This window comes from Hoplias malabaricus, chromosome 11 (genome assembly GCF_029633855.1).
Source record: "Hoplias malabaricus isolate fHopMal1 chromosome 11, fHopMal1.hap1, whole genome shotgun sequence".
NCBI lineage: Eukaryota > Metazoa > Chordata > Actinopteri > Characiformes > Erythrinidae > Hoplias > Hoplias malabaricus.
Genome location: NC_089810.1, coordinates 29,811,802 through 29,955,980, shown reverse-complemented (window position 1 = coordinate 29,955,980; position 144,179 = coordinate 29,811,802). Strand labels below are relative to the sequence as shown.

At 38.9% G+C, this 144,179-nt stretch overlaps 4 protein-coding genes across 6 annotated transcripts; 1 reads left to right on the top strand and 3 right to left on the bottom strand.

The window, feature by feature from the left end:
* Positions 1 to 18,272: 18,272 nt before the first annotated feature.
* LOC136709946 (collagen and calcium-binding EGF domain-containing protein 1-like) lies at positions 18,273 to 43,035 on the bottom strand. Of its 2 annotated transcripts, XM_066685548.1 has the most exons (11): positions 42,929 to 43,035; positions 39,141 to 39,221; positions 22,957 to 23,009; positions 22,433 to 22,567; positions 22,185 to 22,322; positions 21,874 to 22,025; positions 20,826 to 20,946; positions 20,460 to 20,599; positions 20,043 to 20,078; positions 19,902 to 19,937; positions 18,273 to 18,686 (listed from the first exon to the last, which is right to left on the bottom strand). In XM_066685548.1, the coding sequence occupies exons 1-11, from the start codon at positions 43,003 to 43,005 to the stop codon at positions 18,504 to 18,506; spliced, it is 1,152 nt and encodes a 383-aa protein (XP_066541645.1). In that variant the 5' UTR covers positions 43,006 to 43,035; the 3' UTR covers positions 18,273 to 18,503. The 2 variants fall into 2 exon arrangements, with proteins under 2 accessions (XP_066541645.1, XP_066541646.1); XM_066685549.1 differs by lacking the exons at positions 39,141 to 39,221; positions 42,929 to 43,035 and adding an exon at positions 38,667 to 38,778.
* Positions 43,036 to 66,674: 23,639 nt separating this feature from the next.
* Positions 66,675 to 82,455, bottom strand: LOC136709841 (synaptotagmin-4). 2 transcript variants are annotated; one of them, XM_066685374.1, is made up of 5 exons: positions 82,374 to 82,455; positions 77,667 to 78,673; positions 70,555 to 70,723; positions 69,973 to 70,139; positions 66,675 to 69,519 (listed from the first exon to the last, which is right to left on the bottom strand). In XM_066685374.1, the coding sequence occupies exons 1-5, from the start codon at positions 82,390 to 82,392 to the stop codon at positions 69,370 to 69,372; spliced, it is 1,512 nt and encodes a 503-aa protein (XP_066541471.1). In that variant the 5' UTR covers positions 82,393 to 82,455; the 3' UTR covers positions 66,675 to 69,369. The 2 variants fall into 2 exon arrangements, with proteins under 2 accessions (XP_066541471.1, XP_066541470.1); XM_066685373.1 differs by having other exon boundaries at positions 77,667 to 78,733; positions 82,374 to 82,448.
* A 20,913-nt stretch (positions 82,456 to 103,368) lies between these two features.
* LOC136709154 (semaphorin-7A-like) lies at positions 103,369 to 124,363 on the top strand. Its single transcript, XM_066684178.1, has 14 exons — positions 103,369 to 103,495; positions 104,859 to 104,989; positions 105,306 to 105,344; positions 106,004 to 106,108; positions 106,350 to 106,425; positions 110,063 to 110,170; positions 110,653 to 110,792; positions 111,842 to 112,020; positions 113,361 to 113,472; positions 114,565 to 114,742; positions 118,329 to 118,444; positions 118,706 to 118,848; positions 122,497 to 122,546; positions 124,004 to 124,363. The coding sequence occupies exons 1-14, from the start codon at positions 103,381 to 103,383 to the stop codon at positions 124,351 to 124,353; spliced, it is 1,842 nt and encodes a 613-aa protein (XP_066540275.1). The 5' UTR covers positions 103,369 to 103,380; the 3' UTR covers positions 124,354 to 124,363.
* Positions 124,364 to 124,917: 554 nt separating this feature from the next.
* Positions 124,918 to 126,747, bottom strand: LOC136709333 (general transcription factor II-I repeat domain-containing protein 2-like). The gene has a single exon (XM_066684477.1). It carries the CDS (start codon positions 126,745 to 126,747, stop codon positions 124,918 to 124,920), a length of 1,830 nt encoding a protein of 609 aa, XP_066540574.1.
* Positions 126,748 to 144,179: the final 17,432 nt, after the last annotated feature.

The following is a 144,179-nucleotide window of genomic DNA, read 5'->3' as shown; positions in this document are numbered from 1 at the left end:
TTAGTGGAAAGGCTGAGCCAAGTAGGTACCATGCAGAGGAAAATCTCCACTAATTTCAAAGCTGTGAGAAGAATCCTAGCTGCCAGTTGAAATTAGCAATAAATAAAATATGGGGTAACCATTACTTAATTCACATTTATGTTTAGTTAAAAAATTACTTAATGATTTACATAGTTGCATAGTTAAATCTATAAAAACATGCTGATAAGCTTCCTTTACTTAGCCCATTAGAAGTAGCCTATAGCATCACAGATCCAGTTGCATCACAGATCCAAAAAAAAAAAAAAAAACAATCAGCTACAAATTGTTTACATTCTGTCTTTGACCAGAATATCACTTCAGCTATCTGACATTTTTTTTCCCTCAACTTCCCAAGAGGTACGTGCGTCCGGGCAGTCCTCAGCTCTATGAGAACGGAGTGCTAGCCAAGTCCAGACACGTTTATCACTATTGCTCTTTATTTTCTGCAGCAACGAATTCATACTTTTCTAAATTTATCATCATCTCCAAAAAAGTTCTGAGAATTTGGCTGCCTTTTCACAGTGGAATCCAGCCCAGCGTGCAGTGGCAATGAGGCGTCGCATATCAGACTTTATCTCAGGAACACACACACACACACACACACACACACACACACATACACACATTCTACCCGATGGCCCTTTTGGTTGGCGTGAGAAGCCGCTGGGACACCCTGGCGGGTGATATGAACATCCTGTGTAAACTGAGGCATTCAGGAAGAGAGATGGGGGCCAAGGATGGTGGTTCATACACACACACACACGCACACACAAACTCATACACAGTTCCCCCATCAGCTATTCTTTTCTCTCCAAAGCTGGACTGTATTTTCTAGCCTAGCCCCTATGGAATGACTGTGTACAGTGATGTTGTTATGTACACTCCTATGTATAAATAGAATATGTTTTTATAGTGTGCTATATATTACATTCTTCCATCCCTGATCCAGGATCCTTCCTTCATTGTTGCAGTTTGTTTCATGTTTAAAGGTCAGATAAGAACCTGAGTCGGTTTTTGATGATAGTTAAAGGCCTATAGCCCCAGTCCGTCAGTAGTGTCCACAAACGGCCCGGTCGTTTTTCCCCGCTGGTTTGGGAAGACCCACAATCAAGACAAATGCACTGCATATAATTGATTTATATAGTTCTAATAATGCTATATACGTCTAATAATAATGAATATTATTATTATTATAACTAATAATAAAATTTTATAGATTTCTAATATGACTGTATATGGTTTTAATAACAGTATATAGTTCTAAAAGTACTAAATACATTTTTAATAGCACTGTATATAAGTTTAATAACACTGTATTTATGATATCTATCTATCTATCTATCTATCTATATCTCCCTGTGAAGGACTGGCGCCCCCTCCAGGGTATGTTCCCACCTTGTGCCCAGTGATTTCAGGTAGGCTCCGGACTCACAGCGATCCTGAACTGGTTAACGGTTATTATTATTATTATTATTATTTTATTTTTTTATGTAAACACTAGAGAACTAGGGTTTGATTCGAGACACAATTTTGGATCAAAGTCCTTCATACCTTTGATGAAGTCTTTGTGGACAGCTGTGTTGCATATAAAAATGATTCTGTGACACTTGAAAGACCTTGTGATTTACTTGCTGTTCAAACCGGGGAACTTTCACAACCTTCACTCCACCCCTCCTTCACAATGAAAAACACAAACCCTCGGGCTCTTTAAGTGACACGTCCTCTCATCCTGATATGAAAACTTCCCTGATGTCAATAAAAAAAAGGGGCACAAATAAATAAACACCTCCGTCACACACTTGTGCCTCTCTGGGGTCATGTGTCTGCAGCAGTGAAAGGTGTAATTCAAGGTGTGTATTTTACGTGAAATGCTGGTGCAAACAAGATAGATCCTGAGAGACCAGAGCCATACAAATAAACATTCTTCACATTAACTGTCAATATCGTAAATTATAACAGCAATATAATAAATTATAGCTCCCAACAGTCTGCATGTCTATCTGCTGAAGCTCTGTGCATGCCCCAGAAATCATAAATCAAATGGAATAAAGAAACTTTTATTAAAGCAATTATGAAAAATCTATTTAATAACTTCATTCATCTGTGGTCTACTTTTCCCAGCTATTTCTAAAGGAGGTTGGTGACTTGCTCTTAACGTCATGTAAAACTGTATAATAAAGTAATATGGTGATAAAATGAATGGTATTAATCAGCTCTTTCTCTACTTTTGCTGCAGGAACAGCTTCTACTCTTCTGTGCAGTTTATACACAAGATCCTGGAACACTGCTGTGAGGATTTGACAACAGTCAGCCATGAGAGCATTAGTAAATTTAGGTACTGATGTTGGATTATTACATCCTAAACATCTCCTCACTCATCCTAGATGTATTAACTGAAGCTCCATTACACTGGACAACACTGTTCTACTGCTTCAAAGTCCAGAGTGTTAAGGGGTGGTCTGACTTACACAACCCAAGGCGTCAGCTCGTCAATCATTACAGCGAGTGTGTCAAAGTAGTCTCAGTTGGAAGTGCAGGGATGGGCAGCGGACACTCTGTTTGGATTCTCAGGCATGTGGGCTTTGTTGTGCAGTCTGAAATGCTGTAGTGGAGCCAGAGGTCATAAGGACCTGCACCTCTCATACCTGGACAAACCAATAACATTAGTCATGGATTAAGATGCCAAAGAACCATTTATGCCATTTGGCACATATTTGCGACTTTTAGTCCAAATGTATTTCATCTGTCATGACGAGTTGTCATGTAAAGTCAGAAACAGTAGCTCATATGCCGCTGCACAGTGTGTGTTGGTCGTCTTCTAGTCCTTCATCAGTGGATTCCGCCCACAGGATGCTGTTAGCTGGATATTTTTGGTTGGAGGACTACACCCTGAGATTGTAGAACTACAAAGTGTTCCTGTTTGGTCAGTGGATTACAGGAAATTAATAAATTAATATATATATATATATATATATATATATATATATATATATATATATATATATACTGTGAGTTCCTTTTCAGGGAATGCTGCACAATGCCTCTCCTCTTCTGACACAGCTTTTCCATTAAATGATGCAAAATTTATTTGAGTTTGATTGAATTCAGCCACAAGGGAATTAATGAGGACAGGTACTGATGTCTGGTGTACAGGGTGGGCCATTTATTAATTAATTGGGAATGGTTGGTGATATTAACTTCCTGTGTGTGGCACATTAGTATATGGGAGAGGGGGGGGTACTTTTCAAGATGGGTGGTGACCATGGTGGCCATTTTGAAGTCGGCCATTTTAGATCCAACTTTTGTTATTTCAATTGGAAGAGGGTCATGTAACACATCAAACTTATTGGGAATTTCTATGTTGGAAATGTTTTTAAAGGAAACAAGGTGGCCCTTCTCTAATATTGATCAAAGAACCATTGGTGGCTTCTCATTTTTAAGAATGTACAGCAGCAGCTGCATGGTACCAACTCTTATTGATTAAGCTCCAACCCTCTTTTTGTGTAGGCACTGGGCAAATGGAACCTGGTACAAGGAACTGGGTACTTTTTTAGTTCCAAGCAAGTAGAGTAGGGACTAAACCGTGACATTTAAACCCTACATAGAGTTTATTGGCCAGAGGAACTCATCAATAACAATGAAATGCAAACATCCAGCATTAGGCATTTCTAAAATCTCCAAGCTACAGTAGATATAGCATTTGTTTTTATCCGAGTCATACCATTGTCTTCTGAAGAGGTACCAAGGTACCTTGGATCCGTGGCCTATGAAAGACTCAAATGAGAGTAGGACAGTGCAACAAGAAACGGAAAAGCTGTGTTCAGACCCAGTGACACCATGGGAATACAAATTGATTAAATGATTAACCCTACAGTTGCTCTTGTGGTTTCAAAAGTGGACCTCACTGGCTTCATTTCAGGTAGAAGCTGCTGTAGTGGAAAACATACCAGATGCCAGGGACAGAAAATGAGCAGAGCTGAGTAGACTAGGTGCCATGCAGCGGAAAAGCATCATTAACAGCTTATCAATTTATGAGTATAGCTTCATAAGTAGAAACCAGTGGATGAAACCAGTGCTAATCTTATCTAAGTCTTTTACTGCATGATTGAGTCAATAGTCAGAAGAGCCTCCAGCAGACTGAGTTAATTACAGAGCTCTGTGACTCTTCAGGAGTTAATTGTGCAGTGGCTTTACTGGTATGTGTTTGTTATTGAACATTGTCTTGTTATGTTTTCTGTATTATTGGCAGCGGGGTGAAGCAGACTTGGCACGGACGAGTTACTCTCGCTCATTTTGTAGCTGTTCCTGCCCACTGTTTGCCTTTGTAAGAGCACTTATATAACAGCCACTGGGACTGTGTAACCTGGCAAGCCACTCTCTCTCTCTCGCTCTTTGTGTGAGTGTGTATGCAACCTGCCAATCTTCGGTTGGACAGTGTGGTAGCAGGCTTATCAAAACAGCTTGGGGGAGCAGACAGAGTGTGTTTGCCTTTTTGCGTGTGTGTGTGTTGGGGTGGTTAGTAGGGTTGGATGGTACTGGCCGAAATGGGGAGAGGCTTAATGAGGCCCTTGCTACAAGCCTGTCACAGCTCTTAGTGTCTGGACCAGAGGTGATCAGATTCAATTACATTTTTTTTCACTTTATCATCAAATATATACATGCTATATGTCCAAATATTTATAGACACCCATTTTACTCTTCACCCATACATTCATCCATCCATTCACTCTTTCATTTACCTTCTGTAAACATTTCATCCTGAACGGTTACACACTCACACCAGTGGAAAATTTCACACACTCACCCAGTCACTCACATGTTTGCATCTGTGGACAATATCACACAGCTAATCAATCGTAGCACTTGGAGGAAACCCATGCAGACACAGGGCGAACACACCACATTCCTCACAGACAATGACTTGAGGAGAGGATCAAACCCAGGACCCTCGAGCTGCCTAACAGTGACACTCCTTGTACTACCAGTTGCAGTATTATGTGAACATGTGACTCATTATGGGTCCCACACTTTCAGGCAAGTTAAACTTCCGATTTGTACAAACAGTCATTTTTCCTCCTCATACATATCGTTCCACATTAAAAGACAGAGCTTCTGAACATAAACAAACCAGAGAGAACTGCAATTTGAATTACCACAGAAACCCGTTTGTTAATTGAGTTATTTAGTTTTGTATCAGTTTCAGTCTGTGTTTACTTTCACACAAGTAGCACTCTCCCAAATTTAGAGAGGGAACTAAATATTCGGACACAGCAAAAAACAAGTCAATACAACCCACTTATGGAGCAGGAATAAAACAATATCCTCATCACTTTTCATGATTTTCAATGTTCTTTGCCATTCTTCTGCCGTGGGGAGAGAGAAGACGCCTATGTTTGACTGAGCCACTTTGTCTTTTGACTCGTTTACTGACACTAGGGCTTCGTAAACACATTAGACCTGTTTCTGCAAAGGTGAGGACACATCTGACTTTCATACAAAGTGCATTTTGATTATAAGCATGAATGCTGCTTTTAAATAGAGAATTAAAAACTTACAGGTATTTAAAGGCACTGTTGGCTTCTTACTCAAACTTGCCAATCCACTTTAAAGCATGCGGAGCTTCTGAATGAAAACAAACATGGGGGAGGAGGGGGTGTTTTGCTGTGAGAACTCAAATATTCATCTGAGTTACCTTTAAGTACAGAAATCGCTGTACAGTTCACAGGCCACTGGACACTGAAATGGATTCAATGGGAAAGGAGTTGAGATGTGATGAGATGAATTCACAGGCCTGTTTAACAAAGCAACAGCAACAAACCCCCCCACCACATCTACTGAAGAATTCCCCACAGTATGTGTCAGTAAACCCAAACCCAATTTTGCCCCTAATGCTGTTGTGACAAGCCCACACTGAGGCTTTATAATTAAGCCCCCTTTAGCAGAATGATGACCCTCTTTTCAACAGAGCTCAAGCAGGAGCTAATGAATCCCCTATAGCCCAGACCTAACCTTAAGTGCCCCCCATTAGCGAATGATAAGAGTTGCCGGTCTGATCATGTTGCCTGTTGATTCTCATGTCATTCTTGTCAACCTGCAGCAAAGTGAGCTGGAATTAATCAAGTGCTTGCCATGTCGTGACAGCTTTTTGGAGCTCTGGCTCACTCCAAATAAACTGCCGTTTTCTGTGTGTTTTTTTTTTTTTTAGTGAAATGATGTGAGAGCGATTGATACAGCATGTCACAGCGTGTTTTCAGCAAGCTGTCAAAGCCCTGAAAGGATGTGTCATTAAAATGTTTCCCTTTTCCCCTGTTTTATATAAACATCATCACCCTATCATTTAAGAAACCGTATGCTGATTTGAGGCCGGCAATCCTCGCGCCAAACAAGAGCTGAATGCGTTTGTACAAGCAATACATCTTTGTCAGACAGACACTAAGGGCACATAGGACCCAGTCAATACAAGCAATCAGTTCCTGAATTGATATAATTAATATCTGACTCATTCTTAAAGCCACAAAAACTTCTCATGTCATTAACACAGCTTGCATGGCATGGTCTTATTTCACACATTTATTAGTGTGATTATCAGTGAAGTACTCAGTAATTTAGTTTTTTCATTTAAGTTTACAACACTTGGCAGAACACACATTTCATTCATTTTCTGTGTTGTTTAAATAATCTTAAATAAATAAGAGGAATAGTATATGCCAAGGACCTGTGTGAAGGTGATGACCCAAAAAGGTAAGGCTGATGTGCTGAGGAAGCAGGAATAATGCAAAGACATAGCACATGCATATTCCCTGTCGTACTCATGTGAACAGGTTAGACATCCTTTTCACCATTTGTAGTTGCATATGTATAATGCATAAGTACATAGCTAAAACTGTGTGTAAAATATAAAAGACATACTAGATTAATATTATTATTGTGGTCAGTCACATCTGCAGAATTTACTAGCCATTGCAAGCCATGGGTGTGCAGCGCCTGAAACTCTGCTAGTGCCTGTAATGAAAATGGAAGGGCGCATGTAAGTAAGGGATCTATAATTACATGTAGGAGTACAATACATTCAAAATTATAGTTGCGATATCACCAATAATCACTTACTTCTGCTATCATACTTGTGAGTAATCTATAATTATGCTTAGAATTACAATGAATTCTGAGTTGTTGTTACACGCCTTGTTTGTAAAATGTCTGTAATGAATCTGGGAGAAACCGCATGCATATACTACCATGATTTTTACATTCTCTGTACTTATGTTATACACCTAACTTAACAGGTATTTATTCTGTAGCTTAGGCTATGTAAAATGCTTGTAATATGCCTGATTAAAAACAATATATATCTACTATCATCCCTTTTACTTACATTTGACTTATTTTATTTTACACATTACTTAACAGCTACACTCTCAGAAACTACTGACAAATAAGTCACTAAAGGTACAAACAAATAAGTCACTACAAACAATGTAAATGTACATTTAAAGGTACAACAGTGGTTTTAAAGTCCAGTTGTGTTCGGTACATTACATTCTCTTCTTCAGAAGGAGAAGTGAACATTTGTATTGATTGGAGAACTGTATAAAACAAACATAAATCCTAGAGATTTAATTGGGTGTAAGAAAACAAAACAACTTAAACATCTACAATAATACAATTATAATAGAATAACAATTATGTTTCAAAAATTAAAGGTACAAAATATGTACCCTGAGGGTACCACCACAGTGGCAGCTTAAGGTACAGTATATTGCCAAATGTATTTGCTCAGCTGCCTTTAAACACATATGAACATCCCATTCTTAATCCATAGGGTTTAATATGATGTCGGCCCACCCTTTGCAGCTAAAACCATTCATTCAGAGGCGCATTTGTGAAGTCAGACACTGATGATGGACAAGAAGGCCTGACTCGCAGTCTCTGCTCTGATTAATCCCAAAGGTGTTCTATTGGGTGGAGGTCATTATTATACCTTTCAAAGTTGTGGGTAATATTTGTATTAGTTTGTTTTCCAGAATAAAATCTCTGTGAATTTAAAATCAGTTTGAGTTTATTAAAAATTTGTTATATCCTTTACACAGGAAAGTAATCTGAGTGATCCAATGGTGGACCAGCAATGGTCTACCAACCACTTTATGCCAGTGGACCGATATATGCTCGCTGTCTGTGCCATAATAAGTGGGCTGTAAGGTAAGTGTTAGTGGGGATCTGGAACTTATCAATTCACATGGGATAAAAACAAGTTGTTCTAATTTTGTGCTGCAACCTTTATAGAGTGCAGACGTTTCCTTGATGGAGTGTCTGTAATTACAGCACTGGACCTGCATTACAACAAGGATCTAGTGCTGATCTAAGCTGTGGCTCATTCTTATTTAAAGGAACCGGTTACTGAACATGGCTTAGACAGGGTGAGAATGGTGCAGTGTTGTTTGATCTTTGTGGTATTTTGACCAAAACATGTCACAGATATTTTATTAAAGACACAAGAACTGTATTAACTTGTGGAAAAGCTGTACAATGTATGTTTTAACACAATATAAAGTTTAAAAACACATGCTAAGGTTAATGTGTTAGGAATAATTTTCCACTACTTGTGTCAAAACCAAAATAAGACATGCTATTTGAGCTTGTTTAATAGCTTAATTATGTTAATTGGTGGGGCATAATTTTCCAGTAGCTTGTAGCTCCCATAGAAAACCACAGAAGCTGGCTTTACTGAACCTGATCAACGTCATTACACTAAAGATTTACCCAAAACCTGAATTAAATCTCTGTTAATGAGACAATAAGGACACAGCATAGCACTGACCCCTCAGAACGTCTGAGGAGACAGGCCGCCTGCAAAAACAAGCGAGAGCGCCTCCGAGGCGAGACAAAAGAGAGAAGAGGTCATAAACATGCCGCCTGTCAAAGGGCCAGGTGCAAGGGTCATTAGAGTAGTGAAGATAAAGCGCTCGTCCTCACGCAAGCCAGGCAGAAGCGGACCTGCGGGCTACTCGCTTTCCCCCCGAAGAAAAAGTGGAAAAGAAAGAGAGAGAAAGTTAACAGAGTTAGGGCTTTTTGTGTGTGTGTGCAGACTTGTCAGGCCGGTCTGATCTGGGGAACATGCATGCGAATGGCTTGTAAAAGAGAGAGAGGAAGCGGAGGTGCAGAGCCTAGCGCTCGGGGCTAAGGTAGTTTACACAGCGTTTAATCCACCCAGCCATAGTGCTCAGTGTCCTCACAGCTCGGCTTTATGGGAAAATCACAGACACGGCTGCTCCAAGAAATGTTTAGAATGCATCGGCTCTGATAATACGTTCTCAAAAAAGTTATTGTGATATCAGGATAGTGAACGTTAGAAGGCTGCAGATAAATGAGGACTCAAACAGATAATCAGCTCTCAGTATATTGCAGTGTTGTGAAAAATGGAACACTGCGTTTAGTACATTTCAAAATAAAAGTAAAATATAGTGTAACTCATTTATTCATATAATGTAATAATAAAATGTCACGAAACTAAAAATATTTGTAATATATTTAAAGGTGTAATGCACACAGGGACAAAATGTTCCGCAGCCTAATCAGTAAAGAATTCTGAAGGGCGACTCCAACCGTTTTTTAAAAGTTCAGTTGTGGAGATGGAAACCAAGTCATTAGAATGTCTGCACTTGAGATTGATGTGAGTCAAATTTCCTAAGAGTGGTTGTAAATATCATTGTGTGTACAGGACAAATGCAGAATTTTATTTCCTCTTCACAATCAGCAGTGAAGAGGAAATATTATTCCGTATTATTTAATATAAAATATTTTACTCATTAATTATGCAGAGATCTGTCTGAACTTTAGATTTGCCCTTATTATTTGATGTATTTATTGTTACATTTTTGTACAGGTTTTTGAATTCTGTAAAATATCTTCTGTGTTTCTGTGTGACATACTGCAAATGAAAACACACTTGACACACTTCAAATTTAAAAAAATAAATAAAATATGTTGTTAAATGCACAAGCTTCAGTTGTAATTCTCTGCTGTGGACACATTAATAAATATGTCATTGGGCAACAAGAGCAGCTTTGGTAGGATTAGGCCTAGTGTAGATGTGTGTGTGTGTGTGTGTGTGTGTGTGAGTGAGAGAGAGAGAGAGAGAGAGAGAGAGAGAGAGAGAGAGAGAGAGAGAGAGAGAGAGAGAGAGAGAGAGAGAGACAGGGAGAGAGAGAAAGAGAGAGGTGATGTGAGTTGTGGTTTTCCTGCCTGAGGCCACGCAGCCCAGATTTAAGAATGAGTTAGCGTGTGAAGATAGCGTGTATCGCTCCTGACCACGCCCGCACCTGTCAGGTGTTCTGCAGCATGCCTGTGTTTCGTGAGGACTAGGGATGGGGTGAGAGAGTGAGGAAACGAGAGAGAGAGAAAATACATATCTGGCTTGCATTTGTTCGCTCACTCTTGTCCACACGCAGCTGCATACCTGACCGTGATAGACACCTGTGATTTAACTAGTGCTTTCAGTGGCTTTGACCACCCTGCAAACAGCTCAATATTTACCTAGTCATTTTCTTTCTTTCTTTCTCTCTCTCTCTCTCTCTCTCTCTCTCTCTCTCTCTCTCTCTTTTTTTTTTTCTCTCGCTCTTTCTCTCTCATGTTATTATTTATGCTAAAAAACAATTGCATGCCTGACATCTGTGGGACAGTGTGTTGAGTTTAAACTGCAGCAGTTGCATCAGATAGGATACTGTCATTCAACCAAAAACACTGCCTGGAATGCTATTAAGCATTAAGGCCTGCTGAACACATCACATCAAGGCATAGTTACCATCGAGACAAGACTAAAATATTAAATGAGATAATGACAACAAGAATTAAAATATAACATTTTATTTATATATATATATATATATATATATATATATATATATATATATATATATATATATATATATATATATATATAATCGTATAATGATAACAGTATAGTAGAAGCCATGTGCTAATAATAGCGTATAGCATACTGCTGGCCTGAGAATAGCCCACCAACCAAAAAAGATCCAGCTGACAGTGTCCTTTGTCCAGATTCCTGTGATGAAAGATGAGCTACTGTCTTTACATCTACAAGGTGGACTAATGAGGCAGGTGCGACTCACAGAGTGGACAATAAGAGGATACAGTGATTAAAAACTCAAGCAGCACTGCTGTGTCTGATCCACTCTTCCCAATGCAACAAACACAACATCATCATGTCGATGCCACTGCTGGACCACCCAATTCATACCTGTCCTGTGGCGGTTTTGACCATTGAAGAGCAGAATGAAAGGGGACAAACAAAGAGAAACAGGTGGACAACAGTCTGTAATTGTAGAACTTCAAAGTGCTCTTGTATGCTCAGTGGAGTTGATAAACTGGACAATGAATACAAGGTATGGATTCCTAATGTAGTTCAGCGTATATCACTTCTGAACATGTTAAACTGCACGTAAGTTGCAGAGTGCTCGGGTCACACTGACCTGAAAATGACCCGGAAAATGTGCGCTGATCTAGATTCTAGTGTCTGTGACCAAGGTTGCCCTAGACATTGGACAAATCTGATCCTAGATTACAATTCTTCTCCTGCATACGGGTTCAGATCAGGATTCCCTGCATTTCTAGGTCTCTTCTGGCATTTGCGGTCAGAGGAAATATATGAGAACTTACTGGATGCTACGTGTCTGAAAAGACATGGGTCATCTAGCTCATCTATGGGAGCTTAAATTCTAGGTTGGGCTTCTATTAAGGATACAGGGTATAGTTCTCCAAGAGTTGAGCAGATGAACTGATGTGACCCTTATATCAGTGTACACTGTGTGTGAAGTAGATGGACTGTTTTGATTAGCGAACACGCAACAAAATGATTGACACACTAACACAACCTCAAGGGACTCTCCCATTTTTCTCTAACCATAAACACTCCAATCACGACATGTTCCTGAGTACGCTGCAGTTGTGTGCGAGACAGCTGTTTTGTGTGTGTGCGTGTGTGTCTTACTTCATGCATGAGTGCATATTTGCATGTATTACTTACCATTTGACTCAAATCTTTCATATCATCAGCACTGGAATGTATTTCTTTGCAGAGGAGCCGCTCTTTTGGCCGAGCTCCACCTCTCCTTCTTTTATCTGCAGCTGATCTCTCGCCACCTCATCCACCCTTAGGAATCACTGCTGCTAATGGCCTCCACCGCTGCCTGTAGCTTTCATTAAAATGATGTAAAAGCTAATGGAACAATTATCAGATAGAAATAAGTACCTTCAGGAAGAAACATGGAGCAATGCTCCAATCTGATATCAAGGCTATTGCTTTTTGCACTTACACTATGTGTTAAAAGTTTAACCACTCCTTATCATTAGTGATTTTAGCTTCTTTTTGGAGCACCAGTTGTGTAATTGGGCGTTCAGTTACCCGTGTCCAGCCTGTATATTTCCACAGAAAAGCGCCATGCACTATGGCAGGTGAAAGCTAGAAGAAGATTTGGAGAAGTTATGAAATATAGTTCCACAAGGTTCCGTTTTAGGACATTTATTGTTCATATTATACTACTGAATGCTACCACTGGGCAAACTTTTAAATATACATGAGGAGTGTTTCCACTATTATTCTTAAGATATACAGTGGCAAATATATATTTATTATTTATTTATGTACAACATATCTTGATTTTTTTTATATATAATATTTGTCTCTTTGGATTAGTGAGGGTGGCAGGTAGTGTCTAGGGACCTGGAGGTTGTGGGTTCGATTCCCGCTCCGGGTGACTGTCTGTGAGGAGTGTGGTGTGTTCTCCCCGTGTCCACGTGGGTTTCCTCTGGGTGCTTCGGTTTCCTCCCACAGTCCAAAAACACACGTTGGTAGGTGGATTGGTGACTGATAAAGTGTCCGTAAAGTGTGAGTGTGTGTGTTGCCCTGTGAATGACTGGTGAATAATTTCAAATATATAAAACAGGTTAAATTTCAGTCTTTTTTTCCTAATGTCTGTTTGCATTGAAAAAAAAAAAAAAAAAAAAAATATATATATATATATATATATATATATATATATATATATATATATATATATATATATATGCAGGGGTTAGACAATGAAATTGAAACACCTGGTTTTAGACCACAATAATTTATTAGTATGGTGTAGGGCCTCCTTTGGCGGCCAATACAGTGTCAATTCGTCTTGGGAATGACATACACAAGTTCTGCACAGTGGTCAGAGGGAGTTTAAGCCATTCTTCTTGCAGGATAGTGGCCAGGTCACTACGTGATGCTGGTGGAGGGAAATGTTTCCTGACACACTCCTCCAAAACACCCTAAAGTGGCTCAATAATATTTAGATCTGGTGACTGTGCAGGCCATGGAAGATGTTCAACTTCACTTTCATGTTCATCAAATCTATCAATCTAATCAATCTTTCACCAGTCTTGCTGTGTGTATTGGTGCATTGTCGTCCTGATACACGGCACCGCCTTCAGGACACAATGTTTGAACCATTGGATGCACATGGTCTTACTGGTGCAATGTGCAATTAATGAAAATTGGCCACCAGGCTGCTCCAATTTAGCCATGAAACCTCCCACACTAAAATGACAGGTGTTTCAGTTTCACTGTCTAACTATATATAGGAATGATAAAGGACTACATAAAAGTCATAAAACCACTGGATGTCTTAACTTATTTGTAGCTGGCTTTCTACAGGGGCTGTGCCATATTGTATCTTTCACAATAATATTGTTATAATTCCAGTCTTCAGCAGGGGGAGAGATTTTTCAGATGAAGCCCACCAACTCTGGAATAATCTTCAGGAATCAGACAGTCTCAATCTTGAAGTCTATGCTGAAGACCTGTTTAATGTAGCTTTTATCAAGACAGAAAAAGACTGTAGATTCACTGGGATTCACTGACATAAGGAATTGTGGTAAACTGAGATTATATCAAATCAAAATTCATCTTTGACATACAGAGTCATACAAGTACAAGTAGTAGTGGAATGCTTTGATGACAGCGCATTTAAAAAGTCTTTAAGATAAGAGATTAAACATAAAGCTATATAAGAGTCCTCAAATAAACATAATATATTAATACTATAATACTATATCTAAGAAAACGAGCAAATAAGGTAAAGAACAGATCTTAAATAAATATAAAATAAGAAACAGAAATATTATAATATATCAAAGAAAAATGGTACCATATAAATTGCAGAGTGGCAAATTACCAAAAGTCTATGTGAGTAGTAGGTAGATTTGTGTGTGTTTGTCCAGAGCCCTCTTTGTATTTGCCTTCATAGAGCAAATGTGCTTCCCTTACTGCAACAGAGACTACTAAGAGCACAAGAGTACAACTGATGTACTCACCTCAAGGCACCACCCTGCTTTCTATGGCCAAGGTTTACAAGTTCTGCAGCACCTTGAAAGGAGGTCTGAGGTCCCGTAAGTGTCTGAGGTTGTAGAAGGGCTGGCAGGCCTTCTTCCCCAGGGAGTCAGTGTTGCACAACCATGGCAGGTTCTGGTCCTTGAAACTGTTCATTCTTACCAACGCAACTCTGTTGATGATGTCACAGCTGCCATCCTACTGCTCACAAGCGATCACTCAGGTTTGATGACGGTGGAGCAGGGGGATGTCAGGATTTCAGGGGGCTCTCGTGTCTGTGTTACCTTCTGGTCATTTCCCTTTGGTTCAGCCCAGAGTTGCTCACCACTCACTGGTAATATTCATATTCTCTATGATACAAACAGGAATAAAGGAGTCTCTTTACTCTTTTCCAGCATGACTCTGATAGTCTGGGTCTCCTGCTCACCTGCCCTGAGACCAGTTATCTGCCCTCCATTACTGGCGTCTCCTACATTCCACACCTCCACACCTGTGACATCTTTCATTCCGGTGCACTAACTCTTGGATATGGGATGGGACTGATTCAGCACAAACTTTAACTAAATGCCTCCACTATTCAACCGTTTCATATTTAAATGAAAGCTCCTTTGTGTATTGTTTGTTTGTCCAGATGGAGCCCCCATTGTGAGCCTTCCTTACTAGTTAATATTTGTAACCTTAAAATTACAGCTTCTAAGACCTGTAATTGGGAGAATAGAGGCTCTGTCATTGCTACTATGGGCTCAGCTCTACAGAAACGAGGAGATGAATGCAGACAAAATATGTTTAATATTTCCATGATCCACATTTATGCTTTCATACCGACTGGAACCATAAAAAATTAACGAAAACTCCTATGAAATAAGTTTATCTTGTGTTTTGTTTTTCTTTTAATTACAGGAATGAGATTTAGGAGATTTAGAAATGTTTTACACATTTTCAGGTCCCCAATATGTTTTCGATTCCCGCTCCGGGTGACTGTCTGTGAGGAGTTGGTGTGTTCTTCCCGTTTCCGTGTGGGTTTCCTCTGGGTGCTCCGGTTTCCTCCCACAGTCCAAAAACACACGTTGGTAGGTGGATTGGCGACTCAAAAGTGTCCGTAGGTGTGAGTGTGTGAGTGAATGTGTCTGTGTTGCCCTGTGAAGGACTGGCGCCCCCTCCAGGGTGTATTCCCGCCTTGCGCCAAATGATTCCAGGTAGGCTCTGGACCCACCTCGACCCTGAATTGGATAAGCAGTTACAGATAATGAATGAATGAATGAGTGAATGAATGAATATTTTTTACAAAATGAAAATGCTTTGTCCAGGTCATTTCCATCTCCTAAACAACTTAAAATAAATAGAAAATTCTTTGTACCTGAGTCCACTGATCATTCTCAATGGCCGAAGTGACAGAAACATCACATAAATTCCAATCTAGCTGCTCAGAGTCGCTTTCCAACAGATCAGATTTCAGTACCAAATATTAAAGTGGCTCAAAAAGTCAGTTTCAATGTGTTTTTGCAGTTCACCCATCCACACAAACGACACATCTGTGTCACATATGAAGTCTTCAGCCATTTTTACCTGCTGTGTGAACATAGTCAAAATGGCCGCCCATGATGCTTAATGCCAAGCGTAGGCTATCAGGGCATTAAGTCCACCAGCCTTGAGTTGTGGAGGTATGGAACTGTCCTCTGGCGGGATGGAGCTCCATCCAGTAGAATCCATCCGTTGTTTGTGATCTAGAATTGGTCACCAGCTGACGTAAATAATGATCTTGTAGCTGAATGCAATCAAATGCTCATAGCAATGTTCCATTAATGTTCCATTAATGTTCCACGGCATTACTCATCTTGATGGATAAATGTGTCAATCTGATTATTGCCCAAACCACAGCTTTAATTATGATAATTACAGGCAAGTAGACCTGCGTAAGCCTGTTAGTAAACATGATATCTTGGACCTTATTTCGAGTCCAGACAGCACAGGTTATCGCTTGTGGCTCTCTAAGGATCGCAAACTTGTCTGACACTCTCTACGGTGCCCCCCTGTGGCTGAAGGTGGAACTGCGTTTTGGCCTAGCGGTGAAGGCTGACAGATTGGAGTGGATATGAGATCATCTCTTTCTCTCACATACTTCCACATGATGCACACATGTTTTTTAAGGCTTTGTTGCCTGGCAACATGATAACACTACTGTAGCTGAACCGGAGGAGGGTGTGACTGACAGGCAATGGACTTCTCAAAAGCAGGCATGTTGAAATTCCATGCGTGCGTGTGTTTTGTCTCGTGTGATGGGACATGCTGCAGTAACATATGCACTGCAGAGAAACATGCATGGGCTTTACCACGTACCTAAATCAGTGACTTTTTCCCCACTTTTCAGGGTCCTGCACACAACATTTTGAGGCATCGGAATGAATAATGATATCTATGTTCACAATTCAAAGATATTATCTAATTTAAAGCAGCATTCCAGGCTATTTATAAATCAAATTGCCAGTAAACATTGCAGAGATTCCAAGAGATATAAAAAATTTAAATCAAAATGGAGCTTAATAGCCCTGTGAAGGACTGGCGCCCCCTCCAGGGTGTATTCCCGCCTTGCGCCCAATGATTCCAGGTAGGCTCTGGACCCACCGCGACCCTGAACTGGATAAGGGTTACAGATAATGAATGAATGAAAGAATGAATGAATGAATGAATGGAGCTTAATAACTCAGTAGTTTCCCCAACACAACTAATCAGATAGAAAGGCAAAGGAGACCTTCCCAATAAAATATTTCTCTGGGTATACTGCATGTCCAAAAGTTTCAAGACACCTCTTATAATCCCTGTGTAGTGCACAAAGTATTTCGGGTTTCTTCTTTATGCACACATTAAACGTGTATGTCCAGCTTTGTATATAGTAAATATGGCACATTGGAACTTCGGCATGAGCTATAGTTCACCATGATCAATGTCAAATGTCAGCTAGAGGGGTATAAAGCCTTCCAGCTTTGAGATGTGTAAGCAGTGAAACTCCATCTGGACTGATGGGGCTCCTGATACCGTGTCAATAATCTGTGATGTGAGCAAATCATGCAACATTGGTACCAGACATCATTAAATCTTTGGTGTACATCACTAAATCTTCTAGTGTATGCTCAGATGAGGAGAAGCAGTGAATGCAGCAAAGGAGAACAAATTCCCCATTAACAAAAAGAAATGAGAAATGTGAAATGTTGGATGAGGTATATACAGACTCCTCTTGTACCGGCGAGAGCCCAGCAAAGTGATCATAGTGCAGTAATGCGCAGGTTATTAACCTTAGCACCATGTAGCGTTAGTTAGTGTGTGTGTGTGTGTGTGTGTGTGTGTGTGTGTGTGTGTGTGTGTGTGTGTGTCTTGAGCTAGTAACAGTGGGTTGTCTCCCTCTAGTGGATATACCATATCAGTGCTTCTGCCCATATGTATATATGTGTTTTATTGTAGTGTTAACTACTTTATAAATCAGTTATTCAAGCGCATATAAACGTTTGCACAGTTCAGTATTATGTCTGCTTCTACTTAAAGATAATTTCCTCTGAATTGCGCATAATTTAAAAAAATATAAGATATAAACAAGACAGGTTTGGCTAGTTTATTTAAAGTAATAATTAGTTTTAGAAAAACTAAATTGTGATGGTAGTAAGAACTAAACTTCTGAGTTTAATTAAATTATGTTGCAGGAACTTTTTAAAAAATTGGGTGAATTTCCCCTTTATGGCTGGGATGTTCCCACACACACACACACACACACACACACACACACACACACACACACACACACACACACAGGAAACAGAAACCATATTCACTTATATTTCAGATGATTTTATATACAAAATATATTCTGCTATTTAAAAGCTACACAAAGTGGTCAATTTAATGTGATCCACAAAAGCAGAGAAAGTTTAAAGTAGTATTAACAGTCTTTATTTGTTCTGTGCTCTCTCTTTGTTGTCTCTCCAGTGCCCTCTACAGCCCATTTAAAGAATCCTCCAGAAGCGACTCCAGAAGGTCCATGATTTTAGGACAAAGTTCGTAGGATGCATCCTTCTTTTTTTACTTCTTACTGACAAGTTACATGACCAGAGGAAGGTCATGTATTGAGCAGTGACTCACCAGAACCCCAGTCTCCAAGATCCAGCTCTGGTACTGAATTGGGAGGAGTGTCCAAAGATAAGTCCCGCCTCTTTCCAAACACTTGCTCCTGCAGCTCGATGATGTCATGACGAATGTCCGCCATCATGAGTAACAGAAAGTCAAAAGAGCCTGGAGGTCCCTGCAGAAGAGGTGGACACTTTTTCAGAATACCTCCACAGAACTGAGTTAGGAATTTAATGAATGCAGGAATTTAATGCAGTACATTTTTAAATGCTAATTAATCGTTTTACCAAATTTGGCCACAACATCCTCACAAAATTCCCTCTTTTTACAGAGCCTAGTGACATATTAGTGGATTTATTCAGAATGTAAACAGAGTGTCCCTGCTTTTGAGTTCAGAAGGTACATTGCATTTTATTTATGCTAAAAAATATATTAAATATCATATGCAACTCTTGTAACTTTCCTGTCTCTTTTTCCCTCTCTGACACCCACACAATCACACTCACAGAACTCCTGTTTCATCTTCTGCCTCACGTAATTCTTCCAATTTTGAGGCATGCACTTCTTTGTAGCATTAATCTTCTCTTTTAAGCTTCTGTGTCTGATGTTAAAATCTCCCTGAAACCTTTACTCAGCAAATCAAGAGATCAGAACTAACTTGAGATATTGTAGTAAAAAAATATCTTCTAGTGAGTTTGTTATCCATATCACACTACACATTTATCTCCTTCCCATAAGTACAATTACAGGAGGTCCTCGGGTTATGTCAGTCCTGAGTTACAATGTTTCGTGGTTACGACACATCTCCCATTTACTGTATAAAGCCTTGTTTCGACTTAAGTGGTTTTGCGTTGTAAATGTCGTAACGTGAACTTCGTGTTTGGTGTGCGCGGTGGAAGAATACACGGTTACGCGGCTTGGGACCGAGGAGGATAGGTGTTAGGATAAGTGCTAACAGTATGTTATTTACGTACAGTATGTACGCATGTTCCGACTTACACCGAAAATCGGTTTACGACGCGACGTAGGAACGGATCAACGTCGTAAGTCGAGGACCCCCTGTATTAGCATTTTGACTTTATTGTAGTGATTCTTTTTTTTATCAATAAACTCTACCAACATAAATATAATTCAATTGGATTGATATTACATTGATTCTTTTATTTTACATTTAAATATACATTATTAAAAGCTACAGTCTTAAACGAGACAATTTTGATTAATCACAATTAATTAATTAATGCAACAAATTGTGTGATTCATTTAATCTTTTTAATCAAGTTAACAGCCTAAGAACATTTAGATTTTTCATGATACCGGCACCTATAAAATCTTATTGTAAACTGACCTTTGTATTGATCATATTTTAGCATTAGAAAAAAAGACTCACTGGTGGTCCAGGGGATCCAGGAGCCCCTCTGTCTCCCTGCAAAGAAAACAATGTTTTGTTTTGTTTTGTTTTTACTTGCAGGGAATTCGCTTAACACCGACTTTATTCTGTGGAACTTATGTAAGAAACGTTCCCACTCACCTTAAGTCCGTCCCGTCCAGGTGCTCCTGGTGGTCCCTGAAAAAAATTCAGGTAAGTAACACAATAAAATGTAACCCAGGTACTCAAACAATAATATCAGAGCTCTCTAGAAGTACATTATATATGTTTACATTTCTTTAAAGTCATTTGATTAGGTTTATATTTATTTAAACTGCACTACAGAACTTTTGGGGATTTGGAGACCTCTCTGGTGAAATTGTGTAATAGCAAAAGGTAAAAAGAATCAGATTAATAAATTTTAGACTGAACATTTGCAGCTGTCACTTGAACTGCTTTAATGCGAATCCAAGTGACCAACATGGGTTTTCTCTGTGGGCTGTGATCCAGGAGGATCTTGGAGTAGATCGGCTGCTCTTACGCATTGAAAGGAGATACGAACACAGATTATGAACTCACCACGGGTCCCCTTCGTCCTCGTTTGATGTGCTCCAGGTCTGGCTGAGGGCCCATTGGACCCATATCTCCTCTGGGCCCCTGAAAACCTGGAAGACCTTGGGGACCTGGCTCCCCCTTCTGTCCTGGGGGGCCTGGATGTCCTAACAGCAGAAATGACAGCCAGACTATTAACCAAATGTGCATCAAACACTAGTGTGATGTTGAGGTTAGTGAACAGGTTGCAAAAGCATCACAGTTCTAGCATCACAGCCACAGTTTCTCCACAAAGCACACTACTCAAACTTTTCTTACATCTTAATCATTAAACTATGCATATATTTTGTTGGGATTCCACTATAAAACTTTCAGGTAACCTGTGTGATGTACCTGACAGGCCTGGTGGTCCTGGTGCTCCTGGAGGACCAGAGGGTGCATGGCTATCAGGACTTTTCCCTGCCCTTCCAGGAATTGGTTTTTCACTGCTGTTAGCTAAGCCAGGTATCAGCACCTAAACCCAAGACTACATGTCACTCAATAGTAGTATCACATTAGTGGGTACAGTTTTATTATGTGTTACTTTATTAAGCAATAAAAAACTTAATGCTGCTGAGCTGTGAATGTCCCTCGTATCACTATGAGGTGAGCGACTGTCAACTTGGCAAAATGTCTTCGAGCGCATCGTAGAGGCAGGTCATTTGGCACAAGGCAGGAACACACCCTTGAAGGGGCACCGGTCCTTTGCAGAGTGACACACACTCACACATTCACTCACACCTATGGACATTTTGAGTTGCCAAGCCACCTACCAATGTGTGTTTTTGGACTGTGGGAGGAAACCGGAGCACCTGGAGGAAACCCACACAGACACAAGGAGAACAAACCACACTCCTCACAGACCGTAACCCGGAGTAAACCCACACAGACACAGGGCGAACTCCGCCACACACCCTGAGGAAACCCATGCAGACACAGGAAGAACACACCACACTCCTCACAGATAGTCACCCGGAGGAAACCCTTGCAGACACAGGGAGAAAACACCACACTACTCACAGTCACCCGGAGCGGGAATCGAACATACAACCTCCAGGTCCCTGGAGCTGTGTGACTGCGACACCTACCTGCTGCACCACCGTGCTGCCCAATGAGGAATCAACCATATATTCATTAATTCATCCATTATCTGTAACCCTTATCCAGTTCAGGGCGGCGGTGGGTCCAGAGCCTACCTGGAATCATTGGGCGCAAAGCAGGAATACACCCTGGAGGGGGCGCTAGTCCTTCACAGGGCAACACAGACACACACACACACACACACACACACACACACACACACACACACACACCTACTGTGCTGCCCATCAAACATTAATTAATAATAATTTCAGAAGAAAATCCTGGGTGAGCAGGTGTCCCCCAAAACGTTTGGCATTACCTGTCCAGGTGAGTGTGTGTGTCCTAATTGGAGTTTAAGCTGCTGGAGGCTGGTTCTCATTTTGGTGATGTCTTGGCAGGTGAGGGAACAGGAACCAGCACTCATCTGATGATCAGATTTACCTGCCGAGTCTGCTGAGTGAGTCAGGGAGACTACACACACAAACACGTGCACACACACACACACACAGACACACAAAATTTGTAGGGGCAACATCAAAACACCTGGATAGCCTGTTGCTGCTAGCTCACTAGTGGCAAGTAGTCCAGCAGCTTTCAAATCAACATGTACATATAAACACACACACTCACGGTTGTGTGCAGGTGTGCAGGAGCGCTGATCTGCAGTCAATGTGTATCCTTTGTTGCAGCTGCAGCGGAAACTGCCAGGTATATTCTCACATATTTGCTCACAAAGTGTCCCATTAGACTCCTCACACTCATCCACATCTGGGAGAGAGAGAGAGAGAGAGAGAGAGAGAGAGAGAGATATTCTATATGGTGCCTGTATTGTATTATTCCCTGAAGTCCAGCTGTAGCATTTATCTGACCACACTGACCTATGCAGTAAGGGTGGATGTGTTGCCGATGTCTCTCCCGATCAAAGCGGTATCCACTGTAACAGGTACACACCACCCGACCAAAATTATCCGTACACTGCTGCTCACACGGAGAGCCAGCACACACATCTACACCTTAATACACACACAGACACACACACATATACACACACGTATCCAATGTATAAAGGACAATACTACCCTCTGTTGGCCACAAATAACAATATAATCAGTTCTGACCTAGACCACAAAGTCACTCAGTGTTCTGGGGATTTTATTCCCCCCTTCACTTGCTTTTTTTGCTCTTTTGACTGGAGATTAAATAATTGAATAACATCTACATTTTTTTGCCGTGTTGCATGTCAAGGTTGCTTCAGGATATAATATGTCATGAAAATATACAAGTGTCCGTACAATTAGGCATTTGACAAATTATAATTAACATTCCAGCAAGATTAGTCTAGGTTTTATAGTAAATTCCACAAAGATATAAGAAGTGCAAATACAAAAGCAGGTTTACCTACTTTCTGGTATACACTGGCCCATCACGAACCTGAAGCCTTTACAACACTTCCGCCTAAAAGAGAAAAAACTGGACTTAAAACACACACACACACACACACACACACACACACACACACACACACACACACAGTCTATATATACTTTCCAATCCCAATTTCAACCTGCCCTTTAATGGTCAGGACCACTAGAGAGCAGGTATGATTTGGGTTGTGAATAGTTCTCAGTGATGCAGTGACAGTAACGTGATAATGGTGGTACCTGTGTGTTAGTGTGTGTTGTGAATCAGAAACAGCAGGGCCGCTAGATTTTTAAAGCCCACATTGTCAATACTTGATTGAGAATAGACCACCTACTATAAAATTGGTGGACTAAAATAACCAGCCAATGGTGTCCACTGATGAAGGACCAGAGGACGACCAACACAAACTGTGCAGCAACAGATGAGCTACTGTCTCTTGACTATACATCTACAAAGTGGACCAATGAGGGAGGTGAGTTTAATAGAGTGAACAGTCTGATTCAAATCTGTAACACTGCAGCATTGAGAATGATCCCCCACCCAAATTATACCTGCATTGTTGTGGTCCCGTGTGAGTCCCGCCACACACACAATGAGGCTGGTAAAAAAAATGGTGGCAGCTCATTCACTTTTTGCCATTTGTTAGCATAGGTAGATGTATTTAGTGAAATTATGTACGCTTCTCTGTGTAAATAGGCTTATTAAGGCACATTATTAGGCACATTCATTTTAGCTATGAAGCACCAAAGTTCCTGAACTCATCTTGCATTCGTTCATTCATATACGTTTAGTTTTCCTCAACCTGGCAACCCATGTGACCTTCATGTCTGGGAAGGAGGGGGTCCAGACAACGCTCTCCAGGAATCTGTATCTTTAGTGCAGTTCCCATTTTAAACACCTTCTCCTTTAAAAGGATATGGCTTTAAAAGGATTTGAGCCCTCAATAAATGCACCTCACAATAGCGGCATTCACTCACTATAAAAGGGTATCTGTAAACTTTTGGACACATAGTACAGCTCAATAATAATGAAACTATGTAAAATTCATATGAGAACTATCTGCCTGAGTGCTGTATAAAATAAACCATGCAGCTATTAAGCTATTAACAGCTATAATACTCTCTTCTGAAGGAGAAAGGACTCCTGTCTCTGGACCCCAAGCGCAGCAGGAGACACGGGAGACAGGAACCCAGGGACAAAGCCCCTAGACAGGGTCACTAACACTGCCCTCTGCCCAGTTAATGAGATCCTCCAGTGTCCAGATGACCTTCGCTAATGAGCTCAACTCTGAAGTTGAATCCTGTTAAATTTGCAATGACCCTGCTTTTAGACAACACACACACACACACACACAAACACACACACACACACACACACACACAGCCAGCAGTCAGCATGTTACAAAGTCCAGAAAACCCCTATCAGTTTACAAATGAACTAGACAGAATTTGTTCTGTTATTGTTTTCTGTGAATTGCAGGCTTGATTTATTTGGTCATTAACAACAGGAATGTGAAGCAATATTCATAATGACCCTTCTTCCTCCTCTTTCTTCTAATTTCTGTGGAATCCAAATGCTAGTGTGTTCTGTGTATGCTCCTTCTAATGTAATGTATGAGATTCTCTTTATAAACTCAAACTGAAAATGACCAGAGCTCCCTCTTGGGTTGCCAGATTATGCTGAAGCCTGGTTTACAAAACTGAAAGTTTGTGTGAACTGTTCTACAGACCTCAAGCATCAGTGTGTTGCAGGAACTGTACTCATATTTGTTTGTCATATCTGTAATCATATGTTTCTACTCAGTAGTGCAAAAACTGCACTATGTAACTTTTGGGGAAGGGGAGGGGAGGAAACAACCCCCTCACTCCCCCTTGAATTTATGACAGTGCTGTTAAAATTAATTACACTAAGCCACTGTAGGGGGAGCCCAAGAGCAATAATACCAAATCTTACCTAGCGTTCGTTTAAAGTAGTAGCATTCACTCATTATAAAGGGGCGTCTACAAACATGGACAAACATATAATATTTAGTCATATATCAAACTTTTATATAAACAACCCCTGCTATTGAATCTAGTTCTGTTATTTCCTTTCCATTTTTTCCCCGTTTTCCTAAATATTGGGAAACAATATCGCAAAGAATAAGTAATTGTTCATTTTTCAAAAGAAATATAAACAGTCCCAGTGTTGCCATCTAGCACGACTGGAGTTGGAGAGTCCTGACCTGACCCCTGTGAAGAGTTTCTGTCCACTTTTAAGGGCTCCCTTGGTGAAGGAACTCAACCCTGTGGTTGTTATGGCAACAGAGAGCAGGGGAAGGGGGTAATGGCAGAGGGAGACATGCTGACATGTCTAAGAAGAGATGGAAAGTTTGAATGACGGAGGGACAGACACAGAGAAGAAGTGTATCTTTCAGATTTCGCAGCCACAGGTCAATGACCTACAAACAAACGAGTTTGTGAGTGAGACACAGGAAAAGGTAGAGAAAGAGTCATTGTCCAGTTCCGGATATGGATAAGTGCTTGTGTGTGTGTGTGTGTGTGTGTGTGTGTGTGTTGGATTAAAAATAATGCTGTCGATCTATGAAAATAAACATGACTAATTAATCTGAGATCAATTCAATGGAATTGTATTTATTTTATTGGTGTGAATCAAGTAAATCATTTATTTGCATTAATCACCAAAATCAAATGCTACTACTTCATTTTATTTTTGAAATGGAGATAAAACAAATTAATATGCAGCGTACTGTGCAATTTCGTTCAAAATACTTCAGTTTAGTTTTATTTGAATTTATTACTTTTATGTAATATATTTATGTAGGATTTATTTATTTATTTATTTTTACATTTATTAGAATTAAAATCTCTTAATTCATGAAGTAAAAGTTCAGGGAATGCTTTAACATCAAACTCAATGAAGCTCAGACACAAACTTTAATAAAGAAAACTGAGGCTACTGAAGCACCGCTCAAACAATAAAACACCTCCATATTCCAGCTCCAATTATTTTTTTAAGAGATAAACAAAGGGATTACACGAGGTAGGAAAGGGAACCTGAGCAGAAGTGCATGTTTACATCGCTATAACTAATATGTATACTAGGCTCTGTAAAAAGGGTGAATTATGGAATGAAGTTGTGCCAAATTTGGTAAATGATTAATTTAGTATTAAATGAGATTAAAATGCAAAAATAATGTGTTAAAATTCAGCATGCATTAATGGATGTTAATATTGACAGCACTTTTTACAGCAACGTTATTATAAGCTACAGTCATCACCTTATTTCTGTAGCCGCCGGCAACTAAGAAGTAAATGTACATAAAGGAGAATTCCACCAAATTCTTGAAATTTCTGCATAATTAAATCATCAAGTTGTAAACAATGTCACAGTCTGAATTACTTCCTTCTAGAGGAACCTACTGAGTCAGGATTTTTCACAGTGTTGGTGATAGGAACCAGATGTCTGAAGAGAGCCACTACTGCTTTCACCAGAAATATATGTTATGAAACTAATGGAATTACAGTTTGATGTTGGTCAAATCTGATTTTATACCATTACAGCTGTTATATCTGGTTTAAAACACACATAACATGATGTTTATTCCCCTCAGGTATTTTAAAGTCTAGATATCATTCAGGACGAGTCTGTTTAATTACACTACTATAACTATACACACATTACTATAATACACAATTACAAATGGTGTTTGTGAGTCAGAGAGAGTCAGAGAGAGAGAGAGCAGTGTGTGTTTATTTACTCTGTCAGCGTACTTCCAGGGCTTGGCCCCAGGGGACCCATGAGAAAGAAGATCCACAACAAAATGAGAGAGGCTTTCACTGCAGGAGCCCTTCAAAAACATTTCAAAACACTTCCACAACTCCATTTGTCCATCCATCCATCTGTCCATTCATCCATCAGTCTGTCTGTCAGTCCATCTATTCCTCTACCTGTCTGCTACACCTTTATCAAATGTAGATTTTTATTATTATAGTTTTAATATATACGTTTCCAGAACACTTTAGTGTTCAAATAATTATTTAACTACACAATGTCAGTGCTAAATACAAATATATGTCTAATCCAGACTATAAAAATAGAAATACTTTGTATGACAAATTATTATTATTAGGTTGTTGTTCATGAGACAACATGATATCTATACAAGGCCTTTCATTACAATAGACATAAGCCTGGATAAACATGTATAAAAATTATTCCAATAAGCGTTAATTATCTGAACACTGTTATCTGAGACAGCCTTTATGGAATTAACTTTTATATATGTTCATATATACAGGCTTATGAATGATGACCCACTGTAAGGCCATAGTATCCAAGTTAATCAAAAATGGATCAACATAACAACACAAAAATGCAATAAAACTGTTTCTCCAGATAAAATTTTTATGGTTTCTGGTGAAATGTTGCAAAAATACCTTCAGGGAATCACACTTGCTTTGTAAGAATTGTGTTTGGCTATAGGAAGGGTGTGGAAGTGCTTATTTCCAGCCATGCTCTCCATTATGAAATCACCATGATCCTTTGAAACTTTCAGCTCAAAGCATCTCTGACTCAGCGTGACCTAACAGTGGAAAAAGCTGATCGCAACAGCTCGACACTGACGTCTGGATACTGTAGAACTCAAGTATGATTGTTTGTGTTCATTACCAGTAACTAAACACCCACACCGAAAAAGCTTTAATGTTGGTCCTGGTTCAACTCATAACTCTACCTGTCAATTTCAAGCCTCCATGACACACTGTTGCATATTTGGTCTAAAAGATTTATGCATATTCCTGGTGTAAACACTTACAGTAGTGCAGTCTAAAGCCCATCTGCTTGCATGATTGTATGTTGTTATGATAGAATTGAATGAATGCAGCCTTTTACGGCTTTTAAATGGGGAAACTACAGAGAAATCAATTAGCTGCCAACCAACAAAAGCAATCCATGGGTTGCAGTCATTGAACACACTGTCTGGTTTCAGAGTGCAGCACTAATGTAAATAGATGGAAAAGATGGATAAATATACCTCATACATAGCTCCTCTCCCTGCACCGGAGAGAGTCTCACAGCACTTAGAAGCACAGAAGGTCATTGCCTCTTTGAGTCAGTGGGGTAAAGGTTTGCACAACAGTGCTGTACAATGAGGAGATAAAGACCGTTATCTACTGTTAGCCATATTAGCATTTTTGTCAGAAGATCTAATTTAAAAACCTTTCACACTTTAGACTCCCAGACATTTCTTTGCTCTTGTGACTGAATCTGTGCAAATTATTCATACATCACACACAAGCTTCAGTAATAGTGTTATTTCACTCATGTGTTGTTGCAGTGTATTATTGTATTCATTTTTCTCATTCTTTTCCCATTGTTTACAGGGTAGATAATCTGACCTCGCTTTCCCTGTGCTCTGAGAGATTAGTAGACTGTTGGAGGACAATGATATATTGCAGCTCTCCACCCAAATTATTTCTCTAATTGGGCTTAAAGTTTAATAAAGTAGTTCTCACCCACTGTAGGGCAGAGTATGTCATAATATAATCAAGTGATATCTGTGTAAGAGATTGTATAAATCTCATTAGTTCTGATCCTGACAGATGTGTCATGCTTGTGAGCAGTCCCTGATAAACCTGTGGTCACTGGAATGTGACCCCTATCAACACAAAGCTGGATGGATGGATTGAGGTTTGGATGGAAGATCTATGAAGCTGAGATCAAAGACAAGTAACAGTGAATGGGTCAGTATTAAGGGAGTAGAGGGAGAGAGAGAGAGAGAATGTTCCAATCTAAAGTCCAGTGTAATTCCCCAGTGACAAGTCAGTGCCATTTACAAAAACACAGCCCTTCACAGCTTTCCACCTAATGAAGATAAATTTACAGAGAATCTCATTGCCTTAAACAGATGCTGATAAAAAAAGAAAGACCATAAGCTGAGGTAGTGGCTGGTGATGGACATTGGCTATGTCTACGGCTAATAGCACCAATGTTACAGTGACAGATATTTTCCAAAGTCTTATGGTTTTAACCGGCCACATTCTTCTTTTTCCTACTGTGCTCCCAGTGACCTGGAGCCACTGGATGCAAGGTATGGGCATCATTTATTCATTTATTTTCCATTAACCTCCATTCTGTGACCTCTCATTAGCCCTTACAATTACACAGGCTTACTTGTTTGCTTTTTTAAAAAGCTTCAAGGCTCATACAAAGTTTTAACAAAACCATGGTTAAGTAAATTTGACTAACAATGAATCTGAGAAAGCTTAACATTGGCTGGTTTAATCAGACTAGTTAAACCTCCTGTAAATTTTGGAACACTGCAGACCACAAGGTTCTATTTGTACAAACCGTTTCCCCAAAAAATTTTTGGGACATTTTTGGGATATAAAATGTAACAAGAATCTGTTAGTTATTTGTTAACTATATGTTAGTTGTTAATTCTCTTGAAACTTTATTTAATAAAAAACTGTTTCAATGTTCTCACTGGACAACTTGACTGCTTTTTGTAAATATAAACACATGTATATTCTGTTGCCTGCAACACACTGTCCCAAAATAGTTGGGACAGAGGCATGCCTATAAGTCAGTCAAGCACACAAACCTTGTGTCTAGGAAGCCACAATTTATTATTGCAAATTAATTAAGCCTGGCATTATTTGCTGAAATAACCATGGACTTTCTAGGACAAGATATTACCTAGCTGATAGCATGTGTCACTCTAAAATCTCAATATCTACCTCCAAATCAATGGTAACTTTGCATATATGCCTGTCAGACATTTTGTGAGCATTCTTGCACACCCCCATACCATGAGAGATGTTGTCTTTAGCACCTTTCACTGATAACAGTCTGGATCATCTCTGTCATTTCTGACAAACAAACTCCATGTCCATTTTAAAACCATTAAAAAAAGACTAGAATGGCTATTTCTGAACATAGCATGTTTCCATTGTATTCTGAACCAACTGAGACTGTTTACCATGAGACTGATGTATTTCCAGGTTGCATTTCTTGATGCAGTGGCAGACTTTGTTATGGGACAACAGGAGAGAATCCTGAACCCATTTGGCGAATTTTCTCTCACTAGCTTGACAACTTCTCATGCAGGGATCAAAGGTTATGCACATTTAACAGTGGTGTCCGGGCATACTCTACATGGACTCAGATTTCCAGATTCCTTTCTCAACCTTGTATATGGCAAATGGTGAAGACCTAAATTCTTAGAAATACTGCGTTGAGAACAGTTTTTCTTGACGATTCTTGACAACCTTTTGATGATTCTCTCAGAAACGTTGGAACAAAGTAGTGAGCCAGGAGCCCTTTTTTACATTTAAAAACTGTGCCTTTAATTAAATGCTCATTTAATACTTTTAACATTCCCTTGCTTTCTACTTTGGCTCTGTCCCATATTTGATGGAGAGTTTTACAGGCAGGAAATTCGAAATTTGTTCAAATTTTTCAAAATACAATACATTTTAATTAAAGGTTTTACTGTTAGTAAATAAAAACTGGAAATATTTTCTTGTATTTTTATTTTCTTGTATGTTAAATAAAGCTTCAAAAAGAATGAACACATCACAGGTTCTCTTTAACGCTGTCTTGACTTTCCAAAAACAAACAGGGTTTGTAGAAAATAGATCTATGCTGTCAGCAGAAATACACACACACACACACACACAAACACACATCTGGTCTTTATTTCAGTGCTGCAGCCCATTCAGCTGATTCAAGTGACCCCTTGCTCCACCTTAGTGACAGATCTAATCGTGAGAGTGAGACAGGTTTCTCGGTGACAGGGTGCAAAAGAGTGAGACAAGTCCACTCTGTGCAAACTATGTGTAACTATGTGTGAAACTAGTGTAAAATATACAATATTTACACACCTATAACCACATCACAACATCTGAATTCCATATTCATGCACCACTGTATTAAACCTATAGTCAGTTTTATCAGTTCTCCTTGAAGAGTGTGATATTGGGACAGAAATACAGCTATACCACACTTGGTTAAGCCATTTCTACTTCTTACATCTTCTCCTTTAACATATGAGTCCCTTCAGAAAGAGGACAAAAATCTTTCATTTTCTACTCAACTTCAAAACCTTGAATTGGACATATTTGGTGTCATGGAGTGGCTAATTATTACAAATTACAATTTAATTCAGTTAACACTTCACACTCATGTTGCCTACCAACAGTGCTCATTGTTAATGGACTTTAATGTGTGGTGGAAGGATAGTTTATCGTGAAATAAATACATCTATGAATTGAACATCAATGTATTTTACTATAGTTTATGCTGACTGTTGTTTTATAAAAGCAATAAGCTGCCCAAGACATGCGTTAACGATTTCATCACAGTGAAGGGAGTTAAACACACTTTCCCATCATAAAATCACAGTAGCACCAGGCCTTTCATGGCTTACTGCTTTATTAAGACACAGTAAAGAGCTCTTATAAGTGTTATCATGGATGCCATTTGTATCACTTGAACAGGTGTGTCAGGAAGAGGGGTCTATCAGGTAATGGGTCACTTTCAATCTTACATTCCTTTTTACTCTGTGCTCACTACTGATTTCACTCAGTGAAGTAGATGGTAATAATTAGAGTTGGGGAAATTGAAAGAGTATGAGGTTTTAATGAAGTCTGTGCTGCTTACTGGGCTCTGTAAGACCCTCGTCCACTCAACACCTTCCCCCTCATGTCGAGAAAAGTCTCAGCATCACTTATGGCATCCAATCGCTTTACAAAGTGAGACACTTCATAAAGCCACATAAAAGCTGGAGGTGCGACAGCTGGCAGCTTCCAACTGCTTCTTATTTCCTGTCCGAGCTTCTGGAGCTCTTTACAGAGTCTGCTTTTGGCCTTACACACACACACACACACACACACACACACACACACACAGCCAAATACAGTGAGTGGGGATCAAACACAACATAGAACTCAAAGAATGGGAATGGGAAGGGGGTGGTCCAGACAAAACTTACGCATACCTTACACATATTACCACATGACAAACCTTATCAAGGTTCATGAAACATGTTGTGCAGATAGAATGTGTGAGGGGTGGGGGACTTAGGGAGAGAGAGAGAGAGAGAGAGAGAGAGAGAGAGAGTAGACTACTGAGTATAGACAGGGTCCACAGCAGAGGTGAATGCCAAAGCTAATGCAGTAAAACCACATGGAAAACAAACAGAAGTAAGACAGGACAGAGAGAGAAAGAGAGCAAGAATGTGTGTATTTCAAGCCACAGAGGTTCTCAACCCCTTGGTGGGGGTTTAAAGTAATATCATGCCTAAACATACATACACACATGAACAATACACTACACACACAAACCCATTCATCCACAAGGATATGTGAATATTGTCGCTGTCCAATGAAATACATGTATCTCCCAAAATAGTAACTTTCAAGGTGAAGGAAAACTAAAAATTACAATTTTAAAAACACACTTGTGACAAATCTTCTAATTAGACCACACATGTAATCATTTATATAACTGCCTGAGAATTAACTACATAATAAGTTTGGCAACAGTCCTCTATATTAAAGGGAACGACTATGACAATCCTCATTTCGGTTCATGTTTTTTAACACGGGAGTTCTCTCCTAAACAGAACTAATAAGGACTAAAGAAGCAAACGTCAGACCTCAAACATGTTTGAGACAAACTACTGCTTTGGGTAATGTATGAAAGTCTTAATGACTCAAATCATGCCACCATACCCATTAGTCAGAACTCTTTAACCCAGGATCATTTATACGACTACAAATAATATAAAACATCATCCACCTGAGAGTCTGACCACACACGAATATCAGAGTTAGTCTCTGTTTTGATTTCAACAGTGGTGAAAGGACAGAGACTTAGAGGTCAGCAATGGCCTGTGACTGAGTGGATAAACCTCCCACCACAGAGGTCCCTCTGGAAGCCTAGAAGTATTGGAGAACGTGTGAAAGGAAAATTGTGGGTAAAGAAAAAAAAAAAAACGTATCGCAATAGGGTTCAAAATATTTTCCTAAATACCATTGCCAACTTTACAGAGTCAAGAGCACATTACACAGAAGACTACAAAATGATCCCTAATCATTTTTCCATATATTGGAGAAGATAATAAAACAGTATTACAGGTACACTTACTACACTGTAAAATTAGGAACACTACTGAGCATCTTGGCAGCAACTCTAGGCATTAATTTCTGCTTAAACCGGACATCATATCTCTCTGAATAGAGAGGGAGAGCTATAAACACTATTTAAATCAAGGTAAACTCCAAAAGAGAACAACACTTCCCTCCATTTGCTAGCTCTCTGGGCTGTTTGCATGCTGGAAAAATGTCCAGTGTTTGTCAGTGTTTTTGAGCATGTTGCTCTGTTCCTGCTCCATATGTGGGTAATAATGACTTGTATTTGCCATTACAGATGTATTACTCAAAGGGAATGTCTATGATTGTGGGGAAACACTGTTCTCTGGTTTGTTTAATGTTCAGAAGCTCCCCATCGTTTAAGGTGGAGCAGTATGTTTCGGGGGTGGGGGGGTGACTGGTATTTTACGTGACTGAAGTCTAACTTGTCTGTAAGTTTTAATTCACTGCTTGAATTACCACAGAAACTCATTTGCCATTTTAGGTCTGTGTTTAATTTCATGCAGTTAACATTTTACAGAAAAATTAAATCAATATCACCCACCTATGGAGTAGGAATAGGGCAATATCCTCATCTTTGTTGATGCTTTTTAATGTTTGGATGTCTCTTTATTGTCTAAAATCCTCCAAAATGCAGATTTTCTGCCGTGAGCAGAGAAAAAGTAATTCTAGCATACTGGACAAGACACTTAGATTTTTAACCCATTTACAAACAATGGGGATTCGTAAACACCTTAGACCAGTTTCGAGTACACAAACAGACCGGAGAGCTGGCAAATGGTGAGGAAAAATCTTTAGATGATTTTTTTTTTTTAAGTCAGCTGGGACTGACTCCAAATTTAGAAGACTGCTGACTTTTCAAGAAAAAATACACATACCAAAATTTCTACAAATCTAAACAGCTTGAGTTGCAAATGAGTTTCTGTGGTAATTCAAACAGTGAATAAAATCATACAGACTTTAACCATGAACAAGGTACAATCAGCTACTTACTCATCATTCCACCTTAAAAGGCGCAAAACCTCTGAATGAACAAAAACAGGAAATGGAGTTTGCTTTGAAGTGAGAACAGTAGTCTCTAGAGTCGTCTACATTGGCTTTAAATTATAAGACTGGGACACTGTAATAGGGAACAGAATTCAGGGTTGATGTAAATTATACTGAGGGATAACACCACACAGTTTGGTCACATGCCGTCAACAAAGTGAATTATGGGTATTTTGTACCTAATAGTGTACATGTTGTAAACTACATAGTACAGAACATTATAGAACTATAAGAGTGCTCTTGGTGTTTTTTAAATCCCTACAGTGAACAAGGTATATTCTGGAACCCAGCTGGAGACTAGTGACAGTCAAGAGTCAGTACAACTTTAAACTCGGTTCACATAAGTTTACCCCCTAGTTCATCTGACCTCAGACCAGACATGAAATGGATGAAAAATGTATGCACAACAATATGCAGAAATGAGTCCTGACAGAAATTAAACCATCAGAGGCCCCGAAGAGTACTATATGTCCCAAAACCCCTCCGGCAAAAAGGTTGGGAAATACCCCTTGCCACAAAAATTTGCTGTTTTTCTGTTTGTCCTCCTTTGCACTCTTTCTCTCTCTCTCTCTCTCTCTCTCTCTCTCTCTCTCTCTCTCTCTCTCTCTCTCTCTCTCTCTCTCTCTCTCATACACAAACATACCTCAACAATAACCCACACAAATTTAACAAGACAGACACAGCTAAACAATTAATGCAGTGTTATTATAACATCAAATCTCTGGGCATTTAAATTACCACACTCACATTTTGTGGACATAAACTAAATGTAACAAGTCCTATTCACCCAGTCGCTACCAGATTTGCGCTGCTACCCGATTTTTTACAGTGCGGAACATCATGCTTGTGTAAACTTTGCTGATAGTTCTGATATTTAACTAATTTCTTCTAAAAGAGGCACACCACTTTTTAGTTGAAGGTCATGTGTGTCCCAAATCTTTATTCATCATGTTTTGTTTAAACAGAAGTATACCTCAGCATGGATATTGTCAGCTGTAAATAAACACACTTTGCAGGTACTCCAGTTGATTAAAACTGTAAAGGACAATGAGGAAAGGCTAACTCATGTTTATGTGTGTTTAAAGTTACTCACTTATGAAGATAAAGCTCCTCTTTGCTTTGGAAAACAGCTATGAGCTACATGTGTGAAGGTCTTCTCATGCACAGTCCAAATTATCAAAGGATAAAAAGTGTGAACGCATGATGCCATCTGAGTTTTATCTCACTGCAAGAAATTAGATCACGTGCAGCTTAAACAGGGCATCTAAGATTGTAGGGAAATGATGTTCTCTCTGGTATGTTTATGTTCAGAAGCTGTTCAGCCCTTGTAACATGTCTCCACTGTATCACTAGGCAGACAGCTAACTTGCTGATTCCTCCAATAAAGATTGCTTTTTGTTATTTAGAGGAAGATCTTGATATATCTTGTAAAACTACAAATAAAATGTAAATTATAAAATAAATAAATGGTATACCCATTTCCTACAGCATGGTGTAACACAAATAGTCCTAAATGCTCACATTAAACAGGTTAGTTATTGTACTAAACAAAGCTAATGTCTAATTTATAAACAACTACTTCAGTCATAACATTAAGACTGACTTTTTCACTTAATATTCCACCTCGATTACATCTCACATGTCACAAAAGTGTACTGAAAGTCAAAATTTACAGACAAATAATAATAAAAAACAAACGTGTAACAAGGGGCATTCAGTTAAACCAGCTGAACAGATTGCCTGTTGCACTCATGATTAAGCATTTTCTAAAACATTCCCTTTACAGCTGAAATCACACCATATGCCACTAGATGGCCTCTTAGAACAAATTTCTTGTATACAAGCTCTGCGTCTTTTAAAGTGGAACAATATATTTGAGGAATGTACCTGGATGAGGAATGTACCTGGATGAACTTTAACTTAAGTTCCGTAAGTCTTTAAGTTTTTTATTCACTGTTTGAATTACCACAGAAACCCCTTTGTAAGTCAAGCTGTTTAGTTTGCAGTTAGCCATCTCCTAATTGTGGAGACATGTCCACCTTAAGTAATCAGAAACAGCAAAAATATGTCAATATTATCCACTTATAAAGTAGCAATAGAGCTTATCTCGGTTCATGCTTTACAATAATTATTTTTCTCTTCATTGTCTAAAAAACACCAGATGCCATACCTCTGCCATGCAGTGAGAAAGAGAGAGAGAAAGAGAGAGAGAGAGAGAGAGAGAAAGAAAGAGAGAGAGAGAGAGAGAGAGAGAGAGAGAGAGAGAGAGAGAGAGAGAGAAAGCCTTGTATACCAGACCGAGACACATTGTTTTTTTTCTTAAACCTATTTACAGCCACTGGGGCTTTGTAAACACATTAGACCTGTTTCAAGCACACAAACAGACTGGAGAGCTAGCAAATGGTGAGGAACCATCCTCAGAATTGTTTCCTACCTTCCTCCTAATGTTACTTAGTGCAGCTTCTGCTGTGCTGAGCCTCGAGTAGAAAGAACAGAGAATCTATTCTCCCTGCTACAGGTCAATGGAGCCTCACAATGATTTTTGAAGTTGTAATTTTAAGGTTAAAAAATTACTACCTAGTGTTCTTTTAATAGACTATAATTTTGCTATCTCGCTCTTTTCCTTGTCACTCAGCACAATGTCCCTTAGCTAACAGAGTCGAAATATTAATGCTAATATTAATGTTGAGCACATGTTTGAAAAGTATTTAGGAGAGACTTGGTTAGTGGGAGTGAATAAAGATTACAACAAACATCATATGCCAGTTGCAGACCTGGTTAGGTGACAACGATGAAAAATTGCAGGATATTTGAGCACACATTCCAACCAGATACAAATTTGCCCACAGTTCTGGTCTAAATTACACGTGATGACTCAGTAACATTCTGAATCAGACGCTCCGGGTGAATGAGCTCAATCTGAGACCAAGCTGCCATTAATCAGCATCTCAAAAGAAATCTAAGCATGCTCAAATACACTGCTCCACTTTATGGAGACTTTTATGTAAATGCACTGGTGTCTTTACAAGGCTCTGGGAAAGTCTGATTAAAGTTAACAGGCCTTTATAAGTTAATGTAACACAGAGATGGATGGCCACTGACCCCACCCTGCTCTCTCTCTCTCTCTCTCTCTCTCTCTCTCAAATTATGTTTATGATGTCCAGTTTTCCAAGGAACTGCTCATTGATGTGATTTTGCTTCTGTTTCACAGGGTTCTCGTGAAGTATTTGTTTTGTGTGAGGAGAAACATGGCACAGTGACAGAGCTTTGGTAACTCACCCTCAAAACAGGGGAGGTGAAATCAAGACAGGTATGTGATATTGGGTACCACACTGGAGCTCATGAAAACTCAGCTAACTGTGAGCTAAAGCAGCTGAAGTTGATGTTTCTAAAAACATGCTGTTTGGCGTGTGTGTAGAAATGTGGTTTTCATTTCATTTCTTTTCTTTTCATTTTAACAACTAACAAGACATCTTGCGCAAAAAAATAGCATTCTTACAAACTTGCTGCTCCATTCCACCTTAAACAGTGCCGTAATATTATCTGAGTGCCCTTTTCCTCCACAGCGTCTTTCCACCTTTAACAGTTCTCTATAACATTTTGTCACTTTGTGCCCAAGGAGCTAGTTGAAATAAACATGCCTCTTAAAAATGGACCTCAATTTTGTCTTGTAGTAAAAGGTATTTGCACAAAAACAACAACATTAACATATCTAAAATTATGATTACTAATTCCTTGTTAAACATAAACACTAATAAGATGTACATGCACAGGTTTGTTTGGGTGTATTTTTGTTACACTTTATTTAAATGAGAAAACAGTGCTGCTAAATTTGTGTTGCTAAATCTAAAACTTGGTCAAATGATTTCTGTTTGTGTATCATTCAATGAATTCATTCATTGTCTGCAACCGTTTACCCAACTCAGGGTCGTGGTCATTCCGGAACCTACCCAGAATCACTGAGCACAAGGCAGGAACACACCCTGGAGGGGGCAAAAGTCCTTCGTAGTGCGACACACACTCACATATTCACTCACACCTATGGACACTTTTGAGTCTTCAATCCACCTCCCAACATGTGTTTTTGGATCATGAAAGGAAATCAGAGCTCCTGGAGGAAACACAAACAAACACAGGTAGAATGTTTCTACCATTTTTCTGGTTTGGCTTGACCTCCAGCACAGAGCAAAAGGATGTTTTTGCAGATTAGGTGCCAATATATTGACCAGTCAGTGCTTAAAGTATGTTAAACTAAAAACAAAAGCATAATTATCCTTGGTATGGGCACACGTTTGGGACTGGGTTTGGAACTGAAAACTCTGCTAATTTTAAAATATTCTGGTCATACTGACTCTCACGCAATAGTAATTGGAATCAGAATCAAGAAACAAAGAGAACGACAGAGCAAGAGAGAGAGAGAGAGAGAGAGAGAGAGAGGGACAGAGAGCACAAACAAGAAAAACCCCCCATCCCGAGAATTTCCTACCTACTGAATCCAGTGGTGTGATGTGAGTGTGGTGGAGTTAAAGGTGGACAGTAAGCAGATGCTTCTTTCTCTTAATGTAGCATTGGACAGGAGCAGAGATGGAGCTCTGATAACTCTCCTGAAGTGAACACTAGCCTGTTTTCACTCTGGCTCTGAGAACCACCCTTGAATGGACTTTATCAAAGTCTGGATACTTCATAAGTGTGCTCCCCAAGACCCTGTGCACTGAAGGGCAGATAGGAATTTGATTAGTGTCATAATCCAGAAACACAAAGGAGGATGTTTTCTGTTGAATTCCTGAGTGGCATTGGTGATCCAGTCCTAATCATCCATCATCAGAACCTCACCTCAAAAAGATTTATGTGTTTAAATGCAATCCATTCCACACAGAAATGTTCCAACATCTACTGAAGTCTTCCAAGAAGTGTGAAGGCCGTTTCTTGTGGCAAAGGAGAACATGCTGCTTGATCTTACCTGAGACAGGTGCTAGTCTGGCCTCCAGCTCTGGTACATGGGTACTCCACTGTTATAATCTTGTTATCAGGACACTCTTCTCTGTCAAAAAGGACAGATAGAAAGGCTCAGGTTAAATAAATATTCATTATTGCCAAAAAAGTTAATAAATGTTAACAGTGAATATTACAACACATATCATTTAGACTTATGCCAAAGCATTAGGTCCAAAAATGCCTTTAAAAGAGTGCAGTGGGATGTGAACATGTCTGTTCCAACCCCTGTGCAAATTGTAATAAATAATGAAACAAAAATAAAAAGGAAACATCCTTATATTTCAATTGAGGTCAATAATAATTATAATAATAATATTATTATTCATAATAATAATAATAATAATAATAATAATAATACCAAGTAATTGTGGAGCATTTCTATTGGTCCAATCATTAGGACATTTTTACACAATGTGAAGGACAGCTGCTGTGTTTGAATGATGTAGTAAACAAAAATTCAACAAAAATGGAGATACATGTTTTTCACTGGACAGCGAGATAGAAAGAAAAAGAGTTAGTGAAGAGTGTGAGTTAGTGAAGGAGGGTGTGTGTGTGTGTGTGTGTGTGTGAGAGAGAGAGAGAGAGAGAGAGAGAGAGAGAGAGAGAGAGAGAGAGAGAGAGAGAACCGACACTGTGACCTGATCTGGCTTAAGTTTAGAGGTGGGGTTGTACAGATTAGTGGCCGTTGAGAGACAGAGATAGTCAGAGCAGGAGGAAAGTAAAGGGCTAATTACTGAATTACTGCAGAGGTTATAGAGCACAGATCAGATGACCCATTCAAGAAGGATCTCAATCGCGTTGAACAAAGGAGAATCATTTCATTCATATCAACACACAAACTTCACTTTGTAACATCCACTGTGTGCCATTGGTACAGTTTCACACAAGTCATGACTCATGGTGAAATTGAGAAGGCATTTCATCCTGAATCTGGACTCTGATTGGTTTTGGTTTTTATGCAGTATTCTGTAGCACTGTGTAAAGTCCCTTTGCTTCTGCAGTCTTTTATTTATTTTTTCATTCATCAACAATCTCTCAAGTTGATACCAAAGTGTTACCACATAGAACCCTTGGGAATCCTTGTGGTGCCAATTCTAACCATTAGCTTAGCCACTAATCTAGGCTTATAAATAAATAAAGAATAAGTATAAAGGAAAATAAAGCAAGAATGAGTGCAACTTGACCTGTAAATTGACATCAGAGACAAGTCTGTCTTCTCTTCTCAATCTCAATGCTGGGATATGACACAATGCAGACCGGCTACTGTCTAATTTGGCTTTTCCACTGCATGGTACCTACTCTACTTGACTGTACTCTGCTCTACTCACTTGGTCACTGCTTGTCCACTATATCTGCTGTAGCTTGGAGATTTTACAAGAGGCTAATTTTTGCAGGATGTCTTTATTTACCACAGGGTCAGCCTTGGCCTAATAGTTAGAGGATTAGGCTTGGTACTGGTCTTGAGCAAGGCACTGAACCTCTCTGGGTGTGTGTTCATAGCCCCTAGTGCAATAGTGAGTGTATGTGTGTGTGTTCACTACCACAGATGGCTTAAATGCGGAAGACACATTTCATTGTACAATGACAAATAATTGCATATTATTTTATTGTGATTGACAAGTCTCTCTGGCCAATCATCACTATGCAATGTCTACACATCACATTTAGTCCTTACTCAGTTCGTTTGGAACTGGATGACATCACCTGGTTCTAGGTACCAGGTACCAGATTTGCTGAGCTGAGTAGGATCATGCTGAGTCAAATAGGGTTCAGGTCGTCTTTGTCAGTCAGTAGAGGTACTCAAGCCTCACCCACAATATAGCAACAATCTTTCTACATTGTGCACATCACAGATATTAAACTAATAATACTGCACCCAGAGGGTAATTAGAAACAAATTCAGCAGGGAGATGTGAACCTTATAGCTCACTTAAAAACTAAACGAGTGCAGAAGCTGTTATTTTATAACCGATATTTTGTGGCCTACAGAGGGTGCAGTGAGACATTTGGGATTCTGCCTCGGCTACGCTGCAGCATGGAAACATCTCTCACTAATCACTGATATTTTCAGACAAGGGGAACTGCTTTATTAAACTTTAAGCCTCATACACACTCTGAGTCTGATGTGCTAACAGTTTTCAATTAGATCATATGATGAAAATGCTAATGTGGCTAACAGATTTGAATGGTCTTTTTGACGCGAAGAGATGGTGGGCTTCTCTGCTTGTGAGTGCTGTGAGACTCTCTCCAGTGCAGGGAGAGAAGCTGTGCATGAGATACATTTATTCGTCTTTCCCATCTGTTTACATAAGTGCTGTGCTCTGAAACCATACAATCTGTCACTAATATTGCCCCCCACCAAAAAAATCATGTGACTGCAACACATGGAATGGAACCTTGATTATGTTCTTACCCTCCACCTAAAGATACATGGGGCAGATTCTGCAGTGCTGAGCATGGACTAGCAATGACATCGACTCTATTCTCCATATTACAGGTCAGTGAAGCATCACAATGATTTTAAAGCTGCATATTTAGGTATAAAATGCAACAATGATATTTCATTTACATGTGAAGCCCACATAGCTAATGTATATCACATAATAATAAAAAAAGAAGTCTTCAATCAGTTTTGAAAGTCAGCCCTTATGTTATTACTGATTCGTACAGAATGTACAGTGCAAAGAAACTGAAGCTGATTGCAGGAGAGGTTTCATAAGATTTTAAAGAGCATAGTTACAACACTGAGGGTCACTACCTCCAAGTTTTAAGCCTCTAACGTCAAAGTGCATCTGTGTATTTACTCATGCAGAACTGAGAGAGTGTTCCCACGACTAGAGCAGGGGATTAACACAAGAGAAGCCCAACTATGTCCTCAAATAAAGGTGTTATTACTTTAATATTAAAAAGAAATCTGGAAGATATTTTAGGTTTAAAAGGGAATAACTCAAAATAGTTTTAAAAAATTGAAAAGTGACCTGCAAAACCAACATTTAAATCCTAACCAATAATAATAAGAGTGCTTTGACAACATCACAACCATGATGAAGTGTCAGTCTGGCACTGATACTTCATTGTCATTAAATGTACAAATAGTGTAAATGTAGCTTTGAAGTAGAATGGTGGTTCTGTAGTCTAGTCGTGTTCCCTAAAGGCGCATTTCATTCTCTTCTCCAGAAGAAGAGGTAAATATTTGTAAGCTTTCTTCATAAATCTAAATAATTCCTGGAGATGACAGTAATTTTACAGACTAACAAAGTTCCTAAGTAACACTGTGAGAGAAATCATTTATTTGAGTTGTTTTTAAAATAGGAAGATCAGTCAAGATCAGACAAAACAGACAATAAAAGCGGACAAAAGAAAATATATGTCACTGTATATGTCACATTCAGAATAAAATGTTTTACCTCCTTGGGATTCAAGTGTTCAGTAAATCAGGTCAATATCTTTAATTTGCTGAAAGTCTAAACACTCAGGATTAATACACATCGGTCTAAATCTTCTTTCATTCTTTCATTATCACTTTCCTCCTTTTCTCTAAGTTTGGGATCATTGTTTAGGTTAAAAACGCCACAGACATACATCCTGTCAACAACATATAACCATCGCAGACGAGCAAAACAGAGAGAGAGAGAGAGAGAGAGAGCAGAGTGACACTTCACTACATACAGCGGGTCTGAATATAAACCCACTATCCTCCTCTAAGTCGATGTCTTCATCATCTCTTAAAGCACGCACACACACAGCCCTTACCTGGCGGAGCACGCGCGCAGCAGAAAAACACCGAGAAGCACGAAGTTCGCGAGAGGCGCGCGAGGACACCGGGACATGTCGCAGGAGCGCGAGAGCAAAAAATAAATAGGCTTTAAAGTTGAATAAGCGTGATGAAGGTTAATTGGAGCTTAACTCCAGGTTAATTCCGGATTAATTAGAGCTTAATTAAATTAAATAGAGATGGAGCTCGTGCTGCATGTTTGTGTCTGCGCGTTTGCGTGTGTGTGTGTGTGTGTGTACTGGGTGCCGTGTGCGCGCGCTGCTAAAGCACCCGCTGAAGTTCTTCAGAAACTTCACAGCTGATCAGGACGGTGACGTCACCAATCCCGCAACTACACGGAACGGCTACGGGGGGCGCTAATGAGGATAATAATGATTATCATTTATTAATATATTTGTTATGTTATGTTTTATTTGACATTTTTAAAGTTAATGCTTCTTGACTTTTATTCTTGTTTCCTGCTTTCTCCGTGTTTTTGATAGTCCATTTCAAAATATATTATTATCAAAATAGTTTAATAGTCTGTCTAATATTTAAGAGAGTAACAATTTAAAACAATGCTGATAACGTTTTTAACTCTTCCAAAAAGACACTGCTTAATATATATATATATTATTATTATTATATTATATTATAATATTTTGTATGACAATATGTTTATATATCATTAAATGACTCATTTCAATGTAAATTTGTAGTGGATTTAAGGCGTCATGAGCACATGAGCCACACTTTTCTCTGTTTTGCCGTTCTCAAGCCCTTTTTTTTAACCTCAGCCCTTCTCTGTGGAAACTTGGGCCCTCCCCATGTTTGTTTTGCCTTCCCCAACAAGACTGACACCGCCTATATGAATCTTTCTCTAAGCAAAATGTCAGGAAAATTACCAGCTATTTTAAATTTAACTTCTAAAGTTAGCATCCCTCTGTGTCGTTTCCATTCAGGGCAGTTCCTTACTTACATTCAGGGTACTTTACTTACTTTTTACAGTGTTATTTACACTTATCAGTGTTAAAACACAATGTTTGTAATATATATATATATATTGACTGGCATTATAATGTGAGCTATTATGGGTATTATGTGTTGTGAGTGTATTAGTGTGACATCTTCAGCTTTCAGAAGTGGTGTTAAGGTGGAAAAAAGTGCCAGACTGTAAGAAGGGCATTGCAGATTTACTGTTTATGTTTGGCTCTGAGATGCTAGTGCCACATCTGCTGGCAAAATCTTGGATAGTGCACTTTTAAAGTCTGTTAAAATTATGTGGGTAATGTATTTTATATTTTCTAACCTGCATCAAAAGTTATGAATGTTTTTATTTCTCTGCCCCAGAACCAAAATTTCACATAAAGCTTCACCACACACATTCCACTCTACCCCTCCACACTGAATACACTAAATTAAAAAGATACTTTTGTTTTATTTCTGCTTGAATAAATGCATATTATATCCATTATTAAGGACCACAGCAAGAATGGCAAGCCCCTGGTTCATTATCACTGACCACATTCACCAGACTGCTCTCAGCTCCCACGCTTTCGCCCGGCAAAGTTTGTCCAGCTTGGGTTTCTGGGGTTTTAGTTGCCCTTGTTTTTTTCTGCATTATGTCTGATAAATATGTTTCCCAAAGAGGGATGTGGGCAGAGCCATCTATAAATGAAGCTAAAACACACACGTAAACAAAGCCTGTACAGACCTTGTTCACGCTGGCTGTACCGTGGCAAAGAACGGTAGCTTCCAGTCAGGAATATTACGCTTTTCAAGAGGTTCATTCATTCATTCATAGTCTGTAACTGCTTATCCAGTTCAGGGTTGCGGTTGGTCTGGAGCCTACCCAGAATCACTGGGTGCAAGGCGGGAAAACACCCTGGAGGGGGTGCCATTCCTTCGCAGGGCGACACACACTATCACATTCACAACTAAGGACACTTTTGAGTCGCCAATCCACCTAACAACATTTGTTTTTGGATGACTCTGATCTCTTATATAAGATAAGGAGGTCTTTAACTCTCCACAGGTGGTTTGTTTCCATGTTTCCACTGTTGAAAGACAGCTCAGGTAATATGAATACAGCAGCTTACTACTACTGAATGTGTGTAAGAATGTGATATAAAGGGCTGATGCTGGAAGTGAAAAAAATATTTATAATGTATTTATTGACTTCACAGACTGGCGGTAAATGTCTTACGGCTGTGTTTATGGGTGGACTTGCTGCTCCAACATGAGATGAATTCAGGCCGAGCATCCCAAATATTACAGAACAAGAATGGTTCAGATGAAAGTAGAGACGATGATGAGTTAGCATCACAGGGAAGAACAGAGAGGTCCAGTTACTCTTTCCTGTATTGGGTCACTATCAATTTCCCTAATGTCTCTGGAGTGTCTCCTTCATCCAGAACTGTCAGAAAATGACTTACAGCAGTGAAGCAAGCCTGGCCCATGTGTTTTCCCCTTTGTTTGACATTGATTGCAGAAAGGCGCGTCTGATACGTGATTGGTCACAATTCAGCAATACTGGAACATCCAACTATTCCCTCCAACCATGTATCCATAAACAAAAATGGCACAATTTATTTATCAGCATAATTAAGGACAGGAATACATGCAATGGCTGGAAATTTCGTTTCATATGCAGTTGCATAACATAAGCTCTGTCTCAATTGACCTCTCAAGTAGAGTTTCATTCTGTGCTTTGTGTCATGCCCATGTTAGGAAATCTGGGCAGCTTTTCTCAATGGGAAAAATCCTATCCCATTATATGTTCTAATATGTGGTAAAGTAAAGGCCCTGTCTCACCACTTGCTGCTCTGGTCTGTTTTCTAGTTGACTGTTCCTAGGCAGCCCTGGGTGGGGAAATAATGTTCTTGGTCCAAAATGGCTTAGACTTGTTTTTCTCTGTGAATCATTGTCTGAGGAACAGCATCTGGAGACATTTGGGTGGTGGAGAGATTTCTGAATGTTGAAAAGCATGAAAAATATGATGATGTTGCTCTGCTTCTGCTCCCTATGTGGGCAATATTGACTTATTTTTGCTGTGACAAATTACTTAACATGAAACTGATACCAAAATATTTTACATGTTAAAATTAAATTATGTGGTAATTTAGTGAATAAAAAATTACACAAAAGTTAAACTAGTTGTGAACAAGCTACAGCTGGTTTCTTACTCTAACATACCACTCCACCTTAAAAGACGCAGAGCTTTGGAATGAAAAAATTGCCCCTAATATTTCTTACCTCTGCCATATTCCCCCATTTTGCTTAGGCCATATTGTCTTAATTCTCACTGTGGTAGAGGGGTAGGGCGAAAGGTTAGAGTTATATGGCCCTTCAAATAGAGTGCTATAAATACCTTGTGAATCAGTGGCAAGATGGTCGCAAAAGCAATTAAGTAAACCCACACATTTAAGGAGGAACTGGAAGTTTCTAATTTGCTGAATAAGAATCTGAATTCAGTTTATGTCACATAAGAATGTGGTGATTTATGATAATTGAAGACTTCTGAAGGCATATTCATTCATTCAATCATACAATCATTCATTCATTCGTTGTCTATAACCGCATATCCAGATCAGGGTCATGATGCTTTTGGAGTCTGAAGGCATATGATATTTTAAATTTAATTAAAGTCCAGCATCATAGTTGCAGCACTGTATGGCTCCTCTGATATCACTGCAGACTCGCAGAGCTGCTGATGACCCTTAGCCCTTGAAGGACCTAATAACTCAGTTCTAAGGGGACGGATGACACTCCAAAAGAAGGGGTAGAGGTAAAAATAAAAAATGGGTTTGGGCAGTGTCATGGTTGATATGGGTGGTAGTTTGTTGCTGTCATGTATGCATCAGGACACGCTGCTGTTCAAACTCTAGATGTGATGTGACATTCCCATTGAAAAAACCTTCTCAGACCAAGAATTCCTAATACGGTCATGACACTTGCTATAAATAAAATGACTTAATAATTTTGTTGTTCATTTAAAACAGGTTAAATACTAAATGCTGATATATTTTTGGATTGCCATGAGAACAGTGCTTTTCATGTAGCCTTCATGTAACCAAAAATTATGGTGGAGATTTGTCTGCTCATTTCTGAATATTTAATCAGGACTACATTGTGTCAGTCACTGAAGACTCCACTGTTGACATGGGGCTTGAATGCATGTCAAACATAGCAACAATTTCTAAGAATGACAGGGTTTGCAGAGGGAAAATCACAAGAGATTTTAATCAGAGCTGTTTTTTGTGGCGATCTTTATTTTCCATAACAGACTGAATGGTTTTGAGTGTCTTTTGAGTTTGATTTGGATTTGGACAGCAGCCTTCAATGTCCAGCTTTGCTTGAGAGTGAAACCGAGTTCTGCCAAACTAATGTCATTATACAGTATCATTTATATTATGATTTGGTTGTTTTTGTTGAATGATCCCTGGAAAATAATTCTCTGTAATTCTCCAAAGACAAGGTTTTCATCAGGACACAAGCTTTAAGATAGATACCCTTATTTATTTATTTGTTTGTTTGTTTGTTTGTCCTTCCATCCATCAGTTTATTAATTCATGAATTTTCTACAGCTACGTCTTCCTTGTCAGGGTCACCATGGGAACCTACCTGGAATTCTCACATTCACCCAGTCACTCACAAACTCACACCTGTGGACAATTTCACACTCATCCAGTCACTCCCAGCTGTGGATGATTTCACACAGCCCATCCACTAATCAACATATGTCCTTGAATTTTGTAAGGGAACCAGAGCATCTGGAAGAAACATATTCGGACACAAGGGGAAAATGCTCCTTTCACAAACAAGTTACTCGAGGTGAGAGATGGAGTGATATAAAACCTGACCATGTTAATGTACTCATGGCCATTAAATATTTACAGTCAAAAGCCCTTTCAGAGGAATAGAAGCTATTACTTCAACCAAAGAGGACAACAACCCAATACAGGGGATGTCTGTAAATCTGGGGAAATTCTGTTCCCTCTGGCTTCTTTAGCTCCATGACTTTTAACGTAGAACGTTATGTTAGAGGGGAGAGAAAAATGACTATTGTTCATAATAGGTTGAAACCTGTCTGTAAGTTGTATTCATTCATTCATTATCTGTAACCACTTAGGCAGTTCAGGGTCGCAGTGGGTCCAGAGCCTACCTGGAAGCATTGGGCACAAGGCAGGAATACACCCTGGAGGGGGCGCCAGTCCATCACAGACACATTCACACCTACGGACACTTTTGAGTCGCCAATCCACCTACCAACGTGTGTTTTTGGACTGTGGGAGGAAACTGGAGCACCCGGAGGAAACCCACACGGACACGGGGAGAACACACCAACTCCTCACAGACAGTCGCCCGGAGCGGGAATCGAACCCACAACCTCCAGGTCCCTGGAGCTGTGTGACTTTACTTTTGAACATTGAACTTTTGCAGTTTGCTATTTCGCATGTTTGAGATGTTTCCACCTTAAGTAATCTGAAACAACAAAAGTCAACATTCCACACCTATGGAACAGGAATAGAGCAATATCCTCGTCTCAGTTCGTGCTTTTCAATGTCTAGAGTTCTTTCAGTGGTCTAAAAAACTCCAAATACCTTTTCTTTGCTATTAGCTGAGATTGAGAGAGAGAGAGAGAGAGAGAGAGAGAGAGAGCCTAACATGTTTGACTGAGACACTATTTTTTTACCCATTTACTGACACCAGGGCTTCGTAAACACATTAGACCAGTTTCTAACACACAAAGAATGGAGAGCTAGCAAATGGTGAGGAAAAATCCTCAAAATTTTATAAAATGTGTGTTTTTTTTTAATTAAAATCATGAACATTGCCTTTAATACCTTCCACTTTAGAAAAAAACTTACCTAGCAGACATCCACACACAACGCTTATAATATTCACTGTGAGTGTAAGAAAAAATACTCAGAAACATGTGAGCTATAAGGACAGAAGACAGCATGATATTACGTTAGAAGGAAGGCTGATACAGCTTGTGCTGATTAGTCCAAGCTTTATGAGAGAAACACACGCTACTTTCCCATCTGCCGCAGGTGCACAGATCAGAGAAACTGACCGGAAAAATCCTGCACACATCCGAGACATCTGAAAACCAGAGTGTTTAGAATCCAAACAGCTGTCGAGGAGAAAGCATAGGAACATAACCTAATTTCTGCTCTGAAACAGAATAAAACTGTATACGCCAACATCTTTCAGCATTTTCTTTTTTTTGTTTGTTTCCTTTATTTTCAGAAAACAATTCAGATTGTTTCCTTTAAGTGGGAAAAGTACTATCTACTACAGAGTTCCTTTAAAGTAAATGAATTCACTAAACATATGGGGTGTCCACACACTTTTGGAATAAGTGTCTCGGAGTAAAAATGGCTAGGGGTTGCAGTCACATACCTGATGGGAAACGCTTTATACTTCACATTAACAAGGCTGGAAATCCTTCCATTTCTCATAACCTCCACAAAATATCATATATTTGACCTGGCTGCTCTGCAGACGGCCCAAATGGAGGAAGGCCTCACACTTATATTATATTTTAATGGCTCTGTATCATCTTACCCTTGATCGATGAAGGATATTTGGACTGTGTATTTGAGTGTGGAGGGGGTAAAGTCTCTGGTATAACCCACAGTAGTCTGAGAGGTCTCCATAGTCGTCGGCTCACATCATGTGCAGAGAGAGCTGATTGAACATAGCACAGGCAACATCTGGATTTTGTCTCAGAGATGCAGTTGCGGTGTTAAATGCAAAACACACACTTACAAGCAAATCTGGGCCTGAAATCTACGCTTCTAGTGGAATCAGATCTTTGACATTATCTAAAGTCCTCATTCTGCATCAATTACATTAAAAGATGAGTAGTAATGACTTAAATAATATCTAATAAATGCCTACATGCATAGAGAGATATTAAAGCAAGTTATAGGGAGAATTTCCAGTGGGGCTTCATACGTATTCATAAGCCACCCTGAACACCTCCCCAAAGACTTCACCTTCCCCTTTCAGTTTTTATGGGTTCAGTACATACTAGAAAACTAAAGTTTGCGAGCAGGATCGCACGAGAAAAAACTCTCATCTCCCCTCGCCTTCTTTGACGAATATTCGCACCCTACTACCACCTCAACTTCACATTTTCCAACACTGTCTAAGTCTTTGCTTAGCAAAGGGGGGTCTGGCTTCAAATTTCACCAGCAGAAGCCATCCAGAACTTCAGTCCATGTCCCCCTTCCTTGCTCAACAACAACTTTTACTGTGGCAGCACACTAGCACTGCAGGTTGTGTCCCTGCCGCAGAGCTCAGAAGTCCATGCATTTTGGGTTAGGCCCTTGCTTCTGGGAGGCTGTGAGGTGTGTTCTCCCCCTGTATGAGTAGGCTTCCTTCCATTTTCCAAAAACCTTTTTGTGGATTGCCTGTGTGAAACTGTCCACAGGTGAGTGTTTGAGTGACTGGTTGACAATTATTATTTATCATTACAGTTGACCAAACTCTCCAAACATAAATAGCACATGGCCAGTATTTTTCCAGTCTTTTTCCATAGTGGTCCTAGAACCCGTTTTCTTTTCACTGCTTTATTCTGATACTTTAAGATTTTCCTATAATAATTACTCAGTGTCTGGCATCTTTATGAGAACAGTTATTAAAATTTAAAATACTGTATGCAGCCACGTGTGAATGCAGAGTAGGAGGACATCATTTATCAAACCCAGTCCCTTTACACTCATCTATTCTACAGACCGTAGATCTCAGAGGTCCCAACGTACTGAAAAAGTACTGAATCACTGCCACCAGCATCTCACTGCTATGTCAGTGTGTGTATTTCTATTACATTCTGGGCTTATATTTAACACAAGGCTGTAGATTTGCCAGTCCTTTATGTAACTTTAAGGTGATGGAATTTTAAAGTTTGGCAAACAACCTAATGTACACCCTCCCTCCCCAATGTCAAGGCCCAGTAAGGATGAACTCAGCCTTCAGTTAAGCTCCTGAGGTCCTAGGAGAGCTGACTTGGCTGTAAACCTACTTAAGACACCAAACGTGTCTTGGTTGACATACTACGCTTGGGCTCAAAGTGAAAACAGCTTCACAAAGACATCATAATTTTTCCAGACTGTTGCCCAGCTGAAGACAGTGTTAAAAAGGTGGACGCAATCCCTCATGGCTGGACAATAATAACTGCTCCACAAACTGATAGCAAAAGAAACAATCAATCAAGGATGTCAGATCTGAAATATAGCAGCAAACAGGGACGAACTAACCCAGAAGAGAAGTCAATTTCAGCAGTACAGGCATGTATTCACACTGACACACACACATTCACCTATGCACATAAACGCACTCTTCTACAGACAAAGATATGTGCACAGACATACACACACACACAGAGTCAGAGATGAGATGAGACACTTGAGAGAGTTAAACTAAGCTTGATGCTTTTGTTCCTGCAATATATTCACTACACACTGAGCCTTAGTCAAGTCTTTAAAGGCTAAAATATGGTAAAACACTCTGTAGAGCAGCTGAAGGGGGCAAAGCCTGGCCTGTTAAGTGCAGAAAATCTTACCTTCTGTTAATGTTTGGTTTTCAAGTTGATGGTTTTAGTCTGGAGGGGAATTCCACCAACTTTTAAGTTGTCATGTTTGAAAACATGAAATAAAATTAAATGTACTGATTATATTCAGCATCTTACCAGGATAGCAGGCACTTCTGAGTCTTTCCAAAGAATAGAGAAGAAAGAGAAGCAAGTGAAAATGACTAAAATCCAGAGCTTCTGCCCCTTGAACCTCACTCCTGAGCTGCGGCTCATTGTAGTTTACAGGAACAGGCACTGAAACTGGTCGATCTAGATAGGAGGAGAAGTGCTGTTTTGATTGTTCCTTGTGATATTTTGACCAAAAACGTCACAGACATTTTATGAAGTCCTAAAAGGACTGTGTTCACTTTTAGAAACAGGGTATAATATGTTCTTTAATATTATGTGTCCCACCAAACTTTTATTATATCACTTTTATATTATTAGGAAACCCCTACAGTATATTGGCGCTTTTCTACAGCATGGAACCTACATGCAGTGTAGGCTCTGCTCGCTTTCTTTTCCACTAGCCAAATGAAGGCAACTGGTCATTGCAACCACGTTCTTTTTAAGTCCCTGCTCGCTTACGGTTCCAAACGAGCTGAGTAGGTACTAAATTGTGACATGTAAACCCTGCAGAGACACCTGTCAATCACCACGACATGATGAGCTCAAGCACAAGCTCGCCAACTGTAAAAGCAGCGTTTATATTCGACTCACAACGGCAGCTCCTAACATTACCCTGAGGTGTTTGAAGAGGTACAAACGTTTCCTGTGTTGCTGGGCAACGAGAATGTCGAAAGCCGAACGTACAACAAGGAAAACTGATCTGTGAGAACTGGGTGCAGAGCCTTGTTCAGTCCAATAAATAAATAAACAAATAAATAAAGACTCAGCTAAACTAAAAACACGCAAATATACAACGAGTAAACAGCACCTGATTTTATTACTGGCATTGTTGTGGTTTTCAAAGCCCATAGTTCCCTTTTATAAATGGGGTTTTGCGACGTCACCGGCTCCATTTCGCGGAGGAGCTGTTCTAGTGGAAAAGCCAATCCCATGCAGAAAAGCACCATATACTTTATATTATTACTTATTAGTACGTTTCACACTGAACCACTCTCATGGGCTGTTTACAGCTCACTGACTAAATTATTATGAAATTGTGAAAATGGGAGGAAGTGCCTTTTAAAGCACTGCTTTCCCAGCCTTCGCGTCAGAACTTAACAAGGTAAACATCGCAACCTCATTCTGTTCATTAAACGCGTGTAAAGACATGAATGAGAGTTTTACAGAGTTACCCAGCGAGGATAAAACAGTAGTAGCAACAGAGTAAATACTAAACAAATTGGACCACAAGCTGTAAAGGAAGGCCGCAGCTTTTAACAAGGGCGGGTTTATGAGAGGGTGTAGCCTCTGTGTGTGTGTGTGTGTGTGTGTGAACGCGGGGGAATGGGTGGGAAGTGTTGTTACTTTCCCTGAAAGCTGATTATAAAGCCCAAGCAGCTGCCTAAATGTGGCTATCCCCCAATAACTCCCACCCTCCACTCACACTTTAGAAATATTCTGGTTTTACCAGAGAACTGCTGTTAACTGACATTTACAATTCCAGCTCCAGTCCACACAGTGCGTGTGAACATCACTGTGCTTTAACACTGCCAATGTGTTTTATAGAGTTTATATCAAACTAACAGAAATCCAGCTCATATGGCATCAGAACTGCAGAGAAAAATGTTTGCATTGCTATTTTTTTTAATAACGGTTCCTTTTTGTTCGGCTATTACACATTAATTTTAAAAAATCACCAATGCGTGAAGTGAAAAACAGTAATTATTTGGTTACAGTGCCCCCTGTTGGAGGGTGAGGTATTTTAGCAATTCATCAGTTAGTTATTCAAATTTGACTTTGGAAGCAGGAGACATGGGTGAGTATAAGGGTTTAAGCCATTTTGACTGTCATGTTCATATTTTAGTCAATGCATTTCCACAGCAGCAGGTCTTGTTGCATGTTCCTGGTACGCAGTGGTAAGTTCATAACAAAATGGTCCTAGGGAGGACAACTTTTGAACCCAGAGAAAGGTGTCCACAGCACCTGCCATTGTAGGAATGCTCTGATCAAAACATTATGTCCAGATGAGTGCTGCCAGGGAAGAGCTAAAGTTTAAAGTAACACTGCAATATTGTTATCTAAATTGTACAGGTTCAAAATCATTGTGATCCTTCACTCAAGTGTAATAGGGGGAGAGTAGAGCCTCTGTTGTCACTACTGTGGGCTCAGCACTGCAGAAACAGCACTATGTAACTTTTGGAAGAAGGTAGGAAACCACCCCCTCTCCATTGTTTTCAATGCAGTGTTATCAAAATGAAGTTCTCATGTCGTCTGATATCTCAGCTGGCCTAATTTGCATATTCCCTCTGTTCTGTCTCCTTTCATCCAATCAGCTTTGATCAGGTGCAGGAGGCTCAACCCACAGAAACACGAGCTGTGTATTACAGGCTGACCGCAGGGGTAAGGAAAGATGGCCGCTGGTCGGGACACCTTCATTTATCATCATTACGCTGTAGCGGACAGAAGCAGGGAAAGTTCATACACAACTCATCAGGAGTGGCTTTATTCAGCTCTGTGTCTGACCAGCTGGACAAGTGGGCCCACTTACTCAGGATCAGATGTCAGGAACTGTTAGCAGACACATGCGCGCACACACACACACACACACACACACACACACACTCACACACATAGAGAGAGAGGGAGATAATTAAATCGTTTGCAAATGAAAAGCAGAGAAACCAATTCATGTTTTGTTTTCATGTGAAGGTTCTAATGAATATGTTTTTATTTAACCCTGCAGACAAAGCTCATTGCAGGAAAATAAACCCAGTGTGTGAACTAAACCCAGTGCTGCAGGCTTAACTCTGTGTGAACACTAAACCCAGTGCTGCAAACCAAACCCACTGCAGCAAACTAAACTCAGTGCTACAGACTAAAGCCAATATTACAGAATAAAGCCACTGCTACAAAATAAAGCCAGCGCTGCAGACTAAACCCAATGCTAAAACACATTTTCGTGCCATGTAAAAGTTGCCAGGTCTGCATATTACTTTTCAGTAAAGTCACTTACAAATATTGGTAGTCGTGAGTTGCTTTTTAAAGCTTGTTTCTAAAGTGTAGTTGCCCTTTTGGGATTGCCCAAAACTTGTATTTTTTTTCTTTTCACATGTTAAGAATATATCTTCCAGTCTCTTTCCCTACGTTATATTTTTTCTGTATTCCCCCAGTCCCTGACATGTAATTAAACTTATGAATATTTCTCATTGATGGAGCATTGGCTGGTGTTGTTATGATTGGTTTTGATTTGTGTGGGGAAGTCTAGGAGGGAAAAACTATATTTGTAAGCTACTTTACAGAAAAATAATCCCAAAAATTGGTTAAAACGAGTACACCTGGCAACCGTGGCAGCGTATGGAGTGAGTAATGCACGCAATGGCTTGAGTACAGATACCTGAAAATATCATTTTGACTAGTTGAATTCCAATTTAAGATATATTTAATACCAATTAAGGATTCAGCTTGCCATAACACCACCAAAGTCATACATGTGGGGGTCCTGACTATTGAAGAAAAGAGTGAAATGAGGATAAGAAAATATGCAGAGCAACACAGGGACTACAGTCTGTAATTGAAGAACTACACTGTGCCCCTGTATGGTCATTGGAGCTGATATAATGGGCAGTGAGTGTAGATACAATGTAGGTGTTCCTAATACAGTGATCGTTCAGTGTAGTTCCTTGTGATGCTATTTCGCCCAGTGATTTACTGCTCCTGACCACTACTCTGAAGTCCAGAGGAAAGACAGAGTCTCTCCTGGAGCTATTTGTCAAACTGACCGCCTCCACACTTCGCACTTTGCCAGATTTGTTCTGACCGGACAGCGTGACGTTACCAGCCAGAGAATAAAACAACAGCTGACATTGCAGCAGTTCCAGAATGTTGGTTTGGCTTTTCTTTCTCACCACCAGGGGTCAGTAGTCATTACTTTTAGATGCGTCAGCTTCTGACCAATACTCTGATTGTTTGGGGTAAGATATGTTAGCGAGCAAACAATTAATAACCAACCATGATTATGTGTAAAATATTACTCAGGGTTGGCTAATTTTGTGAGGTTAATGTAGGGGATTTTCTGAAATTAAGATGGAGTTTGTTTACTACAGAATAAGAAAGTACCTCATGGATTTGAATAACACACACACATACACACACACACACAGAGAGAGAGCTGTTGTACAAAATAAGTAAAATAAGGCTAAGTAATACTGGGTCCTGGTTCAAACTCTACCCATCAATACCAACCCTCCCTTTTCACCAACACACACATACACACCGGGCCCTGCGTTCTTTATTTTGATTTCAGAAAGTTGGTAACCTTATTTTGAAACACCCTTGGAAACTTGCATAAAAAATACAGCAAGAAAAAAAATATTACGTTAACCTCCATCTATCATCACATTAGAGCAGCAAAGCCCTTCATGGGTCAAATCAATCCCAGAGTCCATCACAGATGATGATGTGTGTGTGTTTGTGCGCTAATGTCCAGCCATTACTGGGCCTCGGACAGTCCATTTTCCCCAGCTCATCTCGGTCCCCTGTTCGCAGCTCTGACGCATGATTTGGCATCTACTCATCTCAGGACTTCCATAATAAGATATAATTTACAGACATGAAAACGTAGATAATACTCTAAATTATTGTGGCATTCTTTTTAATTCCATTTCTGATGGTCGCCCCTCAGTAAAAAGCTGAAATAAAGCCCAGCATGCATCATGTTCATGAATATGATTGGCAAGTGGTCATTTGTGGGTAGAAATTTTGAAACACACTGACATTGTCACTATGCTTTGCAAATAGGGGTTAGGATTAAAATAGTGTGTTTTTTAGGCTTAGTACCAGGCTTACAATGGAGATAAACCACATTTCAAGCAATAAAATGTGGTTCAAGGTGAGACTACTGCATTTAAAAAGACTTAAAGGCAGCATTCACGATTGTAATCAAAAAAGCACTTTTTTTTAATCAAAGTCAGAAGATGTTTCCTCACCGTTTGCCAGTTCTCCATTGTGTTTGCGTGCTTGAGACCAGTCTAATGTGTCTATGAAGTTCCAGTGTCTGTAAATAGTAAAAAAACAAAGTGTCTCTGCATGGTATGCTAGGCTTCCTCTCTTTAGCACAGAACGGCAGAGAAAAGGTGTCTGGGCATTTTAGACAATATATATATGAGGATATTTCTCTATTCCTGCCCCTATAGAGGTAATATTGACCTTTCTTTTTTTGCTGTTTCTGATTACTTATGTTGGAACTGATGGCAAATCTGGGAATGCTCTAACTGCATGAAACTAAACAACTCTAATTCAGATAGTGAACGAAAACTTACAGACTATTTAAACTATTATATATATAGTCAAATAACACTACAGGAGGAAGAGCCTATTCTTACAACTCTCTTCCTCAACTCTGGAATAGCCTACCTGTTACTGTTTCGGGGCTCAGACCCTTTTTGTAGGGTAATTCCTCCCCTGCTGTACCATGACCTTACATTCAACTTATGGTCAAAATATAATTGTTATTAATCAAAACTCTGTTGTAGATGTGCAGTATTTAATTAAAGATAGATGAAAGCGATCTAATGTTAAAACAACTTTCCATACCACCACCAAAGTCCTACCTGCTCTGTCCCTGATAGCAAGCCATGGTTGGTCCACTGAGGGCAAATTTGGAGGTTCACTGAAGTTTTGCACAGCGTTTTCAGTGCAGACTACCAGTGATTAAACAGAATTTAAGACAAAATGCCACATTGTAGCACTTTTGTAGCAACTTACATTTTCTGTTATTTGCTGTGCTCTCCGGTGTTGACCGGAGGAGAATGGGTTCCCCATATGAGTCTTGGTTCCTTCCAAGGTTTCTTCCTCCTGTGCTGAGGGAGATTTGCCTTGCCATAGTTACTCAGGGCTCGGTCATAAGGGGCTTGGACCCAGATCTCTGTAAAGCTGATTTGTGACCACTTCTGATGTTAAAAGCACTATATAACTAAAAGTTGATTGATGGATTGATCTTTTTTTCCCTCATACACACAATTCCACCTTAAAAGACATGCTTCTGAACATAAACAAACCAGAGAGAACAGCATTTCCTCACAATCATAGATATTGCCTTTAACACACTTACATGGGTAGGGTTCATAGTGTTGGACTGCAAACTTAATTACATAAAAGGTTATGATCAGATCTTTTTATACATAAAATCGTCTTCAACTGGCTCTAAACATGGACTAATTCTATACATGACAAAGCTAAGACTTGCCAAAATATATGATGATGTGAGTCCAGTGTGTGATCAATGACAGTATGCCACAGCATCACTATTTCATATGCTCTGGCAATGCCCACTTTTGTATAACTACTGGATGGATACTTTTGACACAGTTCAGACACCCTTTATTCCATATGCTTTTATTGCTAACTTCAATCTGGACTTTACTGCTTTGCTCAATTCCCCCTAAACATCATGGCTGAATTAGAGAAGTGTTTTTGCATATGAAACCTGATGCACATTAAGAGTTTTTAACAGAAGTATGGAACAGGTTTTCAAGCTATGATAAGGATATATTGTACCCTAGCATCAGTTTAACAATTTTGTAGTAGGTGGATGATACCTGGAATTTTTACATTTTTTAAAATAATAATGTCAAGGGAATAAAGATAAAAAGCATCAAGAAGAGCTTTAAATTTTTGTTCAAAATGCTTTTGATGCTGCAGAACGTTTTTTCAGGAGATCACAGCCTCACAATGTCCCTTCACCCACGTACAGGACACTTTAAAGGTAAGAAAACAACAGCCACTGCTACAACTAATTTAGCCTGTGAGCTCAGAGAATGAGTCATAGGTCACAGTGTCTGTTCAGCATGAGTTTGTGCTGGAATGCTCTCCTCAGGCTGATGAATGCACATATAAATTTGGCTCCATGCTTGAGGGCTTTCTTAAGGATATCTGAAGAAAAATATGATGGAGCTCTGTTTATGTGGTGCAACTGTTTCAGCAAGTAGTTAGTGTTCTCCTCCAAGCGTGTTGAGCTACAGTGTCATTTTATTAAAACTTTACATTTTACTATAGAAAATCTACAATGTGTTTAGCTTCTAATCTCGTGATTGCAACACTCGAATAATGCTACTACGCCTTGCATTAAAAATGGTGCTTTCCAGTGGTCAGTGTTGAAGAGCTACTGTCTCATTTCTGACTCTTGTTCTGTTTTTGTCTCTGATGCTGTCTGGATATTGGTCCAAACCAGGGACCATGGACCTGAGAGTGGGAGAGCAAGAGGTCTGAATTACTGCATGTGAAGCATCAGGCATTAAACATCCTCCCCAGAGTGGGAGCACATCACGAGCTGAAATACACATAAACCAACTGGCAGAACTGTAACAACCCTCCCACGCCTCACACCCCCCCCCCCCCCCAAAAAAAAACATGCACACAAAAACACATCGATCTGTACAGTCACTTGGATCGGGGGTGGTGGTGCAGTGATCGATTATGTCTGGGACAGATGGGAAGACTGTATTAATCACTGAGGGAGAGGGGGGTAATGGGGGAAAAGAGAGAGAGAGAGAGAGAGAGAGAGAGAGAGAGAGAGAGAGAGAGAGAGAGAGTAAGAAGAAGGCCAGGGGACATAGCAATAAAATGAGAGAAAAGCAGTAGAGTTAGAGTTAGAGGGAAATGAGAGAAATAGATAGAGAAGGGGCAAGTAAAAGAAGGGTGAGAGAGTAGATGAGGGGGCCAAATCTAAATGTCAGGATGTTGAGTCTATTACTTCAACTCAAGGTTGAAATGAGTGGGAAAGTGAGTCACAAGTGTATGGGGCTGGTGAAAGAGAGAGACTTTTGCAGCACAGTGACGAGGCAAGAAACTGCCGGAGAGTTAAAGTAAGGATTAGAAGGTGGTCATGTATACAATATGCTCTCTCATTGATACATTACCTTCAGCATAAACAGTACTAGGACTATAGAAGATGAAATATTCATAACAGTGGCTTCTGCAATATTCAGAGTCCAGTGTATTTCTTGAAGTATCTTCAGTAAATGAATTGTTAAATCCCACTTTTGTTAAGATCACATTTTTAACAGTGCATACAAAGCAATATACAAAACTGTCAGGAGCAGGTGGCCTGACTGGGGCAGATGCAAATGCTATAACACAGACTACTGAAACAAAGACAATGAACGGAGGCACAAAGGAAACCAACTGAGATAACTAGAATAGACAGGATACTTAGACAGAGGAAGACTGGGACAGAAGGACAGATACAGAGAGACCACTTGACAGAGAGACAGATGGAGAGAAACTTGGACTGGGAGACAAATACAGAGAGAACTAAACAGACTAAACTTAGACAGAGAGAGCTAAGCATAGTACCTGAACAGACAAAGCAAGAGTGAGGGAAAGTGAAACAGACAAAAGAGACACAAAGATTAGCTAAAGACACAAACAGACTTGACTAGAAGGGTACCGTTGTGAAGGAGAAGAGATATGTCTAACTAAGACGTACAGACACAAAGAAACTTAAATACACACAAGTACATCTCAAACAGATAACGAGAGGGCAGGACTACAAAGGAGGCACAACGAGAGGGTGGAGTTAAGGCGGGACTAGGGCAGAGACAGGAACAATAACCAAAAGCACATGGTGGGAAAAACAGACACAGGACAGAGCCAGAGCGTGACAAAAACACCTCTGATCAAAAACATCCACAGGTGTGAGTGTCTATGTGAGTGTGTGAATTTGTCCACAGGAGTAAATATGTGAGTGACTGGGTGAATGTGTGAGTGAATGGGTGAGTATGTGAAACTGTCCACAGGTGTGAGGATGTGAGTGACTGGGTGAATGTGTGAGTGACTGAGTGAGTATGTGAAACTGTCCACAGGTGTGAGGATGTGAGTGACTGGGTGAATGTGTGAGTGACTGGGTGAATGTGTGAGTGACTGGGTGAGTATGTGAAACTGTCCACAGGTGTGATTATGTGAGCAAATGGGTGAATAACTGAGTGAGTATGTGAAATTGTCCACAGGTGTGAGGATGTGAGTGACTGGGTGAATGTGTAAATGACTGAGTGAATATGTGAAACTGTCCACAGGTGTGATTATGTGAGTGAATGTGTGAATGACTGAGTGAGTATGTGAAATTGTCCACAGGTGTGAGGATGTGAGTGAATTGGTGAATGTGTGAATGACTGAGTATGTGAAACTGTCCACAGGTGTGATTATGTGAGTGAATGGGTGAATGTGTGAATGACTGAGTGAGTATGTGAAACTGTCCACAGGTGTGATTATGTGAGTGAATGGGTGAATGACTGAGTATGTGAAATTGTCCACAGGTGTGAGGATGTGAGTGAATTGGTGAATGTGTGAATGACTATGTGAAATTGTCCACAGGTGTGATTATGTGAGTGCATGGGTGAATGTGTGAATGACTGAGTATGTGAAATTGTCCATAGGTGTGATTATGTGAGTGCATGGGTGAATGTGTGAATGACTGAGTGAGTATGTGAAATTGTCCACAGGTGTGATTATGTGAGTGAATGGGTGAATGTGTGAATGACTGAGTGAGTATGTGAAATTGTCCACAGGTGTGAGGATGTGAGTGATTGGGTGAATGTGTGAGTGACTGGGTGAGTATGTGAAACTGTCCACAGGTGTGATTATGTGAGTAAATGTGTGAATGACTGAGTGAGTATGTGAAATTGTCCACAGGTGTGAGGATGTGAGTGACTGGGTGAATGTGTGAATGACTGGGTGAATGTGTGAGTGACTGGGTGAGTATGTGAAACTGTCCACAGGTGTCATTATGTGAGTGAATGTGTGAATGACTGATTGAGTATGTGAAATTGTCCACAGGTGTGAGGATGTGAGTGACTGGGTGAATGTGTGAATGACTGAGTGAGTATGTGAAATTGTCCACAGGTGTGATTATGTGAGTGAATGGGTGAATGTGTGAATGACTGAGTGAGTATGTGAAATTGTCCACAGGTGTGAGGATGTGAGTGATTGGGTGAATGTGTGAGTGACTGGGTGAGTATGTGAAACTGTCCACAGGTGTCATTATGTGAGTGAATGTGTGAATGACTGATTGAGTATGTGAAATTGTCCACAGGTGTGAGGATGTGAGTGACTGGGTGAATGTGTGAATGACTGAGTGAGCATGTGAAACTGTCCACAGGTGTGAGAATGTGAGTGAATGTGTGAATGACTGGGTGAATGTGTGAGTGACTGGGTGGAGTATGTGAAACTGTCCACAGGTGTGAGGATGTGAGTGAATTGGTGAATGTGTGAATGACTGAGTATGTGAAATTGTCCACAGGTGTGAGTGAATTGGTGAATGTGTGAATGACTGAGTATGCGAAATTGTCCACAGGTGTGATTATGTGAGTGCATGGGTGAATGTGTGAATGACTGAGCGAGTATGTGAAATTGTCCATAGGTGTGAGGATGTGAGTGAATTGGTGAATGTGTGAATGACTGAGTGAGTATGTGAAATTGTCCACAGGTGTGAGGATGTGAGTGACTGGGTGAATGTGTGAGTGACTGGGTGAGTATGTGAAACTGTCCACAGGTGTGATTATGTGAGTAAATGGGTGAATGACTGCGTGAGTATGTGAAATTGTCCACAGGTGTGAGGATGTGAGTGAATGGGTGAATGTGTGAATGACTGAATGAGTATGTGAAACTGTCCACAGGTGTGATTATGTGAGTGAATGGTGCTATGTCCAGGGTATGTTTCTGATTTCAGGTTTTTTGAGTTTATGAAACGGTAAGTTTTGGTTTGTAGTCTGTTTGTGATTTTAATTAAAAAAATGCTGTGTATTTTCACATTTTTTCAAATTGAACCAATGTTAATTATTACTATACTTGGCAGAACAGGTGGTGTCGCTGTCACAGAACTCCCAGATCCTGGGGTTGTGGGTTCACTCTCTGTGAGTCTGGTGTGTGTCTGTGTGGGTTTCCTCCCACAGTCCATGCAAATGAGTCCATAAGTTGGGACTGCGAATGTGTGATGCCCTGTGATGGATTGGTGCCCCATCGCTCAGTGATTTAAGGTGGGCTCGGACGTAAACCCTGAACTGGATTATTAAGCGGTTAGTGAATGAATCAATTTATAGTTACGTTAGAATGAATATTAACACTGTCAATTTAGACAAAATTAAATATTTAGTGAAAATACTTGTTACTTATTAGTACTTAATTGTATTGAGTAACAGATATGGATTTTTTTATTTGGATATGTATATGTATGCATATTTCTGATGTTTGAATGTATGAAATTTAAAATATTGAACTGGGAACTGATTGCCTTATATATATTATTTTCTGTTCTGCTAACTTGTTTGGATGTACAGTGGATTATTAAGTTTATTAATATTACCAAACAGCCTTTACAGATAACCAGCATTAATATAATGAGAAAAATAGGATTCCTTTACACACAAAAAAACATGTAACAGACTAAAGATTTTGAAGTTTGCTTCTACAGCCAATACCTGGCCTGACATAAAAGTACACAGATGGTGACTCACTGGTCAGATTCTCAGCATGTGCCACATTAGACGTGGTCAGTGAACTCAAATCAAAATTCAAATCCACTCTGAATCAATAGAGAATGAGTGATTCAGGATCAGGATGACCACAGACTCACGTGTCCTTCTTGCCACATGAGCAGGTCTCAACACTCTTTAGGTTGGTTAACCCATTGCTGTAATACGTTCTATGCTTATAGGAAGACTTTACAGTACATGTTGGAACTTTGTGGGGAGGATTTGATTGCATTCTGCCAAGTTAGGGAGAGTTTAGTGTCTAATATTAATCAGAATCTGAAGTGAAACTATCCTTCAAGATAAATAGTCTAGTAACCTAGGGGTGGGAGTCTAGAGCAGAGTCGAGGGGCTGTGAACACATACTGATAGTTCCCCCAAATACACCAGCACACTCTGAACCTTACTATACCATTCAACCCTAAAAACAGAATAGATGTTTACGTTCTAATTTAAATCTTGCCATGATATCTTGCTGTATTCACACATTCACACCAATACCTGCTTAACCTTTCATTAAACAGGGAAACAGTAACAGGTGCCTGGATGAAATGCTGTACCATTTAAAGAGGCACAAATTTAAAGTGGCTCGATTTTCTTCTATTCCTCCTTAAATGCTGTGGCTGTTAAAATTAGTTTTGGCTCCTTGATCCCCAGCTGCTTATTTGAATTTCTGTTTCAATTAAAAAGTGATTAAAACACATATTCAATTATATATAAATATTCATATTAACTAAAATTCAAGTATATCATGAATTTCTTAACCTATATATTCATTCATTCATTGTCTGTAACCGCTTATCCAGTTCAGGGTCGTGGTGGGTCCAGAGCCTACCTGGAATCATTGGGCGCAAGTCGGGAATACACCCTGGAGGGGGCGCCAGTCCTTTACAGGGCAACACACACATATTCACCCACACACTCACACGGACACTTTTGAGTCGCCAATCCACCTACCAATGTGTGTTTTTGGACTGTGGGAGGAAACCGGAGCACCCGGAGGAAACCCACACAGACACGGGGAGAACACACCAACTCCTCACAGACAGTCACCCGGAGCGGGAATCGAACCCACAACCTCCAGGCCCCTGGAGCTGTGTGACTGCGACACCTACCTGCTGCGCCATAACCTATATATCCCACCTTAAATGCAGTCATATTCGCCAAACTCTGGGTCAGTTTCTCAAGCTTTAGGCTATACTTGTAACACACAAGCACACAGAGAGCTAGCAAATGGCGATGAAACATCCTACAAATTTTATTTAATATATTTTTTTCAATATTCATTCATAATATATTTTTTTAAATATTTATTCAATATTTTTTGATTGAAAGGATTAACAACCCCTTTAAGATGGAAAGAACTTTATATAGACAATCAGCCCATTATTAATTTATTACAATGAAGTACTCAAAAAAATAGTATAAATACTCAACTATATTTGAAAAGACCTGTAATAGGTAGAATAGTGCCTCTCTCACTGCTCCCGGGTGCTCGGGCAACTTCAGGACCATGGGTGGAGATCTCTCGTGAGAAATGTGTAATGTGTTATGGCACATAGCTTACGGTTGTTTACCTCGCTACAAGAAGACTCTAGCTCGGTTTGACAGAGAGCGGTCATGTTTCCTTAGGAGTTGGTAGGTGCAAGACGTTGGTGGCCGGGTCTAGTGATATAGCCTGGTTCCGCTGACAGGCCTATTTAGGCAGCTTTTCTTTTCTGTTGTGTTTATTTATTTATTTGCTTGTTTGTTTGTTTACTTCTATGCACTGTAAATATTTGCATCTCTAAAACAAAATCTGAAAGAAAAAAAAAATGTAAATAAATTCTGCGCTGGACGCGGCTTCTTGAAAGTCTGTCCTGCAACTGCTGCCCGCGGTCAACCTGTTACAGTGTGAATTCATGTGATGTTTAGTGATAAATTTGGTTTAGGAAAAATCAGGGCTTTGAAAGTTACTGAGCATTGTATGAGATGTGTTTTCAAGACAGTACCCTAAACGGGAATTACACCACGCAACAGGTAGGGGGAGCTCAGAAGACAAAAAAGACACGTTTTACATTTTTTTAATCCAAAAAAAAAAGAGTGAGAATATTAGTGAAGTGTCAGGTGCAACTGTCAAAAATGGTCACATTTTTGCTTACTGAGTTCAGGAAGGAGGGCCCAGGAGACGTCTGGACCGGCTCCCATCTTTATTCAACACTTAGCATTAAGCTGAGTGACCTTAGGGTCCTGGATTTATTGTGTCCCTGTCTAGTGTCCTGTTGTGCCAGCATCCCTGTTTGGCCTTGATAGCAGTTTTTTTTTTTTTTTTTTTGCAATCCCGCAGATCACTAAGTCCAGCCAAAACTAGAGCAAAGGATTTGATCATTTCCTTGATCAATTTAAAAGATTCATCCACTTAAAGCAGTATACAGCACACAAGTGGTCAAATCCAGGCTTGCAATGAGTCATCACTGCATCCAACCTGCCATCTTTAATCTTAATAAGGCTGTTAATCTGCGAGACCAATTTAATTGAATTACAAACTCATTACACTTGATTTCCTCTTCCATCCCACTTCGTCCTTGAGGTTTAAAAATAACCTTGTTTTGCTGCATTCAGAGTAAAAACAGAAGAGTTGTATATGCCGTAGATGGCTGCGTTACTGTGTTGCTAGACTGAGAGTGTGGCGACTGATTATAAAGGACATAAGAGTATCCTCATGCATAAAATCAGTGTGTTCTAGTAATTCACTGTCCTTGGGGCAATCTCATGCATCCGTATTGTAATCTATTATGGAGGAATACTGTGTCTTCATCAATATCAAAAACACTCAGCTAATCTGATTAAACTGCCTCCAAAGTTTGCTTATTTCTGCAGCAATGATTCATAGACACTAGATATGATCACAAGGCCAAGGGATTATGGATTCCTGCTCATCCAACATTTATTTTAAGGAACCAGTAAGTAGTTTTAATGGTAATTATTACGTAGTATTCAAATGAAAATTGTCAATTTATTAAACTATAATTAACTTAAAAATTAAGTATTAAAGTGACATTCACAATTTTAATCAATGCTAATATAATTCAATAAATGTTTCCTCACCATTTGATAGCTCTTCTTTTAGTTTGTGCATTCGAAAGCAGTCTGTTTATGAAGCCCCCACTGTCTGTAAATGAGCCCAGTTTATTAGTCTTTCTCTCTCTGATCATGCCAGAGAAAGGGCATCTGGAGTTTTTTTAAAGACCTCCAAACATTGAAAAGCATGAACTGAAATGAAGATGTTTCTCTATTCCTGCTCCCTGGGTGGGCAATATTAGTTTGTTTTTGCTGTAGATAGAACAGACTCTAAATTCAGTTGAGTTCTAACTGCATGAAAGTAAACACAAACAGAAACTTAAGTTACAAACGAGCTGTAAATGAAACAGTTAAAAAAAATTGTGTTTTTTTCCCCTCAAACATACTGTTCCACCTTAAGAGATGCTGAGAACTGAAGGTAAACAAATCAGAGGGAACAGCGTTTCCCCACAGTAGTAGATGTTGCCTTTAATAAGCTACAGACACAATTGTTAACATCAAAATCACCATTTTATAAATTGTCCAAACCAAACTCACATATTTTTGGATAAAATGTTATCCCCAAGAACAGAACAAATCAATGCACATGCTTTTACAGAGCTTTTTCCTTGAACTCATGTTGAATACATCGTCAAATAACTACTTTCAAACTATTTCATTTTAGGTTATATTTCTTGAATAATTTGACAGTTGTCATTTTTAACACTACGCAATAGTTACCATAATATGACAAAGTAGCGGGAGAATGTTTGAACTTGCAATTACTTGTCACACACACACGCACGCACGCACAAAAAAAAAAAATGCTTTACAACGTATTCATACACCTAATACATTTCTGGTAAAAATTTGTTAAAGTATTGGGTGGATGCTCTACAGTCTAGTGCTATAGCCCTTGAGTATGACATAAGACTCATTTGCAGATGCCATGTAGATCACTCTTTCAAATGGTCAAAACAGTCTGTGGAAATTAGCATTATTCCTAATTAGAAATTAAAAACAGTGTACATACAATTCCTGACAGTGCCAGAAATTTGATAGAATGTACAGTGTGGACAACAGCACAAGAAATGTTTACTTCCAACCTGGTGCATGCTGTGTGGTTACAGAATCAAGTTCATCAGTCTGAGAAATGTACACAATTAATAGCTGCATCTGTAAATGCTGGTTTGTTCAGACATCCAAGTTACACAATATTACCTTACCCCTGTGTGTACAAAAATTGACAGAGAACAGATTACATTTTCCTACTTTCCAGAGATACGCCTCACCCCAATGTAATGTTAGCCTGACATGAAAAGAAGTGATTTTTATGCAAGACAATGCCCCTAGTCACACTATATGGCATGTAAAACATTTCCTTAAACCCGTTAACAATAACATAGTCAAATGGTCAACCCAGAGTCCTGATCACTAAACATACCAAACTGTGTAAGCAAACCAGAACAGAACACAAGAAACTTGTGATATCCTGCAGGCACAGATGTGCTGAAATAAAAGCAATAATTTACGTTGCTTACTCATTTCTGAAAGCTGTAAACATCATTAATTATATTTTGAAGCTTATTTTCTGCTGGAGACATTACTGTTTGTTTATTTCACTCACAGCTCTTTTGTTTCCTGACCATTTGCTGCTCTCCAATGTGTTTGCGCTGGAAACCTGTCTAATGTGTTTATGAAGCCCCAGTGTCTGTAAATGAGTAAAAAATCAAACTGCCTCTGTCTTGTTTTCTCTCTCTCTCTCTCTCTCTCTCCTCATGGCAGGGGAATCAGATTTTTAGAAAATGGAGAGAACTTCAATGGTTGAAAAGCACAAACCGGAATGAGCATTAATCTATTTCTGCTCCATAGATGGGTAATATTGAATTATTTTTGCTGTTTCAGATCAGTTGAAACTCAGGGGACTGCTAATTGTATTAGCAAAGTGCTACAAATCTAAACAATTTACAAATGAGTTTCTGTGGTAATTCTTGTACAGACAAGTTAAACGTCTGCCACCTATAAACAACAGTGGTTATTTTCCCTCAAACACACCGTTCCACCTTAAAAAGACAGAGCTTAGAACTTTGTTTCCCCAAAAGAGTAAACTTTCCTTTATAATGTGAAAAAGAAAATTGTTTATATTGAAAGGTCAAACTTAAATTGGGAGGAGCCTTATCGGAAAATGTAGGAAAATGTAAGTTGATGGAAATCGATATATATACTGGGAAGGAGAAAAAAACAACAACAAAAACAGAACCTGCCTTAAATCCTGGATTTGGCACAAATTTATGTTTATTGGTAATTATCCACAAAACCTATGAACAAAACCTTGGTTGAGTCTGTAATTATTTATTTCCTTTTTCTAAATGTGATATCCTCTGGTCCAATTTATGGTCTGAAACTCAAGCTACTGTTCTCATTCATTTCATTTACAAGTGTTTTCAAACACTTTAACTTCAGCTTGGACTCAAAAAAGACTGAATTCATGGCAGAAAAACAGAAACTATCAGACTTAAGTTTACCAGTGAGACTCAAAGACACAGACACTGAGTAAAAGACTAAAAGGCTTATTATCAAAAACCACATGCTCTATACATGATGCTCATCTAGTGGCGAAAGCTAAATTAGCCTTGTAGTTCCAGTGCAAAACTAAAGTAGCTAAAGCTTAGATGTCATTCATACTTCAGCTGATCCTCTTTGGATTTGACGAAAGTCTTGAAAGTTGTGTATAATTTTTCATTTATGTCCAAATTATCACTTTTAAAAATGATTTAACGGTGTGTAAAAGTAACATTACACATAACATTACAAAAGAAACTTCACACAGGAAACCAAGAACAAGACAGACAGCACGTATCAAACCGGCCAATAAAACAACACAAAAAACATACACACTGACTGTAGATATTGAACATATTCGTATTAGAACTTAACACAAGTTCAGTCCACTATGTCATGTTGGCACTCTATTGAGGGAATCTGCAAAACATATCTGGAACGCTTTCACAATAATAAATATACTAAGTACTGTTCATATACAGACATATGACTGGACAGTTTATCCATATGCATATCTTTCTACAGCCACATCCACTACTTACAGCACCAGAAAGGAGCTTTTGCAGGGACAGATACACCACTAAGTCCATTCCTTTTGGGACAAATCTGTGATTTCCACATATTTCTACATTGTGTCTGGTTGAAGTGTGTGCCACCTAGCCGACTCCACTTGCCCTCTATCGCACATCTCTTTCCAATGCTGCTGCCCTGACTCTGGACCTTCGCAGCCAATCAAAACACGGCCCAGGACACTGCTCTTTGTGTATAGCCGACCCTATGGAAATATAACAATGATCAAAGTCTGCTTTGCAATTTTTGATTTAATTTCAACACACATATTTACATACATTTCCCTTTTCGTTACACGATTTTTGTCCCAGATTTTGCCAAAAAATCAGATATCAATCTTTGATTGAATTTATTTTCCAGAGTGAGCATGTCAGTATTTATGTGAATGAATGAGTCTGTGAGTATGTATTTGAAAGAGTGAGTGACTGAGTATATAAGGGAGTAAGTATGAAGTGCTTTGCGTAGAAAAAAAAATATTGATAGTAATATAAGCAAATTTAATTTACTCATATATTTATATATGATTTAGTGCTGTAAATAGTCTGATTTTCCTACATAAACATAATGACTTACTTCAGTACTTTTTAAACAACATGATAGCATATTAACCCATTAAAGAAACTCTTTGCAAAAAACATTACTGGTGTCTCCACTGTACCTGCATGACGATGAACTCAAATACCAGTGGGAGTCTGATGATGTCACCAGCTGGTAAATCGAATAGGAAAGGCGCGTTCCAAACTGCATTAGAGCCACTTGCTCCCTTCGTCTCCTTTGTGCTGATCACTTTCCCTCCCTGGCGCAGGTTTATGACAACATAGTGATCTGTAGGGACACATTACTTCACTGTTGTATCTTGTGCGTCATTTTCTTTTAATTAATAGAATTCTCCGTCTACTGAAGCTTTGTTTGTATATTTTATTGGCGCCCATTAGGGGGCAGCACTGCCTTGTGATCTATTCATTACAAGGGACTTTACAATAGTGTTGTAGGGACACTAATACTAAAATATATAAATATAAAAATACTAATGTTCGGTTTTGAGGGTAAAAACACAACATTGAGAAGCTTTCAAGAATGTTTCTGTAATATTACTAGAAATATGTATTACTCTCAAAATGATATGTATTATTCTCAAAAATGTGGCTTTATTCTGTTTACATGGTCCCTAAAATGCCATGATATTAACACGCTGGTCAAATCAGGGATAGAGTTAATGGAATAATGTCTGAGAGACTACCTGCAGCTCCAGGCATCCTGGTCATCTTGGCCAGGTTCTCAGCCTTGCGCACCATCACTTTAATACGATGGGCCTGGGTCTGATACTGCAGCAAAATAAAGAGCTGACCCAACGGCCTCGGAGGAGACACAGCCTTCAGACTGCCCAGAGACTCCTGAGTGCTCTGACTCTGAAATGAAACAGCAAAACATCATTGAAGCAGTACAAAGGCTGCTACACTAAAAATTGGCATAACTGTTTTGGCTATAAAACCACGCAAATTTAATATTGTTTCACTCATAAAATCTGATCAGGGGTACAATGCATGACCAAATGTTTGTGGACACCTGCTCATCCATCAGTTCTGCTTCTGAAATCAAGCATATTACTCGGGGGTGTCTTACTTGGGGGCTTTATAACCCTCTTACAGAGCATGGTGACCTTCGGTTCTTGTGCATTTATGTTAAAAAAAAAAAAGTTAAAAAAATTTGTGTGCACAATGGAAGGTATTAGCAGTGGATGCACTTTAAAGTAGCACAATTCATCAATCATAAATGGTTTCCGCAAATCTTTTGCCATAAAAGACCACAATACATGTTTGTATTGTGGTCATATTTATTACAGAACAGGGGCATCAACAGGTCAGATGATCCACTTTTTTAATATATGGTTAAGTCCAGCTGAAGATTATCCTGACTTACTGTTTTACACAGACTCCAGTTGGATGGTTTATTTTGTTTATGTCGTGACAGATGTGTTTTGATGTGGGTTGGTCAGTGGGCAGTGTGTTGGACACTGATTCCATTTTCATGCCTCTCTGAGTTTGGCCATTATAACTCACTGGGCGGTCTTGGCTTATCTAACACCAACATACAGTATAATCACAAGTCACACTCTATACACACACACACACACACGCCTACTGATGATTATGTCACCCCTGCGGTCACTCTGTCAGCCTCGTGTTCCTTTAAGACTTTGATTCCAAATTTAATATGTACTGTAATACAGTGCACATTTAACACTTTCTGTCTAATCTCCATGACACAACACTGGGAAATTTGACCTAGGTTTATTCAGATATTTATCATGCTTTTGAATTTTCTTCTTTGTAAATTAATGAATTAACTCCCTCCTACAGAGTTTACTGAATCTGTGCTTTAACTCTGTAGAGTGGGTGTAAAACTCACATAAAACAAATACTGTTGGAGTTTATTTAATTTTGGCATCTTTAGGCAGGGAATAATGGTATAAAATCATGTTGCTCCCGATATGTAAAGGCAAAGGCATTATGACAAATTACAAAATAGTGTAAACTTTCTTCAGCTGTAAACTGCCCAGAGTGACCACACTTAAATTGAGCTAATAGATAAACAGACAACAGGTAAACCAAGAAAATGGTGGTGGTGTCGTACTCCCTCTTCTAAAATTTACAAAGTGGTGTTTCTGCAGAAGGGCAGCACGGTGGTGTAGCAGTCACACAGCTCCAGGGACCTGGGTTCGAGTCCTGCTCCGGGTAACTGTCTGTGAGGAGTGTGGTGTGTTCTCCCTGTGTCCATGTGGGTTTCCTCCGGGTGACTGTCTGTGAGGAGTGTGGTGTGTTCTCCCCGTGTCTGTGTGGGTTTTCTCAGAGTGCTCCGGTTTCCTCTCATAGTCCAAAAACACTTGTTGGTAGGTGGATTAGCAACTCAAAAGTGTCCATAGGTGTGAGTGTGTGAATAAATATGTTGCCCTGTGAAGGACTGGCGCCCCCTCCAGGGTGTCATCACGCCTTGCACCCAGTGATTCCGGGTAGGCTCCAGACCCACCTTGACCCTGAACTGGATAAGCGATTACAGACAATGAATTAATTCATTTTTCTGCAGAACTGAGCCCAGGTTAGCAAAGACAGAGGATCCATTCTCCCCATTACAGGTCTGTAAAACCTAAAACTGATTTTGAAACTCCAGTTTTAAAGTAAAAAAATACAAATTTGTTTCTATAAAGAAACATTTCTGATGCTAATATGTTTAAATGGGTAAAGAACATTAAGCTCAAGTGATGTATTTTTAAACCTTTAGAAGGTTCTTCAAACTCACACAGACACTCTTTAACAGACACAGATCTTTATGGAGCCAAAAGTGTTTTTTTAATAGGACAATGCTTAAAGGACACTTTGTAACACCTTTATCTTTAAAGGTGCAGTGATTCTTCAAGACTGACCTATGTACACGAGCTTCATTCTGATTTGACACATTCCTTAATGTTAATGAAAGGTCTTATGTATACACAGTTGTGACATTACAACCTTTTTGAATGAAAGTTCTAAGACTGTGTAAAAAATCCTGTGTTACATTTTTTACAGAAAATAAATTTGAGGGTATGTGCCTTTAATGCCACTTTAATCACACTCTTAAGGGGAAAGATGTAGATCCAGTGACAGCTGAATTAAAATAAGCCACAGGAGCTTTGATAATCTCTCTCTCTTCTTCTTCTTTCTCTCTCTCTCTCTCTGCAAATAGTCCCCACTCTATGACACAGGGCTTTTGCCTCCAGTAGACACTGTCTTTATGGTGCTAACCCCATTCATCTTATTCCCACACAATTTCTCTTCAGATTTTCTCCACTCTTTCACCCACCCTCGCCTCTCTCTCACTTCATCATTCCTTCTTTCTGGCTATATTCACATTAGTCTTAGCTCTCAATCACTCATATCAGATCTTCTGATGACTGTGAACACCCCTCTGTCCCAGAAGACTCATATGAGCACATTTAGAAATCAATAACATGTTCAACCTCAAATGGGAAGCGTCAGGGCAGAAATATCTGATCTAGGCAAGAGAATAAAAAGTGATCTAGACATATTCTAGCCACAAACATGTTCTTTTTTAGCGATATATCTCAAAAAGGTTTACCAAAGGTTAGTGACCCAAATGTTCAACCTGAAAAACTGTAGCACACAATTCATTTTGGTCACATAAGATGTTATTAGACTAAAATGTGTTTTGTTTGTTTGATTTATTTAATTTAGCTTAAAGAGGAAGTCATCTTTTCATATTTTATATTTTCTATACACAGAGTCGTTTAAAAGGACTGCAGATATTTTGTATATCAATTGCTTGAATACATTGTTAGAACTGATTCAAATCTAACCCCACAGACTGACTTTAGGCCCTTATTGTTAATGAAAATGCATTTGTGGAGGCTAAAGCATCTAGTTGTTTTAACTGCCTTTCCATGCTTATAACCTACAAATGTATTTATTTGCTTCTTGTAGGTTCCAGTGAAAAAATTACCTTTTTGAAACCAAAGACCAGTGTTTCCCAGGTCTAGTGCTGTAAAAAAAATCCATGACCTAAAAAAAAAAAAAAAACCCAACCCTCTCAACCACATTAGGAACGAGTGTGTATTTTTTCAAAACTCTTTTCTGTATTTAAATAGGGTGTTTTTAGTAAATGTTCAGTCAACATAATTAATGTAATCAACTCATTCATATTCTGTAACTGCTTCAGCTTTTTCAGGGCCATGCTGAATTCAGAACCTACCTATGCGGTTCTGTGGGAGGACACCCACTCTGAAACATGGAAAACACACCAAACTCCTCACAGACACTGACCTGAGGGGTTTGAAGCCACAACTCCAGGGTCATATTGCAGTGTTACAGTTACTACCTGCAGCACTACCTTTCCAGTCATAAATTCTTCTGATTATAATATATTTACAAAAAAGTATGTGCAAAAGAAAAAGTAAAATATGAAAAAAGAGGAAAAATACAAATATCGCCTGAATCAGTTAAAAAGCTAAAATCCTAAAAAATTAAAAACAGGTAAGACGTAACCTTTAATATATAAAAACATACAACAAACACACACCACCTAGTAATTTAATTCAGCTACTTTAATATGCACCTGATTTATTATTTTTTTAAATCAAGTGGAGACACAGGTTTTTGTTCAGATAGGGCCGGTAACCCCTACACTTTTTTCTCCAGAGTCCAGTCACTCAGCACTGAGCTCTATCTGACTCTCGCAGTGGAGCGGAAAATATACGAAAGCCTAGCGCAGAGCTGATTACACACACATTCTCACAGAGATAGCGCCACTGTGATAGACGTTATTACAGTTTTCCATCCACCTGGGTCACCTGGCCGGGGTGGTACGTCAAGGCTACTGCTGACCTCACAGATGGAGAGCTGCTGATGGAGCTGGTGACACATGGTCAAACACGCCTCAGGGCACACTTACGCTGCTGTTCAGGCAAAGGAGGGGAAGCAGGGATGTATTTTTAAACTCTGAGGTAAAAGCTAGTTGAACCTTTGTAGTAAGAGGCAATACATTTCTAATGCACTGCACATACCCTGCAGGTCTTATACAATTCATAAGTACTGTAGGTTGCTCTGTATAATGGCATTTACTTACTGCACTTGATTCTACTGTTTTTTTTTTTTTTTTTTGTCGTTTTTTGTCTAGTCAGAATAGTCAGAATACATGTTATTTCTTACTAATTAAAAGAATAAGGTTTAAAAGACCCCCTCCCCCCTCCCAACGGTGTTCGAAAACTCTAATAGGCGTCTTGCATGTGACGTAGATGGTGGACAAAAACTCTAGAAGTCGCACTTAATTTAATGCAAAATAACGAAAATGTGTGTTGTTTTTGGCTGCAATAATTCAATGTACAGTGGGACATCTGTGCACAAATGGCCCAAAGATCCCAATGGACTAAATTTGTCAACTTTAAACAGGCACTTTGGAAAGGACCATCCGCTCACTCAGTTATCTGTAGTACTCATTTCACTGGCGCTTTTCCAACAATATGGGCATGTAAGGAAACCAACAAAAGGTTTTCACGAGCCTCTGTAACATGGAGGTAAACAGGGTAAGGACACTCACTTCGCCTATTTTAGTTGGTGTTAGTTAACGTTAGCTTGACTTGCTAAACTTGGTGGCTCATTATACTAGGCTACGTAGTTGCATTACGGAGGTTTATAGTGTCGGATGAATTCGAGTTCAACTTCGATCACATTTACAAGAATAACGGCTATTGTCATGAATAATGTTGGTTATTTAGCTAGCTAGATACTGTCATAACAGTCAGTCATAACGGTGTTCTACCGTGGCGTTGTTCAGCTGTTGTCCACCAGTGACGTCACGGTTGCATTCAAGAATTTCCGTAGCGAGCTCGGGTTTTTCCATCAATTTAATAAAATTGTCAGTTTTAAAGCAAATTAAGCATGCTATTTTCATTTTAATTCATACTTATATATGTCAGTAAATAAAATAATGTGAAATATTCATGGAGGTTCATTAAGTGGTGCTTAGCCTTTAAGCATCACTTATCACACTTGGTATCATTTTACTACCTCTTCACAAACCTGCTATTTTTGAGCTGATAAAGGCTAAGAGAGTAAAATAAGCTGAGGCAGCTTAGCCTTAGTATTTGTTTACCAAAAGACTGGCTTCCTTTCTCTGCGTAAATGTCCAGTCATGTGATCTACTGTGGTATTCTGTGGTCTCAATATGGTGATAATGTAATGTATAAGGGAACCCAGTTGGCTTCAGGCCCAAGGATCATATGCTGTCAGATTTGGACATGACACAGCGCAGCCAGTGTTTGATGGGTTTTACATGACTTAACCAATTCATTCATTCATTGCCTGTAACCGCTTATCCAGTTCAGGGTCGCAGTGGGTCCAGAGCCTACCCAGAATAACTGGGTGCAAGGCGTGATCACACCCAGGAGGCGGCGCCAGTCCTTCACAGGACAACACACACTCACACCTATGGACACTTTTGAGTCGCCAATCCACCTACCAACGTGTGTTTTTAGACTGTGGGAGGAAACCGGAGCACCCGGAGGAAACCCACACGGACATGGGGAGAGCACAGACAGTAACCTGGAGCTGTGTGACTGCGACACTACCTGCTGCGCCACCGTACCATCCAACTTAACAAATTGTAACTGTAAAATATAGCAAACTTAAAATTAGCTACTTAAATCAACCTGTCTCTCTTCATTCCCTGTAGCTGTCATTTTAGATAAAAAGCCCTCATATGTGTAACTGTGATTTCATGACATATCATAGCATCTTGTAGCAGTGGCAGCAGCAATTTCCCATATATTCGAAAAATGTACAAACTTTGGAAACAACACCTACAGTTAGGGCTGGGCAATTAATCGAAAAATAATTGAAATCAACATTCAGAAATTCTAATCATTATAATCCTGTCTATATCAATTATATACATTTTTTAAACTGTTTTATTATCATTATTTTTAATTCTGTTATGTCCCCAATGTGTGTTCAAGTACTGTCACTTTAAAACCACACTACCATGCTGTAGTCACATGATTCTGCCCCTATCTGCCACATGGAAGCAACTTGCAAGAGGACCTAAACAAAGAGGCAGAATGATCGAACGAACGAGCAGCTCGTACCGAACACGTGTTGTGTTTTCTCTTTAATTTAGACGACACCGAACAAAAAGAATTCAAATGTAAACACTGAGAAAAAAACATTTCAGCAACCAAAGCACAATAACACACCAAATATAAACAGTGCTCAAAAAACAAGAGAGGAACAAGCTCCAAGCAAAATTAGAAAAAATATCCCAGCTTTAATACTGGAGCGTACTGGAGTGTAAAAATACAAAAACATAATTCAGTTCATTAATCGCAATCGTGGTAAAATATACAATTAATCGTGATATTGATTTGCGCTCATATCGCCCAGCACTACCTACAGTGGAATTAACTTTAAGAGTTGTTTACTTGCTGTTTATTCGTGTGTTTATTGGGACTGATCACAGCTTAGTTGAGCATGAGTTCAGACAGATCAGTGTAGCGTTTTGTTCTTTGTTGTACCATCCAACACTTCATTCTTTTGTCTACCACCAATCCAAGGTACCTCTTTAAAAAAGCCAAGGTGTATTTTCACTGTCATTGTGAGTGTGATAAAAACAAATGTGATATTTGTGCTGGATGTCTGCATTTGATATTAGAGTGATCAGCACTTTTACATGTCACTGTTTACTCCCTGCTCTGCTTGCATAGAACTTCAAAGAGCAAGTATTAAATGTGTACATGGTTCCAGGTCCTAAGTACCAAAGTGCACCTGCTAAATGCCATAAATGTATAGAACACAAAAGGTCCACTACCTTTTTTATCCTCCTCCTCATCGGGTTGAGCTGGAGGTTGTACATGAGAACGTTGTCTGGTTCCCAGTCGATCTCAGTGCAGCTCAGCTCCAGCTCACCCAGCTGTGTCTCCCGGAGCCCTGAGAAATCTTTTCCAAAAGCCACGAGCCTCAGAGTGCAGGCCTTGAGCTCGTCCATTGATCCAGCTTTGAGGCTGAGGACCTGGGCCTGGGGCTCTGGACTAAGGCTCTGCCTGCGAAATGGGGCCCCCTGGAGGGGAACGGGGCAAAGAGGGGGCAAGCTGGCTCGAACCATGGCACCACTAACCCTCCGCGAGGCCCTGAAGAGCCCCAGCACTGTGACTGTTAGAGTGCCATCTACTGGAGAGAAGAGCAAGGTGAAGTGTAATGATGGCGGTTGTTTGCTAGAGATGGAACTGCGTCTAGAACTTGAACTATATTGAGGTGAGGATTGTGCCCCGTAAGGGCTGGAGCTATATTGGGGCGATGATGGCGCCCCCTGTGGGCTGGAGCCATATTGCGGGGAAGATGGTGGCCCCTGGTGGTCTATGCTAGTCAGTCTGCTGCTTTCTGTACTCAAAAAGTGGTCACCAGTCACTGTAGAGCGACGGTCCAAGGCTCGGCGGGTTTTGGCCACCAGACTGAGTTTGGGGATGCTGGGGAGGGAAGCTCTACCTCGGACTGCCATTTTAGAAGGTGATGAAGGAACAACTGGGGAACTGAGGCGCCTCAAAGGGAACCTGGACTTCTGAGGTCCTTTGACATCCATTGGGGTGCGGGAAAGGCTCAGGTCATCCTCGGAAGGAGTGGAACTGCTGTTCTGAGACGGATAGTCCAGCACATCCCCCTCTAGCTCCTCATACTGTTGCTTGATGGGCAGAACATTTATAGAAGGGGAGGGGCTTAGAGTTACAGTCACATGATCCAGAGGCAGGGAGGGATGGCACAGCCCCACCTCCTTTTTGGCAGAAGGGCGGGACTTCATGCGGCACCAGCAAATAATGCAGCCTAGAACAAGGCAGAAGCAGAAGATGGCCAGGCCAACGGCCAGCAGGATCTGGAGATGGACTGATGCAAATACAAACAAGCAAATAATAAAATAGATTTAATAACCTGAATGTGATGAAAGATTATAAAGCATGAATCATTGTTATGGATACTCCAATCCAGTCTAGAAGATCAAATCATATCTTACAGGGTTGATATGGGTTATGATAAGACCAATGCCATTCCAAAGCCTTGTATGTTGTAGAGGAGTTAAAGCAACACCAGGTTTATTAGATTCATTATTTGTGTTCCTGGGATCCCCCTAGAGCTGCAGAGTGTAATTCAGTTTTACAGCACTGTTCTGAAGGACGGGGGAGGGGGGAGATTAGATGAGTGGTTTCCTACCCTCTTCCAAATGTTACATAATGCTGTTTCTGAATTGCTGAGCCCAGAATGGTGATGACAAAGGCTCTGCACTGAACAATCACTGGATTAGGATCATCTACCTTGTGCCTACTCATTGTCCATTTGACCAGCTCCACTCACCATACAGGAGCACTTTGTAGTTCTACAATTAAAGACTGTAGTCCTCCTGATTCCCTGATACTTTATTAACCCCATTTCAGTGGTAATAACCCCTACAGGATCATTCTCTGCACCACAGTGACACTACTACTGATGGTGGTGTGTTAGTGTATGCTGCGCTGGTATGATTGGATCAGACACAACAGTGCTGCTCAAGATTTTAAACACTGTGTTCTCTCACTGTTAGACACACCTACCTCGTTGGTCCACCTTGTAGATGTTGGTCGTCCTCTAGTTCCTCATCAGTGGACAAGGACACTGTTTGCTGGATATTTTTGGTTTGTGCACTATTCTCAGTCAAGCAGTGACACTGAGGGCTTTATAACCTCTAGCAGTCATGCTGTGTCTGATCCACTCCTACCAGCACAAGACATAATAGCACACCATCATCATACCAGTGTCACTGCAGTACTAAGAATGATCCATTATACCTGCTCTGTACTGGTTCTGTAGTAATGGCCCTTGTATGGTCAGTGGGGCTTATAAAATAGACAATGAATTTAGATAAAAGATTGGTGTTCCTAATCCAGATATCATTCAGTGTATTCATACTATTACAGGTCAGTGAAACATCACAATGATTTTGAAGCTGCAATGTTAAGGAAAAATACTATCTAGTGTTGTTTTAAAGAGGAAGGCCCCTATTCTAACACTTGAATTAGTACATTTTTAGATGTTAACAGGAATCCCACCAAACTTTTCCTTGTTGCAATGTAAACAAAATCATTCTGAACAATTCCTTTATATTTCACCTCTCGGCTCATAAAAGTATTTAAAAATACACACATAATAATCTTTAAAATCATAAAACAAAGAAGGATCTTTGAATTACTACATTTTTAGTGAGGGAGCTTAAACATCATCAAACAATTCAACAAATGTAAATAACTGTGGTCAAAACTGACAACATAGACTGATTTTGTTTCTGCCGGATTAATGATTTATCTGAGGAAGGTGAGGAATGATAATGACTCCACCAGCAGTGATGACAAAAAGAGCTCCCAAGCCAGCCTCGCCTCCACACTCCTCGCTTAGCGCTGCACTTTTTCTCCTTCCTCACACTCCACACATCGCTCGTTATCTGATTACAGGCCACAGGAAATGTCCCTGGTCCTAATCACAGCTAACTGCTCAGAGATGGAGAAGGAGCCCAAGCAGGCAGACTTTGATTTAAAACAGAGCCTTCATGTGACTCTGCTGGATCCGGACACTTGCTCTTCTGCTCAGAGACAAGTCTGACCGGGACACTCCTCTGTGTACTGGACAATCGAGTAAGTGTCCACTTCCATGTGACGCCAGATACACTGGAGAATCATTACCCCATTAGTAGTTATAGACCCTGACAAGCTTGTATTCTGAGTTCTTTACTGTGGGTTTACGTATATACCAAAAACAGACATCATTCGCAGATCACCCTATCGAGTGTCAAGTGTAAGCTAGAGGGCGATAAAGTCCGCCCACACTGAGCTCTAGAGCTGCACAGCTGTTCCCTGGGGTGATAAAGCTCCATTCATTCATGGCTGAGTTTATATGAATATGTTTGGGATGAGTTAGACTAGTGTATGTGATCCAGAACTCGGATGGAGTTCATTGCTGAACCTCAACACCTGACTTCACTCATGCAATTGTGTCAAAATACAGTCAAGTTTGTACATCTATTCATTCTATTAATTCCAACGTCCGGTGTGAAAACTTCCCTGAAGGACTGAGGCTATTAATGCACTTATGCAGAGACAAGCTCAATACCAACCCCCTTCATTTCAAGGAATGAGCAGGTGTCCCCAAACTTCTGGACAGTCAGTGCAGAGTGAACGGTGCAGTGGTACCGCACTCACTGGCATAGAGCACACACACACACCGCTATACATTTCACACACTGACTCAGCACACCGGCTGCACACACCAGAGCAGCTCTAATGCCCAGCAAGACACAGAGCCCAGCTCTTATTTTAAGGTGGAAAATATTATTCATGTTTCCTGCCAGGTCTTTAAGTGCCTGAGATAAGCTGAGAGCCTGAGAGATAAAAATGCGAGTCACGTATTTCAGTCCATGTTATGGCCGAGTGACTGAAACAACAAGACATGAATTCATACACTCATTAGGAGAGCTGAATAAAAACGGCACACTAAAGGCTCCTTATAATGGCCTCTGAACCTGTGAACTGATTCTACTATCCCAGCAAACTGCCTCAAAGCATTAATACAGCACACCATGCACCATATATACACTCCAATTAACTTTATTAATCTGGAAATTAACTGATAACAAATCAATAAACATCTAACTCCTTCATCCCTCAGTGTAACTTAAAACACTCTGCCATAATTCCCAATTCCTCCTTGTCCAACATTACCACCTTAAAAGACCTTAAAATTTGGTACCATAGACTTTTTAGTGTAATAAGAATAATAACAATTAATAATAATAAAAATAATAATAATACTGTTTCAAAATCTAGTGTCCAGTCCCATTGTCCATATAATCCATATTCCGAGGGTCAATTTGAGTTTGCTGTTTATGTGAAGTGACAAAACAAGCACAGCTAGCTTACGTTTATCCTTTTAAACCTCCATCTTGTAGCTTCGACTCATTCAGACTAAAGTTATAAGGAGTGTTTAAGATCAAACTCAGAGATCTGATGGTAATTTACAGTTAGTAAACAGATTTTAAATATATTTAAAAAATAAATAATAAATAACTGTTCACTGGTGAAGATTAAAATGCTGGATATGATATAGACATTGAGATGCCTGTGTCCATTCACCACCACTGTAGAGAAATCTGCACCTGTGTCTCTGCAGTCAACCACTTCATATCAAAATTCTCTGCATGATTTTGTGCACATCTCAATGAGCGAATTACAGACAATTTGAAAAGCTGGTGGCGTTTCCCTTTAAGACGCAGAAATAAGTTGCGAATGGCCCATTTAATCCACTATTGTAATGTTCTTTTAACTTATATTAACACAGTATCCCACAAAACTCTGCAGCACACGATATCTGCCACCAGGCTTTAACAAAGCAGTCTTGATAAAATCACTGGCTCATTTCTGGCCGCAGACATTAATGAGATAAAACACAAATAAATCAATGACTCTTATTCGTACTGACAGACTCATATGATGCAACACTTTACCTTCCAGTTGAACCTTCATGGTTTCGTCTTCGCTGTTTCTCTGTTTGTGTTCGTTTGCGGGACCCCCTTTCTCTATTAGACCCTTCACTGCCCCCCTCCGAGCAGCGCGCGCTCAGCGTCTCCACTAACCGCCAGGCGCGCGCACGAGACAGAGAAATAAAATGCACGCACACACACCGACCAATGGCAGGGCTCTAGCGCTGCTACGTCATTTTAACGCCTTTTCGGAGCGACGCCTCTTAGAGATCTATCTGTCTGTTTATCTGTCTATTGTATAAATAAATAATAACAATACGCATTCTCTGTCCAACAAAATGAAATGTTTATATGAAAAAAAAACTACTTTTATAACAAGCCTTTAATAACTCTTGAATATAACAATTTCATCTTGTTTCAGAACACATGGATCTATGAATACATAATAAATTAGTGTATTCTCCCACACCCCTCCAAACATTTGAAGCTTGAAAGCCCCACCTTGCGAGTTGATGTTACTGGTTCCTTAGGTGTATGATGTAACAAACCCTTGCTCTCTGAATCGCCAGTTTAAGATCTGCAAGTGTTACATTTTACCAGTTCAGTTTCAAAGTGCAAATGCTTGACTGTGGCATTGATTTATGTTTTCACTCTTGATCACTGTCTAGCATACAAGCAACATCACATGGACATGTTAACAAGGTTAAAAACTTGCTTTTCACAAGAGTGCTTTTTAAGATTTGATGTCATTTCTTAATTTTAGGGCAATATAGGCTACTGTGCGCTACATAGTGATGCCTTTAAAAATGAAATGAGAAATATTACCTATCTCTCTACAGAATTACAGTATTACAGTATCTACAGTATTAATGCTAAACATGTGTACTGTTTACACTCCAGGACAGTTTGTTCAAAACAGCTTTGCCGCTATGTACTTATCATTAAACATCTCTAAAACAAAGATCATGTGGTTTGGACTGAAGGGCATTATAAATGAACTCACTTTCAAGTTCACTTCTAGTGCGGGAGCTCTGGTAACAGGTTACAACTTACAAATGCCTATGTATCTGGTTAGACAGTTCATTATCATTTTCTTATAGTATTACAAAGTTACATCCAAAGGTCAAGGCTAAACCTTTAGCAAAGATTTTTGTATAAAAGTTGTTCCTCTTTCACTCATGCCGCAAAACTCACGTTGGTGCAGATGACTCCTGCTGTGTGATTACAGTGATACTGACCATAGACTGGCATGCAAAATTACTCTTCAGAAGCATGATGCTCTGTACCATTCTGCACTTTGCTTTGTTACAAATGCCCCCTTTAGAACTCATCACTGCTGCTAACACATTCATCGCATACACTGGTGCACACTAATTTAAAATCCTCATCCGTCAATCCACAACCTATTTACAAGATATGATACAACTGCTGTAGAGGGGTAAAAATTTGTGTCATTATAAATGTAAGATATCACTATAAAACTGTAACAATTCTACAATTACATTAGAATAAGGTTTAATTATGTTCCTTAATTAAAGGCACTGAATATTTACCCTTGAGTGTCCCACCACAGCAAAGATACCACCACTGTGACAATTTTTCTGACAGTTTAAGAAAACTTTGACTCTTGGCTTCTCATCATTCCAGTCAACTCTCCTGAAAGATTGGAATACCCTTCCAAAAGGTTCAAATTAAATACCTTAAGGTCAAGCTCAGCTTTCAAAAGTGGCAGAAATGTTATTACTGATACAGCTACCTGTTCCTGCTAATTGAATTTGTAACATTTGTTTATTAATTTGTATTCCTGTACTAATCATGTAGGAAATGTTTTATACTTTATCTGTTTCTTTATCCCTTTATCTCTTGTTATCCCTTGTCCTCAAGTAGATGTTGCTGCTTGCCAGCCTGCTGTTGTAAATAATGCATGTTATTAATAATGTTATTAATGTCTTGTCTTGTTAAAGGTTAAAATAAAAATGTAACTTTAATATAAATCTTATAAAGATAAGTATAGGTCAAATAAAACTGATTAAATAAAAAAAATTCTATCTCGGAAGGATTTTATTTTCAATCCACCCGAATACATTCTCTTATGAATTTTTAATTCACTTAATATCTCTCTGCTTCTCTCTCTCTCTCTCTCTCTCTCTCTCTCTCTCTCTGACTCAGCTTTGAGGAGTTGTGCCAAATTAATTCGATCAGCTCATTCCTATGTGATGGGGAGCTGCAGTGCGTCCTCGGGAAAATATCAATTATGGGGGATTCCTACTGAGATTAACAGGGGAACAAATGTGAGTGTAATTTTTCATGTCTTACTCCGTAGCCTTACTTATATCCATAATCATTTTGATCTGAGCTGGTTTTCCACCCCCTCCAAAGCACCCACGTCCATCACACGATCTGCTAATCACGTTAGCACTGCAGAGATTAAGTGTAGCACATTTGTGCACACTGCAGTTTTCCAGCTCAGTGCTGCTTTTGAGCAGATGAGGGGAAACATCTATTTACAGAAGTTTTACACTGCAGGCAGTGAAGCTTCCGCTTCTCTTTTAAAATGGAAATGCTCCAGGAGGCTGCTGGGACATGGATGAACAAGCACTGAAACATTGTGTGTGTGTAACTGATGTATGTGTATCAGAGTAGCGGCTAAATTTAGTTTCTAATTTGTAGCTATTTCATTTCACATTAAATGATTCACCTTAAATGCTTTTATGTTCTGGAAAAAATAATCATTTTAAAGATTGAAAGGAGCTGTGTTTTCTTGCAGTGATTTTTCTTCATGATTTTCTATATTGATCATTGTTGCAATGGTCTGAATGCATTAAAGACTTGGTTAAACCCATTTTAAACTTGGCCTCATTTCATATGGAGGGACACACTCTATGGAATCTAAAAAGTATCTTTTTTTAATCTCACAGGAGCCCCTGTGAGGAGTGTTCCTGCCTTGGTTCTGGTTAGGCTCCGGACCCACCGTGACCCTGAACTGGAAAAGTGGTTACAGATAATGAATGAATGAATAATCTCACATAAGTTGCACTTCATAAATAAATGATGTAAAGGAATATAAATAATCATTCATAAATATTGTTTGCAGGCGGCACTGTGGCACAGCAGGTAGTGTCACAGTCACACCACTCCAGGTGACTGTCTGTGAGGAGTGTGGTGTGTTCTCCCCATGTCCGTGTGGGTTTCCTCCGGGTGCTCCTGTTTCCTCCCACAGTCCAGAAACACATGTTGGTAGGTGGACTGGCAACTCAAAAGTGTCCTTGGGTGTAAGTGTGTGGGTGTGTGTCGCCCTGTGAGGTATGTTCCTGCCTTGCGCCCAGTGGTTCCGGGTGGGTGCCAAACCCACCGCGACCCAGAAATGAATAAGAGGTTACAGACAACGAATGAATGGATGAAATATTGTTTGTTAGTTTTTGGTGGTACAAACAAGAGTAGGCAAGCCTTTTTTGCCGAACTGCCATCAGCTGCAGAGTATTGTCATTCCAATGTCTTCATGCATTTCAACAATGGGAAGGTTGTACCCTCAAGGAAACATATTCTGTTCCTTTAATAAGGGAACATAATTTTATATCTTACTCTATTTTACTTGTAGATTTAAAATGGCCTCATTACAAATGCCTCATTTCATCTCCAGGACTAATAATATATTTCACATAATGAAAGTTTAGAAATATTCAGTTCTCAAGGTCTGTTAAATAGAGTGACGCTCTAATTACCTGTAATACTTGATTTTACTGCTGGATTCTAATAACTCAGGTTTGATGAGGCTTACCTGACATTCCAAGTAGAAAATCCAGCTTGTGGGGGCATTTCAGGCAATATTTCCTACTATAAAATCAGAAAATGGAAGTTCAAATGGAATGCAATATGTGACTTGCTAAGGCTATACCCAGCTAGCAGGGAAGGCTAAGATACCTGCAAATTCTAATAAAGTTTTAAAGAAAATATTTTAGTTCAACTGTTCAACTTTTTAATGATGTTTGTAGTTTTAAATATTATTTATTTATTATATTATTATAATTTGAACATTGTTTTCTTTAAAACTTTATTAGAACTTGTGGGTAGCGTTAGCCAAAGCTGTGGGAACATTCCCTGTTATGCTTTTTCAATTTGTTTTCCACCAGGTAATGTACTTGCTATGCACATTACATGCTAGCACATTAAAAACTGAAGTTATTTTCTTTAGTTTAAATACTTCAATTTAAAAATGGAGTGTTTTGTGGAGGTTGTTCTGTAATGAAAAACTCAAAATAGACTAAGCTGTTGAATGTAATGCTACTTCAAAATATCTGATTTTCAAAATGCTGTATGAACTTACTGCTTTAAAGATGAAGATCCTATTTTTTTAAATTTATTTAATAAATAAGCTTGTACTTAAATGTAGTTTTTTATTGATGTTTTTACAAGGTGTTAGCACTATGTGTGCTATACATGACACTTTGGTTACTTGTACATGCGCATATACTGTTTCCTCACCCAAACCTACAAAGCGGCATCATATATAGCAAATCAGTGCACTTCAAAGCTGCTTCTTCTGAATGCATTCACAAATGCTGGAGCATCATCCTAAGCCTTTTAGTCACTGTTCTTCAGTTACATAACACATTAATGCTCATACAAACACACACACACATACACAAACAGGACTTTCCCTTCATTTAACCCAAGTGGGAAGTTGCACACTTATTTTATATCAAGAAATCTTTCTGGCACCCACCAAATCTGAATTACAAACAGAAACAAAAATCTGTCACCCTAAGCTTCTTTATAAGAATGCTTCACACACACTTAGAGAAACTAAATCCCTCTCTTACTTAAGCGCTGGGGTCTTTTTAGGCCTTTTGTGATTATTTTAGCCACGCATATAATCCTTCAGTGACTCAGTGGTACCAAAATTTTTTATTTATTTTTTTTTTAAGGTAAGACCTTCTGTATGTTTTCATCCTTTTAAACTGCGATAATCTGAACGTTATTGGAACTCATCAGGCTTGAAGGGGAACACTGCTACATTAACTAACAGTTGCTTATGTTGGTCAACATTAAACTGAGCAGCGGAGGCAGATGGCGGAACATCCTACACTTTTAAAAACAAAGTGTATAGGTACATTATTGTCAATACAGTTACAAACATTGTAAATGTACCTTTAAAATGTATGTTTTAGAATCCAGATGTATTCCTTAGAGGTACATTACATCTTCTTCTCCAGAAGGAGAGATGGTTATTTGCAATCTTTCATTTTATATCTTTGTAAAATAAAAAAAAAGCATAGTAAAAGTCACATGAAATCAAATGGTACAATAATGTTAGGTGCTTGAGGGTACCACCACGGTGACAAATTTCTGACAGTATACCCAGAGAGAGTGAGAATTATTACAACAAATTGGGCTCTTGTTTATGCATGGCTGTGGTATCACTGGAGCACCCTTTTAAAGTTATAAGAATTTTAATGTTGCTACAAACTATGAAGCTTCTTCTGCCCAATATCTCACATGAGATTTAAAAAGATGTCCCACTGCATTCTCTGAACTGGACCAAAAATCTACAATGTTCTTAACTGACAAAAGGCCAGCATTAACTGAGCATAGCAAAAAAGGCCTACACCTTATCAGCATTATCAACAGTATCTTGAAAAGTAATTTACACAACATTAACTTGTACAAATATCAGGGTAGACAGAAATATAATCAGTCTGTTGGTGTTGTTAGATAGGGTTTATACTTAAAAAAAAAAAAAGTAAAGAGAGATTTTAAAGAGAAATACAGCCATAAATATCTGTAGCAAAGCCAGTATATTCTGCTAAAAAGATTTCAATAATTAGAATTGAAACCTGATGGCTGTGAATATATCTGGAATCAGTTGTAAAATCATTTGGATTTACAGCATGATATAAAATCATCAACAAAACACAAAAGCAGCATTGAAGAATCCTGTTCACCATCAAGAGCCAACAGAAACGTTTACTGCCTGAATTCTATGATTTCTTTCAGCAGCGCGTAAGCACAAGGTCAATGTATAATCTTTAGCAACAGGTGAGTGAATTACAAATCCTCAGAATGTAACACTATCTCCCTCTACTGGCAATAAAGCCAAAGTGCCTGTCAATTTATTTGTGAGTGTAAGTTGTAGATTGCTTTGAGTATCTCCATTAACTAAAGTGGAAATTCACTGCCATAAATAGTGTCAGTGTGAGTTATTTTAGCAGTTGATATTGAGTCAGAATGCTTCGTCAAGAATTAATTAATTAATTAATTAATTAATGACAAAATACAATTAATTTCCTCCATAATAATTATAATGAATATAAAAATAAATGTTAAAAACTGAGAAAATAAATAAAACCTTACATAAATAACTGTAATTTACATAAATTTGTTTACCTGCATTTGTATTTAATTTACTTTTTCTCTCTCTCCTGATTTCTTTTTTAATTTTTAAAATATATATTTTGTTATGTTATTTATTTCATTTTTATGCATTCATTTTATTATTTATTCATTTATTTTTTATAACAATTTATTTCCCTTCATTTTGTTCCAGATTTTTTTTTTTTTCTTTGGTCTTATAGGATAATAAGGGGGATGTCCATCAATGATGTCACAGAGTCTAAACATTCTTTTTGGTTGATCGATGCCTGATGCTGTAGATCAACTGTACATGTCCTGCTCCATGAGCGGTATTCTGTGGTATAGTAAAGGTGGCCTTGATATACCCATAGCACAACTCGATGGAAGACTGGGAATGACCTCCCCATGGTTATTCTGATTCCAGAAATGGAACTGTGGAAGACACGTCTCTCTCTATGCAGCTTCTCTGCTCCAGGGATGGATCTATAGGAGACACTGCCCTCCTTGCACTGACCCTCCGTCTCAGAGATGGAGCAGCGGGAGACACAGCACCCTCGACACAGCACCCCACGCAGACACAGGGAGAACACACCACACTCCTCACAGACAGTCACCTGGAGGAAACCCACATGGACACAGGGAGAACACACCACACTCCTCACAGACAGTCACCTGGAGGAAACCCACGCAGACACAGGGAGAACACGCCAACTCCTTACAGACAGTGACCTGGAGCGGGACTAGAACCCGCAACCTCCAGGTCCCTGGAGCTGTGTGATTGCGACACTACCTGCTGCGCTACCGACCCGCCATTTTTAATTAATTAATTTTTTTTTTTTTTTCCTAATTTGAATTCTTTTTTTCTTTTTTAATTCCACTTTTAAGGGCGGTATGGTGGCTCAGCAGGTAGTGTCACACAGCTCCAGGGGCCTGGAGGTTGTGGGTTCGATTCCCGCTCCGGGTGACTGTCTGTGAGGAGTTGGTGTGTTCTCCCTGTGTCCGCATGGGTTTCCTTGTGTGTTGCCCTGTGAAGGACTGGCGCCCCCTCCAGGGTATATTCCCGCCTTGCGCCCAATGACTCCAGGTAGGCTCTGGACCCACCGCGACCCTGAACTGGATAAGCGGTTACAGATAATGAATGAATGAATAATTCCACTTTTATTAATTTATTTAATTATTTTGAATGTATTTAATAATTTTGGACCATAATGCTATAGCAATGGTTCATCACACAATGTTCGCCCTTCTTCCACAATTCACTGAGATAAGTGTCACTGTCAAAACTGCATGCGTTTTTAATATTTAAATACATACTGCTCACACACCCGCCCCATATACATTTTCCTTTTCTCTAATGCATTTATCAAAGAATTTTAAGAGGGCCAACATTGTGTCTCCTGAGCCTTAATGAGCAGCTTCCTCTAGGAGATCATCTCAGGGAGTTGTGGCGTACCTTGCAGATTCCTGGAGTAGAGAACCTGCAGCAGTAACCCGATGAAGAGCAGAAGCAGGACCCCCTCTATCATCCCTTTACAGCAGAAAAGCACACACTGCCACAGAGTCTGGAGCTCTGACAGATCATCTGCTTCTGGACTCTCCATGACCAAAACAGTGGACACCACCAGCCTTAGTGTGTTTTTTTTTTTTTTTAATTTCCCTGTAGTTTTAATCCCTGTTTGTCTGTCTCTGTTTTTTTCTGTTTTACCCCAGACTGTGTCCTCCAGCTCTCTCTCTCAGCCTCAAAGTGCTGAATCCTTTAATCACAATGGCATGACTCCAGTTCTGCTCTCAGACTCTGGAACACTCTCACCCTACAACATCTTCAGAATGGGGATCAATCCAGGATCAATCTGCAGTCGACAGGGAGCCCTTGTTACTGGGATCTGTCAGTTTCACTCAAGGAAATCACTGATTAAACGTATTCTGCAAAGAAAGGCAGTTCTCAATTTAGAACGGTAGGTGTCAGGATTACAATGTATGTCATTTAATTAATAAAAGTCTGTAAAGATATTCCAAGTCATTTTACATTTTACATTTTTGCACGAACAAGCCTCTCCCCTTCCCTGAATATTGCCAGAACCGTGTCGACAAAGGTAGCACAGTTCGTCGTAATAGTGTATTTTATATGTACAATTCCTTAAATAAGCAGAGATATTCAGTAACTGTAGTGTATACATATGTAGTGTATCTGCCTGAGCATGCGCAGAGCTGCAGCTGACTACAGCGGCTGACTACCTCTATCAGTAACTGAAAACGCTACTTCCACAGAGCAACTCAGACGAAGCATGTTTCTCGGAGTACTGCGGTCTTTTCTTTTGGCTTTATTATGGTCTCACAGGGTCCACACCGAACTGGAAGACCACCATCATCCTGTAGCCAGGATAATAATCACTCAGAAAGGTAATCAACAGCATAAACTATCCTCTCTGCTGTAGTTAAACGAACGCGATCCTAACGAACGAACATATGACTATGTATGTGCTATATGTAATTTTTAATTAGAGCTTTTTATTTGAGTAATGTGTCACTGTTAGATTAACTTCATACAACAGTTTTGGCTTAGTTACACATACAGTTGTATACCTTGGGTTATTTTGCTGGTACATGTATTCATTTTTTTTTAGCTTATGTTCAGGAAAAGTTTAAGTGAAAATGTATTTTTTGTTTGTTTATTTCTTTTAAATATATACTTATATATTTAGCTTATTGATAGCCAAAATATTAAATATTAAAGTCTTATGAATTTTTTTAGCATAGGGTTAGGATGATATATATAAACTTCTCTAGATTAACCACCTACCTGTTCATTTTATCAGCTTCACGGACCATACAGGAGAACTTTGTAGTTCTACAATTATAGAATTGCATACTTCTCTGTACATATTTCTCTGTCTTCTTTCACTTGGTTGTTCAGGTCCACCACAGAGCAGTTATGATTTGAGTGGTGTATCATTCTCAGTGCTTCAGTGGTGTGGTATATGGGTTGTGCTGGTACAAGTGGATCAGCTACAGCAGTGCTGCTTAAGTTTATAAAGCCCTTAGTGTCACTGCTAGACTGAATGTCCAGCCAACAGTATCCAGTGGACCACTGAAGGACTAGAGAATGGCCAACACAAACTGTGCAGCAACAGATGACCTACTGTCTCTGACTTTACATTAAGAAGTTGGACCAACAACATAGGTGTGTTTAACGTAATGGAGAGTGAGTGGACACAGTGTTTAAAAAAACACCTCCACCACATTAATGTCACTGCAGCAGTTACAAAAATCCACAATCCAAGTTATTCCTGCTCTGTAGTGGTCCTGTGTGGGTCCTGACCATTGAGGAACACAGTGAAAGGGGACAAACAATATATGAAGCACAACAAACAGACTACAATTGTATTTGCTTTTGAAGATTTGTAGAACCTCTGTAAGGTTAGTGGGGATCAAAGAATGAACGATGCCTGTGGTCATACTATTCTGTTATGACTGTGTTACTAATTGCAACAGGCGTCTTAACACATATTGACACGTCGTTTAGTCACTGTAAAATCCAGATTTTCTTGCTCTCTGTTAGGTATTTCGTATGACTGTCACCTGTTGTTTTATGATAAAGCGTGCTTGTAGATGCTGTGTTTATATATAATGGGACCTTTGATCAGTGCTGTTGATTTAGAATCATATATTAGAAGCATATATTAAAATTCTCTCTCTCTCTCTCTCTCTCTCTCTCTCTCTCTGTCTATCTCTGTCTATCTATTTACTTATTTTTTCTGTTCTTCAGAGGCTAATTTCAGCACATTTATCATTCCGCAAGCTGTGCTGAAACTGGTGAAGGATCCTTTTGGCTCCTTTTGTTGTGAAAATCTGTTCAAATGCAACTTTAAAAAAGGCAGTTTAAAGCAATACAGATTACATGCAGCTACAGTTCCTCTTACTGTTCACATTAAGAAACTGACTGATACATTAAAAATGTGTATTTTTTCCCTGTGCAGGTGCCAGTTGACAATGAAACATGCAGTGGTGTAAGTTTTATTATAAACTAACAATGCATTTAAAATATTTTAATTTGTACTTAACACTCCTATATTAAAGATTAGTTAATTATGTATTTAAGACATAATTGCACATGTCCTTGTGGGTTTTTCGTATTTTTTAATGTGCGGTAAGATGTATAGAACATTTTATGTGTGAGATACATTTGAAATAGGGCTGGATGATACTCGCAAAATTTTTATCACAATATATTTCTTAATTCTTCGGTTGATAGAATATAATTCAGGTATTGATATGAATATAAAAGCCACATAAAAGCTGCCAGGAACAAAGGAAAATTGCCATCAAACAAACCACTTGACTTGATCAACATTATTATTTTTAAAATTTAAAATTGAGTGTGAAGCGTCAGTCAGTAACAGACACTGTAAATAATGTATATTGGAATATTGAAAATGTGTTTAAACACCATATCATTTTTATTGAAACATTATTCAAACATTGTTATAGAAGCAAACCTTAAATTCCCAAAGGTGTGAACTGTGCCCAGAACTGTGCTGAGTGAAAGAAACATATATGATTCACATGTATGAAACAACATGATTCAGTTCTAATTTACTTACCTTAAAAGAAGGTGTATTTTCATGAGCTGTTAACTGTATTTTTTGTGTGTTTCCCAGATGTGTTCTTATGAGATTTCTGTGCTGACCGAGGGAAGGAATGGAAATCCACTATTCATGTGCAGAAAGATGAAAACTGTGGATGAAACTAAATGTTGTACTGTGGTATGCCAGAATCACATGCACACATATATTTGCACATTTTAAAGTGTTGTTACTGTTTAACATACGTTTTAATTTAATATTTAAATATTTTAAGTGCAAAACAATGCAAAAAATGTGGCTTGTGCACAGGTTATAGCACATTCTTTGTGGTATGTTGTGTATTATTTTTGATATATTAAACAAAATTATACCAAGATCAGTTCTTCTACAAAAGCATTGCTGTGTTTTTCTTTTTTTTCAGACTTCAGAACTTAAAGCAGTGGACTGTTTTACAAAAAGTGCTGCCAAAAACACATTTACTTTATTTGCGTTGAATTTATTATGTCTTTCTGAACTCCTGAACTGAGATCACGTAATTGATTAAGGCGTTCAGCTTTATTCAGACAGAAAACTCGTGTATGAATGTATGACACGGACCGAAGGTGTGATTGAAATGATGTGGCACATTTAACAAGCGGATACATACATTGCTCCATTCCTTTGAGGCGAGCAGCTGCTTCTCTGAACAGATCCGATACCAACCTTCACCCTGATATTTGTGCTTTCGGACACTTCTATTAGAATCAACTGCTCTGGTTTGGACTTGAGTCTGAACGTGAAAAACACGCTCCCATCATTAGCATATATTGAGGAGGAAATACAGAAATAAATAAATGGGAAAAAAAGAATAAATAAAGGAATAAGGTAAACAAAAATATATAAAAAACAAAAATATAAATACAAAAAATATTAATATAGGAATCGATAAAAATAGTAAATAATGCAAATAAATATATTGAGTAATAAATTCACAACATTTAAAAATGTGCATATATATACATTTTTTAATTAATTCATTCATTCATTCATTATCTGTAACTCTTATCCAGTTCAGGGTATCAGGAACACGCAGACTGACGGAGGCGGATGCACACGCTAAAACACAGCGACTTTTATTTACAACACAAGATCACAATACAAAGACAGACTAAGGTAGAGAGAATACTTGAACAAAGAAAGACTGAGACTGAGAAACTTGGAACCAATGACTTGGACAGAGAGACTTAGACAGATAGAGAGGGAACTGGACTGACAGGGCACTGGACCGAGAGTGCTAAACAGACAGAGAGAGCTACAGAGGCTAAACTAGAACACAGAGTTAAACTAGAACACAGAACTAAACAAACTAAACTAGAACACAGAACTAAACAGAGTCATACAAATAGACAAACCAAACAACTCACAAAGCACATGGAAGAAAATAGACAGACCAGGGATGTGAATCAAATAGAGAAACAGACAAGACAGACAAGCAAACATGGACCGAATCAAAAAACCAAACAAGACAGACAGGCAAACATGGAATGTCCAACACAAGGAAGAGAGACAAGGGAACTTAAATACAGGGACAACAGACAAGACAGAACAAGGGCGTGACACAGGGTCGCGGTGGGTCCGGAGCCAACCTGGAATCATTGGGCGCAAGGCAGGAATGCACCCTGGAAGGGGCGCCAGTCCTTCACAGGGCAACACACACTCACACATTCACTCACACCTACGGACACTTTCGAGTCGCCAATCCACCTACCAACATGTGTTTTTGGACCATGGGAGGGAACCGGAGCACCAGGAGGAAACCCACGCAGACATAGGGAGAACACACTACACTCCTCACAGACAGTCACCCGGAGGAAACCTACGCAGACACAGGGAGAACACACCAACTCCTCACACACAGTGACCCTGAGCGGGACTAGAACCCGCAACCTCCAGATCCCTGGAGCTGTGTGACTGCGACACTACCTGCTGCGCTACCGAGCTGCCATTTTTTATTTATTTATTTTCATTCCTCATTTGAAATCTTTAATTTTTTCTTTAATTACACTTTTATTCATTTATTTAAATATTTTGAATTTGGTCCTCCATAATGCTAAAGCAATGGTTCATCACACAATGTTCGCCCTTCTTCCAAAATCATTCACTGAGCCAAGTGTCACTGTCAAAACTGCATGTGTTTTTAATATTTAAACACATACTGCTCACACACCCGCCCCATATCCATTTTCCTTTTCTCTAATGCATTTATCAAATAATTTTAAGAGGGCCAACATTGTGTCTCCTGAGCCTTAATGAGCAGCTTCCTCTAGGAGCTTCCTCCAGTTCTGCTCTCAGACTCTGGAACACTCTCACCTTACAACATCTTCAGAATGGGGATCAATCCAGGATCAATCTGCAGTCGACAGGGAGCCCTTGTTACTGGGATCTGTCAGCTTCACTCAAGGAAATCACTGATTAAACGTATTCTGCAAAGAAAGGCAGTTCTCAATTTAGAACGGTAGGTGTCAGGATTACAATGTATGTCATTTAATTAATAAAAGTCTGTAAAGATATTCCAAGTCATTTTACATTTTACATTTTTGCACGAACAAGCCTCTCCCCTTCCCTGAATATTGCCAGAACCGTGTCGACAAAGGTAGCACAGTTCGTCGTAATAGTGTATTTTATATGTACAATTCCTTAAATAAGCAGAGATATTCAGTAACTGTAGTGTATACATATGTAGTGTATCTGCCTGAGCATGCGCAGAGCTGCAGCTGACTACAGCGGCTGACTACCTCTATCAGTAACTGAAAACGCTACTTCCACAGAGCAACTCAGACGAAGCATGTTTCTCGGAGTACTGCGGTCTTTCCTTTTGGCTTTATTATGGTCTCACAGGGTCCACACCGAACTGGAAGACCACCATCATCCTGTAGCCAGGATAATAATCACTCAGAAAGGTAAACCATTGATAAACCATCCTCTCTGCTGTAGTTAAACGAACGCGATCCTAACGAACGAACATATGACTATGTATGTGCTATATGTAATTTTTTAATTAGAGCTTTTTATTTGAGTAATGTGTCACTGTTAGATTAACTTCATACAACAGTTTTGGCTTAGTTACACATACAGTTGTATACCTTGGGTTATTTTGCTGGTACATGTATGCATTTTTTTTAGCTTATGTTCAGGAAAAGTTTAAGTGAAAATGTATTTTTTGTTTGTTTATTTCTTTTAAATATATACTTATATATTTAGCTTATTGGTAGCCAAAATATTAAATATTAAAGTCTTATGAAATTTTTTAGCATAGGGTTAGGATGATATATATAACTTCTCTAGATTAACCACCTACCTGTTCATTTTATCAGCTTCACGGACCACACAGGAGAACTTTGTAGTTCTACAATTATAGAATTGCATACTTCTCTGTACATATTTCTCTGTCTTCTTTCACTTGGTTGTTCAGGTCCACCACAGAGCAGTTATGATTTGAGTGGTGTATCATTCTCAGTGCTTCAGTGGTGTGGTATATGGGTTGTGCTGGTACAAGTGGATCAGCTACAGCAGTGCTGCTTAAGTTTATAAAGCCCTCAGTGTCACTGCTAGACTGAATGTCCAGCCAACAGTATCCAGTGGACCACTGAAGGACTAGAGAATGGCCAACACAAACTGTGCAGCAACAGATGACCTACTGTCTCTGACTTTACATTAAGAAGTTGGACCAACAACATAAGTGTGTTTAACGTAATGGAGAGTGAGTGGACACAGTGTTTAAAAAAACACCTCCACCACATTAATGTCACTGCAGCAGTTACAAAAATCCACAATCCAAGTTATTCCTGCTCTGTAGTGGTCCTGTGTGGGTCCTGACCATTGAGGAACACAGTGAAAGGGGACAAACAATATATGAAGCACAACAAACAGACTACAATTGTATTTGCTTTTGAAGATTTGTAGAACTTCTGTAAGGTTAGTGGGGATCAAAGAATGAACGATGCCTGTGGTCATACTATTCTGTTATGACTGTGTTACTAATTGCAACAGGCGTCTTAACACATATTGACACGTCGTTTAGTCACTGTAAAATCCAGATTTTCTTGCTCTCTGTTAGGTATTTCGTATGACTGTCACCTGTTGTTTTATGATAAAGCGTGCTTGTAGATGCTGTGTTTATATATAATGGGACCTTTGATCAGTGCTGTTGATTTAGAATCTCATTATGCAGTCATGAGCAGCATATATTAAAACTCTCTCTCTCTCACTCTCTCTCTCTCTCTCTCTCTCTGTCTATCTCTGTCTATCTATTTACTTATTTTTTCTGTTCTTCAGAGGCTAATTTCAGCACATTTATCATTCCGCAAGCTGTGCTGAAACTGGTGAAGGATCCTTTTGGCTCAAAGGTTTATGCGGGAGGTCTGAAAGGCTTGTATGAGTTGGACAAAGGAAAAGAAAAGTCAGCAGTGAGTCTGATAAATTGTCCCTACATCAACTAATGCTTTAAGCTTCATATTGTCCGTTCTGCATATTGCTGTGGTGCAGTTCATTAGTTCCAATATGTGGCAAGTGTAGGATGAAATTTACACATTTTCATTGTTTTCTTGGGGTCATGTTGAAGCTCAGCTGATCACACACTGTTTCTATTGTTAAAATCTTTTCAAATGCAACTTTAAAAAAGGCAGTTTAAAGCAATACAGATTACATGCAGCTACAGTTCCTCTTACTGTTCACATTAAGAAACTGACTGATGTGTCAAGCGTGTAATTTTTCTCTCTGCAGGTGCCAGTTGATAATGAAGAATGCAATGGTGATACATCTGTAAGTTTTATTATAAACTAACTATGCATTTAAAATATTTTAATTTGTACTTACCACTTCCAAACTAAAGATTAGTTAATTATGTATTTAAGACAGAATTGAACATGTCCTTGTGGGTTTTTTTTTTTTTAATGTGCAGTAATATGTTTAGAACATAGTGTTTTTATGTGTGAGATACGTTTGAAATAGGGCTGGATGATACTCGCAAAATTTTTATCACAATATATTTCTTAATTCTTCGGTTGATAGAATATAATTCAGATATTGATATGAATATAAAAGCCACATAAAAGCTGCCAGGAACAAAGGAAAATTGCCATCAAACAAACCTCTTGACTTGATCAACATTATTTTTTTTTTAATTTAAAATTGAGTGTGAAGCATCAGTCAGTAACAGACACTGTAAATAATGTATATTGGAATATTGAAAATGTGTTTAAAAAACATATTATTGTTATTGAAACATTATTCAAACATTGTTATAGAAGCAAACCTTAAATTCCCAAAGGTGTGAACTGTGCCCAGAACTGTGCTGAGTGAAAGAAACATATATGATTCACATGTATGAAACAACATGATTCAATTCTAATTTACTTACCTTAAAAGAAGGTGTATTTTCATGAGTTGTTAACTGTATTTTTTGTGTGTTTCCCAGATGTGTTCTTATGAGATTTCTGTGCTGACCGAGGGAAGGAATGGAAATCCACTATTCATGTGCAGAAAGATGAAAACTGTGGATGAAACTAAATGTTGTACTGTGGTATGCCAGAATCACATGCACACATATATTTGCACATTTTAAAGTGTTGTTACTGTTTAACATACATTTTAATTTAGTATTTAAATATTTTAAGTGCAAAACAATGCAAAAAATGTGGCTTGTGCACAGGTTATGGCACATTCTTTGTGGTATGTTGTGTATTATTTTTGATATATTAAACAAAATTATACCAAGATCAGTTCTTCTACAAAAGCATTGCTGTGTTTTTCATTTGTTTCAGACTTCAGAACTTAAAGCAGTGGACTGTTTTACAATGAAGCAACCAGTGCAAATAAACGAACCTTCCCTCTACAATGGTAAGAACATTTTTTTTACATATTTATTATTTATTTGCTAGTACGAAGGTTCAAACAGGGAGGCAAACTCATATATTTTGGGCAGCATTTTGTGCTGCCTTCAGATTGTGTGTGAAGCCGAGCCCTCACAAATTACAGGCATGCAAGACATTTATGCGCTTTATTAATTATGCTGATGACTGAAGTGGTATCGGAGCGGAGTCGAGCAGGAAGAAGAGGCCAGACGTCATCACATGGAACAGATCAGAAGTAGATCAATATGGTATATTATATTTCCAGTTGCTTTGAAATTGTATACAGCTTCTGAAAATAACCTATGATATTTACAGTGGCAAGATTAGAGTTTGAGCCATAAATATCATTCCCCACCTCAGACAAAAGGGAATTTCTGCTCCCCACCTGTACCATATCGCCCCCAAAAAATGGTAATAAAATACACATGCAAGTTTACAATTTTCTAACTGTAACATCGACTTCTATCTCTAAACCAGTAAATAAACATTATAACACCAGATACAACATTTAAATCAATGTTCAAAAATACAGAAATTTTCACAAGCTGTGAAAATTAAACTGTGCTTCAGATTCTCACAAAGGCAGGTGCAAGGGAGTAGGAGTGAGTTTGATAATGGTGGGTGGGGGAACATATTTGCTCAATTTGACTCAAAATATTAGATAGATATAAGCTAATTCCGATGTAGATAAAGCACTAAAATACTGCATTTATAATGATATGGAACAGCATTTGATTAACATTAATGTTAGAGAGTGAGGCTGTGTCCCAAACAACACACTATGGAACTTTACATACTACACTACAGAAACACTGCTGAGGGTGGTGTGTATAATTTCATACTATTCAGTGCAGCAGTGTGCAGTTTGGGACAGCAGTGTGCGTTAACCAACTCTCAGATCCTCCTGTATTTCCATAACAGTTATATACAAGCCTCTTTTAGAACTGTAATTAGCCGCCATTGTTATCTGTTGTGCTCTTGTTACTGAGCTCAAGCCCAGAGTTGGTAAAAACTAACTTTATTAACCAGACTCTGAATCAGAGGCCAATGAAGCTGATGATTAGAGCAGCTCTATATTTGAACAGGAGCCTTAACGAAGGCTGAAAGAAGACCCATCTTATCTGACTCGCAGCTAAAACGCATTAATCTTGGTGGCGAATTTTCAAATTAAAGGTTTGTGAATAAGAGTATATTTTGGTTCCAGGCAAGCTACGTTTTTCAGGGGCCTCATCTAATGCCCTATTATTATGTTTAAGAGCTATTAATGAATCCATTGTGAGTGGGTGCTTTTTTACTGAGTAAACTTTATAGGCAAAGAAATTGTCTTTTTTTTTTTATTTCTGGCGCCCCATCACCTACATGCTCCACACTTTGAGAAACGCTGGTCTAGATCTAGGCCTCATCAACAAAACACAAAAGCAGCCTTGAAGAATCCTGTTCACCATCAAGAGCCAACAGAAACTTTTACTGCTTGAATTCTATGATTTCTTTCAGCAGCGTGTAAGCACAAGGTCAATGTATAATCTTTATCAACAGGTGACTTAATTACAAACCCTCAGAATGTAACACTATCTCCCTCTACTGGCAATAAGGCCAAAGTACCTGTCAATTTATTTGTAAGTGTAATTTGTATATTGCTTTGAGTATCTCCATTAACTAAAGTGGAAGTTCACTGCCATAAATAGTGTCAGTGTGAGTTATTTTAGTAGTTGATATTGACATCCGTCCCAGAGATGGAGCAGCGGGAGACACAGCACCCTCGATGCAGCACATCTGCTACCAGAGACGGAGGAGCACAGTCAGTCCACCCGACAGCTCACACACATCAGAATGTGCAAAAAAGTGCTGCCAAAAACACATTTACTTTATTTGCGTTGAATTTATTATGTCTTTCTGAACTCCTGAACTGAGATCACGTAATTGATTAAGGCGTTCAGCTTTATTCAGACAGAAAACTCGTGTATGAATGTATGACACGGACCGAAGGTGTGATTGAAATGATGTGGCACATTTAACAAGCGGATACATACATTGCTCCATTCCTTTGAGGCGAGCAGCTGCTTCTCTGAACAGATCCGATACCAACCTTCACCCTGATATTTGTGCTTTCGGACACTTCTATTAGAATCAACTGCTCTGGTTTGGACTTGAGTCTGAACGTGAAAAACACGCTCCCATCATTAGCATATATTGAGGAGGAAATACAGAAATAAATAAATGGGAAAAAAAGAATAAATAAAGGAATAAGGTAAACAAAAATATATAAAAAACAAAAATATAAATACAAAAAATATTAATATAGGAATCGATAAAAATAGTAAATAATGCAAATAAATATATTGAGTAATAAATTCACAACATTTAAAAATGTGCATATATATACATTTTTTAATTCATTCATTCATTCATTCATTATCTGTAACTTATCCAGTTCAGGGTATCAGGAACACGCAGACTGACGGAGGCGGATGCACACGCTAAAACACAGCGACTTTTATTTACAACACAAGATCACAATACAAAGACAGACTAAGGTAGAGAGAATACTTGAACAAAGAAAGACTGAGACTGAGAAACTTGGAACCAATGACTTGGACAGAGAGACTTAGACAGATAGAGAGGGAACTGGACTGACAGGGCACTGGACCGAGAGTGCTAAATAGACAGAGAGAGCTACAGAGGCTAAACTAGAACACAGAGTTAAACTAGAACACAGAACTAAACAAACTAAACTAGAACACAGAACTAAACAGAGTCATACAAATAGACAAACCAAACAACTCACAAAGCACATGGAAGAAAATAGACAGACCAGGGATGTGAATCAAATAGAGAAACAGACAAGACAGACAAGCAAACATGGACCGAATCAAAAAACCAAACAAGACAGACAGGCAAACATGGAATGTCCAACACAAGGAAAAGAGACAAGGGAACTTAAATACAGGGACAACAGACAAGACAGAACAAGGGCGTGACACAGGGTCGCGGTGGGTCCGGAGCCAACCTGGAATCATTGGGCGCAAGGCAGGAATGCACCCTGGAAGGGGCGCCAGTCCTTCACAGGGCAACACACACTCACACATTCACTCACACCTACGGACACTTTCGAGTTGCCAATCCACCTACCAACATGTGTTTTTGGACCATGGGAGGGAACCGGAGCACCAGGAGGAAACCCACGCAGACATAGGGAGAACACACTACACTCCTCACAGACAGTCACCCGGAGGAAACCTACGCAGACACAGGGAGAACACACCAACTCCTCACACACAGTGACCCTGAGCGGGACTAGAACCCGCAACCTCCAGATGCCTGGAGCTGTGTGACTGCGACACTACCTGCTGCGCTACCGAGCTGCCATTTTTTATTTATTTATTTTCATTCCTCATTTGAAATCTTTAATTTTTTCTTTAATTACACTTTTATTCATTTATTTAAATATTTTGAATTTGGTCCTCCATAATGCTAAAGCAATGTTTCATCACACAATGTTCGCCCTTCTTCCAAAATCATTCACTGAGCCAAGTGTCACTGTCAAAACTGCATGTGTTTTTAATATTTAAACACATACTGCTCACACACCCGCCCCATATCCATTTTCCTTTTCTCTAATGCATTTATCAAAGAATTTTAAGAGGGCCAACATTGTGTCTCCTGAGCCTTAATGAGCAGCTTCCTCTAGGAGCTTCCTCCAGTTCTGCTCTCAGACTCTGGAACACTCTCACCTTACAACATCTTCAGAATGGGGATCAATCCAGGATCAATCTGCAGTCGACAGGGAGCCCTTGTTACTGGGATCTGTCAGCTTCACTCAAGGAAATCACTGATTAAACGTATTCTGCAAAGAAAGGCAGTTCTCAATTTAGAACGGTAGGTGTCAGGATTACAATGTATGTCATTTAATTAATAAAAGTCTGTAAAGATATTCCAAGTTATTTTACATTTTACATTTTTGCACGAACAAGCCTCTCCCCTTCCCTGAATATTGCCAGAACCGTGTCGACAAAGGTAGCACAGTTCGTCGTAATAGTGTATTTTATATGTACAATTCCTTAAATAAGCAGAGATATTCAGTAACTGTAGTGTATACATATGAAGTGTATCTGCCTGAGCATGCGCAGAGCTGCAGCTGACTACAGCGGCTGACTACCTCTATCAGTAACTGAAAACGCTACTTCCACAGAGCAACTCAGACGAAGCATGTTTCTCGGAGTACTGCGGTCTTTTCTTTTGGCTTTATTATGGTCTCACAGGGTCCACACCGAACTGGAAGACCACCATCATCCTGTAGCCAGGATAATAATCACTCAGAAAGGTAATCAACAGCATAAACCATCCTCTCTGCTGTAGTTAAACGAACGCGATCCTAACGAACGAACATATGACTATGTATGTGCTATATGTAATTTTTTAATTAGAGCTTTTTATTTGAGTAATGTGTCACTGTTAGATTAACTTCATACAACAGTTTTGGCTTAGTTACACATACAGTTGTATACCTTGGGTTATTTTGCTGGTACATGTATGCATTTTTTTTAGCTTATGTTCAGGAAAAGTTTAAGTGAAAATGTATTTTTTGTTTGTTTATTTCTTTTAAATATATACTTATATATTTAGCTTATTGGTAGCCAAAATATTAAATATTAAAGTCTTATGAAATTTTTTAGCATAGGGTTAGGATGATATATATAAACTTCTCTAGATTAACCACCTACCTGTTCATTTTATCAGCTTCACGGACCACACAGGAGAACTTTGTAGTTCTACAATTATAGAATTGCATACTTCTCTGTACATATTTCTCTGTCTTCTTTCACTTGGTTGTTCAGGTCCACCACAGAGCAGTTATGATTTGAGTGGTGTATCATTCTCAGTGCTTCAGTGGTGTGGTATATGGGTTGTGCTGGTACAAGTGGATCAGCTACAGCAGTGCTGCTTAAGTTTATAAAGCCCTCAGTGTCACTGCTAGACTGAATGTCCAGCCAACAGTATCCAGTGGACCACTGAAGGACTAGAGAATGGCCAACACAAACTGTGCAGCAACAGATGACCTACTGTCTCTGACTTTACATTAAGAAGTTGGACCAACAACATAGGTGTGTTTAACGTAATGGAGAGTGAGTGGACACAGTGTTTAAAAAAACACCTCCACCACATTAATGTCACTGCAGCAGTTACAAAAATCCACAATCCAAGTTATTCCTGCTCTGTAGTGGTCCTGTGTGGGTCCTGACCATTGAGGAACACAGTGAAAGGGGACAAACAATATATGAAGCACAACAAACAGACTACAATTGTATTTGCTTTTGAAGATTTGTAGAACCTCTGTAAGGTTAGTGGGGATCAAAGAATGAACGATGCCTGTGGTCATACTATTCTGTTATGACTGTGTTACTAATTGCAACAGGCGTCTTAACACATATTGACACGTCGTTTAGTCACTGTAAAATCCAGATTTTCTTGCTCTCTGTTAGGTATTTCGTATGACTGTCACCTGTTGTTTTATGATAAAGCGTGCTTGTAGATGCTGTGTTTATATATAATGGGACCTTTGATCAGTGCTGTTGATTTAGAATCTCATTATGCAGTCATGAGCAGCATATATTAAAACTCTCTCTCTCTCTCTCTCTCTCTGTCTATCTCTGTCTATCTATTTACTTATTTTTTCTGTTCTTCAGAGGCTAATTTCAGCACATTTATCATTCCGCAAGCTGTGCTGAAACTGGTGAAGGATCCTTTTGGCTCAAAGGTTTATGCGGGAGGTCTGAAAGGCTTGTATGAGTTGGACAAAGGAAAAGAAAAGTCAGCAGTGAGTCTGATAAATTGTCCCTACATCAACTAATGCTTTAAGCTTCATATTGTCCGTTCTGCATATTGCTGTGGTGCAGTTCATTAGTTCCAATATGTGGCAAGTGTAGGATGAAATTTACACATTTTCATTGTTTTCTTGGGGTCATGTTGAAGCTCAGCTGATCACACACTGTTTCTATTGTTAAAATCTTTTCAAATGCAACTTTAAAAAAGGCAGTTTAAAGCAATACAGATTACATGCAGCTACAGTTCCTCTTACTGTTCACATTAAGAAACTGACTGATGTGTCAAGCGTGTAATTTTTCTCTCTGCAGGTGCCAGTTGATAATGAAGAATGCAATGGTGATACATCTGTAAGTTTTATTATAAACTAACTATGCATTTAAAATATTTTAATTTGTACTTACCACTTCCAAACTAAAGATTAGTTAATTATGTATTTAAGACAGAATTGAACATGTCATTGTGGGTTTTTTTTTTTTTAATGTGCAGTAATATGTTTAGAACATAGTGTTTTTATGTGTGAGATACGTTTGAAATAGGGCTGGATGATACTCGCAAAATTTTTATCACAATATATTTCTTAATTCTTCGGTTGATAGAATATAATTCAGATATTGATATGAATGTAAAAGCCACATAAAAGCTGCCAGCGGAAAGGAAAATTGTCATCAAACAAACCTCTTGACTTGATCAACATTATTTTTTTTTTAATTTAAAATTGAGTGTGAAGCGTCAGTCAGTAACAGACACTGTAAATAATGTATATTGGAATATTGAAAATGTGTTTAAAAAACATATTATTGTTATTGAAACATTATTCAAACATTGTTATAGAAGCAAACCTTAAATTCCCAAAGGTGTTGCTGGCCCAGAACTGTGCTGAGTGAAAGAAACATATATGATTCACATGTATGAAACAACATGATTCAATTCTAATTTACTTACCTCCCTAGATAAAAGAAGGTGTATTTTCATGAGCTGTTAACTGTATTTTTTGTGTGTTTCCCAGATGTGTTCTTATGAGATTTCTGTGCTGACCGAGGGAAGGAATGGAAATCCACTATTCATGTGCAGAAAGATGAAAACTGTGGATGAAACTAAATGTTGTACTGTGGTATGCCAGAATCACATGCACACATATATTTGCACATTTTAAAGTGTTGTTACTGTTTAACATACATTTTAATTTAGTATTTAAATATTTTAAGTGCAAAACAATGCAAAAAATGTGGCTTGTGCACAGGTTATGGCACATTCTTTGTGGTATGTTGTGTATTATTTTTGATATATTAAACAAAATTATACCAAGATCAGTTCTTCTACAAAAGCATTGCTGTGTTTTTCATTTGTTTCAGACTTCAGAACTTAAAGCAGTGGACTGTTTTACAATGAAGCAACCAGTGCAAATAAACGAACCTTCCCTCTACAATGGTAAGAACATTTTTTTTACATATTTATTATTTATTTGCTAGTACGAAGGTTCAAACAGGGAGGCAAACTCATATATTTTAGGCAGCATTTTGTGCTGCCTTCAGATTGTGTGTGAAGCCGAGCCCTCACAAATTACAGGCATGCAAGACATTTATGCGCTTTATTAATTATGCTGATGACTGAAGTGGTATCGGAGCGGAGTCGAGCAGGAAGAAGAGGCCAGACGTCATCACATGGAACAGATTAGAAGTAGATCAATATGGTATATTATATTTCCAGTTGCTTTGAAATTGTATACAGCTTCTGAAAATAACCTATGATATTTACAGTGGCAAGATTAGAGTTTGAGCCATAAATATTGAAAATAGCCAAAATTTGTCCCAAAAAAAAAATAAAATAAAAAAAACCTTATGGCTATTAGTCTAGATCAGTGGTTCTCAAACTCAGACAAAAGGGAATTTCCGCTCCCCACCTGTACCATATCGCCCCCAAAAAATGGTAATAAAATACACATGCAAGTTTACAATTTTTAACTGTAACATCGACTTCTATCTCTAAACCAGTAAATAAACATTATAACACCAGATACAACATTTAAATCAATGTTCAAAAATACAGAAAAATGGCTGTGAAAATTAAACTGTGCTTCAGATTCTCATAAAGGCAGGTGCAAGGGAGTAGGAGTGAGTTTGATAATGGTGGGTGGGGGAACATATTTGCTCAATTTGAATCAAAATATTAGATAGATGGATAGATAGATAGATAGATAGATAGATAGATAGATAGATAGATAGATAGATAGATAGATAGATAGATATAAGCTGATTCCTACGTAGATAAAGCAGTAAAATACTGCATTTATAATGATATGGAACAGCATTTGATTAACATTAACGTTAGAGAGTGAGGCTGTGTCCCAAACAACACACTATGGAACTTTACATACTACACTACAGAAACACTGCTGAGGGTGGTGTGTATAATTTCAAACTATTCAGTGCAGCAGTGTGCAGTTTGGGACACGGCCAGAGACTAACATTGCTTGTTTAGAGCACATTCTCACCCCCTGAACACAGCTAATATTAACGTTAACCAACTCTCAGATCCTCCTCTGTTTCCTTAAAAGCCTCTTTTATAACTGTACTTAGCCGTCATTGTTATCTGTTGTGCTCTTGTTACTGAGCTCAAGCCCAGAGCTGGTAAAAACTAACTTTATAAACCAGACTCTGAATCAGAGGCCAGTGAAGCTGATGATTAGAGCAGCTCTATATTTGAACAGGAGCCTTAACGAAGGCTGAAAGAAGACCCATCTTATCTGGCTCGCAGCCAAAACGCATTAATCTTGGCGGCAAATTTTCAAAATAAAGGTTTGCGAATAAAAGTATATTTTGGTTCCAAGCAAGCTATGTATTTCAGAGGTCTCATCTAATGCCCTATTATTATGTTTAAGAGCTATTAATGAATCCATTGTGAGTGGGTGCGTTTTTACTGAGTAAACTTTATAGGCACAGAATTTTTTAAAGATTTCTTGCCCCTCACCTGCATCACCTACACGCTCCACACTTTGAGAAACGCTGGTCTAGATCTAGGCCTATCATGATAACCATTTTTTGTGGTTGATATATTGTCCTAGGAATAATGGCAATAAACCATATTATTTTCATTTTAAGACCAATTTATTCTACTGATAATAATGCAATTTCATGAACATAATTTTCAGACACTGGAAATGGAATAAGAAATGAATGCAACATAAATCTATAATATTATATTAGCCCTGGTACAGTTTTTGCCACTGAAATTATGATTTTTAACTCCTGTTCTTCCTAACAAAAGTGAACCACAGAGTGTAAGTCATAGATTATAAAGTATCTGCACATACAGTGTGTGATTTGTTCCTTAGACCTATATACACTAACAGAGAAGTGCATGGGATCCATTTTTGTATCTTTGTTCCACTAAGTGTGTTGTCATTACTTCCTGCCATTGTTGCCGGTGGTGACACGAACAGTAGAGCTGGAAATGTTCTGAAAGAAAACTGGATGAAGATCATTTCAGTACATTATCAGGCATTCTGGACACTTTGTGGAAACTACTGTGAAGTAATGTTGAAAGCTGAATCGGTTTTACATTTTCTGCTGATAAGCTACAGTCGAAGCCATGGAGGAAAGAGATTAGAGAGGAATTAAGAGAAGAGCGGAACCCCAATGGAGTTAAGAGCAATATTGACTCTGGCAAATGAAGCTTTAACTGCCAGTCGCTGAAATATCATACCAGGGAACTTCATATCTCTTATCATTAATTTGCGTTTTTATCATACAGATCAAAATTTGCAAAGTGAAAATCAATACATACTTTTAAAAATATAGAATTATCATATATATTCTTCTGGAAAATGTTGTGGTCTCTATTTGAGGCTTGCAAAAAAATGTTCTGCATTTTAGGGTAAGTTCAGCAATACCCAAAAATATTTGGACATTCGTGCCATGCTAAAAATTAGGTTCTAGCTCATTGTGTATCCATTGTGTATTTAAAAAAATATAAAATAAAAATCTAAATCATTTTTTAATGCAAATTTAAAATGATAAAATGAAGTTTTTCATGTTTTTTATGTTTAATTTTAGTACTCTGCAATGACTACATTTTTGAAGCTTTCAAAAAAAAAAAAGAAACACATGCTTTCTGTTCTGATCCATGCTGTTGAGTTGGTAGAATGCCTCAAAGAAGAATTTGAGAAGCTATTTGAGCAGTTTGAAGAGTTTGAGAGGTTGAATCGTATGGCTCCGGGAAGTTGGATGGTCTTATTGACGTATCACACAGCATACCGGTTGTGTGGATATTACCATAGCACGTTGTCAGCAGAGGATAGAAGGCATGCACCAGCACCATGAAGAATCTGAGAGACCTTCATGAACCAGAGCGAGGGAGAATCAATGGTTTGTCCAACATGCGCAGAGTGAACCAGCTCCAAAATTGTGGACATTCAGCGAGCAGCGAGGCCCTCCATCACTGTGAAATCAACCTGTTATTGCCAGCCTCATTGGCAGACATCTACAGGACTTCATGTATACAGACGTTACAATGAATGCCTTTAACACCAAGACTGCAATTGGACAGTCATGGAGTCACTCAGAATGGCAGCGGGTCACCTTTAATGACAATTCCACTCTTGTCTTGGTGGAGATGACTAGCGAATCCATGTGTGATCAGCACCAAGATGAACAGCCTAGTGTTATGATGTGGGGTGCCATTTCATATGAAGCCAAATCAGTGTTGGTCTTCTTTACAGGAATGGGATGGATAATCACAGGGCACCATTTTTAACCTGTACGACTTCATGCCAAGACGTCTAGCATGTTGTATTGGCAAAGGTAGAGGTTTGACGCTATACTGAGACATTACTTCTGTATGTGTAACTCAGTAAATATTACCCATATGAGTCAAGGTTTTATTCAATTATAGTGTATATAATTCAAACCATAACACCTACCCTAATACTGCGGACAAGTAGAACCAGACTTTGGGTTCTCAGACCATTATTTCTGTACAGATATGGTCTCATGGAACTGGCCCAATGTTTTGGCACATTCATCAAGAGCAGACTTCTCTCTGAACATACCTCTCTGTTTCTCTGCAGGAGACTCACTTTTCTTCACCATCTCAGGAGAGAACAAACCATCAACCACCAAGGGACTCTACAAACTGAACCGAGTAAGCCATACATGGCCACAGAGGACTGACAAAGGTAATATAGCCAGGTTACATTGACAAACCACAAAATATCACCTGGATTGCTGGGTTTTTCTGTCCCAGAATGATTCTGTTTATACCCTATAGAACAGGTACTCAACATGGGATTGGCATGTGTGACACAGGTGAAATGCTCTAATAGGAAAGCTCTCCTGCTGTCAATCAAGATTTGATTTTGGCTTAGGTTATGTAGGTAAACTTTGGTCATTGTTAACAAGGCTAATTCTGAGAAATGGGGAGTTATTTTGTTAAATATTATTTAATATTTCATGAAAATAAGTACTGATTTTGAGAAATGGCCTCAAGATCTTTGAAATATTGTAGATATAAAAACTATCTAGGTTTCCTCACTGTTCAGTACTGTTGGTCATTAAGAACTTGTGGTTATCAGCTTCAAGTTCTTGTCTGACCTTTGGATAAAAATATGCTATTTAAGATAACAGCTTTGATGTTTGATTTTGTTTTTCTGGCATTCAGAACAGAAGTACATAAAAATAATTGGAAATGAAAGCAGTACAGCAGCTGATGGAAAACTGTACTTCTTCTACATCGAGAAAAACTCCAATAATGATCCGGAGTCGCCTGTCTGGATTCCTCGAATTTCCCAGTACTGCATGGTAAGATTGGTCCAGATTTATAAGCTATGAGAGGATCATTATGGCTTAGCCTTCAGGGTCAGACAAAATGAAATAATATCCAAAAGTGTTTACAAAGTAAGTCTTTCTTGAGACTGTCGAGACAGAACTGCTCAGGTTTCCGACGATACTGATGGACATTCTCAGTTTATGCCTAAGTGTATCATGTCTTCTGAGTGTCCCTTTGCAGTCATTCGGTAAATATCTGACACTCTGCTCATGTGATAAACTTTACGTAACTTAAAAAACAACATCCTTCCTCTAACCTAGTTGGTCCAGCCAAGATTGTGACATGACACTAACACTCACTGTTCTTATTTGTCAATGATCCTTCAGTTTCAAAGGCCATTTTATCAGAGTCATCTTTGTTGTTCCTCTATGAGTAAAGGCAAGAAGGTCTTCTTACTGTAATTAAGGAAAGAGATAACAATGAGTATTAGTTCTAGTGACATTTAACCAGACATTTCAGTTTCATGACAGAAGCAAAACCAATATATACTTACTTCACTGATGAATACATGGATAAACTTTAGTTCTCCCAAAGCTTATGCAAGACTGAATGATTTGGAGAATTTGTTAATTACAATAGATTTATTGTGATCCACAGGGCACAGATACTAAGTTTATTTCTAACCCAGTTCTATAATATACGAGATTAACTTAGATGAAGCCTAAAAATTAGTGAAACAGATTTGGGACCTGAAGATCACAGTCCAGTCCCTTCGACCAGGCAGGAGAATGGGGTTCAGGGACAGTAATGAAACAACACTGTCTCCTCCCTTAACATCTATAGTGAAGGTGCCCTTGAGCTATGTGGGATTTTGTGTTATGTATTGTGTCAATGACACAAAAGAAAAAAAAAAACAGGAATCTAATCCAAATTCCTAGCATTGGCAGTGCATAGTTTTCATTTAGAAGTCTCCTGGAATAAGAGCATTTGTTAAATACATGCTAAATACATTTAAATGGTTTGTGGATATTTTAAGGAGAATTAAGTAATTCTCCTCACTCTTTACTGTATTTCATCATAGGCAGATAAAGGTGGCAATAAGAACCACCTGCAGTTCAGCTGGACATCCATGCTCACTGCTCGCCTGTTCTGTGGAGACACAGAGAGGAGAGTGACGTACACAGAACTACTGGATGTGACCGCGTTGGAGACAGAGGACCCGAACAACTCCTTGGTTTATGCACTCTTCAAAAATGCCTAGTAAGACTGTGTTTTATTCTGCATCTGACCTGATGTGTGGTCTGATATTTAGGACCATCTGATGGTCGGTTGTGTGTAGTGGTGGTGAATGGAACCAGATGTCTGAAAATTTGAATGGCTTCAAAAACTCTATCACGGAAATATATCATGGTGCTTTTTCACTGCATGGAACCTACACGACTCTACTTGACTCTGCACCGCTTCTTTGCTTTTCCACTGGCCAAATCTGGAAGCTAGTCCCTGGAACTGGTTAGGTTTCAGTCCCAGCTCACTCCAGGTTCTAACCATGCTGAGTAGGTACTAAATGATGACGTGTAAACCCTCAGAGAGCTTATTGGCCAGAGAGACGTGTCTCACCACAAAACGCAGAGCTCATTCAAATGCAGCACAAACCGCCACTTGTAAATGCTCCTTGGATGCCGCAGAGTCATGTTCAGTCCATAAAAACATCATCAACACGCAAATACATGACAAGTAAACAGCATCTAAATCTACAGCCGCTGTTGTTGTGGTTTTCAGAGCCAGTGATTCCTGTTAGAGATGGGGTTTTTCGAAGTCACTGGCTCCATTTTTCAGGGGAGCTGTGCCAGTGTAAAAGCAACAAGCTTTAAGTGTGCCGAGCCGAACTGTGTCGAGTCGTGTAGAGCCGGACCCATGCGGTGGAAAGTGACATTAGATATGACTGTAAATAAACTGACTGATTCATGAGATATTCTACATGATAGTTTTAAATGTGTTTTAAAAATAGAGAAGTGCTGATGTAAATGCTGAGCATTATAAAGCAAAAATGGTTCCTGTAAATGAAAAAATCCAGGCCCTGCCATGAAAAGCCACTAAAATGGTAGAGAGATAAATAGTTATTTTCTGAAAGGGCTTAAATTAATTAAGGAGAGAAAAATATCTGAGGAACTCCCCTTTGAACTTCAACAAGTGGATAGTAACAGCTGTCGGATGGGGTCGGATTTAAAGGTGTTATGATAATTATCAATGATCTAAAAGTAGCAAGAAATTTCTTCTGTCCTTCTTTAATCTTGGTTCCAGAGATAAATCCAGATGAAGTGGTATGCAGATACACCAACAGTTGATAATGACTCAGAGAGAATTTGGTCTTTAAAGCCCTTACTTGGGGGTTCTTTAGCTCAGTTGACAGCATTTGTTTGAAAACAAAAAAAAATATAGTCTCTCAATACTGAATATGGAAGTTGGAGGCAAATGCAAAGTTTGTCAGCTGTCTCTCTCCACTTCCTCAGACAACCTCAGTTTAACTCAGAATGAGAACTAGTACTTGTCTGTGTTTATATTTGAAAGGTGAAATGCTGACTTCCGTGTCTCTTTCACAGTGATGTTACTGCTATTTGTGTTTACAATACGTCCCACATTAAGCGGATCTTCACAAGTTCCAGATTTAAAAATAATGGAGTCCCAAGTGATGGTCTTTCTGGAATTGGAGAGGTATTTATCCCACACAGCTGCAAAGCACAATAATTCTGCTTAACTTTCTACATATAATGCAGAAATTAGACCCAATTAGGATGGAAATGAAGTTTAAAGCAATGATTAAGTCAATTAGGCAACTAAAAAGTGCTTCTCAGTAATCTATATGTATAGATAACAGTATTTCACACACTGTGAGTAGCCACAGTGAAAATGTATGAAATAAACATCACTGCAGTCAAATGACTGCTGCTTTGTGCTTCTAGTGAGACATCACAGCCTGGTGCTCCAGCCTCTTTCACCTCAGCCTGTACTCATAGCCACTACATTTCATCAAAGCCACTACAGCTGTAGAAACAACCCTGAAATGAGTATCTGATTTAGCAAAGCTTCAGCATCATGTCTGTACTTCTAAAAAGCAAAAAAGTGCACTTGTAGCCAAAATTAAATTGAAGATGTTACGTAGTGCTGCTATTTGCAGTTTATGTTGTTTTCTTGTCTGTACAGAGGTGATTAATTGTCAAACCACTTTTATTTCATAGATAAAAGCATAAACAGCATTAAAATCACATATTGTTTAAACACATGAACACACACTGTCCAAAAGCATATTCCCTTAAAACAATATTGGTAATTTTACAACTTGATGACTGCTTTGGAGAACAGCACATGTAGTTACATGTGGCATGGTGTGGAAATATTGTATTTTGACTTGGCTCAAGGTATATACACATGGCCTTCCCATTTTTTTACCTGAAAACCTATTGGAATCTGTGAAATTTGTTTCAGTCAGATGATTTTTTAATTTGCTTTATACCCAGTATAATTAAATAGTGAATATTATCGAGTGCCAGTCTAGTTTAATGGTAGACAAGCAAGGGACTGGAATCCTACTAATTTTTGAGGGCAGGGAATGAAGGAACAATGCTGTCTCCTCCCCGAATCCATGGCTGAAATGCCTTTGAGCAAGGCACCTAAACCCCAACTGCTCCCTAAATGCAAAGCTGTCCACCCCACTGGCTGTTGGTGTGCTCACTATCCCTAGTGCAATTATGTGTGTGTGTGTGTGTTTAAGACAAGCAATAGTTTTTTTGTGTCTTTGTTCTACAGTGTGTTTCAGACAGTATAAAGACGTCACAGTTTCTGAAGTTTATGGAAAAGCGTCCAGAGATGGAGGACTGGATTATGCCTGAGGGGCAGCCTATGCTAGTCAGCCATCGCCAGTACACACATTTGCAGGTGGATAGAGTGACCAGCGCAGACAGCACTGTTCTCCTATTGGCTTTAGGTGGGTAGATTTCCAAGTAACCAGAAGAGCAACACTTATGAATGGCGATAAACTTACACCTTGTGAAAGGAAGGAAGAATATTGCTAAATTTAGATGATGAAACACAGGCTTTTTATGCTTTTGGCCTCTATTGAACTGCATTATTTTTGGAAACGCCTTAGAAGTTAATACTCCCTAAAATTTGTCAGTGCGTAAAAAATAACTAAATAAAGCACGTGTTCAGAGTGTGGGAAGGCTATATTTTAGGTTTACTTTCTGTTTAGAAAAAGAAGTAGTGATTCATTACTGCTATAGTACCTCTTGCTTAATTACTCAGAATGCAGTCACTGTTCTGTTTTCTGATTTTACTATTTCTTTTCAGAGATTTTGAATTTCAGTAAATCACAGATTTCCAACTAGTTTTTAATTCTATTTTTTTCTGTTGTGACAAACCTTCATTCATCTGGTTCAGTGTTTTTGGCTTGTATATTTGTGACAGTAAGAGCATATAGTGGCTGTTTGCAAACTGAAAACTGCTGCTAAAACTGATGCACTGGTGGGCTGCCTGATGCACTGTGACCTAGAAAACCCACCAATGCTCATGGCACCTATATTAGTGCTGTCATAACCTAAAACCCTAAGCCACCAACTGGCTGCTATTTTGAAGTTTGATGTATTTTTTCTTTTAATATCAGAACATTTTGTGAATTTATTTTATAAGTAATGAATATGGCTGAACAAAGCTGACAAATTACAGGTTTTTAATTTTTAACCAATCCAAATTATGCTCTGAATAAGCTCTCACTCAGAAAAACAATACAAAGCACCTCCAATAATATAGAAAGCATTTAAAATCATTTATTTACTTATAGGAGCAGCACGTAGAATACAGCCTGGGCAGCATGAATGTGCATGCGCTGTGACACTCCTATCAGTAAACATAAATGTTGGACAAAATATTTGTGCCCGGCCACAGAAAATGTTGTGGGGGCCTGAAGGAAGAGGCAAAAATGTATTTTGCTCTATTATTTATATTATTTCCTACCCTCCTCCAAATGTTACATAGTGCAGTGTCTTCATTGCTGAGCCGAGGGTAGCAATAAGCACCAAAATTATTTTAAAGTTGTAATTATAAGCTCAAAATACTACCTAAAGTTCCTAAAGCACCCATTGTGGAAAGATATTTAGAATGCCATCAAATCCCTAAAGATATGTTCTAACAATTATTGCAGTGTCTTCCTAAAGTAATACCAAAGGTTTACTATGATTAAAAATTGATTTATTTATAGCACACATCTTTCATGCTATATTTGATTTCCTTTAAAATGTTACTAAGTTTATCTGGAGACCTTATAAAGACTACTAAGACACACTCGCCCTAGTTGTCACTGCTGACACATACTGCTGATGCACTAGAATCATGTGCTGTGCAATTGAAATTTATTTTCACATGCATTTGCTTGGTTGAGAATGAAGTACACTAAAATGGTGTGGAGAAGAGGCTATGGTTTGAGTATTTTTAAAGTCAAAAAGGCTTTTAATTCCATAAAAGGCAAAGAATAGTTATTACCAATCATTTTTTTAATATTGAATGTCAACATTTGTACAACATTACATTACAATAACGATATTTCATTAGACCCCCAATACCCAGATGGTCATGCTATCTGTGGTTTACTATCTGTACTGTCCTCTCTTCAATCTTTGAAATGTAGGTCTTTTGAAATGTAGTATGGTGTTGGTTTTCCTCTATTGTCCCAAGACTTTAAAATGTAAAATTTTTAAAATACAGTTTCTACAATCATAAAGACTCACAGTTGTTTGTCTGTTTATAGATAACAGACCTCATTAATGTTTGTAGATATTTGATATTATTCAGCTATACAATTAGTTGTGCGAAGAACTGGTGTAGGACGATTAATTCAGGATCTCAAAAACTACTCCATTGAGTTTCATCACTTCAGAGAGTTTCAGAGTTCGGAGTTTCAGTGCTACACAACTCGAATTTGTGGGACTTTATAATAATCTGGCCCACATTTGGCAGTAGGCTACAAAAATCAGTTTATACATATTCTGGTGTTGTTTGTGGCATATATTATTCAGTGCCTGTGCATGTGTAAAGGAACGCTGTGTAGATTTTTTCATGATGAGTTAATGAAGCGTTCAGTAACACATCAGCTACTCGCAAGGTTGATTAGTACAGTGTATAATAAATATAGTTCTGAAAAAGGGCTCAAATTTCAGTCCCATGTTTGATCTGCATTTATCATTTTTAGTTGAATCATGGGTTTTTCCAGAGGGGGTAGTAAGGGGACACCCCATAAGACTGGAACAACAAACAATGACCATATATATATATGTGTGTGTGTGTGGGGGGGGAGGACTGTACCAACAGCACGTTCCTGTGAACAAAACAATTGGCCGAAACCAAAAATGGTAAAACACAGAGTTTCTATTGAGCAAGAGTTAAAGAGAAATATAAAGTATTTTGGGATATTCCCATTTGCAGAGAGATAGATTAAGAGTGAGAGTTATTTTTGATACTGAATACATATTTTAGCATATGTAAAATATAATATACCTTCTGAACTATACAGTACTGACTCATTGCCAGATAAATACATTGTAAGACTCTAAAAAGAATTAATTGTGGTTGGAAAGTTGGAATGTGTCCATATTGATAAATGATAAATTAGTGTTAAAAACAATTAGTGCATTAAATTCATCTATACCTAAACGTGTGTTAACACATTAATTTTGACAGCACCAGTTAAGAAACTTTTCCAAACTACTTTGTGTTTAATGTGAGTGCTGGTAAAAAAAAAAAAATAATAAAAAAAATATGTAGACAAGTTCTTCTTCTTTCATCTGCTCCCATCTGAAGTCGCAAAAGCGATCAACCACGATTTGCACAGTCGATCTGGCACAGTTCCTTCCTGACACAACCCTCCCCATTAATTCGGGCTTTGGGACCAACCAGTGGCTAGGTACTCACACGTATGCCCTCTTTTGAGGGCAATACACCTACCAGCGTGTGTTTTTGGAGCGTGGGAGGAAACCGTAGCACCTGGAGAAAACCCACGCAGACACAGGGAGAACACACCACACTCCTCACAGACAGTCACCCGGAGGAAACCCACACAGACACAGGGAGAACACACCACACTCCTCACAGACAGTCACCCGGAGGAAACCCACGCAGACATGGGGAGAACACACCACACTCCTCACAGACAGTCACCCGGAGGAAACCCACACAGACACTGGGAGAACACACCACACTCCTCACAGACAGTCACACGGAGGAAACCCACGCAGACACGGGGAGAACACACCACACTCCTCACAGACAGTCACCCGCAGGAAGCCCACTCAGACACAGGGAGAACACACCACACTCTGGTACCTGGAGCTGTGTGACAGCGAAACTACATAATGCTCCACCGTGCCACCCTCAATGTTTTAGACAAAATTCCAATTAATATATTTTGTCAAAGACATTAAAAATTAAATCCATGCCGTTTTTTTGTGTTTGGTCCATTTTTTAAACAGGATGTGTGACATGTAAACATATTTTTTATTTACTATTTAATTTTTTCTCCTCAGCGAGTGGCAAGGTCCATAAAGTACTGGAACAAGATGGTGGCATCTTTATTATTGCCGAATACCAGCCATTCAGAAACAGAACACAGATCCACAGCATGCTGCTGGACAGATCTACAGTAAGAGAATCACAAACTCCTTCACAATCCACAGTAAAGCCTATACTCTGCTTTGGGTGATTTATATTAGATGGTGAAGCATTGTTGTGAGAATTTGATGGCATTCAGCCACAAACATTTGTGTGGTCAAGTACTGATATTGGATAGTTAGCTTTTCATCACTTCAGTTCATAGAATAAGTTTATATACTGCTACACAGCTCAAATGTTGTTTACTAGTAGTTAGTGAATGTATACCTTTTGTTTTTCTTCTTCCCTGTAGAAAAATCTATATGTGAGCTCCAAAAATATGGTGGTCCAGATCAACCTGGGCAACTGCAGCATTTATGGGAATAATTGTGAGTCCTGTGTGACAGCTAGAGACCCTTACTGCAGATGGACTTCGTATAAATGTTCAGCTAATGAGTAAGTCAAGCAGAGTTGACTTTAAACACAGTCATTCACATCTCACTGAATTAGTCAAAATTCCATAGGGGTAAACCAAAGGAAGGTGCGGCTGCAAAGAACCACAAGACTTCAGGAGAACATAACTGTCCTCTCTGACTCTTGGTCTCTCCAAATGACTAAGCATGATGATAGCTTGTGTAAGCGTCTGTTTGCTAATGTTAAGGTTCTGAGCAGTTGGGGCTGTCCTCCACGTGTGTAGACAATGTTTGTTAATTGCCAAACAAAAGCCCAATGTAGCCATTTAAAATGCAAAGGTCCATTGTTTTGGCCAACACTTCAATCCTTCATTTCATCACTGTTTAATTCATGTTTTTAAGAAGTTAAAATTACAAGCTGAATAATAAGCCTTGTATTTTTGGGTTCACCACTTGTGATTAATTCTCTTTAATGAGTTCAGTCTAAAAGACACATCCTCACCACCCTCATCATCATCATCATCCCGTTTTTCAGTTAATCCACTGCATTTTCACTTTGCTTAACACATGTCTAGAACAATCAGGGCCTCTGCAGAATATTTAGTTTTAAAATTTATCAGATCTTTATATTAACTGCCAAAGATAAGCTCAATTTAACTGTCAAAATAGGGCCAGTTTTGTGGCTTCCTGCAGTTTTTTGCATAAGAGACTGTGGTTAACACACATCAGCAACTAAACTCAGACACAGAGGAGGTGGGGGTAGTTTCTTTTAAATTTTTATGTGCTTTTCAACTACTAGTTGTGAATGTGAAGGCCTGAGCTCTTTCTGAAACCTAGCACCTTCTTACTACTTGACGCTTAAAACTAAAATTGTAAAGATTTTTATATAATGTATATATGTATATATTTGGATTCTTTACACTTTTTGTGTCCACTTTTTAGTATTACCTGTAATTAACACAAAATGTACAAAATATAAATATTTTTATTTACTAAAATCTAGAACAAAACCATTTCTCAACACACATTTTATCATTTTATCAAATAAACAGACATGCCTTCTGTCAAAAGCACAGTTACATGGGCTGAGGGAAGTGGTGTTTTAGGTGGCGATTTGCTGCTAAGTTATGACAACATAAAACATCAACTAGAAAATGATTAGAAAAATATGCTCTGATTCTCAGTCTTTATACACTGTGGTCTGATGGCTGACTGCAAAAACATTGTAGATTGGATGTGGGATTTTCAGAAAGGAAAATATAAGTCAATAACACATGCTGAATATTGCTGGAGGGTACAAAAAGTTCACTAAAACGCCCACTTCTTCCTACAACAAATGGTGAAATGGTAAAAATGGCATGTGGTGCACAGACATTTAACACTCACACACAACTCTCGACTAATGTGTAGTGAAACAGTGAAGTGAACCTGTTACAGATCAGTCCTGCACCTCGGCCTACAAACCACACTTCCCCCCCAAACACACACACACACACAAACAAGCCCTCTTCCACATAGACACAGTCACTCAATATAGACATAGACACAGACACACATCTTTACCTTTATGTTTCAGTAATGCAAAATTTCAGTAAACATATGACTGTAAACATGTACCTGTTACAAAGGCATTTTTGTCATTAATGTGATAAGAATTTCTCTGACGAATGAATAATGAAAGGCTGCATTGACATAAAATCAAATTACATTTCATATGTGATGCAGTTAGTTTAAGGGACTGTAGCAATAACATGTCTAATATTAGAACAGTAGATAATATTATTAGAGCAACTAAAATTGATGAAAAAATAACCAAACTAAGTGTTAAAAAACATAAGTAAACAAGAGTTATAAATGAAGGTGGAGTGAATCGCCAGCAGGAAAAATAACACAGATTCAAGTTTGCCATTTTTTTCTTCTGCAGAAAATAATGACCCAAGTCTGATTTGGTGATATTTTTTATAATAATAATAAATGGCATTTTAAAAGCGCTTTTCAGTAACCCAACAATGCTGTTTACAATGAGATGAACACATAAAGATAATAACATTTGAAAATCAAACTGAAAAATAGGAAATAACGCTACATAACACATAACGCTGCAGAACAGGAACAAGAGTAAAACCAACATGGGCTTATTGGTTATAGGCTTCAAGCAGCAGAGAGAATAAATGCAGCAGCAAACAGGTGTGTTTGAAGATTTAACAGTTTTTTTGTTCTGCTGTTCACGTTGTCTGTTTAATGTGACCGATATCTGAGATCAGTCTGAGCAGATCACGCTTTTAAACTGACCACAATGTGCAAATGGTTCAGTCTCACTGAGAGAAGGAAATGTCCATCTTTTCCCTCCAAAGCACTTTTATTTTGAATGTAATGGAACAGGACTGGTGTTGTACTGCATCAGTGTCTTACAAAACGCCCTTTTTCTGTATTTCAAATGACTGTGAAAACCAAGGTATAAATTAGACTTAAAAAAATATTGAAACATGAACTGATGTTGCTAGGTCTCTCACAAACATGTCTTTAAAGAGGAAGCGAAATTTAATTCATTTAATATTGCCCTGATCCACATTTGAGCAGCCTTCATACCAATTTGAACACTATATATTACAGAAGGATAAAGAACTGCTAAGAAAGAGGTTTTTGTGTTTGCATATAAGAACACTTAATACCAATTTCCACAAAATGAGAGACAGGAACTTGGATTTCACAGGTTTGCATGTTTTTCATTTCCTCATTTTTTACAAATCAAAAAATGCTTTGACCAGTCAGTTTCCATGTCCTGAATACCTCAGATAAAAATGAAAGTGCTTTGGACCTGAGTCCTCAGGTCATTCTCAGCAGGCGGAGTGACATAAATGTGACATGAATTCTGATCTGGGAGTTTAGAAAGTTAATTGCCACAGATTGGACATTGGCCAGATTTCAGTACCACATAAAAAATATTTAAAACCATCAGACTCAATGCCATTTTTTATGTTATGTCATATGTTAAAGTCCTTATATGTCATTTAATCCTTTATATTAATGTCTCTGGTTAAGTGATAAACTTTCTGTTAATGTGAGCTATAAAAGTGTAAAAGGTGTTTAACAAAATACATTACACATTTTGTACCTGCAATCTGTTTGTGAAGAGAACTGCACTCTCCTTAAAACAAAATTTACCTCTGGAGTTTCTTAATTACATCAACTTGAACATGGAGGTGGGATGCTCTTTATTATATGCCCCAAGAAGTGAACAAGAACAAGTCTTTAAACAGTATTGGGCTTGATATTTGTGAGGAAGAAAGCTGTCATCCACCACTACATACTTCCTAATGCTCTGCCCACACCAGCTGCCACACATAATACATCAAATAACCCCAATACAACATTAAACCTCCAAAAGAACCTATAAACAGTCAGTATGGAGTTGCTATGGAGCATTGCCTCTCTCAGATCTTCCTTTGGTTGATGAAAAAAAAGTGATTGACAGTTTTTTCGCAGACCCATTTACATTTAAGTGTCGCTGACCCATTTACTCATTTAAGTGTCTGTTTGCGTAACTTTACGTAGTACTCTATATTGGTTATATGTAGAGAAAGTTGATCGATGCCTCCACACTGCCCATTGTTTTTTAATATAGTTATTTAACCTTGTGAAATTGCAGAGTTTATAACCAAAGACTTTTTGTGTTCACTTCTGTCCACAGATACAACTCTCAAGACATGAGAAGTGGAAATCACACAGTTTGTGGGAATGGTAAGTGTATGTTTATGTGGCTGATAAGATCAGCAAACATTCTAGTTACTGCTTGCAGTATTAAATCTGTAAAAAAAAAAAAAGAAAAGAAAAGTTAAATTATTTGTCATTGTACAACGTACATCAAAATGTGTCTTCTGCATTAAACCCCTCTGTGGCTGTGAACATATCTCCAGAGTGGCATGCAGCCATCCCCGGTGCCCTGGGAGCAGTAAGAGGCCACAATTCCCATCTATATTTGCTAATAGGTGTTTGCATGACTGTTTAAGGCAGTGTTTAAATACCAGAAACGATCAGCATGTGACTGCTTTTGTTAAACAAATAGTAAAAGCTATGCAAAAAATAGAGATATACCTGTCTGGGCATTTTTCTCATCTCTCCCAGGCTTCAGGTCATAGTGCTGAGGATTTTACATGTTTGTAAAAAATTATATCCCAAGATTCTGTGAACCCCAGCATATCACAAAAGTAACTTGCTGCACTTGAGAGCAAGTAGTGGATACACATTTCTCTGGAAAAAACATGTGGCCATCTTCAATATTTGTCTTCATTAGTATTTACACTACTTTCCATGTGGTTACAGAAAGTCTGGAACCAGACTGTAGAATAATCAGCATGGTCTGACTATTATTCAAGTACTATATACCTTTAATTGTAGATTTCAAGTCAGTTGTGTACAACTTTCCAAATTTCTTCAAATCTATTTATATGGCAATGAATCCTGAGTGAAATTTCATAAAAGGCCAAAAGAACTGAATCCAAAATAGAAAGGTAGAATACAAACAGATTTCAGTTTGTAGTGTATGACTATCTAATTTTCACCTCTCCCACAATCACTCACTATGTACATAAACTTTAGGTTATTATAATAATAATAATAATAATAATAATACAAATATATTTTGGGGCGGCACGGTGGTATAGCAGGTAGTGTCGCAGTTACACAGTTCCAGGGACCTGGAGGTTGTGGGTTCATGTCCCACTCCGGGTGACTGTCTGTGAGGGGTTTGGTGTGTTCTCCCCGTGTCCACATGGGTTGTGGATTGGCAGCTGTGAAGTCCTGTGAAGGACTGGCTCTCCCTCCAGGATGTGTTCCTGCCTTGCGCCCAATGATTCCGGGTACGCTCTGTAATCCACACTGACCCTGAGCTGGATAAGTGGTTACAGACAATGAAGTAATGATTAATACATTTTATTTATATGGCGCTTTCAAGAACCCAAAGCGCTTACAAAATAGCAAAAACAAAAACATCAAGAGGATCACAGCAATAATATTATTGCTATAGTATTGCAATAATATTATTATAATAATATTGAGAGTATGTAGTGGCAGATGAACAACACATAGCCAGAGTGTTAAATCAGGTCCCAGAACATTCACCATGAATAAAAATTATAAGTGTCTCTGGATAAAGGCGTCTGTCAATTGCCCTAATTAAAACATTTACATTTTTTCAGGTCCAGAATACAGCAAAGTCTTTGCAGGGCCCCAGTCTCAGATTGTGCCTTGGAACTCCAGATACTACCTTAAATGCTCCACACCCTCGCAGCAGGCCTCATACTTTTGGAACCACGAGGGCAGAAGAAAAGAATGTGTCTTCACAGGTCAGGATTGCCTTCTGCTAATTGAAAGCATGAGTGAAGACTACGTGGGTTCATACATGTGCCAAGCCTTAGAGAATGGCCAAGAACGGACTCTCGTTTCGTACATGTTGTTGAACAGTGGCACGCCTCCCGGATTATCTCCTATTACTTTAGCATGCCTTCTGTCCCTGATATCTCTGGTCTTTTATCATAGTCTGGACTGAGAAGGGCGTGGAGAAGCTAACTTTACAACTGTGCAATGACCACTTGTGCTTAATTGAGGCACCTGAAATCAGTGTGAGAACTGCAACCTCCAGTGCTATCCGTTATTTTTTATTTTGTTTTGTTCATTTAATTCAGGGGTCTCAAACTCAATTTACCCGGGGGCCGCTGGAGGTAGAGTCTGGGTGAGGCTGGGCCGCATCAGGTTTTCCACAAGAAAAGCTCTTACAAAAACATTCCAATGTTATCAAATGTCTTTATTTTTATTTTTTAACACAAAATAAGATGAAAAAATAAATAAATTAACAATTCATAAGAAAATAAATAAAATCAATCAGTAATAAATAAATAAAATGAAAATAATAATAATGATAATGATAATAATAATAATAATACAGCAGATGTAGAACACTGAAGAAACCACATATAGTTGCTGACTAGAGAAATGTAATTATTATTATTCAGATTCAAATGTCTGTATTAACAGTTCTTTAACCTTTAACTTTCTGAACATGAATGGAACATTGAACATAAACAGTTATGAACTTGGCTTCTTCTGCCTACTTCTAACTGCTAGAGATCTGGCAGCGCTTCCTCTTGCATAGCCGAGCCACATTTGGCTTAAGGGAGGAGGCAGTTGAGACCCTCAGTAGGGCTTGAAGATGCTCGTCAGTAAGTCTGGACCTGTACTTGGACTTATTGAAGTTCAAGGTAGAGAAGAGCTTTTCGCACAAGTATGTGCTCCCAAAAAGACACATGGTCCGCTTGAACATTCGGGAAAGCTCAGGGAAGCTGGGAGGCAATTCTCTCAAAAATTGCCCGAGCTTGTCTGCTTTTCCACTCACCTCCCTGAACTTGGCTCTGAGTTCAGAGTTGCACTGCAGGTCAATGAGCTCCATTTGAAGCACAGGGGGGGCATCTTGCACATCAAAGGAGAAGGGGTCCGCAAAAATTTGAAATGCGGCTCTGTGCGTCTTGAAGTCTGCAAATCTATGATCAAATTCCTCCTGTAGCATCAAAATGGCATCCACATACTTCTCACCACTGAATGGTGTGCCTGCATCCATGAGTGCCTTGCATGCTGGGAAATGGCAAAGGTTTGTTTGAGAAAGCTGGGCTTTCCATAACATAAGTTTCGCAGAGAATGCTCTCACGTTGTCATAGGCAGCACTGACAAGTTGCCCCTGGCCTTGTAACTTCTTGTTCAGTACATTAAGCTCATGTGTAATATCAACAAGAAAAGCTAAGTCCATGAGCCATTTGGGATCACTTAGCACGGGAACAGCAACCCCATCTTTCTCCATGAAGGCTTTCACTTCCGCTCTCAACTCAAAAAATCTCTTCAATATGTTTCCCCTGCTGAGCCAACGTACCTCGGTGAAGTAGAGCACATCCCCATATTCTGACTCCATTTCCTCTAATAAAGCACGGAACCTTCTGTGCTTTAAGCTCCTGGATCTGATTTGGTTGATGCATTTCACAACTACAGACATCACATTGTCAAACTTCAGGCATTTGCTGCAAAGGGCCTGCTGATGGATAATGCAGTGCAGAGCAATGGCCTCTTCCACACTCTCCTCTTCCAGTTTTTTTTTAACAAGTGCCACCAGTCCATTTTTCCTCCCTGTCATTGATGGCGCTCCATCGGTTGTTATTCCAACAAACCTCTTCCATGGCAAACCGGCATTCTCAATGGCATCACACAGCTGGTGAAATATCTCCTGAGCGGTGGTCTGGCCATGCATTGGAATTACTGTGAGCAACTCCTCTGTGACTTCAAAATTGTCATCAACACCACGGACATAGATTGCGAGCTGGGCAGTGTCGGTGATGTCTGTGGACTCATCAAGAGCGACTGAGTATACACTGAAACATTTTGCTTTCTCACACAGTTGATCATAAACGTCACTTGACAGGTCAGAAATGCGCTCTGCCACGGTGTTGGCAGAAAGGCTGATGTTGCTAAACTGACCTTTCTTTTCTGGACAGACAATACTTGCAGCCTGTAATATGCACTTTTTGACAAATTCACCTTCTAAGAATGGCTTTCCTGCTTTAGCAATCATCTCACTAACCACGTAGCTAGCTTCGACTGCTGCATCATTCTCTTTGGTTGCTTTCTTAAAGAAATCTTGTTGCCTCAGTAGACATGTTTTAAGGTTAGCAACCCGGTTGGCTCTCTCATCTCCCTGGTATTTTGCATACTCCTCAGCATGTCTAGTTGTGTAATGACGTTTCAAGTTGTACTCTTTGTGCACTGCAACTTTCTCTGTGCAAATAAGACACGTCGGGATGCCCCTGTGCTCAACAAAGAAATATTGCACTTCCCACTTTTCCTGAAATTGTCTGTGCTCATCACAAATCTTTCTCTTCACTGCAGGCTTTGAAAAAGACATGTTTGGGGCTGTATAATATATATAATTCCACTTGGTGTCGCTGTCGGGTTGAAGTTTCAGTTTCAGTGTTTAGCCGATGAGTCTTTTCCGCTTCTTTTTCTGTCCCGTTGAGCAGCAACTTCCGGGTTCAGACTGGACGCCGAAGCGCGTGAAGCGGGAGCAGCCGCGGGAATTGCGCATGCGCCGCGTGCATATAATGACAAATACAAAATGCACACAAATATGCTTATATTCGCAATAAACCCGGCCGATGTCCCGCACCCTGAATATATCCCACCGTGATTGGTAGGTTGATTCAGCTCCGCACACAACACTGAAAAGTGCCAATCATATCAAACTCGCGGGCCGCGCTAACATTAAACTTTCATATTAAGGCGGGGCCACAAACTATTGTCCTGAGGGCCGCAGTTGGCCCGCGGGCCGCGAGCTTGAGACCCCTGATTTAATTAATCTCTTTATCGACTTTTTAAGTTTCAATTATTTAATTATTGTCAAGGGGTGGCACGGTGGCGCAACACATAGTGTCTCTGCCTAGCTCAGCGTGACTGATTGTGGGGAGTCATCTCCCCATCTCTGCGTGGGTTTCCTCCTATGGTCCAAAAAAACAAAAGTGGCCAAAAGGTGTCCATAAGTGCGCATGTGTAAGTGAAGGTGTGAGTGTGTGTCGCCCTGCGAAGGATTGGTGCCTGCTCCAGGGTGGAGTCCCGCCTTGCGCCAAAGCTCCTGGAGATCTTACTCCACAGTTCAGGAGCATTTCTGAATCATTCCACAATATAAGAAACTCACCGGATGTGCCTCTCAGCAAAGAACCGCACCTTCTAGCATTGAGCAATGAATTATTAAAGTGACCGTGGTAATGACCTTTCTATTTGCAAGCTCCTGTTTGTGTAATGTGACACATCCAATGAGCAAGGTAGTTAACACACTGGCGTTACTCAGAAAAAATTGCCTAAACACAAGCTGAATGCCATATGAACCAGTCATAGTCTCTTTAACAAAGTGTAGATTTGAACATAAGTACTTACTCTTAATGCGTACTTTGCTCTTAAGTAGTTTGAGGTCGAACAGTGATGACAGCTGGAAAGTATGAAATCAATTTCTTAGTTATTTAATAAATTTAAAAAGGAATGTGGCTGTTTCATGTAGTTTTTTTAATTAATACATTTAAATTTAAATCTTAAACATTGTGCTCAAAATTTGACACAATCAAATCTGTTGTGCGTATGAACATAGATATACACCAAAAATGAAATGAATGAATATCATAATGGGTGACATTTGAATTCACTCATATACAGTGGGATTTGAACATAGACAATGTGTGAATGAAGATGCATGTTCTCTCCTGCTGATATTATTCACCTCTCCAGAATGTGTCTGAACATGTAAATATGTTTTCAGCGTTGTGTCAGAACAGACATCTGTGTTATTTGAAATGAGATAACCACCTTATGAAACAGTGAAGTGGGGTGGCGTAAGTTAATATCTTTAGCCCTTTCCCAGTTCTTCTTGTTCCAGCCAAGTGTGTGGTGTGCCATATTTGTGAAGCTGATGATGCATTAGAAACAGGTTAAAAATTTTCAAGGAAGTGTGAAAAAGAACTAGGACCCATCTAAGCCCCATTCAGATTGGATTAGTTTTTCATGGGACATCTGTAATAAAACTCTGTGATAAAACTCTTGCATATGGACAGCAATGAAAACTAGAGTACGTTTGAGTTTCGTTTTTGAATTATGTTTTGTTGTTCCATGACCACAAGCAGGGTCCAAGTTCTTGAATTATGTTATATGAATATATAAGTATCGTTACCTTCACGTACTATAGTACCTTCAGCTTCCATTATAATCGTTTGTTTTAACAACCTGCATGATCTCTCTGTTTCCTATATTCTGATAACACTCTCCCAGGTGAGTCTGGAGAACTTTTAACATATACAACAAGCAACTTGTTCAGCAACTCTTATATTTTCATATTGTTTCCCTGCTTAGAAAATATAACGCATGCTCAGAGGCTAAATACAGCAGTGCCCAAACTCCTATTTTATCCAAAGTGAGGTGAGATCTGCCTGTTAAAACTCAGAGATTTGCATTCAGACCACTGAGTTCAGTGAAAAATAGTGGGTGATTCAGCCTAAGGACTTCAGGGAAAAAACACAGACATGGCAGATTAAGAGGGAAATAAAATTACAGAGGACCCCCATGAAAGACAACTACCCCAAGACCCCATTAAAATGTAATTCTGTCAGGATTGATCTTTAGACTACATCTCTAATTAATTACGTGTACAAATAAGTTTTAACGCAGTTTCTTAGTCTAATATATAATTTTAATTGAAAATTTGAACATTCCCCCTCTCTTTTGTCATTTTGTGGTAACTGTTACATAGTATTAAAAATGTTGTAATTGTATTTTTAAAAATCTAGTATTAGGTATTAACATGCTATGCTAAATTTTGCTAACATTTAGATCACCAATTTTAAATCTTCGAAACCAAAACTTACATACATTTGTCCCCAAGAAAGGAACAAATCGGTGCGCAAGCTTTTGCAGTGCTTTGCCCTTGATGGAAGTCATAACAAACGCAGTAACTAATTAAAACTTCTCGCTTGCCATTTTTAACGACCTAATTTTTAGTTTGTATTTTGTTGAATAAAATGACAGTTGTTACCATGAAATGACAAAAGAGCAGGAGAATGTTTGACATTTTAATTATATGTTACACAAAAAAGCTTTAAACATGAATTATTCTATACACTTGATATAACTTAACATAATTAAAAAACTTTAATAGTTCTTTACTCAAGTTTCAGTGAGTGAGAGGTTGCTAATGAGTTACACTTACACAATTCCACATACACCGTTTCATTTCCTTTACCTTGTAGGATGGGACTGATATATATATATATATATATATATATATATATATATATATATATATATATATATATATATATATATATATATATATATATATATAGGACATCACAGAGTCATAGTAGAGGGGAGCACTAAGAGCTCTAAGAGCTCATAGAGGCGCTTACAGGGGAAATGACAGGGTCACCATACAGGACATATTGCACAAGTCTATGTGAGCTGTGTAGAATAATGGGAGAAGAACCTAGGGCTGAATGATTAGGAGAAGTCACCTAATTGGGATTTGTTTTACATTTAACCATAATCCACTCAAAATATAATATACCAAGTTTTTAATTTGGTTTAAGTTCTCCACTATTTGGGACTAAGTAAAATTGAAGAATTGAACTGAAAGTTATGATTTCAAATTAAAAGCCACCTCACTTCTTAAAAATAATCTTAACCACTGTCATTTTAGTACTTATTTTTCACTGGAATTTGGTGTGTGCAAATTGTCAAGTGATTAATGGGGTGTGTGAGCGTCAAACTTCAATAACCACTAACCATTCCACCGTGACCGCGTTTTGGTCATGTACATTCCAGTAAAGGAACTTAATTGCTTAACACCATATTAGGAAACACAACAGTTCTGTAAAAGTCTAAATCAAGATATAACGACACTGTGTGATTCTAGTATTCAGAAAGATATTCTGATGTCTGTGATAGAGGTTTGCTGTTTATTGGGTTAAACAGTCCGAGTCCGAGGTGTTAAATAACCGTGCACTGAATGCTCTGTGGTGGCTTCACACCAGTGATATCAGGAAGATTAGCATATCTTTGCAGAGTGAAGGTGTGAAGGTGAAATGTTTCAGACTCCCCCATCATTTTCAGCCACAGAAGGACAGAGAAAATTAAATATAAATGATTAGCTGTGTACCTCTCTAATGCCTAGAATTTCTAGAGAAGCTCCGGGGTATCAGGTCGTTCACACATGCAGCTCACAGTGGAAGATTTTCTGCCTCAGGTGCGCTCTCACAGCGGGAGATGCGTGCTTTAAGGTGTTGCACACAGTGCTTGTACAGCACATGCAGGCGATACTCTAGAACATTTCCCACACAGTTGTATGGAAAGGCATCTGAGCCGTGTTGATAACTTGGGTAGCTAGAAAGGTGCTATATCAGTGTAATGATAAATAAATATAGAAAAAAATATCTAACCAGAGTTCCTCTGGTTTCCTCCCACAGTCCAAAAACACACGTTGGTAGGTGGATTGGCGACTCAAAAGTGTTCGTAGGTGTGAGTGTGTGTGTGTGTGTGTCTGTGTTGCCCTGTGAAGGACTGGCGCCCCCTCCAGGGTGTATTCCCACCTTGCACCCAGTGATTCCAGGTAGGCTCTGGACCCTCCGCGACCCTGAATTGGATAAGCGGTTACAGATAATGAATGAATGAATGAATAAAAATAGAGTTTATATAACAGTGAAAACAAATATATTTTGTACATGATTTAAAAAATAATAATAATAATAATATATATATATATATATTTTTTTTTTCATTAAAATCATTAACGGTCGCCTTTAAGTGTGCATGATTCTTTTTCTTGAAATTGAAGATTCATATTACTGCCAATAAGCAGCAAACAAAATTTGCTATAAAATAAAAAAATGTAAAATAGTTTTATGATGTTTCTTAAAGGTACAATTCACATGATAAACCAAATTAATTTGCACTGTATTCCCTGAATGATCCAGTTATGCTCCATAGAGAAGCACAGGGGAAAACCATACCATAGACCACTCATGGTGTTAGTGTAGAATTTCTTCTCTTTTTTCCAAGGTGCACTGAGAACTACTTACCTAACAGTGTTTCATTTAATAGCTCTTGCACTTTTCTGTAGCACATGTGAGAGTGTAAAAACAGATCTGCTTTTACTGTCCTCTAAGGGATTTTTTCTTACCATATTTATGTCTATATGCTGCATGGACTCTAGTCTCTAGGGAGATTGTGTGTGTGTGTGTGTGTGTGTGTGAGAGAGAGAGAGAGAGAGAGAGAATAATCACTGTGAATATCTTTATTATATTACGGGTTTGTAATATCTGAAAGCTTTCATGAGATTAAACCTTTCCTTTGATAATTTTTTCATAAATAAATTTATTGTTTGTAATAAATCATTCCTGGTTGAAATCTTTTTCTATATATAATAAGTAGCACTTTATAGATTGGTAATAAGGGTAATATTAATGTACCATAAAAATTAAATGTCAGTTTCCTATTTGTATAAATAATAATTCAGTAACCGCAGCTGTAGCTAGTTGTTAGTGTCATTACCACAAACAGTACTGTAGCTCTGCTTAAATTATGTGTTATTAGAGTGGTAAAACACTCATTTGCTTGTCTCTGACCTGTAATGTCTAAATGGTCAGATACAGTGTGATGTACAAACAGAAGAAGAAAAATATATTTTCACTGAATGTAATGTCTCTTGTATATTTTACCTTGTGTCTGAAGAAGTCATTTATATTTTCTGTTTTATCACCTCCACAGTTCCTCTACATCTAATGGCAATATCTAAGAAGATAATGCTGACATTGTGCTAGCTACGGATTATTTCTTTTGGACAGCACTTTTGTTGTAGTCAAAATATTTCTGTTGATTTTTTTTATCCTTAATTATTTGTATTTACTATTATATATTATATTTTTATATATTGTGGATCCTTATCCAAAGCAAGACACAACTAATGTAGTGCTAATGGGCTAATGTAGTACTCTATATTGTCGCTGTCCCATCAGAAACATGTACCTCCTAAAATAGCAACTTTGCAGGAGAAGGAAAAAAACCTTACATTTCAACTGAAGTAAATGTAAAAGGATTTGGAGCATTTCTATTGGTCCATTCATTATGAAAAGTGTGAAGGAGAAGTTTTGTATTCCAATGTAATAAAATATAAATTGACAAAAATGGAGATACATGTTTTTGATAGGACAGTGATGATATGAGGCTGGTTTTGTTGTAATTGTATGTATTCCAGGACCAGCTCAGTCTTGCCAAAGCCTTCCTCGTGTGCCCTCCGGAAAACAACAGAGATATTGCTTCACAGTGTTCTCTTTCTAAAGCAGTTTCATCAGAACTGAAACCCACACATTGTAAAGTTAATGTTAAGAGTTCAATCTTTAAAACACCCTCAGGATTTCAGTTTTTTTCTCAGCATGATTTGGGTAGTTCTACCATTGTTCTATCATTGCTAAGATTAGTGAGCATATTAAGAAATTTGTTTTAATTTACACTGGGTGGGACACATTTTCAGTGTAAAATCTTCAAAGAAATTCTGAGATACACTGATCATAACTACTACCCCCTCTTTGCGTCTACACTTAGTTGTTCTGCAATAACAGACTGTAATCAATATCTTCATTCATTCATTATCTGTAACCGCTTATTCAGTTCAGGGTCGCGGTGGGTCCGGAGCCTACCTGGAGTCATTGAGCGCAAGGCAGAAATACACCCTGGAGGGGGCGCCAGTCCTTCACAGGGCTAATCAATATCTTACTGTGTTTAATTTATTTCCAGTGGCAACTACTGCCCTGATGACACTGTTGGCTGTGACACTGACGGCTTTAAACACTCCAGCAGCACTGCTTTGACAGTGGCAAAGAGGGCAAAGTATGCAGTCAGTTGTTAGAAATGGATGACAACATAAAATAAAAAACAATGTGTAACTGATACATACAAAATCCAATGAATGTCTAGTACAAGTTGAATATGTTAAATCAATAAATGTTCATGCTCACCAGCATGAGGTTAGCATTAGCATACTATTAGAAATCCCACAGAGGTGCTAGCAGGAGCTAGCGTAGTCCTAGCTGTCTTGACTTTTATGGCATGAAGTAGAGAACTGGGAACAACAAAATCTTAACACTAGCAGTTATGCTTAGTGTTAGCTTCCTAGTGATTTAGCACTTAATATAAATCAGGTAAAATGAATTCCTTTTTTCGAGAAGAACTAAAGTACCTTAATTTCACATTTGACTGCTTAGGACACTGCCTTTCATTGGAAATGTCCAACTGTTTTCTTCTTCAGGTAGGTAAGAAGAAAACATACTCAGTAATTCTATGTTATCATGAAGAAGCTGTGTGCTCATACGTGTGTATATTTATCTTCGGCTTTTAGCTCCGTGTTCAGTGTGCTCTGTAGAAAGCAGAGCAGGATGTGCCAAAATAAACCTGTATGAGGCTTATTAAAGAAACCTCATAACTTTGGCTAAGGCACAGTGACATACAAATGAATGACTTCACAAATCTTCTGTAAGTTTATGCAAGGAGCCATGAGGCTAATGCAGAGATCTGGGAGGGCCGGATCATGCAGTTTGTGCATAAGATGCTCTTTGTTCAAAATGTACTGGCCTTATTCCATTTTCAAACAAAACAGTCACTGTCAGTTGTTTTGATCAAGAGTACAGAATAGAAGTCTTTTCTCTTTTGTGCATTGCGCTGCAGCCGGCAAATTTCTAAAATTAATTCTTGACATCTTACTCATGAGGTACTGGTTTATAAAATACAGGTTATGTCTAGACTTCGATCAATGCAACAACAAGGAAATTAGGCCTATTTGTGAGGAAACTCATATTAATAGGCATTTATTTGATTGCTAGGCCTTTGATTGACTGGTGCCCTGACCAGGGAGTTTTCCTGCTCTTACATGAATGATTGAATTAATTAATTTTAAACAGTACATGCTCACAGATTTTCTTTTGTGGGTCATTAGGAACTATATCAAAATTGGTATCCAAAGTCAGTATCTTGTTAAATCACACAGACATAATTTAATAATTTTCTTTTCTATTTATTTTCACTGAATATATTTCATATCTGCAATAAAATTGTTGAATGAATCATCATATGGGGAGAAAGTTCCAGTAGATTATCACATATATACAACCACATCCAGAAATGTATATTTGGTGTAGCCTATTAGCTATCATATTTGACATATACTTCAAGGCCATAATCACAATATATATGGTTATACCCCATATACTGAGGTAAAATATAAAAAAAAAATTCCAGTCACTAGCTTTGTGCAGTGTTAGGATCTTTCTGTGTTCCCATCTGTTGGTGGGACACAAATTATTACACATAGAATTGCTAACTAGCTAATATTTTGAGAGAATAGGTAATGATAATGCCAATACATTTCGTGCTGCAACTGTACTTGTAGAAACAAATAATATTTTACTAAAATACCTGTAACTGCAATTGCAAATACTGGCCATTAACCATCACTAATAATGTTAACTATCATTGCTAATCAACATGGAAATTTAAAAGGCCACATGTTCACACAGCATCCGACAATGGTCACGACAATGGCCTATTCAATAAACTAGTGTTTTTATATATTGTTACATCTGAAGGAAATCCCATGTGAAGTCTCAGTAAAAGGTCAAATGTTAGTGATGTATGAGGACACACAAAAACACACCACTACCACTGTGTCAGTGTCACTGAAAATGCTGAGGACGATTGACAATTGGTGTAAAGTTAAACAGAGACTCTGTGTAGATAAACTGGCCAGAGAGCTGTTCAGTCAGTGTTTGTCTAGTTAAATATTGCAATCCATCTCTCTGTGGAAGTTTATATTCCTGAGAAGCCTGCTGGTTGACCTCGGATCTAGGTTCATATTTGTATTGTTACTGGTGCAAGACTGCAGTGCTAAGTTCCATGATGGAACAAAAAAAATGTTTACCACTAGGGAAGATTTTAATCTTTTAAAATGCTTTGTTAATATTTTCTGTTTCATTAAAACGCTATTTTTTTTCCACATACATTTAGGTTGAAGAGTGGCTCTTGTCTGATAACATTCACTGTAACAAAATTTCACTATCACAAGCCTACATTTTCAATGCATTTGTAAGATTTTGCTTTAATGCAGAGCTGTCAAAACCTATCCTCAAAGGGCCAGTGTTAGGTCAGGCCTGGATTAAAGCCTCAGTCAACTCCTGGACAGTCTGTGGCACAATGTGGCGTTGGTGGATGGAATGACACATGATGTCCCAGATGTGGATAGCATCAATGCCTTCATCATGCAGGAACTGCTGACACACTTCAGCAACATGATGCCTAGCATTGTCATACATCAGAAGGAACCCAGGGCCCACTGCACCAGCGTGGTACCAGTGTCTGAGGATCTCATCCTGGTCTGGACTGTGCGCTCTCCAAAGAAATGCCTCCCCACACCATTACTGACCCACTGCCAAACCAGTCACTGCTGGAGGATGTTGCAGGCAGGAGAACGTTCTCCACAGCGTCTCCAGACTCTGTCACGTCTGTCACATGTGCTCAGTGTGAGCCTGCTCTTATTATGTGTGAAGAGCACAGGGCGCCAATGGAGGATCAGCCAATCTTGGTGATCTCTGGCAAATGCCAATCGCCCTGCACGGTGTTGGGCTGTAAGCACAAGCCCCGCTTGTGGACGTTGGGCCCTCTTGCCACCCACAAAGGAGGAGGTAGCAGTCTTGCTTTTGGGTTGTTGCCCTGAGTTACATTGTGTTGTTTAAGTGTTTCCTTTATTGTTTTTGAGCCGTGAAGTTGAATATTTATCCAAGTAACAGTCCTTGGTATCCTTACTGAACTTGTCATGGTGTGGAATCCTCTCACTTTACTCATATTTGTCCAGTTTTAGTGCTGTCTCTGCTTCTCAGGACTAAAAAATATGCACTAAAGCGTTTTCACTGTGACAATACTAAAAAAAAAGTGCACTGGTGACATTGGCTCCTTAAACTCCTCTGCCTAGTCACAGACCCCAGTTTATCCCTAATTACCTTTGTGTTCTTATTCTCAGTAGTACTGTTTTAAACATTGGCAGGAAGCTCAACCACTGCTTCTCCTTTTCCCATTTTATGTAGTGCGTCATTTTGAGAAAAATCAAGTAGCCAATACTGGTTTGTGTTTCTGGTGAACTGTGAAGCTACAGGGGTTGGACAATGAAACTGAAACACATGGTTTTAGTCCACAATAATTTATTAGTATGGTGTAGGGCCTCCTTAGGCGGCTAATACAGCGTCAATTCGTCTTGGGAATAACATATACAAGTCCTGCACAGTGGTCGGAGGGATTTGAAGCCATTCTTCTTGCAGGATAGTGGCCAGGTCTCTACGTGATACTGGTGGAGGAAAGCATTTCCTGACTCGCTCCTCCAAAACACCCCAAAGTGGCTCAATAATATTTAGATCTGGTGACTGTGCAGGCCATGGTAGATGTTCAACTTCACTTTCATGTTCATCAAACCAATCTTTCACCAGTCATCCTGATACACGGCACCGCCTTCAGGATACAATGTTTGAACCATTGGATGAATATGGTCTTACTGGTGCAATGTGCAATTAGTGAAGATTGGCCACCAGGCTGGTCCAATTTAGCCATGAAACCTCCCACACTAAAATGACAGGTGTTTCAGTTTCATTGTCTAACCCCTGTAGGACCTTGTTCAAACGTGCAGCTAACGGCCTCGAACATGTAGCGACGTAAGTATCTTGTCACCTGCCACTGTCACCTGCCTGTAGGCATTGTTTTAGATAATTAGCCTTGCGAGCCTGTAGGGATTCTTTACATATACATACATGCCTTTTTGGCATGACATGAAGGAGGCAGGGAGCCAATCAGAATGCAACTTGCAGAATCCTGACAGGCCAATGTAATGCACTGAATATATCAGGCCCTCTGTCAATTTGTGGGCAGACACTAATATAAGTACAGGGTGAGTTAAAAGTCACAGGATATCCTTTTATCTAAATAACCCAGCAAGTAATGGATGAGGGAGCGTATATTTTTTATGTCCGGAACATGGATGTGAACATTCCGCCTTCATGGAAGTCACCATATTGAATGAAGTGAAATGTTTTCCAATGGGAAGGTGGTCATGTAGCATACATATATCATACAACATAAATGTCTAAAAAGCATACATCAAAAGCATGTTAAAATGATGTCAAAACTGGGGTTATTGGAAGAAGGCACTGGAAAGATCTAGTTCCACTATCACAAATGAATTATGACAACTTGGATTCCGGAGCCAAAGCTTGTTAGCATTCAAATTTTATGTGACTGTCAGAGCTAAGTGGGTAAGCTATTCATGTAGTTGGAAATATGGAAATATGGATATCCTCAGCTAACCCTGGGAAATCCCAGTTGTGTGCATAAACATGAACATGAGCTTCTCCACAAAGGCATGATTCAGCACTGGACAGAAGGGAGTATAGGAAGCAGCCTTGAAGCATCCTTGAAACATAGATAAGGGGATTAAACAAAACTCACAAGGTTTTATTTGAACTTAACTCCTCTCCTAAACACAGTATTTCATGTCCTAGAACTACATCACCCTTGAACCTAATAGTATCCACATTGCAATAAATTTTGATGAGAAAATAGGGAGCTCTGGAAATAAAGGGATCCAACCAAACAAATGAAAGGTGAAGAAAGGGCTGAATGTCTGAGTTCTGTGCACATTCTTTGTGTTTCTGTGGGATTGCTTTGGACCTACCCGGTTAACTTCTCTGACCTCTTGGAGTTTTTGAAAGAGTTGGATTTTCTTTTTCATCAGTAATTACAAACATTAATGACATGTGTTTTCAATCTGATATTCACTTGAAAGAAGAGCAACGTGCATGGAGAAATCCTATAAAAATGTTTGGGGTTTGAAGTACTTGGCAAGACAAAGTCTGGCTTTTCCAGATGCAGATAGAGTGGGAATTTCAGCCAGCTTCTAAAGTATTAGGTGTACAACTACAGTTTGAAGTGTTTTTGTATAATGTATAATTGTAATTTCAAATCAAAACCTACTCATGCTTTGTCGTTTTATGGTAACAGTTATTAATTAAACAGTTAATTTTATTTTTAAAAAATTACATCATGATAACTATCATCAAATTAACTATCTTTAAAGTGTCTAAACAAAATTCACACACACTTTTGGATAGGATGAAGAGGCAAAATATCATATATACTGATCAACAAATAGTCTACAGTCTAATTATAAAAGTGCTCCTGTATGGCCAGTGCAACTCAGAGTGTGGACAGTGAGTAAAGAAACAAGGAGGTGGTCATAATATGATTGATTGGTGTATAATGTTATGTACCTTATATCTGAGCACAATACAGCTGTGATTTATTGATTTTGATAACTATTAACCTGACCTTTTTTCATGCCCATTAATAAATACTGATGTTTACTTAGACCCTGTGAAGGACTGGCGCCCCCTCCAGGGTGTATTCCTGCCTTGCGCCCAATGATTCTGGGTAGACTCTGGACCCACCACGATCCTGAACTGGATAAGGGTTACAGACTATGAATGAATGAATGTTTACTTAGCCTTTTTACTTTTTGCTGTTTCATTAATAAATACAGATATTTACTTAGCTTTTTTACATCCTGCAGCATATGTTGGGATGATTCCTGAATGTGACTGTGCACACAAGGCCCCACCTAGAATATTTTACAAGAGTCAAGCCAGACTCCACTAAAAGGAATTGTAATTACAAATTAAAACACACAGGAACGGGTCCACAGTTGTGTTTTCTACAGAGACGCTGTGTGTGCTGCTGCTGGGTTTGTGTTCCAAAAAGTAGAAGAAAACGCAATTGTGGACCCGTTCCTGTGTGTTTTGAGGAGGAGAGAATAGACTGGCTCCTGCAAAGAGAACTTGAGGTAATATGTGAAGAGCATTTCCTCAGTTTTGTTTTTCCACCTGACAGCTGCAGCAACAGCCTCCTTCTTTCTCTTCTCTGTGTTTACACATGCGCGCCAGACAGCACTCTGTCCTTCTATTGGTCATCATCAAGTAACATGCCGTACGTTAGGTCAACCTAGGCGAAACGATCCAAAAGATTCGGAAATGGTAGACTTTTCGTCGCTGATGTTTGATTATGTCACGCTACCGACCATTACCCGTCTCCAATTATTCGGTTCTGACGCTGGGAATTTGTCAAATACGTCAAAATCGTACCAAAATTGGGCTAAATTCGTGTGGTCTGATCTAGAGCCCCATTATATAATGCCTTGGACACAGTTAATACTCAAGACAGAGAGGTTTGACGAAGCTGTCTTCCACAAACAGCAGCAGCATGTGTTTCCATGTGGACATGGATAAGTTGGTGTAAGTGTAGCAAGAGCATCTACCCACCTACTTAGCTTTCATAAGAAGCCTTAGTCATGGATGCTGAGTACAGAAGTGCTAGACAGAAAACAACCATCTTCACATGGTGATCTGTCCACCACCAAAACCACAAGTAAACAGACACCATGTGAATATGTGAACATACTGTAGGTTCAAAGAGGAACCTACAGCCAATGACTAGAATGAACCTGTCATTGAGCTTGTTCCATTTCTTATGTTTTCCCCTGTTGTTCCTTTGAAGTGGCTTTTATTGATATTTTGTTTTTCTCTACAGCTCACATCAACAGATGGAAAGTTCAATTCCAGTCCCTAAAACAGTCAAAATATCAAACTGTGACTCTGGGTGTTTTACATAGGATTTCTTTGTAAAAGGAGCATGTGAATCACTAAAAACAATCACATACTTTCCACAAAGGCCAAGAAACTTTACACCAAGTCCACTAAACACCCACCCTGTTCCACTGAAGCCCTCCAGAAGCAACATTTTAATCACATAACATCCAGGAACCACAGTCTTTACAGGCTGTTGAAACTTAATATTTTTCATTTATATCTCAAAAAAATAAGTAGAGAAATGTTGTTGAAAGTAAGGATTCCACAATATTATCCATACTACTTGTGTATTTTGCTGTGTGGGTTTAATGGCATTCAGCCACACAAATACTAGTGAGGTCATATACTGTTATTGGATGATTGGTTCTAGATCACAAACCACTCCAATTCATCACAAAGATAAAGAGTACAACTTGGTTGCGCCATAAATCACAATCCCTGCTTGGGGAAACATCTCCTCTTGCTTTATACATCTCTTGTCAACACTTGGTATTCGGCATGGTGACCTTAGGCTAATGCGCATAGTCTTCAGTTCTGGTCAGTGTTCCGTATTCTGTGGAGATTACACAAAACTGTGTACAACTGAAAATTAGCTTCAGAAATGAGTGATTAGAAGATGTGATTAAAAACCTTTGGACATAAAATAGATTAAAAAGAAAAAGTCCCTCCAAAAAACACATCACACGATGATCAAGATATAAAGTAAAACTTTATCATAACATAGACGTGGAAAGCCCTGAGAACCACAGAGTTAATATTAATGATGTCAACAAAACTGAATGTGAACTGGAAAAAAATATCACCTTTTTTTGAGAAAAAAAAAGTGCTCCTACCTTTAAATACAATCAGCACAAACCAGTTTTAAAACAAACATCATTCACATGGGTTCTGCCCAAATCCTGTCTCAATCAGAAGTGAAAAAGAAAAAAAAAACATCTGTATTATTGTTATGAATATATCAATAACAATATTATATTAATATAAAGACAGTACAAAAATATGCACAAAGCCCACCGCTCAGATTCCGAATGGAGCTTTGTACAACTTTAAGCGAAAACAATAATTGAAAAACAAAGCAAAAAAAAAAAAAATAATAAAATAAAATAAAAAGAAGAAAAAAAGATAAATGAGGTATTCCAATAACCATTTGCATATGCATCTTTAATACACAGCATGAAGAAAACGAAGAGGGGCGCGTCCCAAATACAGTCAAAACTAGGGAGGATTATGTCAATCTGTGTTACATAGACACTTTTTAGGAAGGTCAGTAATGCCCATGCAGAGTTTATTCTACTTAGGTTTGTATCCCAAATGACCCCATGCTTCCTACTTAGGGCACGTCATAGATCATAGCCTAGATGCAACATCCCTGAGAGCAAGGAGACGACGGACCACTGTTGACCCACTGAGGACAAAGTTGGAGGTCCACTAGTGTTTTGCACAGCGTTTTCTGGGTGGACCACTGCTGATTAAACAGAATTTTAGACAAAATGCCACATTTTAGCACTTTTCCATTCACAGTCCAATTTATATTTTTTCCTTCATTTTTTTTTTATTCTTTATAGTAAAGAATTAGTATTAGTAATAATTTAGATTAGTAAATAATTTTAATCCAGCACATCCAGTCAGCATTCTTATCATAATCATATTATATTAGGCTTATACTCATTATTATATCTCTCATAGTTTTTGGTAATATTTGTATTAGTTTGTTTTCCAGAATAAAAGTCTCTGTGAATGTAAATCAGTTTGAGGAGATTATAAATGAGTTATATCCTGTACAGGACAGTAATCTGAGTGGTCCGATAGTGGACCAGCAGTGGTCTACAGTCAGTGGTGTGACAGACTTTTTAAACCAGTGGACCGATATATGCTCGCTGTCTGTGACCGTACTGAACATGCAGTACATTCTTTTTTTAATTCAAGGGTATTAATTGGTATTGAGTGTGAACCTCTACTTTTTGATGTGGTTTTAATTTTTTGATGTGGTGAGGATTTAATGGCATTCGGCCACATATAATTTAGTAAGGGGAAGGACTGACGTAGGATGACTTGTTTGGGGTCACAAACACCACTAGAACTCATCTCAAAAGTACACTACGAAGGGAGCCTGGAGCCATTTTACACGCCACCCATCTCTCTCTCTCTCTCTCTATTACGTTTTCTTCATGAAACCTGACTTACATTTTGGCGCCACCTAGAGGCCAGAAGTGATGGCCGAGAACACTTAGGTGATGATTTGTCAAAGACGCTTCTGTGGGTTGATAAAGCAGCTCAACTACCACCTTTTCTTCTATCTGATGTGCAAATGTGGACACACACACAAACAGGAGGACATATAAACGCAACCAACAGAAGAGTTCTAAAGCTAAGATTTCAAGCCTGTACACTACCATCCAAAGGTTTGCAATCACATGCCATAAGAATAATTAATGTTTATGTACTGTGCAAAAGTCCAGCTTTGCTGTTGTTACAGCTTACACTGGTCTCAGAAGACTGGTTTTCAGTTTCCCAAAGTAATCTGCATGGATACGTTTCCACGCGTATCAAAGTAACAAAGTTCAGCCTTAGAAACTGGTTGTATTTTCTGTTTCCACTTTATCCAAACACATTCATCTCTGACTTTTGTACAGTAATACACAGTAACTTCTAGAGTGTTGAAAGTAATGTAATAAACTGGACTTTATGCAGAACAATTTCACAGGCGTATAACCACAGAAAGCTGTGATTCTAAACCTTTGAATGGCTGCTTAAAAACACTATAACCTGCATGCATACATAAAAAGCCTGTGATGTTTATGAAGCTGATTGTATTCTGTGCGGTGGGTCTTGAGGTAAAATTCTCTTCAATGTGATTAACCCTTGAAAAGAGGTTTAACATTCCTAGGAAACCTGAGCTGGGATTAAGGCAGCAACTACATCCTTTACTTTCGAGTTTATGTTAGAACTGTATTTATTTCATTCTGACTCTGTAAAACCTAACTGAGACAGTGTAGCAGCTTGTTATAATGGTTACCATGACACATGGTGTCAGTGATGCAAAGTACTGAATAGTGCTCCCTTTTGGAGCATTCTGTTCAACAATAGTGAGTGAGGGTGTATGAGTTACAATTCCAAAAATAAACTATACGACAGAGGTCTTCAAATCCAGAACTTGGATCCAGGTTCCAGGCCAGGATTTCAAAATGGCTGTCCAGTAAGACACAGCGGTTTCAGCTACAGTGTCATGATGCCTGGCTATTTTATAATACCGTCATGCTAGGATCTAACTAGGATCTAAGGGCTGGATTTGAAGACCACTGTGATATGACATCAACACAATTTTGTAATATGTAGGTCAGTGTTCATAAAGCTACATGACACCTACATAAACCTTTCAAGACAACTGACACAGACCTAAATAAACATCCACACATGCTTATTCCAACGAGCAGCATTTGTCACAAAACTTTCCAAAGTGTAACTGACTAAAGCAGCATTTATGACAGCCCACACTTATGGGAAGCCAGAAACATCAATGTAGGTCAGTGTGAGTTGTCACAAAAGGGTTCTAAAGATGGTATGTAGCCTTGGGAGCTACTGTAAAGTGGTACCTAAGGATTAACTACAATGTTCAGTGTATTTACTAAATTCATGTGGAAATGTACACACTGCATTTGAGTATTTGCAATGCATTAATAAACTGGCCCTTGAGTTTAATGTTTATGCACATTTTCAGGACGTCTGTCCACTCTCTGGTCCAGCAGGAGGAGATATTACAGGTGCTTAAAAAACCTTCCAAAGGAGGATGAAAAATCAGGATGTTTGGCAAAATGCACTTCCTGAGTTTAGCGTGGGGATATCACATGGCCGTTGTAGATTGGACACTTCCCATGTTCTCATCAAACCAAAGCACTAACTAAAAGTCTTGTTGTATAGAGGTGGGGGGGCATTGCAATATATCAAGTAATAGCCAGCTATAATTCCAACCTTATAAAACTGCAATCTTGCACATTTTGGGGCCTTTCTTTCCCAAGTTCTTAATGATCATGATTTACTGCAGGAAAGACACCCAAACTGTACATACAAGCAGTCA

What these genes read in the sequence shown, in the direction of transcription:
- LOC136709946 (XM_066685548.1), bottom strand. Translation starts at nt 43,005, where the DNA reads ATGTCCCGGTGTCCTCGCGCGCCTCTCGCGAACTTCGTGCTTCTCGGT. An exon ending in CTGCACACCTGCACACAACC is followed by an intron (nt 22,026 to 22,184) that starts GTGAGTGTGTGT and finishes TTGTGTGTGTAG; the next exon opens with TCTCCCTGACTCACTCAGCA. An exon ending in GAGGACGAAGGGGACCCGTG is followed by an intron (nt 20,079 to 20,459) that starts GTGAGTTCATAA and finishes AATTTTTTTCAG; the next exon opens with GGACCACCAGGAGCACCTGG.
- LOC136709333 (XM_066684477.1), bottom strand. Translation starts at nt 126,747, where the DNA reads ATGTCTTTTTCAAAGCCTGCAGTGAAGAGAAAGATTTGTGATGAGCAC.
- LOC136709154 (XM_066684178.1), top strand. Translation starts at nt 103,381, where the DNA reads ATGTTTCTCGGAGTACTGCGGTCTTTTCTTTTGGCTTTATTATGGTCT. An exon ending in AAACTAAATGTTGTACTGTG is followed by an intron (nt 106,109 to 106,349) that starts GTATGCCAGAAT and finishes CATTTGTTTCAG; the next exon opens with ACTTCAGAACTTAAAGCAGT. An exon ending in GAATTTCCCAGTACTGCATG is followed by an intron (nt 110,793 to 111,841) that starts GTAAGATTGGTC and finishes ATTTCATCATAG; the next exon opens with GCAGATAAAGGTGGCAATAA.
- LOC136709841 (XM_066685373.1), bottom strand. An exon ending in TGAGGAGGAGGATAAAAAAG is followed by an intron (nt 70,724 to 77,666) that starts GTAGTGGACCTT and finishes GTTTCATTTCAG; the next exon opens with AGTCAGAGCACTCAGGAGTC. An exon ending in CAGGATGCCTGGAGCTGCAG is followed by an intron (nt 70,140 to 70,554) that starts GTAGTCTCTCAG and finishes GTGTCCCTACAG; the next exon opens with ATCACTATGTTGTCATAAAC.